General features: G+C 40.0%; 2 protein-coding genes across 5 annotated transcripts in view; one reads left to right on the top strand and one right to left on the bottom strand.

Moving 5' to 3' along the window:
• KLF13 (Kruppel like factor 13) overlaps positions 1-24,397 on the top strand; it is a 24,646-nt gene extending 249 nt beyond the window's left edge. Inside the window, exons 1-2 of the mRNA XM_039723115.1 lie at positions 1-695; positions 24,023-24,397. The exon at positions 1-695 is cut by the window's left edge and continues 249 nt beyond it. Of these exons, the coding sequence (XP_039579049.1) occupies positions 155-695; positions 24,023-24,312 (831 nt within the window). The 5' untranslated portion in view covers positions 1-154 and the 3' untranslated portion in view covers positions 24,313-24,397. The remainder of the gene's footprint in view (positions 696-24,022) is intronic.
• A 20,773-nt stretch (positions 24,398-45,170) lies between these two features.
• On the bottom strand, positions 45,171-141,586 carry OTUD7A (OTU deubiquitinase 7A). 4 transcript variants are annotated; one of them, XM_039723220.1, is made up of 17 exons: positions 141,549-141,586; positions 107,121-107,197; positions 102,145-102,262; positions 101,481-101,585; positions 87,254-87,386; positions 81,312-81,468; positions 80,067-80,221; positions 69,696-69,878; positions 67,583-67,801; positions 62,520-62,621; positions 61,077-61,204; positions 60,242-60,354; positions 54,708-54,835; positions 53,036-53,185; positions 48,796-48,910; positions 48,467-48,551; positions 45,171-46,710 (listed from the first exon to the last, which is right to left on the bottom strand). In XM_039723220.1, the coding sequence occupies exons 7-17, from the start codon at positions 80,149-80,151 to the stop codon at positions 45,277-45,279; spliced, it is 2,742 nt and encodes a 913-aa protein (XP_039579154.1). In that variant the 5' UTR covers positions 80,152-80,221; positions 81,312-81,468; positions 87,254-87,386; positions 101,481-101,585; positions 102,145-102,262; positions 107,121-107,197; positions 141,549-141,586; the 3' UTR covers positions 45,171-45,276. The 4 variants fall into 4 exon arrangements, with proteins under 4 accessions (XP_039579154.1, XP_039579152.1, XP_039579155.1 ...); XM_039723218.1 differs by lacking the exon at positions 141,549-141,586 and adding an exon at positions 141,336-141,542; XM_039723221.1 differs by lacking the exon at positions 141,549-141,586 and adding an exon at positions 141,336-141,542 and having other exon boundaries at positions 45,171-46,707.
• Positions 141,587-144,179: the final 2,593 nt, after the last annotated feature.

The following is a 144,179-nucleotide window of genomic DNA, read 5'->3' as shown; positions in this document are numbered from 1 at the left end:
CTTTGCTCCTACAAACCGATCCTAGGAAATAAGGGAGGGAAAAGTCTGCTTGTGTAATCGTTTTTAAAAAGGGAAAGAGTGCTGTTGTGTTGGGTTTGTTTTTTTCTTTTTTTTTGTCTTCGTCCGTTTGGATTTCTTTTTAAACTTATGAAAAATGGCAACAGCAGCATATGTGGATCATTTTGCAGCAGAGTGCCTTGTTTCTATGTCAAGTCGTGCTGTTATCCATAGTCCCAAAGGGGAGCCTGATCCCCAACCTGATGCAGCAATACTTCCTTCATCCAATGGAGAAGATAGACGGGAAGTCAGAGAAACCGGGAAAGACAATGGATCATCATTACTTGTGGTAGCTAGCATTTTAGCAGATCTGAACCAGCACGTCCCAAACTCACCTGCTCTAAGGACGGAAAAAGCAGAGACGCTTGATATAACAGAACAAATACACTTTTCTATTGCTCCTACGGAGTTTGGGGAAGAAAGTCTGTCTTCAGCTGGTAAGAGCGGAGGAGAACGAGCAGCCACACCTACTAGCCTGGCTGCAGTAACTGAGCCAAGCCCCAGACAAAAGAACAAACGCATAAGAAGCTGGACTGACCCTGGATCACCCCAGAAAAAGCACAAATGCCACTATGTGGGGTGTGAAAAAGTTTATGGCAAATCTTCCCATCTTAAAGCTCATCTAAGGACCCATACAGGTTAGTTACAATCCAGCCAGAGATTTATTTGTTACAGCTTGGTAATTAAAATGAAAAACAAAACCAAACAAACTTTTATTTGGCCACTGTTATGGTTTCACCTCTCGGAACTCAAGCTCGGGAAAACCAAACAGCAACAACAAAAAAAAACCCCTCTGGGAATAAACCCTTACCGGGCATAGATTCAAAGCTAATGGTGCCCTTTTTATTAATGTCATAGGGAACGGCATGCGGGTCACCTGTGTGGATTGTACCAAGCTGTAATTTTTAGCTGCTGGCCTTCTTGTTCTGTGTGTCTTCTACTTCCCTTTCCAGTACTTCTTACCTCCCCGTTTTTCCTACTCCGTGCTCCAGTCCCTCTTTTTATACCAGTTTTATCACGCAAGTATCGATACTCTTGATATTTTAAAATTAAATGTTCTAGAGGCACCTACATGGCTGTGTATCTGTTTCTTTCTTTAGCAGACACTGTGAAAGCCAGAATAAGCAGAAGGTAGATGAGAGGCTGAACACGAGTCACAAGGAGACACCATGAGTGAGGAGAGAGGGGGATATGGGCAGTGTCTGAAATGCTCTTGGCAGCTGGGTAGAACCAAATTCAAAAGAAAAAAACATTTGAATGCAACCAGTAACTTGTACTCATCAGTGTTCAGTGCTTACTTCTTGGTGAAGGCTGAGCACTTTTTTGTTGCTACTGTAATTTATAAGACACACCCACAGAAAAAGTGGAAGTCTTGCAAGCCTTGAGAAAGTTGCACTGAAAGTATTAGGAGGGCCATCTTGAAATAGGCCCCATGACTTGCCACACCTCACGCCTCTGCCTGGTGCTGGGAAACAGGATGGCTTCCCGTCAGAAAGGGGACACCAGAAACTGGGGAGTCCAGCCTCTGCTGAAAGCACCAATCATAGCACATGTGTCGAGGCACCACACCGACTAGAGCAGACTTGTGCAAAATGTTCCACTGAGTAATTTCAGATGGCAAATTAGTTTACTAAGATGTGTGGTCAGTTCTCTTAAAAAGAGCAGTAAGAAAGAGATGCTCAGAATAAAACATGACATAACTCCCGAGCAGTTTTAGCTCTGAGGTGTCAGCCTCACCCATGCTGGCCTTACTTTCAGTGTGCCTTCAGCTTTTCTTGTTGCCTTCCTGAGATAAAGTAAGAGCCAGTCTAATTTGATGGTATGCTTTGCTCTCTGTGGGAGAGAAGAAAGCCCCATCAAACTGGAGCATATGGATGGACAATTCCCTGTGGCACACAGCCAAAGGAACAGCGTGTTCCTGGCACCCCAGGCAGCCTGTCCTGCTTTGCACTGTGTAACTGCTTTTTGCCGCCTTGGGAGTTGTACAGAAAAGGTGTTTCCACTTGGCTGGCAGGGAATTGTCTCCATTAATTTTCAGTTCTTTTGCATTCTTATTGCTGGCATTTACCATTGTCCTGAAAGCGAAAGATAAATTTAGCAACATTTCTGGGTTTCCAAACCAAGCAGAGACCAAGAAGGGGAACTCCAGCCCCTGATAAAGAGGAGGGCTTGGCACGCCCGCCCTGCGGGGAGAGGAGGGAGGGCAGGGCCGGCGGGGAGTGTCGCTCCAGGCTGCCGGCAGAGCGGAGTCATTCGGGGACGCTGGCTCGCCTCCAAGTTCTCTTTTTTTTTTCTCTCTCTCTTTTCCTTTTTTTCTTTTTTTTAACTCTTCATTTCCTGTATTTTTTTCCAGGACTGTAGGGCTCAGCTGGTTATTGCTGTAAGAGAGCACGTGTGTGTGTCTGAGAGCTAAAGGAAAAGCAGGGAAGGGACTGTTTTTGCCCAGGGAGTGGCAGGACCCTCAGGGACTACAGCTTCTTTGTTTTCTTTCGTCTCCAGTGTCTGTGTGGGAAGCTTTAAGCAAAGCTGCCAAGTTTCCCTCCTCACTGGCAACAGGTCTGTCTCTGTTTGGATTGAGTTTTAAACAGGCTTAAATGCCTCTTACTCTCCTTGCAGAATATTTTCTAAGGTGTTTGCATTTTTTTCTATCTTTAAAAGAAATTGTCACAGCCTTGAAAACAGTTTGTAAGTCAACAAGAGTTAAGCTAACAGAAAAAAATGACCACTTCCAGGACTGGTAAATGTTTGTTCTTACAAAACATGTAATGGTGTTTACTGATTCAGAATGAGGGCTTTGGGTCTTCTCTGCTTTCTAGTCATCCTGAACTAGTTAAGTAACACATCAGTGTGCCCAGCTGCCAGACAGATGTCAGGGTGATGGCTACCACCTCACAGAGCAGTGGTGAAGGTGCCCCAGGTGCACATGGGAGGTGCTTTGAACACCCATCCAACTAAGTCCCCATGTTTGCTAAGAACAGTCAAAACGTCTGCTGTCGAGCAGAACTTCTTCCATGTGCTGTAAGACTAGATGAGCTGGTATTTAGGGGTGACCTGAAAGCTGAGGACAGCACTGCAGGCTAGAAGATAACTGATGATCATGCAAGAGATACTTGAGCAGTTTATGATCTGCTTTAGAAACTTGCTTGTCCTTGTGTGCTACTTTACTGAGAAAATAAAGGCTTTGCTCTTCATGGTTTGAGGAAGGATAGAGCAGATCCTTGAGCTTATGTCAGAAAGATACAGAGCCTTCCAAGTATCAAATCCAGCCCACAGTGATGGGGACTGAGAGCTGGTACTGTTTTCCAGCTGTTTGGTGCTCCCTGTGAAATCCTTCTGATAATTATAGCCAGATATCAGAGCTTAAATACATGAAGTAAAAACCATAGTGCAGAGGAAGATAATTCTCCTATTTAAAGCAGAAGAACCAAGATGGAAATGACAAGAGCATCTGTTTTTTGTCCTTTACTCGGTGTACAGTGTTTTTTAGTACTCCTATTAGGACAAAATGTGCTGGAGCAATCCACAGTTTCTTGTGTGCTTTTTTGGTTCATTACTAGTTAACCTGTCTCAGCCTTATGGATACTTCAGTTTTATTACACTGGAAACTCTTGAATCAGGCAACAACAAAAAAAAAAATCATCAAAATCTTCTCTGTTCTCTCCACCAGCTTTCAAAGTTCCCATCCCCCCGTGTTTCTTTTCATGTTTATGTTTTCCACTCTAGTCTCTCACTGAATGTCCTGGAGTTCAACATGATCATCAGCCACAAAGCCCTTGAAGTTTTAATGTTTACCAGAAGGTTATATTTAGTGTCAGTGGGTAGTTGTCAAGTCCAAATACTTTTTCTGTGGATCTCAGAAGCTCTGTTGTGGTCCACAGAGGCAGCACCCCTATTTATTCTAAGCTATACTGGCCCCACTGATAAAAAAAGGTTTCACTGGTGCACGGATTTTAAAAATCTTCTCCACTGAGAAAATTCCTAAACACAAAGGTCTTACAAAAAATCAGGTAAACAATTCACACTTCAGAATTCCCCTTTATCTAAGCAGCTTTTCAGCACAAAGGTCTGGATATTTTCTGGAGTTACTGGAAACCAGTGAGTCTCTTGATGCACCACTGGTAGAAGGAAGACAGTACAGAGCCGAATAGCAATGTACAGGCTACAATCTTACAGAGCCTTGTCCAGGACCACTGTGTTCTGAGAGGCTGTAGAGAGTCCCAGCTTATTGCATTATATTACATATTTATATATGCATAGAGAAAAAATGATGGGATTTTGGGCAGGAATCACAAGAATCCTATGTATTGCAGCTCCCCACCAAATCATTGTGACCTCTCAAGATGCTAGCTGTCTCCATTAACACACCATCACCAGCAGGAATGCAGAGAAAGCACGAAATAAACCTTCATGTAACTCCTTTAAACTGTCCTTCTAAACCAACTAGTTCTAAGCACTAAGCAGCACATGATAACACAGAAACAGCCTTTCAGTCAGTCATCAGAATTAAATGAGTCTGCACAAATTAGCAGAAGTTAAAGAGAACTGGGCACCAGTCTCAGCCTGGAGTCCTGGTAACTGGTATTTGAAAACAATCTGAGAATAAAGCAGTCAGACCTCACTGTCACAAGTATGACAAGAGCATAACAATTAGGCTGGACAAGCAGGAGAAGTATATGGTCTGTGTTCAGGCTGGTAAAGAGGCCTTTATGTAAAGTACAAATTACCCATTTTGAATAGGGGTTTGGATTTCACTTTCAGTTCTAGTAAGTCTGATTTGCTCACACTATGTTAATTCAAAACAAAACAGCAAAGCACAGATTCCCTTAAGTTCTGGATCAAGATGTTATCCATGTGTGTAGAAAACAATAACCAATGTAAGAAGCAAGTTTTTCTATCATAAAATAAACTTTATGTTCCGTTTTAGCACCTGCCAATTACCAGAAACATAGCTAGTTAAATACAAACCCGTGGACTAGACCTGGCTGAGGTTTCTTTTAACTCTAGGCACACAGTGCCTCTTGAAGGCACATATGTGGATGTGTGTAGCAGGTGGGCAGTGTTGGTGAAGACCCAAGGCTTTGCAGGAAGAGGTTACAAGAGAAGAAAGCCGATCTAGGGCCTTCTGTGCCACTCAAGAGCAGTGCACAGCAGGACTGCAGACAGCTCTTGTCTGCAGCAGGATGAAATGAGTGGTGTTGGTGCTTCAGTCCTTCCTCCTGAGCTGCCAGTTTGGCTGCTCTGCACACAGGGACTTACAGGGAGCTGCACTCCCTCCGAACAGGATGCCAGAGGAAATTGAAAAGGCCTTTTCCCAACACAGATTTCCCAAAGGCAAAAGGACAGACTAAATGAATATGTCCCTCTGCATGTTGGGCCTCCTGGGTTTGATTTCTTGTGTTAAAAGTTAGAAACAACTCGTAGGCTCTGTATGCTTCCTTCAGTCTCATTGGCATTCACCTAGATTATCCAAAAGCTGCAAGGTGCCTCTAGGCTGTTGTGTCCCTTAAATGCCTTCCACCTCCTTACTTTGCTGAGTGCATCAAAACATTTTCTACAAGTTTGTTTTTTTTTTCTGAGATGGGCCCAAATGGTGGCTTCTGGGCAGACTCAAATATCAGCCTCACAAAACAGTTGTGTTTTCACCCTAAGGCGTAACCCTTCTTTCTCAGTGTTAAGAACTTCAGCAGCCTGCTACTTTTTCTCTGAAAATTGATAATCTTAACTCTTTTAATAAGGCTGTATTTTTAAAAACAATACAGATTTTCAAAGCACTGTTTGTGTTTCCTCTGAAAGAGCTTTGCAACTCCTTTCTTACTTCTCTAAGAAAATTTCAACATGTCAGAAAAAGTCAGTAGAAAACATAGAACAACTTCCCTCAAAGTCCTGCCTGAGTCTTCACCCTACAACACAAGTCTCAAGACTAAAATTCTTACTTTAAAGTATTGATTTTAAGCCTGGATCAAACAATCTGTGGTCATTGAAGAGAACAAAAAATAGATATTTGCTATAATTTTGTTAATGTAAAAGTCTTTGAAATAAACACAGGGCATAAACTTCTTAAAGAGTAAGCAAATTTTAAAACATGTTTCAAAAGGACCTGATGTCAGGAAGAAGAGTACAAGGAATCCTACTCACTGCTTTTACATGACTGCTTCAAGACTGAATAATAAGATTCAGTTAATTCAGCTGCAAAAGAGTTAGGGCTAAATTAGTTGCATGGAGAATCCAGCTGGATGACAGCTGTATTTACCACACACTTGATTAACATTAGCTCTTAGGTGGAACTACCTCTCCTGATGGTTATACAGGTTTCTCTGTGAAAGGCTTCCCTTTATTTCCTTTCCCCCTCTTTCTCCCCAGTCTTTGTGGAGCTATTAATCATGCAGAGGACACAGAAATGAAGTTTCTGGTAAGAACAGAATTTAGATAGTGTAGCTAAAAAGCATTTAAAATAAAACTGTATTTATCATTGTTACAATTATGTGTCTAATGAAAAATCAGAAACATCACAGGCTTCTCTTTCCACAAACCATTTTTCTTTTAGCATGGAAGTGGGATTTAGGTCCAGTGTAATGAAACCTATTACTATTGGAAGTAGTGAAGATGGATGACCCTCCAGTTGTTTTCCTCATCCAAGACACTGGTAGTAACACTTTCCTTCTCAGTGGTAAGACCTAAGTCTTACAGATGGTTGGGAGGAAACTGGCAAGCAAGGTTTTTGTGAATGGACAGTTGCAATTGATTGCTGTGTTTATATTAGAAATTAACCACAGCCCTATGGACAAGAGTGTTCAGAATGATCTGCAAAAGACCTTCCTGCAGTAGCATTTCTCTGCAAGACACTGGAAAGTGATGTGACAGAAGTTTTGCATAAACAAACCTTTTGCTAAACTGGAATTCCTTATGAAACAAACTCACAATTGGATTCCATCTGAAGAGAAGGCACCTTTAACCATTTAAAACAACTGTTCCATTGTGTTATTGTCTGGCTGAACATGCTTATGGCACGTCCAAGACCAGAAACCTGGAACTTGTTTATATTGGACATGTGGTTTCTAGTTCTGTTTTTTAAGTTAAGCATGTTCCAACTTCCCCCCACCCCCTTCCAATCTTGGATCAGCTGTCTGGAAGTTGGTGCTGACAGAGCCAGAAAAATACTCTGCTGTTCAAATGCAGGGCAACTTTTGAAGGGTCCTTTCTGTAGGATTTCTATAGGTATACTTTTTTCCCTTTGTTACCCACTTGGCTTTTATGAGGTAGATTTGCATGGGCAGTGAGATCATTATCTTGCTGTGTTCAGTTTAACAATAGCTAGACAATGTGGGTTATTTAAGTGCAGGCACTGAAGTCAGACACACATATCCTGTATTTTTCAGGTCTTGCAGATTCAGCAGATCTTACAGGGCCTCCACTTAATAGAAAAGAAAAATTTTAAAAGTTCAGAGTGCCACCGTTGTGGTTACTTGTAGAAAAACGACCTCAGAAGCTTTTTTGCAGCCTAAACATAAAAAGCATTTGCTAACCAAGAACTTGGCACAAGTCAAATGGTATTAAAGTAAGCATATCCTGAAATGACCTCTAGTGCAAGGAAAAGATTTGCTGTAATCACTTACAGTCCTTTTGTGGTGCTCTCAGGAAATATAGGCAAAATACTGGTGACTGGCTATCTGCTGATGTTGCCAGCAATGGACCAATAAGCTATCTTTGATTTATTGCACACTATACCTGACCACTCTCTATTATTTGGTTATAAGTTATATGAGTTTTTGGGATAGAGGAGCTTGAATAAGTCAGATGACAGAACAGTATTGCTGCAGCACGTTTTGCATCTTTCCATCTGCCTGGGTCCTGCAGCTAGCTAGAATATCCTTTGACAGTAAATACCCAAGCAGAGTGGGCATGCTAGTTATGTCCTTACTACCTTCAACAGTACCTTTTAAAGCTGGTAAAGGAGAGCAGGAGAAATGCTAACTCTTACAGAGTAAGATCAGGTGAGGGACTGCAGCCAGAAGTGATGTATTGAGCTGTTTAAAGTAAACAGCCATCAGTATTTCCACTACAGGAACTTAGAATGGAGGCAGCTGAGAAAGATTAGTACATTTTCAGATGTTTCCTGCAAATTTTTGGTGAAATTATGAGCTATTTGTTAATAGATATGGGAAATATTTCTTTTTAATTTTCAGGGTAAATAAATGAAATTACATTGGTACAAATTTGCATACTAGACTGGGACTTTAGACTATTTCACATTCTTGCAAACCTCCCAGTTGAATATAGTACTTTCCTATGTTCTTAATCTAGTAATTTAGGCTGTATTCTGCTATAGCAAATAGAACAGAGATGCTGCTAAAACCTCATAGAACCTATGGACTAATTTTTGTTATTTATATGTAGGGGCTTACTGAATTTTAAATTGCATTCTCTTTTAAATGCCAGCAGAAGGACTGCAGACGAGCAGTAATACATGAGGGTCATGGCAGTTTTGGATTGTTCTGGTGATTTATATATTTTCCAAGCCCTATTTAATTGTATCTAGCTTTCTTGCACTTTCAGAACACTGAAAGCCCCTCAAAGTCAATGGAAACTTGCAATTTGCTGTATATATATCTATAAAAGCAGTGCCAATAGAATGTTTAGCCTGACTGTGTAATAAATTCAGGATGTATTTGTAAATATGTCTTCTAAATTCTCCTAACATGGCCAAAACAAAACGGAATTTCCTAGATATCCCAAAGGATTACTTTCAGGCAGGATTCTCATTGATACATTTCTCACTTTTATGCAAAGATGTACTATATTTATGCTTTCGATTTCCCCCAGCTTTCATCACTGAAAACTACTTAGTTCTTCGCACTAACTTTTAAGAATTACTCAGACTGGCAACATCTGGAACCAAATTCTAGCTTAAATAGAAATGTATGAGCAAATATATGAGTAACCAGAAAAGCAAATGCTTTGGAATGTATAGGTACCCCTACATAGTGTTACTAGTATAAAGAGACCTATAAGAAGTGTTTCAAAAAGCTCTTTGTTTTTCTTTTTCAAATGACAGAGAAGATGTAGAATTTGATCATAGGACAAAGTAATTCTAATTACTAATTTTAGTAGATGCTAGGTGTGAATTTAATAGAATCAATTTTACTTCAGGCTATATGATATGAGGTAAGACTATCTCTAGCTAATCACCTACCCCTTGTCTTAAAAAAAACCAGCTCTCAGTGTCCCTAATAAGGAAACACACATGGGGTTTTTTAAGCACAGAATGTTGTGTTTCATTGGGAAAGAAACCTCTTCCTAACCAACCACCTGCAAATATAATATGCATATATATAGTATTGATTAATAATGCACATAAAAGTGGGTTTGCACAGTTAAATATAACTTTTTTGTGAACCCTAACTCTGATTCTGCTGCTCATCTGTGTGCTGCTGAGGCTTTGAAAGGGAAATAGGCCTGTTGCAACTCAGTAGCTTAACTCCACGTTGCTCACATAGTGGAACCCGGAGGGAGAATTCTCCCTGTGCCCAAAGCCTCCAGCTCTCACCTGCTCTGCAGAATCCCTTGCACTGTCGCTAAGGTAAGTTTTCAAATGACTGCCAGAGTTTGTGGGGGGGTCTGAAACAGTAACCTTAAGAGGAGCTTAGCCAAAAATTGTGGGAATAATGTTGCTCATCGTTCATTGGGGTGCTCCACAGCTTTCTTAACATCTCATCTGCAAACGAGTTCAGCTATCACACGAGATCGAGGTCATTACCATGCTGAGAGATTTACACCAGTTTTCCACATTTTCCTTCAGCTTGAGTGAGTTTTGTTGTGTTGGCATCTCCTTTCAGTCTGCAGGATAATATCGTTAAGGGCACCACCTCACTGACCAGATCAGATGTGATTTAAGCTAACATCTGTTGGAGCTTGGAGTGCAAATTTAGCAGTGTAACTTCTGGGCTCGTTAAGGGCACCACCTCACTGACCAGATCAGATATGATTTAAGCTAACATCTGTTGGAATGCAAATTTAGCAGTGTAACTTCTGGGGAGCCATTGTAATTAAGTGTCACTGGTCACTTTCAGAGGATGAAGCAGTTGGGAGATTACAATGTTATCTTTGCTGTGCTCACTGATGTAAGCAAATATTGTACAACAGCTGGCACAAATGTTTTACCATGAACCTTGTCCCAGACTTCTATGACTGGGACGTGCAGATGAAATGTGTTTAGGAACATGACTGTCAGATACCTTGCACTAAAGTGATAATTTACAACACTCTAACTATATACTGCAGAGACAAAAGTGTAATGAGAAACAGCTTTTAAACACTGCTTGTCAAAGTGCAGATGTTCAGCACCAGTATCTTCTAAGAAAAGTTTCAGTCAGTCCCCAAAGGGGTGTTCTTAAAAAAAAAAAAAAAGACAACAAAAAGAACAGAACATTTTGTGATTCTGCTTCTTACCCTACTGCAGTATTTGGAATTGGCGGATGTTTCCAGTAAGCAGTGTGGACTAAGGAAATACAGCTTTCCTCTCCAAGCATAAACTCTCACCCGACTCATACCAAAAGGGCCTGCATGGTGAAGGGCTACACATTTTAGAGACTTTTTGCTAACAGTGCTTACTGGTGAAAAGTCATGTAGAACTCATCTGTTTTCTCTGCATTTCTGAGTGTGATTTTTCTGAGCAGTATGGCTCAGAAAAAAACCTTATCAAAACAGAATCACCTCTGTGATAAAATGCTGTTTTAAACTGATGTCTTTTGCTTCATACTCCCTTTTCTCTCCCCTATGATTTCAAATGAGATTGTTTAATAGGCTGCTGTTAATTCCTTGAAGTCTTAGGACTCTGTAACATGAAAAAATCCTAGCTCTCCTTTTCACCATATTTGATACATACATAAGGATTTGAGTACTTCCCTCCTCTCAGTCTAACACAAAACCTCTCAGTGAAAAAAATAATCCTGACTGGTGTTCTTACAGATTGTTTACATGAACATAATTTAATTTCTACATGCAAGAGACTAGTCCCCCTCGATTGTACAAATCACTAGATTAATTTTTGTCTTTAAGGCAAAAATTAAGAAAATTTATTTTTTGTCATCAAGAATATAAGTTACAAAAATGTTCTGAGAGAATGTTATCTGGCTGGTGCTTTGCTTTTGTAAGGAATTCTTGAAAAAGCAGCTATACTTTCTGAGTTTATGTCATCAGCTTGTAATCCTAAGGTTAGCATTTGCAGGTGAATTACAGACTAATTAGTTTGGAAAAACATTCCATACCTCTGCTGAACTTCTGTCCAAATGTTTGCTTAAAGCTTCTTTCCAAGAAACTCGGGTTCTGTGTGTAGAGTATCCTTGAAAAAATCATACATATACACTGTCACTTGGATATGACCACTGTTGTTTGCAAGTGACCCAAACTCATTCAGTATAAGCTACATCTTTCTGGTGTTGGCATACAAGTTGCTTTCTTAGATGTTTTCACAAATTTATTACAGAAAGACAAGGACCTCATGTGGTTGGTGTGCTTTATAGTTTTTCTTCTTTGAATGCTGTGGAGGAACTGAGTTCCAGTCTCATTTGCAAAGAAATCCAAATTATCACATAACTGTTTCCTCAATCAAATAGTTCTAAGGAGGCTGTACCATTCTCATCTGTGCCATGCAAGGTCTGTGGTATTCCCTTCATGAAGAAGTGACTGTGCTGGTACTTTTTTCATTTGAGTACATATGTTGTGGTTTCACAGGGTAACACAGTAAGAACAGTAACTTCCACTGCACAGCTGTTTCCCACTTGGAAATCAGACCACCTTTGGATTTTTAATATCTAATTTTTTAAATATAAAACAAGTCCTAAGTTCCTAGGTGAGTCTTGTGTTTGACTCTCCTGATTATAAAACACAGCTCAATGAGCATGCAGACAGCATAGTGTACAATTTACAGTGCTGAGGTATTTCTGTTCTGAAAAAAACACTAAACACATACCTGGTTTTGTGCAGTGTAATGATTAATAATTTTTTCTAAGATTTAAGTTTTTCTCTTACTTGTCCATTATTCACAAATTCTAAAATTGAGCTCTAAAAACTAATTTTAAAAAGAAAGTAGAAACAAGTTCCAATGAATTGGCTGAAAATCAAGTTCAAAGTACTTTGTGCATCACATCTTTTGGGAGGAATAATAAGCTATCCCATGTGGCACTGTCAAGCTGCAAGAGCAATAATTGGATCATATCAATCCCTCAAAGCTAAGTCTGGATACAACACCGCAACTCATGAAGCTGCAATTCCTGTTTTCTTTGGGTTTATTCACAGTCTGTCTGTTGTAACAGAACCTCCTGATTACTCAAGTTTATGAACCATGCAGTTCTGCATATTGCAATTCCTGAATCTCCGCCCAAGACCCATGGTTGCCAGAGTTGTGCTCAGCAGGAGCTAGGAATATGGGCAGGAAATAAGGTTCAAATAATTTTGTGGTCCTCAGATTTAGGACTGGATTAAGCAAGAGTCCAAATGGAAGTAAGAACAGCAGGGAACTTCTGTGATCTTTTTCAAAGTAAAAATTATATCCTGTGCATAGGGTTTTGGAACTAGCCTGCAGACTTACATGACACTGATATCTTCTAGAATTTCATAGTAATGGTGCAATTCCTATTATATTCCATGTAAGTTCCCATCCCAGGAATCTTCTCCTGAAAAAATAAGATCCTGTATTTTAGAGTACTTCATTAGCCCCTGTGCGTCAGGCGTGTTAAGTGTGGTCAACTAATTTCCTGCAAACACAGGAAACAGGTGCTCCACCTCAAAAATCCAGAAAGGCCAGTGGATTTCCTCTCCTCACCCAGAAGAGCAGGTCTGTTAGGGAACAGATCTGCACACTTGATCAAACAAGTGTAGAAGAGCAGCAATAAATGTGCTGGTGGCACTAGGAATTCATATTTTGGGAAGTAATAGGGACCTTTCTACTATAGCCTGCCTACATTTGCAGCTACTGAATTTTTATCTGACATATATGGAATTGAGAATCTCTGCTAAAGAATCATTGATCTCTTATGAAATTGTTTATATATGTGAATAAGGTTTTTAAATCCTTACAGAGAAAATGGTGGCTGCTGGGCAGCACTTGTGGCATGATTAATACATATAAACCATATTCTGCAGTGACACGTAACTGGGTTTAATAGAGTTTTAACACTTTACAGAGTGCTCTGTAAAGACAAGCAATGAAGACATAGGTGCAGTAGGCAAGGGAAGACAGAGCTGCTAAAGGCACCATGACATATATGTGTATATTTTAGAAATTTTAAAATAGTATAGATGTTTCTGTCAGTGCTACTTCTGAGATGGAAAAGTAGTAAAAGAAGTATTTGCTCATGAAAAAGGGAATCCAATTGATTTCTCTCTGTGTGTCCATGGTAAGATAGTTTTCTAAAAACATCTTTCTATTTTTGAGAGGTATGTTGTATATCTCAAGATGCCCTTGGAAAAGCTGTCTTTGGAATATGTCTGTGTTCTATGTAAGATCTCAGCTTTTCAGTTATGTCTCACATCCAGTCATACTCAGATAATTGGCTCATGACTCGGATCCTCCACAATCCAGCAAATGCTCCATTCATTCAGTTCCAGCCCTGGCCATGGCCTCTCTCCTGCGCCGTGACCTCAAAAGCGACATCAAACGGGCAGGAGGGCGGCGTGCTCGCAGCAGCTGAGCTGCACTTGGGCTGTGGCACACCCGGGTGTTAACAAGAGAAGTGCTGAAAACCTTCTCTTACTTATTTTCTGGTTTGATATGAGAATGGAGCCTGCATGGGTATGTGCTTAAAACATTTGTAGAGCAGGTAACTTGTGCTCTTTTTTCCTTTTCATACAGCTGTGGTTGAAGGGGCTGCCAGGAGATGCAAAATAAACAGGGAAGGTATTTACAAAATAGAACATGTAAATGAGACTTGCAAGAGTTGAATGTTAAATTGCAAATTGTCTTTCCTAAAAAATTTACCTTTTTTAAAAGTGGGCAGTTTAGAACATCACAACTGTTACAATATAATAGAATTCCTCTATTGTATACAAAAAACCCTGAAGCTTTGTTTAAACGGGGAGAGTGGTTTAACAATCTGGTCAGAAGATTTTGGTGTGCATGCAATAGTTTTATGCATACCTTGAATGGTAGCTGCCTTGTGTCAAGTAACAGATCTAGTGTTTGATTATCAGCCCATAAAACTGCTTTCCAGAGCTGCCTGTTCCCTGAAGCTGGATGCTCAATATGGCCATTGGCAGATGCTGCTCATAAACTACTTCAACACCACCTTGCTTTCTGGCAAAGAATCCAGCCAGAATGAGAATAAAATAACAGGAAATCCCACTCCCTCTCTCTTCCATACAGTTGCAATAAACTCTCAATATCAGATTTTTCACTTAGCTTTACAGCTTTAGCTGTGCTTATAAATGCTGAAGCCCCATGTTTCAGGCATGCTGCGTTACTGTGATGTTGTTGATTGAACAGTTCAAAAGTTCACAAGGAGACATTTCACAATTACAGCCAAAGACAACTTCACTAACTTCTGTTTGCTTGGCTTCTAGCAAAATGAAATCTCATCCTGTCCCCAAATCCTGGGAGCTGCTGTGCACATGGAATGTCATAACTTACCCGCAAGGTCTGTTCATGCCAAAGTATGTGCACTTCAGTTGGAGGCAAATGACATTCAACGTCTTCCAGAACTCAGATAAATAAAGTGCAGGTCTCAGATTAAATGAATAATCCTTTAGTCTGTTATTTTGCGTAGCAGGACAGCCTTTCATTAATTTGATAAGCTTTGCTTTTACAAGCATTATCCTGTTTTTAGTAGAATAGAATAATAAAAAAGTCATTGATATGTCAACAGAGAAAAGACTGATTCATGAGGTCATATGATTTCTTCTTTGCAGCTATTCATGCAACTGCTGGGCAGAGCTCATGGAGCCAAAGTTTCCCAATTTCAGCATGAATTCACCCACAGTTCACACCAGATTAATATAATTGGTCATTACCTATTTAATTGCTCTCCCACTTAAAATTTTTCACAGAATCACAGAATTTCTAGGTTGGAAGGGACCTTTAAGATCATCTAGTCCAACCCATGTTCTAACACCTCAACTAGGTCATGGCACCAAGTGTCACATCCAGTCTTTTTTTAAACACATTCAGGGATGGTGACTCCACCACCTCCCTGGGCAGATGATTCCAGTATTTGACCACTCTTTCTGTGAAAAACTTCCTCCTTAAGTCTAGCCTGTATCTCCCTTGGCGCAGCTTGAGACTGTGTCCTCTTGTTCTATCTGTTGTTGCCCAGAGAAAGAGACCAACCCCCAGCTCACCACAGCCACCCTTCCATTGTCTAACCATGAGAGATCATGAACATTACCATGCACATTTTTTTGAAAGCCACCACAACTGAAACTTTGTGAGGTAGACTTCCACTGAAAGCAGTTTAATCCATTGCAGAGGTCGTTCCTGTGGTCACTGTACAGACAGGGATGGTTTCTGAAGTTTCACTTCGATTTCAAACATCCTGCAATACAAGCATCTTCAGGTTCAAGTTTTTATCCATGGAGATATGTTTGCAAAAGAATCTCATGAAAAAAGTTATGACATTAAGAAGTCACTGTGTGCCATTTTTGGTTCCTGCCATTTGACCTATGAGTACTATTGGTTAATTCTGCTACATATATAATTTCTCTATGCAATGACCACACCACTGAGAATGAATGGCTTGAGAGCCTGTGAGCTCTGTCGGCGCATCATCCTGGGCTTCACAAAGAGAAATTCATAGACTGGAAGGAGAGGTGCAAGTGTCCTACAGTGAGAATGTAGTCTTTTTGTCCACTGTAAATAGTGGGCTGAAGAAGGATGGGATGCCAAGGAGTGTCGTGCTCCAGAGCTCCCATGGAGCTGCTAACAGTCAGATGTCTGATCTGGAGCTGTTCTGGGTTTGCAGAGTGGGCTGGATAACAGACTGAGCAATTCTGAGGTAGCACAGGAATGATCCAGACAGGAGTCTGTAATGGAAACCTTGTGCTTCTGTTGGTACCTTAACTGCACCTTCCCATACATACATTTGGACCTGTTGTTTCCATTGTCTGAAAGACATTTTTCCCTCCTGGAGAAGAAAGAATCTAGTCTGGGGAGTTTGTTTTCTTGGCTTCAGTTGCTGTCTGCATAACATTGTCATTAATCACCTTGTTTGCTCTAACACAGGGTGAGTGGTGCAGCTGAAAAGCTTGCAGCAGACAACAAATGAGCATTGCTATTGCTAGGGTGCTGCAACAGGAGTAGCACGAGACCTCAGGTGACTGAACAAGGCCTCAGTCCAGCATATGTGTTCATCAAGGGCCACATTATTCCTTTCAGCTTTTAACTCAATAAAACAGTGCTTATTATTACATGCATTTGGAAAGCCCTACTCTTGTCCCTTTCACTTTAAAAGGTTTGAATTGGTTCATCAACAAGACAGAAAAAGAACAAAATCCCACATACCTTTATCAATGTTAGTCTGTTTGAAGAGGCCAGACTTTTCTGACCTGTGCTGAAGCCCCAGTCTTTGTATGAAAAGAATGAAGAAAGTCCCTTAAACAACAAATTTTTGGCTCAAGGCAAGAACTCTAGGCTGAAATTCCTTTGCTGGGGTGATGCAATAGGTCAGATTTGCTGATTAGCACATGGATTTTTTTGGATTTTCAGTATTCTTTTCAAGTATATTTATTTCAAAGTTTAATTGACCTATGGAAAAGGAAAGAAAAATCACCATAATTTAGTTTTTTTTGTCATTCAGTAATACCTAGATGTGTTTCAAGGCTCTTTTACAGATTTTTTTTCTTTTCTAATCACAATAGATGTTTAAATAATCATCCTTCTTTATTACATTTATACAGCTGAGTAGAAAAAAATAGAAAAACGCAGTAATGAAAGGGCTACTATAGTAAACTTTAGAGTTCCCTTCTTTGCTGAGTGTCATACTTCAGTGTGGTTTGCAAATTACACATAGCTAAGATACATCTTCCTCTCCCCAGAATTCATCACTTCATCATTTCAGCATAACACAATTTAGTTATCTGGCATTTAAATGCAAAGTCTAGGGGTCAGCTATTGATCTCCATTCTTGGAACAAGCCACAGGAGAGAGAAAATCAAGTGGAAGTTGCTGTTCTTTTAAATGAGTGGATTTCAACTGTTTTACTCAGCACTGGTCTAGGATTTAATGCCTCAGAGATAAGGAGCCCCAGCAAGAGTTTTAGGCTTAGTGAACAGAAATTATATGCAGCGACTGCTGGTACTTCACTTTGATAGAAAGGCCAACATTTAGTTTGCATTATCTTAGAACATAAACTATCACTGAGGCCATTGCCTTTCATTTCTTAAGTTAGGTTTGTCATTGGTATTCAGTGTAAGAGCTTTACTTACCAGCAAGAAGGTAAAAAAATGCTGCTTTTATAATTGGATGTGGCCAAAGTCCATGTAAACAAAGGCATTGCACTTAATGGAAGCACGATCGATAGGAGTTATTCCTGTGGGGCAGAATATAACTGACAGAATGCAATCTGCTTAAAAAATTGTTCCATTTTGGTGAAAGTGAGTTTTAATTTTTTTAAGAGGACCAGATATCTGCATGGAACACACCACATGAGCTATTTTGATTCTCAGACAGACCTGTCTGTGGTTAAGGCTAGGGCAGGAATTTTTCACTACTTCTGTTCCTCTGGCATTGTAGCTGTTATTATAGTATCTGACTGTGTGTGCTCGTCATTTGCTATGTGAGTTGTTCTAGTTACTATGGCTGTAACAGATAAATCACAGGGTGTAATCTGTGCTCCCAGATGGAGTAATACAAACACTTCCACAGCAAACGGTAACACACATGGACTTCAAATATAAACTTGCCACTTGGAAATTCCCCTTTCAAAAAACATTCATGTCTAAATAACTTAACGAGAACGTTGAAGTACAGAAAATAAACCAAGGATTTCAGTCATGGATGTTATGGTAGCTGTTGCAGTCCTGCTCAGTAGTAGTTTCCTAAGCACACAGGAAACATAAGATCCAGTAATTCATAAATGTAGTGACTGGATTTGTTAAGGTCAAAATAAAGACGTGCACACTTTAAAGTGAATGAACTTTGTAGATGCCTGGGTTTGTGCCTGCAGGAATTCTGAGAACTCCAGTTCCTGAAAAAAGGTCACATGACAGATAATGGAATTAGCAGGAAGGACTGCATGCTCCTGTCTGCAGGTCCTAATGCAGCCTAGCTGCTGCTGCTGTGTGTCCATGGGGCACAGGACTATTATGTGCCAGTGTCCAGTAACATGGGAACTCTAAGGGAGCTTTGCTTGGATTTGGACATTCATATCACACTCCCACACTGGGTTTCTGGTGTCTAGTGACAGTCTAATTCACCCTATAACTTTTCATTTAGAACATAACTAAAACATCCTCATTTCCCTGGAACTAGTGAAGCTTAGTATTGCTGAATTTGCTACCTCTGTTAGATGTGTGTGAAGGTGGCTGAGATACTCCAAAACCATTGGACAGACAAAAAAAGCAGATGTTAAAAAAACCCAATTGCATTTGGCTTATTTGGTTATGAAATATCACCCCTAAAATCATTAATTTAAAACTAAGTGGTTTCATCTTATAGGAATTTGAGATTCTGAGCGTTTGGAAATTTTTGATGCCTTTTAAAATACTTGATAAACAAACCACCATTCACCTAAGCCTAACATCAAAGCCTTATTCTCTCTTGCACTGAGATTATAGCTTTGCTATTTGACCATGCAGAAGGACTTTTTTATAAATAAGAGAATATCAGAAATTGAAACAGCCATAAATACATATCAGTGCTATTGAAGAATGAACTTTCCTCATTTTTTGAAGGGGTTTTTTGTTGGGTTTTTTTTTTCCAAGTAACAGCCCAGTCTCAAGGAACATAGTCTGCTTGGCTGAATATTTTTCCCAAGATAGCATTTCCTCTCCTGGAGGAAGGCCTCTTCAGTAACATCTCGATTTAACTGTCTGCCCCTCATCCTCCCCACCCAGCCTGCTGATCTGTGTTTCCAAATATACTCTTAATTATGTATATGAAAATGTAGAAATATAAGAATAGCATCCAGCGGCATGTTCAGGCTTCTAGTCTGTTTTTATAACAACATTCAACCCTGTTCTGGGAAGCAGCAGAACAGATTAGAGATCACAGAAAATTGTTTCTGGTTTACTGCTTCTGGTTTTGCAGACACTTGTGGAATTCCCAGGATACAAATTTCTTTGTTACTGCATGGCCTTGACATGTGCTTGAAGATGCTGACATAATGTGCAGAGCTATTACATGAGTTAAATTGAAAAAAATAGCCCACAGTATGTGGTTTGACTTGACAATACTCTAATCTCCAGGACAGTGGATAGGACACTTCAAATTCTTCACATACAATTGCCTAATCTTTGCATTTTAAGTTGGTTATGTTCACAATTGTCTCAAACTGTTTGAGCATTTCAGTCATTAGTAGGTTATTTTTAAAGTATGCTTAGGCTTATACAGTACTTGCTATCTTTTTTAATTGATATTCAGATGCTGGATATCAGACAGATGAATTGGTGAAGCAGGAAGCAGTTTACTCCAGGGTCTGTACAGGAGGCTCACTATATAGGAAAAGAGTCCTTAAAACTGTATGTGCATTAAAAGGATTGTACAAATCAAGCTCAGTAGACATCTACATACAGTTGCCTCACTATATAATGATTGAAAAAATACAGAATAATACAAAGGACCTTTATGTAATATCATAAGAACAGGCTGGCTCTAGTTACTTCCGAATCCTTTCCAGCAAGAGAGGATAGAGGTGCATTTTTTTAATGCTGTTTCTATAGCCCAGGCAACTCTGGGTTTCCTTTGGCAGGCTGCTCTGCCAGACAATGAGCAGCAGGGCCTGTGCCCCTGAAAGGAATTCAGAACTCCGTGCACCTGCAGAGCTCACGTACTTTCACTTCGTGAGCACTGCAAGTCTCTTAATGTGGCTTTACACTACCTGCTTTTTTATTTATTTTTTTTATTCACTGGATGAAGTTCAGGAAAAAGCCAAAAATGTTCTTGCTTGTGTAAATTTCAGTTGAGATCAGCTGAATCTAATTCTCCAATGTGGTGTTTTTCCATCAGTTTGTGTAACTTAAATACAAGTTAGATGCCATGTGCCCTGGCAAAGGAGCCAGAAATGTTACCATTTAGTAGGATTTGGAACACGGATATTCAAACCTATTTATAATTGAATTGTAAAAAAAATTAAAAATTACAATGTTCCTTATCTTTTAAAGGCATCTTTTGCCTGCCTCTCCAAAGATGAAGAAGGCAGAGTTGCATTTTGATTAATTTATTCTCAAGCATCGTTATCTTTTGGAAACTTAGGACTCTTGGAGACCTGCTAGTAAGGCTCATAATGCACAAAGATACTGCTGCTGCCAAGGCACAGCATCAAGACTCTCAGTATACATATTCACATGGTTGATGTGTTTCCTGCCATGTCTAAGATACGTGAAAACACTTCTACAATTATCTGTAAGATCAAATTCTTCACTCAGTGTATAAAGGTAAAATTCTGACTTCAACAATGCCTGAAATGGAGCTGAAAGAATCTTTCTTGTGTCGTGTTACAGCCATTTTAATGGTGAAAGCTCTCTGTTGAGTACAACATGTCCATGGGCTATTGCTCATGCAGGAACGTTGTACTGTGGCTGCATGTTCCCTAACGAGATTAGGCAATCAATTCATATAATCTCTCATTCTGTTGATTGCTTTACTGCTGGTAAAAGGACATTTATATAACTTACCTGCACAAAAACCACATCCCTTCTGCTTGAAAGATGAGAATGATGACAGACTGTAAATTTCCATGTGTGGTTTTGGAGCAGCAGCTGGGTCTTGCCTTAATTCATACCCCCCAGCAACTTTGTTCCAGACTGTGTACTAATTTTTTATGAACAATAATAATGACTCTTATATCTTCACACAAGGCACACAGCATTTCCTCACAATACAGTTTTTCTTTGAAGAGGAATTGCTAAACCTCAACAAAGCTGGGAAGTACTCTAGAGAACTGTTACCACTGCTAGAGTGATGCCAGCTGTCAGTGGAAAATCATTTGGCCAAGAAACTTAAAACCAAGTACCAAGAAGACATAAAATCAAGACTAGAGAGGACTGAGGGGGAAAATAGTCCCTAGGAAGGAGAAGTACAGGACTGTAGAAATATAGTGGAAGAAATACCGCATTTTTTGGCTCAGCACCCAAATCCTCACCACCATCAACATCAAATCAGACAGATGAGTGGGAACCTGAATGTTCTCCTCCAGACCTGATGTGCAGTGAGGAGAAGGGGAGATAAGTTGTGCAACACCTTCATCACCTGCTAGTGCTGGATAACACTGAGCTTACTGAATCCTGCTTCAGAACCACCTCTGTTTAGAAACTGGAATGTTATGCCTACTGCTGGCTCCCAAGTGCTAGAATCACGGACAGGAGTAGCTGGTGCCATTAAACTGATCAGAACAGAGAGTACCATTTTTCCTGTGCTTCATGGTGGTGTCAACAGCAATGCAAAACATTGCATGAAAACTTGTGCCTTCCTTGTCTGAAAGCACTCACTTCATGGGACAGTTCTTCAAGTAGAGAACATTTGCTGATACCATTTGTAATGAAAATAAACAGAAATGTTAACTCAGGTCATAGAAACCTCCAAATACCATTGTCTTAGCAAAAACTGATGCCATAGCTCGGGGATGAGGAACTCTGATTCTGCAGGCCAGATCTATCCCAAGACAGAGCCTCACTGCCCTTCTTACAAGGGTTCTAAAGTCCTCTTAGATGTATGTCTGTAGTATGACCAAAACATAGGGACAAGACCAGTGAATGTGGTCACACAACAGGGCTGTCACATCCCACCACAGGCAGGAACATATCTAAGAACACAACTGGATATATGACAAACAGCCAGAATACATTTGTTTCCTGTTCTAGCAGCAGATGGAGAGTTCAGTCTCTGACAGTTTGCAGGCAGAATAAGGCTACGGAGGACAATGAATGGATTTGCATGGGTTATTTTATGCAACAAGACTATATCCTTTAAATCCAGTTAGTTGTGGTTTTATTCCTAAATTCATTTGTGTAACCCTGAATTCTTTAGGCTCTATGTCAGGGGAAGCCACAGTTCTGTTCATCTTTGGTGCCTTATGCAGTTCCTAGGTGGGGTGGTCACAGTTCTGCATACGACAATATCTGTCTGTACTGCACAGATGCAACCACTGCATGATGCATTTTGGTTGTAGGTGTCATGAAATCCACCAAATGTGCTTAAGAACAATTGGTTTTAATGAGCTTCGGTCTTTCTCCTAAATAATCAAGGAAACATCAAGGACAGTTGCTCTCTCCAGATTCTTGAACAAAATCCTATTTTTAAAATTCTTGCTTGTCTGTTCATTGCAACACTGTTTGAGATTTGGCTGGAGTATCTCGGGGGCCACATGAACAGAGAGAAAAGGAACCTATAAAACTATTTTTCTGAGCAGGAGCCTCCTGAGCAGATTCTGGAGATAAATGTTATTGCCAAATCTGTGAATTTAAAGCAGATTATTGGCTGCTTAGATTAAAGATTTGCTGGGGTCAATTTTTATCTCTGACAGTTTTAATTAAGGTGTATCGAATTTCTCCAGGAGGCTCATTTCTTTCTTTATTTCCTATTCAGTGTACTCTGGAGAGAACTTTTATTTCTTCTTTTGGCCCAGAATTTATGTAGCTCTTTGGGCCTCTTGAACAGGCTATTCAGAATTAGAAACATTAGGATTAGTGCAAGTAGGAAGTTAATAAAATTACAACTACCAAAAATGCTAAGTCTATGTATTTAGGTATTCACAAAAGAATAAGATGTTCTCAATTAATAACAATTAAAGAACATGTGATGTTCAGACCCAGTGACAGTAAGAACCAGACTAATAAGCAGACGTAGTACACAGCAAATTTCATGATTTAACATTTTCATTTTTATGAAATGGAGAAACTAAGGATGGAAGCAGATAATATGAGCTATGCAGCACATCAGTGATGAAGCTGGGAATAGATTCCAGAAACCCATCTACCCAAAACCAATACTTCTGTCTGCAGCCTCTGCAGAGCTTCCTAGGCTGCACATCTACCACAGTGCACGGCCCTAAAACAGCACCAGGCCTGTGTCCCATGGCTGAGATCTGTTCAGAACTGCACCAGCTCACCAGATCACTCCTGTGAGCTCACTGCTCATTGCTCCCAGCTTAAGTGCCACAGCTCATGAGGTTTATGTTAGCTATTCAAAAAAGGCTTGTACCTTCGAGGTGACACCTGTCCCCCGCTGGAATACAGCGCTCCCTGCCTCACTTCTGAGTGAGACCCAAGGCAGTGAACAAGGGAAACTGGAGTGCTTTGTAGCAAATGCAGGAAAAGAGGCACAGCTGTGGAGAATACAAGGGGAGAGCCTTACATCCAGAGCCTCAAAATTGCCATTTTGCAGTTTTACCATACCTTTTTAAATAGCTGAAGAAGAAGACCCCATCATGCCTCCTGAACTTCAGCACTTGGTCAGACACACAGGGACAGCTTGGAGGAATAAGTGAATATACTATAAAGCACAGTACAGATATTATTAAGTCATAAAGTTCAACAGACCACGAGAGATGTGAGATATCCATGAAAGGATCAGGAGCCCAGCATCCCTGAAGACCCAGTTATCAAACAAGGTGCATGACTAGTTTGACAGCATTTTTTAATGGGCTGGAATACCACAGCAGCCTACTCTGGCAGAGGGTAACACCTCCATCCACTAATGAACTCACACTGAAGTGGCATTCACGCTGCTTCCAACCTTTTTATTCTATATTCTTCATCCAAAAAAATAGCCCGTGGAAGACACTGCTCTCCCTTCTAACCGTGCCGTGTTTGCTCCCTGCAGGTGAGCGGCCTTTTGAATGCAGCTGGCAGGGCTGTAACAAGAAGTTCGCTCGCTCGGACGAGCTGGCCCGGCACTACCGCACTCACACCGGAGAGAAGAAGTTCAGCTGCCCGCTGTGCGAGAAGCGCTTCATGCGCAGCGACCACCTGAGCAAGCACGCCCGGCGGCACGCCGACTTCCAGCCCGGCATGCTGCAGCGGCGCGGCGGCGGCTCCCGGCCGGGCTCCGTCAGCGACCACAGCCGCTCGGACGCCTCCAGCCCCACCACCAGCCCCGCCAGCTCCCCATAGACTGCCTGCACTGGATGCCAGCACTTTGCCTCTCATGCCTAACGTGGAGTTTTGTTTGTGTTGCACACATAGAAAAAAAAAAAAACTCTGTTGCTTCCCCTCCTTCGGTTCCCACCCTCTCTTTTTTTAAAAATCAGTAAATAGCTGCCTCCCACTGCAATTTTTAGTCAGATTTTCTTTACCCAACCACACAAGTGGCTATTCTAACCTCATGGACAGACAAACTTACGTGTTACACTTAGTGACTCCTGCTGTCTCAATATTTCATATATTTTGCAACCCTTTATGGATCCTCTTCATTATTCTTTATAAGAAAATGAAAAAATCTTTAAAAAAGGAAAAAAAAAATCTGCTTAATTCACCTCAGGTGTCGAAGTAGTTTGTAAAACCGGATTGCACAATATAAGCATACATACACTTAAAAATCAACTGTGTTGGATTTGTGTCCCCCTTCTCCTTTCTCAGGGATGGATATTTATGTTACACGATAATTACAATGAAGACACACCCTAACCACGGCCTTACTCTGTAAATATAATTGCACTCAGAAGCTTTTAGTTAGGTTCTTTCACACACTGGGGAAAAAATAAAAAACAAGCAAACAATACAGAAACCAGCCCAATACTGGAATGTAGTACTGGACTCTTCCATTGCTCATTTTCCTGGTGATACACCTGTGTTGGGGAGTCTCCAAGCAGGAATCTTGTCTTTCTTCAAGCTGCCCTCTGCCTGTGGTAGCAAGCTGTCTTCTCACTTCATGCTGAAGATGCTCCAAAACCAACTTCCAATTGCAAAAATCTCTGTGAGGTTGATAAACTTTTTTGTTGGTTTGTTTCATGCTAGATAAAATTCTGAGAAAAATTTGTCAACAAGATGCCTTAAATGAGTAACCTAAATGACAAAGAAACAAATTTACACTGGGTAACGTTTTACAGCAAGGTGGCCTGGAATCTCTGAGACATTCTGTTGTCACTCTCCAAGCTGTTAAGCTGTCTGCACTGCCTGTTCAGTATGGGACCAACAGAATATTCAAATCAAAGCACACTGACTTGAACAATTTCCTTTATTTCTTCTTCCTTTGTTTTGTTTTGGTTTGTTTGGGTTTTTTTTTTAATTACCTACAGAAATAGCATTACTGAACCAATGCCCACCAAAACTGTTATCAAGGTACTTACCTACTGTACAGCTGTATCTTAGAAAGAAAAATTGGCCAAGACATAGTTTCTGTATTCTGTTGCATCAAAATTGTGGTAGTTGATAAAAGGAAGTGAAAATCATAAGATATCTTCTGACTGGAATAATAAAATATGCATTTTTAAGTTTAAAATAAAATGACATTATAGCTCAGCACTACTTCAAGTTTCTCAAAAATACACATACCAGCATAAAGCAAGGTGCTCTTATTTCTGAATAACTGCTTAATAACAGAAAGGGAATATTGGCTAGTTTTCAATAACATTCAAATATTTAACACTAGATAGAGCACAAGGATTTTTATGTTTTATATGGTAGAAAATATAGTAACAGTCCAGAAGCATAGTGATGTACTGAAAACCTCGCTGGCAGCAAATACACATTCCTTGGTTTTTCTGGGTCTGATGGTGCATATTATCAATTCAGGTCCTTTTTGTTCTGGAATTTTGGGGTGTTTGCTGTTTTTCCTGTAGGGTATAAGTGCAGTTAAGTGTAGCAAGGTGAAAAGAAACTCTCTATGCCAAACCTGTAATTTGATATTAAGTGAATGCCTCCAGATTCCCAATGAACCTGTATCTTACTTGCTGCTTTGCATTGATCCAGTTTTGCAAGGTTTTATTGTACTGTATGTTAACTGTGAGAAGCTAATATAGATTTCCAAGTAATTTCATAGGTACTTCCATAATATACATTATTGCTAATACTACATCTTCTATTATTTGTCCAGATAAATACTCTAAGTATTTATCAATACAAATACAACTATAAATCTAAACAAGTGCAGATGTTTCAGTATTTTTTTCATGTTCATTTGCTTCAGATTTCATGTCTGTTAATTTCCTTCTTGGAATTGGAAGTTGTGAGAGGCACAATTCTACTGTTTCATTTCACAGAAAATGAAAGAACATAGTAAGGGTTTTTTGCAAGATGACTAAGAGTTAATGTGATGAGTTACCCAAGCTCTGGAGTTGGGGGAAAAGCAGATCTGTTGGCCTCAACAGATTTCCTTTTTTTTTTGTTTTTTTTTTTAAATTTCATGTACTGAGATGCACAATTTTAACAACTTGATAGAATTCAGGTAACAGGAATTCACATTCCAATAATTTCTGTCAGTCCTAGAAGTGCTCTTGTGCTGTAGTTAGCAGAGAGGCATTTCAGATATCTAGCTCAAGGAATTCTACAGGTCAGCTCTGTCTTGTGCACATACTTCAAAACAAGTCAAACACATTTCTCATTATCATTATACCTTAAGAGAGGTATATGGAGGGGAGGGAGAACAAGAAAATCCAAAGGAGCACTAAGTATTGGCAAACATTATAGGCTTCATGTTCCAAATTAATTGTGCTGTAAACTCACCTGTTCCAAGAAGAGCATCATTTAATCTTCAGGAAAGGAGGAACCACTCAATTTCATTTATTTAGGACTTAATAATTCAGCATGAATCAGTTTATGCATTACAAACGAGTTGTTTTATTAGCCTGGAGAAGGAATATTTGCACCAGGTTTTATTAGTACTGAGATTATAGGATATAAATGTTTTGGGACAGCCTCTTCTGAGGAACACAGAACTATGTAATCTTAAACATAATAGTTAAGTACTATTTTGCTCATATTCTTCATAGATTTTACTAATAATTTTTCAAGTTTAAGCGGGAGAAAACAAATCGGTTCAAAGTTAAAATTCCATTTCAGTCAGTTCATTTAATGAGAACACCATGGAGCTGTATATAGCCAGCATAACTACACTTTCAGGAAATACTCTGAAATTGGTTGTTGAAACTTTTTTGGTTTTACATCTTGGCTGTAAATACCTCAGCATGTATTAGGCTGACAGTCAAGTTACTGTGTTTTAAAATCCCAGAGAGAGTTTCAAATATCTCCATTAAAAGTTTAATACTGTGTAGTTTTCAGGTAAAATGATAAATTCCAAACCACTAGTATTTTCCAAAATTAAATGTAATCAAAAACTTCTCTTAATATTTTCATATGAGAAGAGAGTGGGGTTTTCTAGCATCTGCTGGAAATGTCTGATGATCAGCAAGGTCTTTAGACTCCATTCTCATGATGGTTCCTCCTGAGTTTTGCAGACATGAGAAGGCAGAACAGCTCAAATTATGTTTTGAAATCTGTTTGCTGATCCAAACTAACCTCAGATTTTTACCCTTCTGTTGTTTCACCCAGCAGTGTAATCTAAAACAGTCTCCTGGCACAGCAACAAACATGTCACACTCAGGAAATACTGCTCTGGCAAGGTGCAGGTTTCTCCATCTGGAGGAGTGTGCATCTCTCCTGCCTCCTCCTTTCGCCATGCAATCTGTTGAGGTGCTCTCACAAAATACAACATTGCCATGATTTATTTTTTTTTCATTTGAGGTGATAGCAACAGCTTTGTTATTATTATGAAAGCCCTGGAAAGTTTGTTTTTCTCCAGCCATGATTCTAACTTCTCTAAGTGTTGAGCTCAACTGCCTTTCTACAGGAAATTGGTGCAAGTGAAAATCATGACCTTGCTACCAGGTGAAAGTGAAGATGCTCTTAGGAGCTCATTCACCCCTTGCATTAACCTCTCCCTGTGCAAAGGCCTAATGGCAACATGAATTCAGTTTTCATCCTGCTTCTTAGAAAGCAGTGCTGATAAATTCCTGGCAGCTAGATTTTGTGAGAATTTTTTGTATCTGCAAATTAATTGTTCCTTGCTTTTATAATACATGCCTAGTATCTGTTTACATAACTGCAAAGGTATATATTTATGACAAGTCATCAGAAGCCTCTGTTCGATGGTAGCGCCTAATTCCTGTCTGCATCCCACCCTCTTTACTGCATTAACCCTTGCAAGAAGTTGTAGCTTTGAGAGCCTCTGCACCTTTAAACCTCACTACCCTCTACCCAGACGTTCAGCACTCTCCTTGTCTCACTCAGCCAGGCAGTAAAGGCTGTGTGAGGAGCATCCTGTTCCACAACTGCTCGTCTCCAGTATTTTGTCATGAGTTACAGGATTTGTATTTGTGAAGTGCGGTGTTGGTTTTGCCTTTTCATTGCCATTAGATTTACTAATTTCATCAGGTCATGCCTACAAACTAACTTTCAGGTGCTCTTTTACTCCATCAGACCATCTGTTTGTGCACTGGGTGCTAACATCTAGTCTATGTCAGTGAATGGTATGATGAACATCTGTATTTGTAACTCTCGGGGATAAGAGCTATAGCCTTAGGCAGAAGAAAATACCCAAATTATTCTTGTTTATCCCATAAGCCAGAATATAGAATGCAAAAGCCCATCCACTGGTATAGGTTTTTATAAATATATATATTTATATATATGGATTTATATAAGTATATGCACATATATATAAAAATAGATATATATGTGTATATTGTATAGTGTATGTGTGTATACATAAATACACAGCAGTGTGTCTGTACTACACACTGACTAATGAAGGGATGTCTACAGAGCAAAAATAGGTATCCATTTCATTATAACTAGTGATGGGCCTGAACCAAATTCCTACGTCCAAATGCCATTGCATTTGGACTTTTTGAACCTGTTGGAGATTTGTGGTTGAGTTTCATCTCTGGTTACAGGTGCATTTAGTGGTGTACATCGTGCATGTGGGGGACACGTGTGTGCGTGCACATGTGCTCTTCCAGCAGCACATGCCCGCGTGGGGGCTGTGGCACGCGTGTGCCGGGGAGCGTGCACGTGTTCACAGCTGAACTGCCACTGCAGTGAGCTGTGAAGCTGCCCGTGCCACCCTCACCTGGACAGGTTCGTCAGCAGCACATGAAAGCTTCTACTGCCACTGCAGTGAGCTGTGAAGCTGCCCGTGCCACCCTCACCTGGACAGGTTCAGCAGCACATGAAAGCTTCCGTGGCTCACTTTTCAACTCTTTAAATCACTACATTGAAGTATTACAGTTGTACAGTTATATGTTCATCTATTCTTGCTCTGCTGTAACTTTTTATGTATTTTGTATTGCATAGATTATATATTGTGATAATGTCCTATGCAACTATAAAAGGAAAAATATGAAAAAAGGAAGAAAATTAAGAACTGTCAAATATTGTCTTAACTTGTATGCATGGTTAGTGAGGTTTACATTTTCCAAAATAAAACTTATAACTATGAAATATTGGGTTTCTCTTAATTTCCTTCTCTATCATCTAAAAAGCATCAATTGTTAATATTTCTGCTGTTCATTTGAGACTTGATATCTTGTTTGGTGTTTTTATTTAAATTTCACCCGGTGCTATTGTTTAAAATGTGATTTCTTTAATGTTTGAGAGAAAGTTTTTGTGATGTTTGTTTTGTATTCTGTGCTTTAACTGATATTTCATAGTTGCATAGTGAATTTCCTTTCTCAAAGGTGGAATATATATTGCAATTTTTACAAGATGGTTATGGGATGAATATGTGTGACCTAAAGTTCAAAGAGTCAGCCATCCTTTCTTTCAAAGCTGTTTTTGTGAATTTCTGATGCCATCTCTGCAAGTAGCAATACCATGTCAAACAGTAACAATGTAACCTCACAGTATCCTGAAATGTTCTTTGCTGATTTTAAAGATAAGAAAATTGAAACACAAATTTGAGCCACTTTCTCAAAAACATAAGGCACTGACAGATGTGAAGGAATGAAGTTTCTTGAGAACACAAGTTACACAACACTTCTGGGCACTGTTTGTTACAGCAGGCCCTAAGCAGTGGCATTCCCGAAGTCTTCCTGCAACGAAAGATCCACCTCGTGTTTGATAACAGAAGAGCAGTCAGAGATTGTTTCCTAAACTCGCTAGAAGGAGAAAAGGGAAACAATTCCCTCCAAAGGACTATGCCTGTACATAGTCTGAGCTGCTGCCTTGATGCTGTAATGCAAAGTGCCTCCCTGCCCAGGCACCCACGCTCTGAATGTGCGTTAACACATTCTGTCCTGCTTCTCCTCTGCAGTTCCTAAGTGCAAGGAATGTGCATCTCTCCTGCCTCCTTTTTCTGTCCTGCAAGGGTTTCTGTCTTGCCTGTGACTCAGCGTTTGCCATAAAATGTTCATAGACTTGGCAGGAGTCCAGCATTTCAGAAGAGAACCAAGAATAATGCTAGAATTAGGGTGGGATTTTCCTATTTCCATTTACCTGTGCGTAATTTCTGGCTTCAAAGCAATCCACTTGAAGATTCATTGCACTGGCTTTTCAAGGAACCACACCCATGGCATGCTTTGCTAGTTGACTGCAAGAGATTAAAGTGACATAAATATAAATACACAGTCAATAGAAAGAGATAGAAAAGTGAGAGAAGATGAAGACTGAAATAAAAATGAGGTGAGGACAATGAGACAAGTGTTTGTAGCAGCTGACCTGAGCGGCTTGTACAGCACCAGAACACACATGGGGCTTCCTGCAGAATTTCAGAGCAAGCAAGCACCTTTGGAGATGAGCAGAAACTGCAGCATGTTTTCCAAGAGCAGCAGAGAAGGGAGCTAAGCAGAAGTTGAAGCAGGCAAGCACATGTGCTTAGCCAGCTACACTGCATTGCTGGCACAGCTAAGAGGATAAAGAGAAAGGAAGGAATTTTCCGAATAGGTTTCTCAATGCATGCAGCAGAAAAAGGATGGAGTCTGAATGTCCAGATATGACCAAGAGAAGAAAAGAGACACAAGAAAACCTGGGGAGGGTTATAGGCAAGAGCAGGCCCCAAAGGTCTGCTAACAAAACCCAACCACTGAGCTTAGTAATAGCTCTACCTCACCGAGAGAAAAGAGCCCGAGAGTATAATTGCTACCTCATCATAATTGTAAATAAAGGATCAACCTGTCCCACCTGGTTGGCACTGGCAGGAGTTAGATTTAATCTTTGGCTCCCGCTGGCTGAAACAAATATTCAGTCAAAAAGGAGGGGTTGGCACCAGGGGCTGGACTAAGGGAGGCTCCAGGATGCTGTTGCTGCCAGGTTTCTGCTGAGCTGATGTTTCTTCTCTGCACCACTGGATTTATGTGCCTGGCTGAGCACAGCACAGCACAGCAGGTCTGGGCCTGCAGCACTAGGACCTACAGAGAATACTCCAAAGGGTCCCAAAGGTTCAGAGAGCCCAGGCTGGCTTATTCAGAGCTAGCCCAAGTGTCCTCCCCAAGGCATGCCAGGTGGGACTGGGACATCTCCCAGAGGGAAAGTGTGGTGTTGCCAAGCTGGTGGATACGAGGACACCATTGAGGAAAAAGGCCCAGCTGAAGGACATGAAAGATGTGCTGTTTGAGGCTGTCATGTGCATGGCAGCACGGAAAGAGGGATGAGATGAGCCAATGTGAGGAACAGATGAGAGGTGCGATAAATGGGGAAGATAAGTTAAAGAGGGGGAAGACAAGTATAGAAAAATAAGGAAGGAGTAGAGAGTAGGGGATTTTGATGTAATTTTCTAGAGAGAAAAGGAAAGGCCTAAGGTGCACAATCCTAACAGGGTTCTAAAGAAAGGAGAAAGGTAGCTCGTGTGGTAGCAATTCCAGCAGTCAGAAGGTGGGCATGCCAGTGTGTGATAAACAGGGCTGTGTGTCTTTAAGAGACTAATGTTTGTGTTTTCCCATGCTCTCCTATTGTGGAAATAACTTTCTGAGTCACTTCTCTGATCCTGGAGACAAACTGAACAGACACAAAACATAACAAAACACAATAGCAACGGGAAGAGAGAAATTCCTCCCTCCCCCTTCCACCACACACACATTTTATGTCCCTGATCTGAATGCACTCAAAGTCTCACAGTGGAAGAGAAGGAAGGCAGAGACTGACAGTGTTTTTTGGTACACAATCTTTGAGTCAAGCTGACCTTCTCCACCACTGCATAAACAGTTAAAACATTAAAGCCACACTTCCCCAGTCTGTTACTTTTAAACGTTATCCAGCCTCTTTGGTCAAAAGTCTTAGCTTCCAGATTTTCCACAGACAGTGAACTGCAACAAGAATTTGCTAACTTTTTTTTTTTTAACTTCAAAGCCTTGCACTTCAAAGGCCCTGCATTTTTTTTTTCTCAAGCCTCATGCCCCACCCTTTGCAAAAAAGATGTCCGTTTGGGACTCTCAAAATGCCACACTTGGAAGCTCATATGGTCTAAGGATCAACATCACAGCTGCCATCTGCCCAGAGGGGAGTGATGAGATGGGCACACCCACAAGTGGCTGGCCCCAAACCCAGGCTGTATCAAGACTTCCTACACCAAAACACAGAATCACCACTCCTTAGATCTGACTTTGAGAACCAACTCAAACCCTTTGAAACGATCCATGAGGTTGCAAGGCCTTGCAAGGTTCGGTTTAACTTCCAAGCGTTTCGTTGACTTTGGAAGTCTTGTAACAAATCCCAAGGTTTCCCTCTCTGGGGTTGCTGTACAGACGGTGTTTGCAGCCTGCTGGGAGGAACAGGATGACTTGACAGAAGAAGAAAGAAGAAAGTTTTGTTGAGGAATGCCGTCCCTCCTCTGCTGCCAGCTCGCAGGGCCAGCCAAGGGAGACACCCGTGCTCCAGGCACAGCAGCTTGGCAGCTCCCTCGGAGGAAATGGCCCACATGCACCTTCCTCCTGCACCAGAGGAGCCGCTCTCAGGGGCACGAGGTTTGGAGGCAGCCACACTCCCCAGCTTCTGCAAGCTCCCCAGAAGGCTGCTGGGGGATCCTTCCCCTTCACGTGTCCCCCAGGCAGCTGCACTGATTAACCGGGTGAGCAAACAAGAGGCAAGCCTGGAAACAGGAACCTGGTGCAGGGTGGGTCTGCAAAAACAACAAGACTGGGTGAATAAATCAGGCCTGGCTGTTGGCTTCCCTGCAAGAAACCTTTCATTAAGGCTCCACTGGATATTTTTGGACCACACCTGTCTATTTTTAGGAGGGATAATTAATGCTGAAGGAAATAAGGAAAGAAATCAAGTTTTAAGTCCAGGAATGGGAAATTTGTTATTCTCCACAAAATCACTGTGATTAAGGAGATCTAAAACGGAAGGGTTGTATTTCAGGAGTAAAAATATGCTGCAAGTCACTGTAAAAATTGCATGTTATGTGGTGTTTGCAAAGAGAGGGGAAGCTTTTCAAGGAGACAGCACTTCACCACTTAACTGCTATTAAATAGGAGTAAAGGCATAGCTGAATGGCCAGCCTTAAATCACAGCTGTGCTGCGGCTGTGTTTTTGGCTAGGTCTGTGCTGTGCTTAGGCTCCCTCTTCTCTGGGTGTTGTGATCTGGCTTTGGGAGGGCCAGCTGGGACCTGAGAACATGCCCAGGCCTGTGCATGAAGTTACACAGTGAAAGAAAAATCACAGCTAAGCTATGCAGCACCCTCACCAGGTCCTTCAAATAATCTGCCTGAAGTACAGGGTGATTGTCAGGTCAGAAAAGTGGCTTTATGAACGGAGATAGGAGATTCTTGGGAAAAAACCTCACCCTATTGGTTACAGGAGCTGAAATGTGATGGACAATGTGTGTAATGCTTTCAAAATTCTGCTGTTTTACTGATGTCAATGGTTTTTATATTCACTTCCCTCAGACAACATAGGCTTCTACCAGTGTTACCATAGAAGAAAAAAAGCTTTTCCTGGGTCATCTTCTGTTTGTGTGTTCACATCCCACTGCACTCCAAACAGCAGCTGCTTCAGAGCAGGGCCTCCCTGCTTGTCTGCTCAGCCTCTTCTGCCCAGCACCTTGCAACCAACACACACAAGGATGGCATCCTTCCCTCCACCCAAAAATCTGGCTCTCTACTATCCAATTGCAGTCTGCATGCACTGTTACACACACTGATCTTTATACTGTAGGGGGCACCTCAGTCTGGACTGAGCCCAGCCTGTAAATTCCTCACAGCACAGGGAACATTTGTGTGAGACACCTGACACAAGTGAAACATGTCAAGGGGCAGCAGTCAGGATCTAAAGCTGTACCTTCCTTTAAGGTGCCTCTAAAAAGATTTGCTTTGGAGAGCATCACACAAAAATTTTCCCAGGGAAAAATCCCTGAGAATTATTCAGTACTGTTCCTAATCATACCTTTCCTGCCTAATAAACACTTGCCCTCATATCTCCAATTCCACAAAAGCTCTTTGCAAACATGCTGGATGAGGATCTGTTTTTGAGCTCAGGGAGGTAAATGCCATTTCCCGTGAATAAATAGAAAATTGAAAGAATGAGGACATACTACAGAGTATCTTTCCTAATGAATAATATTTCTAATTCTAAAAACATTTGCACATATCACAGGGTAATGAGCATATGAGCTATTTGGTGCTACCCACATTTTAATAAGGAGGACAATATGGTAAATGTGACGCTGCTGCATGTATATTTTGTATTTGCTTTCAATTATTTTTGATAATAAAATGTGACAGCAGTATTGTTCACAAACCTTAGAAGCCCAGATTTGTGAGATGTTTATGCTATAGCTAATGAGCTCCCGTCTTCTGTGATAATTTCCTCCAAAAACAAGTCACTGTGTGAAGAACAGAAGCCAAAGGCAAGGCAGAGTGGCTGCAGTACAGGTTTTATCAGTTATGAGGATGCACAGCCTGTCATGACTGTGCAGATCTAAGGCAGAGGCACTTCAAACACCTCACAGACCATCCGACAGCAACAGATTGAATTGAACGTGGGAAATGAGCTTGGTGAGTTCATCCAGCTCTGGGTGACAGTGACCAAACAGCAGCCACTACCATCCACATCCGTGGGCACCACACAGGGACACTGACAGAGCTGACATGACCATGGTGTTTTCCTCCACAGCTACATCCTGCTCCACAGGAAGGATCTGGATGCTGTAGCAGAAATGCTGCCTATAAGCACAGCCCTGCCTAAATCCATCTCCCTTCTTGGGTGCATCCTGTTCTCTCAACCCCACAAATTCTTTAATTCTAATGGCAAATTTATAACACACTTGGTACCACAGTAGCCAGCCTTCTGGAAAGTGTTACTGTATTCAAACCCAGCTAGCACACAGAAATTCTGGAAAATTGTCAGAAAAGGTGTGCGTTACCTTGGTTTTATACCTTCTAACTAAAATGTATTAATAGCTGGGTCCTTCACTAGCTGTCAACACTTGCCTTTTTTGTCTTAGATTCACAGCACTTTGTGAGTTTTGATTAGCTGTTTAGTAGTCCTGTAAATCATTATTATCAGGTGCCAGTGTAGCCCTCTAGGTCCTCCTTGAAGAGGCCTTCACCATACCTGCTCAGAGGCACATGGCTGGCATGTCACTGCAGTCCCTTTCCTTGTCCCTCCTTCTTCCCTGGCCTCAGGGTCTGTCCAGCACCTCCCTGAGAGAGCACACAGAAAGCACAAACAAGAATTCAAGCAAACAGGTACTTTAGAAATAAGTTAATTTTATTGAATAGGCATTGTAGCTTCTCTCAGATTCAAATAATGGAGAAGCCAATTCACACAGATTACAGAGCTATCAGTTACTTTGAGTAATCTTTCATAAAAGAAAGAAATTAAATACAGTTCTGCTATAAAAAGTGCAACAGTTATAACTGGAAGTTTTTCAAAACAAAAGCAAGTTTTACTACCTATTGCAAAAATTGGTTTAGTGCTTTAATACTTTACAAAGTAACAATCCAACTGCTAAAAACAGCTCTTACACATCATCTTTGTCAAAGTATGGATCAGATTAAAAATGACATTTAACTTGAATGAAAACTGCATGTAAAAAAGGTTCTCAAGAACTCACATTTTTCACAACAAGAAATATTCCTTATTCTTGAATGTTAATTAATGCTTCTGTTTCTTTTGAACAGTGGATTCAAACAATATGGCAGTCAGCTTAAAAACTGTTTTCTTTTGCAGAGAAAGGTGACTGCAACCAATTGTGTTTTGAAATTATAAATAGGGAGGGGAAATGGGAAAAGAGAAAGTCATTCCTTTTTGCATGAAAATGATCAAACGGAAAACCTGAAGAATAATTTCAGCTATAAATAAATTTCTGTAATTTCTATTACATAGTTTATTGAAAGCCTAAGTCAGTATTTGCTAAAAGAGTATAAACTTATAGAAGGCAACAAGAAACTCAGACTCTGAAAGATGAGAAGAGTGGTAAGACTACGAAGAAGTTGAATTCTCAGCCAACCAAAACCAATGAGACTTACTTTATTCCTTATTAACATTTTCTTAAGCCCCAGCGAGAGCCAACTACCTTCTTTGAAATAGACTTCAAGTACAAATTCATTTATTGTACATTTCAATGGGTTAAAAATGCTGAGTTGGCCAGTTATTAGATAGAGTCACATTACCATTCCTGACACTTTAAACTTTACATAATTAGCTTTGGTTATAATTGAACAGAGACTCTCAGTTAATGAGTAAATATACTTCTTTAAGCCAAGGGTGCAACATCTGTTACTTTAATTCTTGTTTGGGAGACAAGCCACTCTATATGCAACCTGAACTGCAAAAGCCAAATTTTTTTTATTGGAAAATCTATCACAGGCTTTAGGGACAAAGAGCTTTAGAATTTGTCTAAGAAAATAGAAGATTTTAAAAAAAGCTAGCAATAGGAAAAAAGATGTACAAACAGCTGGGGGGGGAGGGCATATTATACAACAGCAGAGTTCTGATGAATTAACTACATATACCTTTTGTATCTAATACTTCAGACTGTCCTTCAAGCTTTGCCCATGTCTGAGAGGCATTGGGTTTTAAGAACACAAAGTGTACCAAATGGCAGAAGTACTTGTAAACAGCAGTGATACTTTCAATGGTTCATTCAACTTTTTCCATACAAAAGTGTTAGTCACAAGAATCAGTGAGGAAGAACAAGGCCTCCCAAGGAGAACAAAGTCTGTCAGCCCCACAAGAGATAAATTCAAGGCATTATGAAAAGTTCATAACAATATTTTATGTCTTAAAATTGAATGCAAAGTAAAACTGGAGATGGATTCCAAAAAGAAAACAAGAGCTCTATGGAGATTTTAAAAACTGCTTCCTAGCTGAATCATGCTAAGCCTGGCACATTACAAACACAGGCGTTAAAGACGAAGAGCAAAGAGCAATGGGCTTGGAAAAGACACAGAAGTAACTGCTCCTCCCCAGGAAAGAGCAAACCTAATCTCAGCCACTGGGATGGAGTTTTGTACAAAGCTGTCAAAGCTGGCCTAGAGCACCATGGCTGGGAACTCACAGCTGTTTAGGTCTATGTAGCTAATTTCATCCATTATTTAGTCTAGGCCTAAATCCTGTTTGTTCCCCTTGGTTATGGTGAGTGGGCAGAGCTGGGCACCGTGTGCATGCAAAGTTCTCCAGCGGCTCAGAGAGAAAAGCATTTCTGTACTGTACACACACTGTGCATCGTACAAAGACTGTATTTACAGTACTTAGAATCTTGAACAAATAAACAATAAAACCATTGCTTCATTTTTGTCAGTTTAAAAGTGCACACAGTTTTCAAAGCTGAGAGATGAGAGCGTTTCTGTGACGCCCACATGGCTGTGTTTCAATTCATACCTGATTGCAAAGCCCATTTAGAGGAGATGTGGGGTGTTCTCCAAGCCTGAGATGCCACATTCTGCTGCTGCAACTCCTGCACATTTTAACCAAAAGCATGGGGAAAAGACTTTTTGTTACTCAAGCCTGGAAGCAAACGGCAGCAAGGCAGTGTTCCACTTCATCTTCACTACAGAGACACTGTTCAGACAGCACAGGCCAGAGCTGAAGGCAAGAATGACCAAGACCTGCTGTTTGGGCTATGGCAGCCAAGGCTGTCAGGCTCCTGACATGCTGTCAGCCTTCATCAGGCAAAGGTTCCATTTGACTCTGTGGCAAAGCAATTTCATGGAATTTACCTACAAAGGTGGCTTTTACCTCTCAGCAGGGGAAGTGCAACTCTAGTGTAACTCTTTTCATGTTTTTATAGGTTCCACGTGTGAAAGAAGGAAGAACTGGATCATTAACATACAAGCTTAGTCTGTTAACTTCCCCCTCCTTCTTTTTTTAAAGAAAGGGTGTTTGAAAAGGGCAAAATGGAAATTAAGTACAGAATGCACATGGGAGTTAGGCACTGTTTAGTTCCAACATTGGATCATAGTTTTGCAATCTCAGATGATTCTGCCACTAGAATTTGCTTTAAGAAGTGAAGAGAACTTCCTTTCTCCCTTCTTCCCCAATAGCAGACATCTGCAACAAAGTAAGAGGCTCCATTAGATGCAGAGATGAATGGCAAAAACATTTCTCTATTTTCCCACAATACAGGAAGATCTACGAAACATACAATGTTGACAGGAAATAGACTTTGATACATCTTAACTATTTTCCCCCTCTTTAGTATTTTGGTGCCCTGGTTCCTCCACTAGCTATGATAATTTCTCTGGTTTTACTCCATCTCCTCTTTTGACTAAGGTCTCCTGACACACTAACACTCAAAGAATAACTACTTTTTAAACAAAATTTTCTGTTAAGATTACAGGGTATTCAGATGAATATGTCTAGAGACACACAGACTACAGCAGGCTGGAAGGTTTTACAGTCATGGTTAAATGAGGAAGTGGGACAGAGGCTGCATCCAGTTAAGAGACTCTCAGTCCCCAGAGAGTCGTAATTTTAAGGCTGTTTGGAACACGGTGGCTTTAACCCACATGGCCTGTTCCACAGTGCAAATGTGCATCAGCCATTTCAATTCTCTTGGTACAGTACAGGCATTCAGGTAATGGGAGATAAACCATCAGAAAACAGCAATCAGAACAGCGTATTCACTTGAGAGGAATAACCCAACCAGACAATAACAGGATCAGACACCCAAGGAGAAAACCAGGTCTTATTTCCCCACCTGGCAGTGGGATACAAGAGCCCCATTAAACAGTTAAACAATTATGTGGTGTTTTGGTACACGGCAAGTCTCTCCAAACCCAAACAATCACTTTATGAATAAGCCCAATTATTTGTTCCCACATGGAAGATCGCTAAAGATAAAATGGAAATTCCATTGACTGAAAAGAAGTGTAGAGTGCTAATAAGGAAAAGACCTGAATATGTGTTGGAGTAACACTCAATTGATTTTCTGAAACCAAGAGGGAGCTTTTCTTCCCACACAAACTAATGCTCAGTACACCTTAACACCAGTCTATTGATCAGGAGAAACCCAGATGTACAATCATTACGTACCCAGTTTGAAAATTCTGGTTGCAGTAGATACCTCAATAGTAATTCTTAAACAAATCCCAACAAACTAAACCACAAAAGTCAGGGAATTTTAAAAACTACACAGTCTTCTAATGTAACATATGCATTAATTTGTAAAGTCTTTTTCTTTGCACAGTTCATCAGTAATTGATATGTACAGTACAAAGAACTATGAAGAAATAAAATCTGAACACTTCATCTGCAAGAAGCTAATGCATATTTGATACATATTTGATACATATTAAGGCCAATTAGGGATGACGTTTCTATGATCTAGAGTAATTGTTTGATACATATTAAGGGGATGTATCTGCCAATTAGGGATGACGTTTCTATGATCTGGTGTAATTTTTCTATGATCTAGAGTAATTTTGTTACTCCAGATGCTAAATGGTTGCATGAATTCTTGATTTTCATTCTGAAGGAATAATAAATAGCTGATTCTCTTTTTTAAAAAAGCAAATGAATCCTACTCCAGTGGGTTCAGGGTGTATTATGAATGTCCCACATCAATCAATATCTGTGCAGAAATGTTTCATTTGGTAAGGAAATATTCCAGATGCATGTTTATTCAGAAGCTGCTTATAAAAGTGGCTATTGGTTAGGACTGGAAGAGAATTAAATAGAGAGGAACAGTGTTGTACCAAAATATATAAAGAAAAATTTAAAGCTTTTCAATTAAAAAAAAAACTTGTATATTCAACTCACATTAGATACAGATGTGCACAACAGACAGAGCAGTTAGAAACAACAAGTACATTTACAAAGCTTTCTTTTCATGGTTAATTTCTACCAGCATTTCTGAAAGTAACCTACTAAAATGATGACCCTGTTTATAATAAAGGCGCAAAATATTGCTCTGTAGCGTATTTTGAAAATAATATAAAAATAATTTCTATATTACAATTTAAACTTGGCTTGTAAAATTCCAACATAATACAGCCTTAAGTCTAGAAATAGAACATACTTACAAACACTTCAGTGTTGTTTTCCTCTCATTTTTAACAATATAATATTTTAGTCATATACACTGGAAATCCATGTGCAAATTAAAATAGATATTAGTGTCTGTTACTGAAATTATTTCATTTCTATGCTATAGTTTGGTGATCCTCTGCATGAGCTGCCATTCCTAAAACAAATACTCTTCAAACACACTGACAGAGACTTAAAATACACGAAGCTAAAAAGCCATCTACAATCAGCGTCAGTTATTTTGCTTCTCTGGACTTTTGTTTATCTGAGATCACTGTGGTTTCTATGAACATACTTGTTTTCACCTGTGCAAAACACTCACAGTGCTATGAAGACCATACTCCCTTCCCAGCCAGTTTGCAATGTTTTACATGCCAATGAAGCACCTGGTTTAAGGCCCCACTGCTCATGGGATTCTGCAGAGGACAGCAAAGGCAGCCCAAAGAGGCCTAAGGCTTCTCTCTGCTCCTCAGGCAGAATTCTCATCCATCATCTCCTTGGAAGAGTAAGGTAGGCAGCCTGTGGGGAACAGAGCAAAGGCCTCCAGCAAAACCATTTCTTCTGTAACACTCTGAGAGTTTGTGAAGCAGTGTCCTTGCTGTCAGGGAGGCCAGTCCCGCTGGCGAGGCAGAGCACCAGTGCAGCTGGGTCAGTGGGGGTGGAGGGCAGTGTTTGTCAGCTCTGTGCTGTGCTTTCACACCCGCCCCAGCAGCTGCCCCTGTGTGAGGAGCAGCCCCCGGGGCCCTGCAGTGACAGCTGGGCTGGGACAGCTCCTCTGGGCCAGGCTGCACTGCCCACGCCTCAGCCAGCCCGAGACGCCCTGAACGCTCCGCCTGGCCTGCAAAGCTCTGCAAGTACAGCACCTTTCTTACTGATGCTCCTCATGTTACCTTTCATTTAAGACAAAGCAGCTAATTGCTAAAGAAAGCTGGGACAATATTGCCGTTGAATTTATAGAACAAAAGTTCCACCAATTGTTTTAAAATCCAAAATCTGAAGTTACTTTTGATAATCTACAAAATCATCTGAGTGAGATGCTTGTTAGCCATATGCTACAACTGATATCCACTTCTGAAAATATATTGTTCAACTCTAACAGGGCTTTATTAACTCTGTATAAATAATTTTAAATGAAACTTTAATATAAAGCATGACTGAAACCCATTATGTATCACAGGTATCCTCTGTTACAAACAGACATTTGCATCAGAGTTTAGAACAAAGTTTAAAAAAAATTGCATAATAGGTTTAAGCCTTTTTTAAACTAGAAAAAATGCACATTCACACTTTAAAAGAATTCCAGCTTCCTCCAACCTAAATATCTCCTGGTGATCCATCTGGGAAGGTGTAGCCTACCCAGTATTTACTCTGTACTTCTGAAATCTGGACTACAGTGACAAATGCTGAATCACTATCAAGGAGAGAGGGGGAAAAAGCACATAGAAATGCAAAAATGTGTGTGTGCATTGCAGCCCCTCAGGCTAACAGAAGGAATGAGAAGGGTCCCTCCAAAGCAAAGGTGATTTCTCCACATCTGGGACCATGTGGGAACTCTGCAGCTCTGGAGGGTACAGGGAGAGCAGATCAGGCACAGGGCAGGCTGGGCTGCAAACACTTCCAATTGTCAGGAAAAATAACCCAAAAGAGGTTAGCATGCAGTACCACAGGAAAATACACCTGAAGGTAACTGCCTCTGGCATGCACAATGTCTTGAATGCTGGTGAATGCAACTCATGAGCAGTTGGGAATTCTCTAAAAAAATAGCCAGAAAATTTCTTCTATAGCTACAGTCTTTTAACAGAACAACACTTCTACAGGAGGGGGGCACAGTTTCTGCATGTTTGGTCTGTTTATTGACAGCCATGGCACAGCTGCCACAAATAGCCCAGAAACAGAAAGAATGTTTGAAGATAATTCTAAAAGAAAACAGCAATTAGAAAATTATTCCAAGATATCCCAACAAAAAGATTCTAAGGAAATAGGCACAACTAAAAAGGGTTCTGTCGGTATTTCATACAACAGATATTTTAAAGTGAGCAGTTTGGTGGAGGTAAATATTTATGGAAATATCTGAGTGCCCTGAGGATGATAATGAACACTCAGGTTTGGTATCCTAAATGTTCAAGACTGACTAACTTTTCAAAATAATCTAGCACACAAGTACAATGTACTCAATAATTCAGAACAGAGTAATTACCTACATGCTGACCAGTTGTAAATATCTTTCTTTTATGAGAAGATCTTAAAAACATACTACAGAAAAAATCCTATGAAAATGGGAAACAGCAAAATCTCATGGTAATTGCTTGGTTTTACACATGTACTGCCTTTTTCCTCATTCAGAACACATGTAACTCAAACACATGAACTGGTGTGGTTTGCTGCTAATGTAATATTTCTTAACTACAACTTTACACGAAAATGATTCTTAGAGTATCACACAGTACTGCTACTCTAATGCCCTAAGAATTCTTCAATATTTCTGTTTTCTTGAAGCTTTATCCTGCCAGTTTTCTCAGTCTCAGCAGTAAATACAATCAAGTATAATACTGAATTTCTTTTAACATGGTCTGGATTGTTTTAGCATAATTTGCAATCCCAGTTTTCTTTGGCAATTAGAACTTAAATGTAACAATCACAACAGCAAAGCAAACCAGGACACTGGTTACCAGTGTTTGCAACAGGAGACATGGGATTTGGAAGGTGCTTACCTTAGGGACAGAAGTCACATGGAGCTGTAACAAATACCAACATTTCCTTTCATGAAGGAATGCAAGTTCAGTAAGATTCAGTGTATGCTCAGTATACAGCAAGGAATACAAAGTACAGGTCTGGATTCATGGAACAGCTAACATGGCAAAGACCCCAACTTTTTATACAAGGGACTTATTTTGAAACCTCCCATTCAGCAGAAAACCTAAAAATATGGTCAATTTTAAGTATGTGCTCAGCTCTACCAATTTGGGACACTGGAAAAAACTCACATGCTTTTTCTGAAAGCCAGGACACAGCAGCAGAAGTTTGTGCATCTTGTTTCACAGGGGACTTTAGGCTTGGTTTCAGGGTTAATTAGGATTAACTGTATGCAACAGTGCCACCCATGTCAAGAATTAAAATTGGGCTGCAGCAAGCAAATAATCAGAAATGAAGACTCTTTGGCAAAGAATCTTTCCTGTGTGGGCCAGCAAAGTGTTATTCCCTCATGAGGAAGGCAGAAGTCCTGTTGTGCACCTTGAGGTGGCAGAGCCAGCAGCCCTGAAGGCAGTACTTTCACCTGTTATGCAGAATTAACTCTTAAAATGAGCCATTGCTCACAAGGGTAACAACACCAAAGAGCTCCTGTTCTACCTCCTGCCAGCTGATGGTGGAGGGGTGCAAGCCCAGAGCTGCATCCCAGAAAACTTCCTCATGTCATCCATCTACTTCAACAGTATCTGCAGCGTCTGCTCTGCAGAAATGCTTCTGTGAGCAAAGTTTTATTTTCAGAAGTATTGCAAACACTTACGTAAATATTTGGATCTCAGACTTGTGCAAATCTGTGCTAGGAGCTGCCATTCCTGCTGGAGGCATTTCACAGCCATCTGGGAGCCTCCTGGGGGGAGATGACTCACTCTAGGAGACTTGAAAAGAAGAGGAGCCAACAGTCTTCAAGAAAGGCTCAAGTAGTTACATTTGCAATAATTATCACTCAATAATGTTCAGAAGGAGTAAGTAAATAATGATTAGGTTAGTGACTAGCTAAGGCAATAAAATGATGCATTACATTGGTTTTGGCGAGCAGTTTGAGTCTAAAATGATCCTAAATTTCCTAGCTGGTCATCAAATTCTTCATATCTAGTAATTTTTTTAATATTTTAATTTTATTGTAATATTTCTCTGCATTTTAACATCAACTAAAATACTTCTGAAATTCAGCTGTGCAAAACTATACTGGTGAGGGGACTTGGGGACATGAAGTCATATTGAAATTTCTTATAAAACCTCTTTAAAAACTCAGTGCAAATAAAAGTGGCTCAAATCTACTTTTCTTTCAATGAAAATTTAGAAATAATTGGCAAGAACTTAAAATTAAAATTAAGATGACCAACAGCCCTCATGAATTCAGACCTTTCACTCTCATTTTTCCAGAATCATTCCATTTCAGACTGAAATATACAAACGTTAGTAGCAACGCAATATGCTGCCATGTTAAAAATGTGCAGTATGCAAAATCACTACCCTCTTGAAAAAAAAGGCTATGAAAAATTTAGGTTTTACTGAGGAAAAAATACTCTATAGCTATATCATTTCAAATGTCTGCAAGGCAGATACTACCCTACAACAACACCACATCTTCACTAGTATGACGTTCCCCTATCATTCTACTACCTGAGTGATGTCAGTGTAAATTCAGGCACCATTAGTAAATTTTTGACCAAACATATACACAGCACTGACAAAGGAGTAAACAACCCTTCAGCTTACCAGTACATGTAAAAAAGACACTGACAAAATGGAAAATAATATCTTTTTATGATAAATTATTCCTATTATTTCCTCATTGCCCCAGAAAAGCGAAGAGCTAGACACTATTTACTCATCAATCCTTTATTCCTTAAGGATTCCTTTTACTGCAATCCAACACTGTTTACTTTGTAAGTAAGAAAATGGTAAAACTAAGTAGTCATGGAAGAATCCTCAATGCCTGTGTCCCTTGCTGTCCCTCTCCCTGCGCTTTAACTCCTCTTTGTAGCAGTAGGAACAGTAATTTTCAGTCTCAGGACGACCATAAAAGGAACAGTTCTCCTTCTTACAGCGGTTCTGCTGGATGGAATATATTGGGCAAACTGTGCTTCTGCCTTGGTTTTTGTCGTTGTTCAGCCAGCTCTGAGGAGCATCCTCGTCAGCGTACTCCAAGCAGTCTCTGATGTCCCCGGTGTTGAAGCCGTTTGTGTAGGTCTGGGACTTGTGTTCGGCCGGCCTGGCGTAGCTCAGCGACTCCACCGTGTTCACCGTGCGCATGCCGGGCAGCCGCGCGGGGCTGTAGCTCTGCGAGGACAGCGACCTGTTCTGCTGCGGGTACGTGGCACAGGTTTTCAGGGTGCCAACCACTGGCTTGTAGGTATCATCCTGGAAGCTCGATGGCTTGGAGTTGACGTCATGCAAATGGATGACACTTTGCCTTTGAACGGGGGGGGTATGGCTATAGTGGGCAGACACCGGGATGGGGCCGCTCTTCTTGGCGCTGTTGCTGGGTGAAGAAAAGGACCCAGGGGTGGGACTAGTGCGGTCTTTAAATTTTAAAACCAGTTGGGTTGTATGGCTTTGAGGTAAGACGGGTGATGCCCTATCCTGAGGAGATGGTTCTAATTTTTCTTTTGAAAATGCCTCTGTCTCCATTTTCCTACTGGAGGAGCCATTCAGCGCAGCCTTTTTCTCAGCTTCCTTTCTTTTCTGTTCCTGTTCGGCATTGAAGCGCTCCTGGGCACTGGTCAGGTAATAGCCGATCATCTCCTCGTGGAACTGATGCCTGTGACTGGTCAAAAGAAGGCCAGCAAAAATAAACTTTCGTTCACCCTGCATGGCAGCTCTCAAAATATTTAGGCTGAGTTTCACGTCTGTGCTGTACTTCCATGGGTCAGACTGCTTGTCAGAGAAGGGTTTAGTGTTCACCTTTTCAGTGGGGGAGCTGCTGGCTCTGTCAGTCGGAGATGGAGTGGTCTTTTCAGACGGAGACGTGCTCGCAGACTGTCCAGATTCCTCTTTGCTCCCTTTGCGAGACTTGGACTTCTTCTCTTTGACTTTCTCTACTGTGTCACCATTTTTTCCGTTCCCTGAATTAGCTCTGCTCATCTTCCCGTGCACCAGACCTCCAAGACCACCCATGTTCTTTTTCAGTTTAATTCCCAGGGTTTTACTGAGGCTTCCTATTTTATTGGCAACTGAATCCGTCCTGGTTTTGTCTTTATCTTTCCTTTGTTTGTCCTTTTCTTTTTCTTTACCGTTTTTGCCATTATTGCCATTGGAATTACTACAGATGGAATCTCTGTCTGAGTCCATGGAGTCAGCCAGAGACTGCACGTCTTCTCCAGCGGAAGCTGTAGGGGATTCTGGTTGAGCCAAAGGGGCCTGCTATGGAAAAGGAATTACAATTAGATACAGCAAAATCCATTTCATACAGGAGCTGGTGCAAAAATACCCACCCCAAATTCAATACAGATTTTGACACTGATTTTAAATACATTTTTAAATTTATGCACTGACATTTTTTACTGGTTTCATCACTAAATAAAGCTTTTCTGGCTGTGCTTACTATGTATTTTGCTTGTTCCTACAGTAGCTTTTGGCTCATTTCAGACACATTTGTAGAAGAGAGGTCAGTCACTCAGATGCTCTGTGAAAGTCAGTGCCTGAGTCATGGGGGAAGCGAGTTCCCTCCTGCCCTGGTGAGCCAGGACAGGGAAAATCAGCAGTGCAGGCTGTCCTGTCCCTCAGCCCATGGGAAAGGAGCTGGGGAGGATGCGATGGAGGGTGAATGAGCTGCTGCTGAAAGCTGTGAGGAGCATACAGCACACAAACCTGTGTGCAGCAGTATTTCAAAACTGATTATGTTCAAAACCCAGCTTATTTAAATTGACTTTTTATTTATTTAGGTCTCTGGTGCATGAAAACTAAAGGTTCGATGCACCAGAGCTAAACATGTAATCTGAAATATCAGACATTAAACTCAAGCAAGTAGGCTGAGGAATACAATGATGTGTATTCATGTTTATTGGAAAGGCAATGCAGATAAAACTGGTCATAAGTCTGAGATCCACTTTATATTTTAAGTAACATGATGAAATACCTTCCTTGAAAATGCAATAACATGGATCCTAGGGTAGTTTAAAACAGGACTCTTCAGGTACTGCTGCATAACAGCCTTGCTTTCAGCACCATGAAGCTGAAATCTGCTAGAGAAATCTGAAACATTCAACTGACTACCAGGACATGGGGAGGGGTAAGCTCCGTACATCTATATACTTCTGGTATAGAAATACCTGCCTCCCATTGTCCCTGGGTACTTATATGTCCTCTCTCCCAGGAGCCCTGAGCACCCCAGCACTCAGCTGGGAGCAGAGGGGAAAGTGCTGCAGTGACCTGACCATGCTCATGAAGCAAATGTGAGCATTTGGGAGGTAACCCAGGTTCCACAGGGCTCACCACTTACAGCTGCAGGACCATTTTGACTCCTTTTTCTGATGTGGTAGCTACTACTACAGAAAAATGGATTTTTCCCCTCTTGCAGCTTGTTAAAATACTTTCTCCTTTTGTGTTCTGTTTCTCTGTTCAAACCCCATCTGTTTAGGCTGTCTAAATCACCTCCATCCTCTCCTAGCAACCTTTTGCTTCCAGCCCAACCCCTCCACCTATTCAATGCAATTTGCAGAGAAATTTCAGTGCCAGCTGGGCAGGGTTCTAAAACAGCTCTCTGGAAGAGGCAAGCTCCAGTTCAGTGCCAGTCTGTGGCCTTTTGTCAGCCACTCTAAACTGGGAGCTGTCCACAAGTGCACATGCACTCTCAGAAAGAAGTTGGTGACCTAATGGTGGCATCAGGAGAGCGAGACAAAGTTCTGAGAAAACAATGGTGAGAAAAGGTTTTTTTAAATTACACAAACAACTGAAATTTATACCAGAAAAAATAAGGTAGAAGACACATTTCATCAAAAAATATACAAGCAACAGTGTTATTAAAACAAATAACCAGAAAAATCTGTAAGCCTGATTGGCGTCAGTGAGCCATGAGTGACTGTCCCTGCTGCCAGGACACTGAGGTGTCTGCAGGCAGCCTGTCCTGCTGTGCCTTGCATCTCCCATGCTGTGGGACCAAGGGGGAAGCTGACCTTACCCGTGTCTCAGAGGGGATGCGGATCCAGGTTACATTCATGTAGCTGTGCAGAAGATTAAGCTTTGCTTCAAGGGACAGAATCAAACTAAAGAAAAAAAGAAGGGAACAAGCAGTCAAAAAGCTTGAAAGAAAAAGCAATACTTCATAACAGGGGAAGATGTAACAGCAGCCTGATTGTGACTGTCAGCTGAAGAACCCCCCCATGTCATCTGCCATGTAAGCAGAGCACATGAACCAAGCCCTCACTGTTAGCAGTTCTCCCAGTACTGCACCCAGGCACAGCTCAAGGCATTTTACTGCTTAACACCAAAGTTACAGAAAGGTCTTACTTGGCCAGTCTGGTGTTATCATTGTCATCTTTTCCCCACTCCCAGTCTTTCCCAGGATCGACCGCAAAGTGCAAAGGCAGTAACTTGTGTTCAGAGTCAGTCAGGGGGATCACCGCTGAAGCAGAGAAGAAACAAGGATTGGGGTGGGGGAAACAAAAATGACAAAAAGAAGAAAAGACTCAGCTGTGAAAAGCAGAATCACTGCTGCAGAACTGCCTCACTTTGTGCTGCAGAATTGCCTCATCCAGAGCACCACAAATGATTTATACTGAGCTCCATTTGCCTGTTTTCGTGTTTGTGCAATAAAAGAGGGAGAGGTTAATACACTGATTGCTCCTGGAGTGAATGACAGTCACCTGTGGAGGAGGGGAGACCTCTGGAGAGAGCACATGGCCATTTTACTGTACAATCAACATTTCCTGGAGACAGAGCCATTAGAACAGCAGAAAGCAATAAAATGTTGCAATATTCCTGCCTCTCAGAATCAGAGATTCACATGTCTGTTAATTATTTTGCCTTTTTAGTTTAGTACCTTTGTACTGTCAAAGAAATAAAAATATATTTATATCAACATTAAGAAAGCAAGAGGAAGCTACAGTGATTTTAGATTTACACTGGATTAACATAATTGAAGAGCAGAGATCAACATGTATATGGGTTAAGAGGTCAGTTTGAGGCCACTGAGTGAGTGCAGTGCAAAGGCCATTATTGTTCTTACAGCCCAGCACTGCTGCCCAGCAGTTTTGCTCTTCTGCTCTTTCCCCTCTCTGCTCAGGCTCTGCCCTAATGACTCTGCCTCTTCTTTATACTCAGCATGCAGGGACCACACTCAGATGTCACAGAGTGTCTATCATTCATCACCAGGAAGAGACTAAGGCATAAAGCAATGTCAGTTTTAATTAAAGCCACTGATTCGCTTCCATTTGATTAGGAAAACATATAAAAGCTGTTGAGGGCCTGGGTAGGATCCTCAGCATGGTGCAGGTCACTGCTGCTCCTCTGACAGCTAACCAGGGCATTTACCTTTGTGCACCAGAGCTCTTCAGGACTTGCCTTGAGTATTCATTCCAGACAATCCAAGGGCAAAGAAACCCGGAGAAGCCACCCGAACATGGTGGCGCTCAGTTACTGAACCCTGACTGCCCCAGGGGCTCTGTGCTGTCTGTAACCCCAGCGTTCCTCTCCACGCTGCCCCGGCGCTCAGTTACTGAACCCTGACTGCCCCAGGGGCTCTGTGCTGTCTGTAACCCTTTCTGTCAGGACACGCAGCGTTCCTCTCCACGCTGCTCCCGGGCTCGCGGGGCTGCCCAGAACGGCCCAAAGCGCCCCAAACCCCGCGGGCGCCGCCCCCTGCCGGCCGCGCTCGGCCCCGCACGGCGGGACTGGAGCTCCCCGCAAAAACTGCGGGGCACACAGCACACACTGCACTGCGGCGTCCTGGGGCACCGGGACATTGCGAATGTGCACTGTGTGACAGATGAACGCACTGCTGACACTTCTGGTGTAATAGGAGGGCTCAGCCTAAAGCATTCAATGAAATTATTGCAACACAGAGGCTGGAATAACTGAGAAAACAATTAACTGAACGTGTTTCACAAGGAAAATGCATATTCTGCCAATTAACTGAGTTACCAGGAGACACTGGCTGGACTGACATCTGTCCTCCACCATTTAAAGCAAGAAGGCAACTTAGGAAAGAGTAATGTTGTAAATTTACAACACAGCAGTTCCCTTCTGGTAGCACCTGGTTTTACAGGTACAGTCTGGTAAAAAACTGTGAATGTAATCCTAGGACAGGTGGTGATGGAAAGCTTGGAGCAAAGAACCACCAGAGAGTTGAAGCAGTCTCTTTTTGGGATAGAAACTTCAAAGAGTAAATGTGACTTTCTTCTCTATGGGCAGCTTGAAATTAACTAAATTTCACATAGTTAAATAAATATTTTGGTTTATAAAGAAATTTGAAAATAATCCTTTTTAAAGCTTGCTATTTCTACTGATACTGAAAATACCTATTAAAAATGCTTAGAGATACTCCATTTTATTAAAATACAAAGTTAAGCACAAAACAAAGCTTAGAGCTGATTGTCTGTAGCATGTCACTGTTGTCCCAACTCCTGTGCACATTCTGAGTGTCACAAATGCGTTCATGGAGTTGAGTGCTGACTGTATCCCCATTCTAAGGTATAGTCTGAGACTGGTGTGAAGCATTGCTGTTTTCATGGAAAATAAACCTGCCGAAGTGAGGGACTTTGAAAATTCTGTCTTCACTGCAAGAGATTTTCTCTCTCAGGAAATTTTGTTGGATAGTTGGGGTTTAATGTAACATTTCCCCAAGTTCCTGATAGAAAAGTATTTTTTTTGTCACAGCTGCCAGCAGAGTCCATCCCATTCATTTCTAAAGCAAACCCCACAGACTGCAGCACCTCCCTGACACCCAGCAGGGTCTGCAGCTGTGGTTGGTGTTGGCCCCACTTGGCTGTGGCTCTCTAGCTGGAACTACACTTCTCCAAGCACAGCCCACCAGCCCTAATTCCAGCAGAAGGGATAAGTGACAAGCAACAGCCGCTGGCTGGTCCACAGGAGTGTGACACACACAGTGAGGACTCTGCTGCCATTCCCTGGCTGGGGGTGCTGCTGCCTTCTGTGCTGTGAAGGAAGTCACAGCACTTCCCAGCTCTCATCCTCATGCCTCAAGTGCCACTATTCATCTAAAAAGAACAACACTAACTCTTTCTGAACATGCCAGTACAATAAAATGCTGACACAGAAACTGACATGGTGCTGTTCAAGACCACTGCCACACCTCTCACTGTGTTACTCGGACTGAGCACGGCAGCATGGAAAGCTCCAGTGCCAAGGGAGCAATCTCAGGACAGACAGAGACCTAGTCTGTGTTTTCCATAAACAAAGACACACAAGATCTGCATCAGTACAGCCTGCATTAATATAAAAGTATTTACCCATTTTTAATCAGACACTGGATTTCAAAGAGGGCCCCTGGCGACCATCAGAATGCCAGGGGCTGTGTGCTGTGTGTAATAAGAAGTGTCAAAATGTGTCTTAAATCCTCTCCAGACAAGGGGATATTAGCATGTTTTCTCTTTACATCTATTTATAGTAGTGTTTTGAATGTTCTGATACAGGACTCTGTGCCAAAGCAGAACTTCAAGCATTCACATCAGTATTTATCTGACCACACACACTTCTCAAACGCAGACATAACTGTCTGCTCCACTACAGAGCTCAGCAGCTGCTTATGTTTGTGTGTATGTACCTGCAGTAGTTCAGACACCTCCAGATGCTGCTCCTGACATTTGGTTAGAGCATAAATACTACAAGTTATGAATGGCCTGGCTCTCCAGGATGCTGTTTTAAAGAAGGTGCAGCTCTAAGCTGCATTCTGATAGCTCAAAATCTGCCCACATGCTGAGGCCCCTGTGCCATTGCTGCTGACACTTGACAACTGTGGCTCTCTCTCCCTTGTCATGTGCCAAAACTGCCAGAGCTGCTCTGCTGACAAGGTGCAAACCCCAGGCACTCCTGGAGCATCCCTGTGCCCATTTCCCTCCTGTCACATGGAGACAACAGCAATGCTGTGGTTGCTGCTGGACTGCTGCAGTCTCCAACAGCAACTGGCTTGGCAGCTACAGCATTCCCTTCATCCCAAAATAAATGCCAAATGCTCTCTGCTCCTCTACACAACTGAAGCTTGTGCATTCAAGGCCCTGAAGTAAGAGAGGTACAATCAGGTCACACAAAACAAACACCACTTTGATTCACCAACCCTTGTAATTAACCTGGATGAACTTCTACATGAAAGTCAATATTTAATGTTTCTGATGCTGTCCTGGATATCTGGTACAGGTTTCTTTCCCAGCACCTCTCCTGTGGGAGTACAGGTATAGGAAGATCCTACAGAAAAACAGCTGCTAACCTCAAGAAGGACATTTAATGTTATTGTAACATTACTGCTCTTTTAAGACCTGGGGTACTGAAGGCAGAGAGATGTGCCTGAGATAAATGAGGCTCCTGTCTGCTGATATTATTCCAGTTGTTAGAAAGGAAGAAATGGACTGTGCCATTGTCTTGTGATTAAGCCACTCAGATTCCTAAACATGCAGCAATAAAACTTAATGAGCACTGTTTCCTTTCTGACAGATAAATACATCTACAGGTAAAAGAAAATACTGTGTGCACTGTATTCAATATATATACCGGTGTTGCTGTGTTTAAAGCATACCTTGTTCTCTCTGTTGGTCTTTTTGTTCCATGGAGACAAGAGCAGAGAAATGGGCCTGGTCATAGGCCAGCACAAGAGGTGAGCAATGGCATCTGTTTGGCAGAACTTCAAGTGGCAAATAAATTCCTCCAAATGGTATCGGTGCAAACGCTGCAGAGAAAAAAGAGATTTTTACAACTATATGAAAAAACAGGCAAGAGTTGTATAAACAATTGTGCTGCAATATCATCAGAGCTCCAGGAGAGCAGCTTAAAGTGGGGTAATCAATGCAGAAAACAGTCACAACAACAGGTAAAATTTCATTATAAAATGTCAGGAAATATACAAAGAACCATGAGGAAGATCTTCTGCTCTTACATAATTTTTCTTGCTCTAATTGTTTATTGGTAAAGATATTATGGTCTTGTAACAAAATCTTGAGGATTCTCATGCATGTAAGCAGAGTTGTACCTTCCTGTAATACTTCTAGGCCGAGTTATTTTCTAATAACTGTCAGTAAATACACTGTCAGGCCTTTCGGTAACACGCTCTGCTTGTGCCTTTCATTGACAGATTTCCATAAAAAAAATTACAAACATGTTTATAGTCCACACATTGTATATATCTGAATATTATATGTATATATGATAAAGTTAAGGAAAGACTAAAAAAAATCCTACAAGTAGAATTTGAATGGGATGCTCCATCTGGAGGCGCAAAATTTTCCTTTGAAAGATTTTACACTTGTTTATACATATAATTATGGGAAACAGCAAGTTTGGGCAGGAAAACTCTCTCAGTGTTTTTGCTTCCAATTATTTTTCCTTTTGCTACAAAAATATTGCTGAAATATTTGCAAGATGAGCTCCCCTCATGAACCCCTCATTCTGGCTGTGACCAATCACTGCACTGTCTTTCAGGCGTGTTTCTCAATAACTTACAGAATCATCTACAACCATTACTTCTAGTTCATAATTTGCAATGGAAACTGAAATGATGCAGTATTTTCCTGCGGAAGTAAATTTCTGTAAACTCCATCCCTCTTTAACATCCTCTTTTAATCAGCCAAACATCCCCCTTTAATTAAGTAACACCCTATAATGAATTAGAATTCTGCTAGTTCCTGTTAGAAAGTGAGCTGAATTTAATGCTCTGAGTCCTTCTCTGACAGGGTTGAACTGGCTCTACATATTGACCTACCTAACATTTCTGTGTTCACACAGGCAAACTGAATAAAACATTTTGGAAGCTTTTGAATGAGAGGCTGCAAAGGAGTCATTAGAAACAAAAATCTGAGATACACCCATTTAAAATTCAATTTTTCAAAGTCAGATTAGATTGATTTCTGCTGAGTTTTAAGGGGCACCTAACAAACATGTCAAAATTAGACCTTTATTCACTTAGACCAGTCAGAAATGTATTGTGTTCTTTAATTTGGTGGTTATTTAAGTAAATAGGGAATATCTAGGATATTCCAGCAAGGGTTGTGTAATTATCCTGTATTTTTTTTTTACTTTTATCTAATAGAAATGGATTGAGTATCATTCTGTGTTTTCTGGGGTTTTTTTCCTTTCAGAAAAAGGCAGCAGCTCTGCCATGAGCACTGGTATGTTACAGCTGGGTCTTTTGCTGGTATCAGTTTACAATGGATTTGATTTACAGAGGTGCACGGATCCCTAATTAGAGCTCTTACCTTCTCCCCCTGAGTCTCGTAACATTGTGTCTGCTACTACAACAATCGGTCTTCTCAAGATGTGGGCTAAGACAAAAACATGGAATTCTTCCAAGCTTTCATAAACTGGATCTTCTGCATTGTCCACCCTGGAAAAAACAGCATTTATGAACACAGACTTTATGAACCAGCTTGAACCAACCATGAGACTTTGGTGGATCAGCACACCCCAGCAGCTCTTTCTCTTCACTGTCCCTGATATCCCCACTCCTCTGAAACCCATTTCAATCACTGAAGTAGGTAAAAAGAAATGGAAAGGAAAATGCGCTTTTGTAAATAAAATAATAGCAGCATTTAAAAGTAAAAAAAGTTTTCCAACTAGTATCACTATGCTTTAGATCAGCCCCAAAATCTTCCAGGAGCTGGAAATGCCCAGCACCTTTAGAAGCCAACCTAGAATGTCAATTTTCTACCAAAGAGGTCATTCTTTTATCTGGACTGCAAGAATAAATCTGGTAGCCCCCACTTCTCTAGCTGACCATTTCCAAGGAGTTCTATGACTGCATAAACAATTTAATACATTTTTTGTTTCAGTTACTCCCTTTCCATTTTCCCAGTTAAATGTCATTAATGTCAGAACCACATTTCAAAGCTTTGCCTCTGCCTGGAAAACAAAAACAAACTAGATGGAAGAAGACTGAAAAATGGGAGGGTTGTGGGAAGCAGACAAAAATGAAGATGATAATTCACAGGAGGCAGCTCCTGTCTTCTTCCTGCCAGGTGTGCAGGGAACCTCCAAAACTGACTGCTGTTAATTTTCTGTGTATGTGAAGAACAGTAACAGAGCAGAAGTGCCTGGACACTGCTCCAGAGTGTGTGGGACAAACACATCAACCTCTCAGAGGTCTCACAGCATCCAGCCCTTCCCTGGAACATCACTTTAAAATCCTTCATCCCAGCCTAGGAGCACAGCAGGGTAGAAATGATCCTGGGGCAGGACATTCACTGGTCAAGCAGTGACACCTCTCCTTCCCTGCATCCCTCCTCCTGCTACCCACACTCATCAGGAAATTGTTCCTGATGTTCAAACCAAATTCCCCATTTTGCAATTTCTTCCCCGTTCCTTACTGAACTCTTCTCCACAGCTGGCTGCAACAGCTTTTCAGCATTTGCAGTCCATTCTGTCACCTGAGAGCAATCTGTCAGCCAAAAGCAACTCAGGGGAATCATGTTATTGGCAAGACAATATGCCAGAAAGATTTCCAGCTATCTTCTCACATTAGTATTTCCAGCCTATCAGTCCTAATTTTTTCCTTCAAATCCTCTAATTATTCCTCATCTCCTAGTTAATGAGGTTTTTCGAAGTGAAAGGCGTATTCTAGATACAGCTGTTATCAGAGAGATCTCTATCCCTTTGATCAGCTGATGCCATGCCTGACTGCACAAACTCCAAAATTCCACTGGGCTTTTTTCCTCTTCAGTATCACATCCCCATGTTGCTTGATTCACTATCTCTGCTCATATTCACACATTTCAAACCCTTCTCTGCTATTACACATTCCACTGCTCACTGCCACAGGATCAGAGAGGCTGAGGTCACAAGGGAGCTCTAGGGAACTCCTTATTCAGCCCCTGCTCCATCAGGGCCACCCAGAGCCCTGCACTGTGTCCAGACAGCCTCTGGGAACCCCCAAGGAGAGAGAGTTCACAGCCTCTCTGGGAAACCTCTTCAATGCTCAATTTTCTACCATCACTGCCACTTGTTCATGTGGCCTGTTTCATATTATTTCAGTGCCACTTGCTGAGGATTCAGTATGAATTTTCCTAAAGATTAATGAGAATGATAAATCATCATTAACAAGTATCCATAGCAACCTGCCACATCCTTTGATCCAATGATCATTCCACTTTTTTTCAGAGATCTTTTACGTACACTGGCTACATGACCATGAAAATTGTGGACAGAATAATTTTGTCAATAAAACATAGAACCAAAGAAAATTTAAGAAATTAATTCTTCTGTACATGTAAAGCTAACTTTAAATAATGAAATCCACTTATATAAGAATATGCAAATCTGCATTGCAGAATCCTGCTCAACCACTCTGACTAAATAAATTATCTTTATTCTAAGAGCAAATTACTAATAAAAAGAAAAACAAATAAAAACCTCAGTCTGACCTACAGGACCACTGGTACCTCCAGTCCAAACACAGCAGACATGGTCTCAGCACCCCAAAGAGATTACCTCTCTTATAGAAAATCCAATTTGTACTGTAGCCAGGAATGAAAGAAGACCTCTTTCAAAAAGCTGGAAGGGAAAAGTCACCTACCCTGCTGTTCTACCTGGCTGGCTGCTGCTCTCTCACCTGTAAATTCTGAGCAATTCTGTTCTCATGTCCTTGGATTTCCTGCTAACTGCTCCCTATAGTAACATTGCTTTCCTTCCCCACACACAGCTCCAGATTTTCAGTCAAACAAACTCTAACAGCTCTTCTGAGTTTAGGACTCATTTTGGGATTCACACAGAGCAAGAGACCAATGCCCTCGGACAGCTGGGACACACTGAAATAACATGACAGGGATAAAGTTCTTCAACCTGGTGATTTGCCAGAAGCAGACCAGAATGATAGCTGAGTTCAGGGCTCAGTTTGCCTCCATTCCATTTCTGACACCTTTCTTTTCCTGCTTAGTTCCCAAATGAAAACCAGCAGAAACCACAGCTGCAGCTGTAGGTGTAGGAACCTCTCCTTTGATTTCCTTACAGTGTTTGTCAGCAATGGGCTTCAATTCAAACACAGGAAATTGCACAGTAGTGGAACATTCTCTTTCATTCTTCAAGGAAAAAAAGGTATATTGAATTGACTAAAGGAAAGGAAACACAGAATGTGAATGCTTTAGGTCCCATATTTGAATCACCACAGCAATTTGGCTGTGCTTGGCTTCAGTACTTTATGTGAACTGAAAATAGGCCAGATAAAGAGGTATTAGCCTTTAGAAACTACAGCTAATAATCAATAAATATGTTATAATGAACCATTTCTATCTGCACCCTACAATTGCTGCACATACTGAACAGTTTAAAAGAAATAGCACTTCTGTAACAGACACCAGATCAAATAAAAATAATTTTAGGGCAATATCTTGTTAAGTGGTCTAAACTACCTTCTGTACAAGGTGAGGGTCTTGCATGGCTGCAGGAGTTGTGTATGAAGAGCTGTTTGTTGAAGCACCCTGAATACCAAGCCAAGAAAACAAAACCTTAGGACACTTGCATTTGAGAGGTACTTCCTGTTTAAATGTTCTGGGTTTCTGCCTCAAACTCAATTCCAATGACCTACAGGAAGACTACAGCAGTATTCCCTTCCCTTCTGACACTTGCATTTGAGAGGTACTTCCTGTTTAAATGTTCTGGGTTTCTGCCTCAAACTCAATTCCAATGACCTACAGGAAGATTACAGCAGTATTCCCTCCCCTTCTTCCCCATTTTAAGTCCCTTGAACTTATTAATAAGACAATGCCAACAGCACAGACACACCTGGGAGGTGACAATAAGTACAATTATCATCCACTTCCAGGGTCTGTATGAGCTCAAACCACAACAGCACCTGGGTTTTCAACAGTCATATTCACTCTACAGGAGAACAGGCTGACTGACAATTGCTCAGTGAAGGAAGGGGATGAAATTTTCTTTTGAGCAGGATGGCAATAGTTAGGTTCTTAACAAAAACCAGGGTACCAGTCATTTTCCTTTTTTTCATTGCAGTTCCTTCAATTCAGTGCCCCTGCTTTTGCTTGTAAATGGAGATAAATGAAGCAATTATGTTAATCTAGAATTAATTTTTTACATTTACAGGAAGATGTGCAAATCTGTTTCAAAACAAGAATCTGCTTGCTCTGCTTTACATGCTGGAAATAAGAACTTAATAACCAGGTTTTTATGTGTTTCCTTTTTCTCTTTTTCCAATTTCCCAGCCTCAGAATGACAGTGTCACAAAGGAGAACTCTTTGAAAATTTAGCAACAATTGCTGATCTCCTTTGCATGTAGCTCACTCTGAAAAATAACTGAGAGAAATTTGCAGGTGAATGAGGCAGCACAATTCCAGCCTTAGGTTTGTCACTGAATTCTTTTGAAGCAGATACAACTTCTGATGCTTTAGCTAATTCTGACACCAAAGGAAAATGTCTCATCTACGGTTCAAAGACTGATGTGCAAGCTTGCTTAATATAGCAACTAACTAGAGGACATAATATACCCCATCTCAAAAATACTATTTTGATATTCCTTTTCCTTGTCAAGGGCCCTACTTTGAACATGGGCTCATTAAACTAAAAAAATAATTCATTCTGCCACACTCATTCTGTCTTTGGAATGAATGTAAAGAGAAGTATACATTCAAATCTTTAATAGTATAAGGATTTCTTGCCTGATCCATCTTTCACTATTTCAAATGAAAAATTAACTGTTGGCTATTTGTATTTACTTTATTTTGATTGAAAAAAGTTAAATGCAAACCATGAAGAGAAGGTTATTTATGTACTACCTATACCCTGTGTAGGTACCTGAGAACTGAAGGTTGACTGCCTGGCAAAGAACATTTGAGGGCATCTCTGACTAGAAGGTACTGAAAATATGTGGTACATGGAAGATACAAAATGAAACAGAACAAGTCAGAGAAAATTTGGGCTGAATGACCAGATTTAATAGAAATATGAACTGAACTGCATTAGAAAACTGAAATGTATCAACAGGAAAATATGTACAAACATAAGAAACAAACTAGAGATTAAAATGGAAATACTTAAATACTTTTTTTTTCACTTCAGAATAGAAGAAAATGAGACACACTGTGGCTGACAATTTTCTAAGCAAAGTTCTCCTGAATTCCTAGAATTACCTATCCTTAACATCACAAGGTTAAAGGGAAAATAAAATATTCTTTCAGAGGCCAAAGAATATTTTCTACAAACTTTGTTACTCACATTGTGCTGTATGCTTTATTTTGTCAATGTGTTTATCACCACACATTATTGTCTCCAAGGGAAACAGTAGGTAGAGAAAATTATGCACTGAGGAAATACTAAATATTTTTAGTGATAAACACTAGACACAAAAACTAAAGCTTCTGCATTCTGAAGGCTGGTCAATAATCCTATCCTTTGGGGATAACTGCACTGAAAGCAAGGGATGGTTTATAACAGTGGCTATTTAAAGCAGATTCTATATATGGGTCAGGGGTATTTGAATATTGTAGATACTGTTTCATCCCAAATCTTTTCACAAATATATTCCTGAAAAAAACCTAAATGATACTGACAACATGCTTGTTCCACAAGAAAAACAATTAGGATTTATTACATGCAGACTCTTTGGGATATAAAGTAACCTCAGGTTAAAGATCCCACACAATGGGATATTTAGATAATTCTGCCGTGCCAAAACAGTACAACAGCTGCAAAGGCAGGTTGGTGGTGCTATGAGCACCTTCACCCAGCTGTGCTGTGCTGTTTTCCTACCGAGAGCAAGGCTGGGATTGTCACGGGGTGAGCTTACCCCCCTCCAGTGCCCCCGTTCTTGCTGAAGTGCGTGCGCGGCTCGCTCGACGCCAGCTTGAGCAGCTCGTTCCACTCGCGCTCCCACTCCTCCTCCGTGTATACCAAACCTGACTATGGGGCACAAGGAGATGCTGTCACCACTCTGCTGACTCACAGTGCAGGCAGAGCTCTGTACAGTGTTTACAACTCACCTGAGCTTCACACATGACTCAGTTCAGTATCTTGGACCATTAATAGTTCAACATTTCTACTCAGGTTAAAGAATATTAATTTATGTAAAAGATCTAAAATACAACTGTAGAGTTAGCATATTCACTTATTTGCCTTCAGGATTACTCCTAAAACTGGCTTTTCTAGCCACTGCTTAGACATAGACACATCTTCAGGAAATAGTTACATGCTGAAGGTACAGCTTTTAATCAAAAATCAAATCAAATTTACAGATTATTTTTAGTTACAACACTTCCACTCAATATTTGGTCACAGCTCTAAAAATTCTAATTCAAGATTCTGGGAAATCTTTCCTAAATGGAGTTCTCTCTCTTTAGTGAATTTCATCCACTCACTTTTAAATGCTTTTGATAGCTAAATTACACATTTATTTTTCTACATGTTCCAAATGCAACTTTTAGGCACAAAACTCTGCATAGTTATATCCACAAAGCTACAAACACATTTGCATTCTGGTATGAAAATTTCAAATACAAGTATCTCTTTCCCCAAACAAAATGGCAGCACAAGGAATTTGATAGCAATTAAAACTTTCACAGCACACTTAAGAATGTTTGTAACCCTAAATGGTATTAACAAGGCTGTCTTTGGGCCATACAGACCTCTTTATTCTGCTGAGTCTGTTGCCATCTCCATCTTCTTTTCAGTGCTTCCCTTTCAGCTCCACTTCTCATCATAGTATAGAGGGCTTTCCGTAACACAAGGTCCCGGTCGTGAAATCCCCACATCCCTAAGGCAGCACAAGACATCCACTTTTAAAGAAGCTACAGTGAAAGAGAAATAGCTAATACATAATTGAAGATTCTCCCTGGCTAATAATTCACCCACTATTTTTAAGATTTCCAAAAGAAAGAGTCATTGCAAATAAGCTAATGAGCAACAGGAGTTTTAACACATTTTAAACTTTGATTAGGAACAACCAAGGATATGAGCTGGTTCAGTGTTTGCTTGCAGGCAACTCCAGCTTTGCTGCAAACCACGGAATATTCAGTGCTCAGGTTGGTTTTAGCTGCAGTTGCCAGCAGGCACAAGGATGTTAATGAGCACTGCAGGCACCCCTTGGAATCACAGACGGTGCCGGCCCCCAAAGGCTCCAGCTCTTACACAGCAGGAAATTTCCTCTGGTTTCAAAATGAAGAGAAAAGCATTCAAGATGATAGAAAGTCTAAAAATACCACCAGCCACAGGCTTTCAAGTTCATTTTAAGATAATGAAACATCTTTATATGGTTGGGAACAGTAATCTACACCAAAAGAAAGCAGAGCTGTCCCCAGTCCCGGGCCTAGAGACAGCCATGTTTCAGTCATTAAATTGTCAGCTCCCGAGTTCAGGTCAAAATACTCCAAACATTTACAGTAATTAACATACAAAATTAAGTAGACAAAGATAAAAGCATCCTTGGAAATAGAAAAACGTTTTTCTTGCTACATCTTTCAACAAGAGAAGTCTCTTCAAAATATTAAAAATCCCCATGTTTTTAAAGAGTCACTCTTCGAAGTACCTCTGGTGGAAGATTTTAGCAGTAGCAAAAAATCTAACTTTCCTCATAAATAGGTTAGGATGTAGAAAGCACAAAGACCTTCGGCTTCACAGCTTTCTGTGATTTGCAGAAAGGCTTAAAAAATCTTGTGTAAACAATTAATTCATCAATTGGAAATTATTTCAATTCACCCCAAATGCTGTTTCACATATGCTTAAACCCTACAAGGAACTAACAGAGATTGACAGTGCATTCTTGAAACAGCACAGAACTGCTGGAAGAAAATCAAGAGAATTAACTAATTTCCTTGCGCACAATAAGGACAATCCAACAGAAGCACCTGGAATTTGCCTGTTCCAGACCTGTTAGGCTGGGAACAAAAAAAATATAAGGAAAATACAGATCCCTGGTGTTTGTGATACATGCGTTTGGATACCGTTCCAGTTATACTTTTATATCCTGAGAAACCTTTTCCTTTCCTGCTTTAGGGAAACAACACTACAGTGAAATGTGAAGAGCAGTGAGTATTTCTGGCAGGAGGTTTCCTGCCCAGACTGCCCCTTACCTAGAGAGGCAGCATGCAGGAGGCAGTTTCCATCACCCGTTGTGGCCAGGGGCAGCAGGCGCTTGCAGCTGGTGCACACCGTGGACCACCAATTGAGGCGTCCTGGAAAGGAAACAGGGGTCACAGGGGGAGAGGAACCTGGAACAGGAGCTGTGCTCTGGGCAGGTAAACACAGAGCAGCACGGGGAACCATGAGCACCCTCTTTACCAAATAAGCTTAAATGTAATGTTAGAAGTCAAAACTGAGAAGATTAGAAATGAGGCAGATAAACTATTCTCCACATGGATCTAGAAAAGAAAAGAGCACCTTTAATTAATTAGCATCTTCCAGTCTCATATGCTGCATCCAGTGATGGATTTCCAAGGAGTTTATTGCCTTAATACCATTATGAGTCTTGCTGTCAGTTCCTAAACATAATCAACATTGGCCTCACACACACACGACAGATTACATTAAGGTAATAAAGGAATTTTTCTTTTGTCTACAGACAAAAGCAATATGTATGTGGTAATCAACATATGTTACTATAAGGTAAGTTTATTAAGTAAATTATTTCAATCAGATGTATTGCTTCAACAGCTGATTCTTCTTTCATTTCCCATAGTGTAAATCATTATTAGATCTACTAAAACCAACAGCTACACTACCAGAGAATTAAAATGACACCAAAGCATAGCCCGAGGTGTAGTATAGAATGTGGTCTTTCTCTTTTGGGAATACTTACAGAATCACTTATCCATCATTGCAATGGGAAGCATGTTTTACAGATTATAAACCAGAGACAGGTTCTGGAAAAGCCTGGCAAAAGGATACCTATTCCATGAAGAAATAAGTCATAAAGACTATCACTGCCCAAGCCCAACTAAAAGTAGGTAATTCCTGGCACACAGGTTGCCATGTGGTAGCAAACTGGAGTGTTAAGTCTTGGTTAAAAGGTCATGGGAGCACTTCTAATAGAAAGCAAACAAATGGGGGTAATTGTGTAGCATCTCTGGGGATGAGGAAGAGCAGATGATTAACAGGGATGAGTAGAGCTGGTACATTTCCCAAGACTTGCAGGTCTGTGGGTAATGCACAAGTGAATAATTGAATGAATAATGCAATAGGCAGACTTTTTCTCCCCCAGTTTCTTGACTGGGAAGCTGGGAATAAATAGCATCTATATATATGTACAGGCAGTCTTGCACTTAAGGTTAAACCCCAAAACAGGAGGTAGTTCAAACAACAAATAAGTGCCTCTCCATTAATAAGTTTTCATTACAAAATCATAGTGAAGTTTATTTGTAACTACAGATAATACACATTAGGGGAAAATAGTGTAGCAATATTTATTATGCACCCCAGTAATTTGTTCTGGGTACTAAGAACAATGAAATTAAATTGCAATTGGTCCAAATGGGTTAAGAGTACCACACTGTAAAGATGCACAGCAGATCAATAAGCACATCTGGTAATCCTCAAATGATTTTAGCAGCTGCACTACACCTCAGACTAAGCTTACCAAATTCTAAATTAAATATGCACTAAAGAAGCTTAATTTAAAGCACTATTAGACAGCCTTTGGAAAGAACAAGATCATTTTTAGCAACTCCTGCATCTGTGAAATAACAACTTGCCACCTGTTTTTAGCAGAATGTTTTGGTGGGATCGTATTCAGCAATAAATTACACCAAGGTGCTGTGTGTAAAGCCTAGTTAGAATACCTAAAAACAGACCTTAGGTAGGATTTCAGGAAATAATGAGTGACACTGCTTTGCAGATTACCATCTATTGGTAAGAAATGCCAAAGTCTGGTGTTTATGAATCTTTTGAGTAACAGAAGATTTTTATAAAAGTGATCTTTCATCAAGTGCATCCTGCAAAAAGCGTCTGGGGCTTGGTTAACATCACAAAGCTTATGGCTGACTGAAAAAATAGCAGCTATGTGTTTATTATTGGATTATAACAAAAAAGTGGTGCGTTTTCATTTTCCAAATCCAGCAGTTATAGTGGGTCCTTTTAGGGAAAAGCCAGGAAAATTAAGCTTAGGTGAAAATTGAGATCAAACATCTCCACAATTTTGGTGGATTGGTTTGGGAGACATGAAGCCCAGGCTTAACAGCATATTACTGTTTACAGTTCTTGGACTTTCATACAGTATACTTGTACCATTTGTATTGAATTATATTTGTCCACTGCAGTAGAATTGTTTCTCTTTCAGTTAAAAACACTGTGTTAGTCCAGCCACTCCTCTGCCTGTACTGTTTTTTAAAACACACTACTTCAGTACCGCAGAACTTTTCATAACATCTCTTTTTGTGTCAACCCACACATTAACAACACACAGGGGAGCACATGTCTATAATGAAAATCAACTTGCTGCAGCAAAATATTTAGAATTATAAAATTGCTTCCACACAGACTTCATTTAATATTATCAGTACCTCGAGCTATCCTCTGTTGAAGAAGCACAGCAATTCCTGCCAGAGCTTAGTCTGCCCATTACTCAGGAGCTGACCTCATTCCAATTCTGGCAATAATCAACAGCTGAGTTTACAAGATGGACAAAACCTCAACACGTTTTTATGAATGTGATGCATTCTCTCCTTTCAGAGGAATATTTGGAAAGCAATCATATTAAGCAGTAAACAATACACTGCAGCAGTGGGGAGTAAGTAAATCACACTGCCTTTGGCAGGGCCTTTCCTTTATCATCTCACAGCACTTTTGCAGTAAATTAGGGATTTTGTTCTGAGTTTTCATACAGATAGGATGTAACCAGGACATGATGTCACATATAGATGTCAAGCTAGCAAGAGTTTAAGCATATAAAAAAAGAACACAAAAACTTTACAGGTTTTTACAGACACCCAGCTCATATGGCCACCTCAGAACCCACGAGTGACACTGTTAGTGGCAATTCTGTTCTCCCAGTCCAGGTTTTGGGAGTAGTAAGCTGTTAGTTCCTAGCAAATTTCCTCTTCCTTTGCCTAATCAGCTTCTTTTCTATTTCTTTTATCTTGAAATTCATGGTATTATACCCAAGCATACTCTCCTCTTCCTTTAACAACACCCCCAACCTCACCTACAAAAGCTACTGTTCTTCATGGGTTGGTTTGAAATATATTTTAAGCTCTTTGCAGGGAATGCACCTCATCTTTTAGGGTTTCTTATGCCATTGACCAAACCACAGTCAAACTGTTGGTAGGAGACAAAATGTCTAATACCATGTGGCTTTCCTATGAATTCATTATCTTCATTTTGTACATATAAAATAGGCAGAAAACTGGATATCTTTACATCTAAAACAAAGACAAAAGGTTAGTTTCTATGAAGCCTTACATGATTTTCTTAAGCAAACTATTTGATCTGTTTAACTTACTTGAAATACAGAAGTGTTTCCCAGGAAGTTCCAGGTTATTTGAATGCAATGCTCATGAAGTAAACTAAGTCTATGCAGGCTACAAGGAAACCAGTGATCAAAACCCTGAGGGCTTCAAATGGTCAAACCCTCTCCTTTCCAGGGTGCAAGAAGCTCTGGGGATGAAGACACTTTTCCAGTGTGTGTCAAATTACTGCCCTAATTAATATGGAGAAAAAAATAAATTATTTGTTCTAATTTTCAGAGAGGTTTGAGAGAGGAATGCTAGGAGGCAGAAAATTGTACAGTTCCTGCAGCCATTTCAAGTTCAAAGCCAGCCAGCTCTGTATGGATTAGAGGATGTCAGCTCTAAATTCACTTATTCCCTGATTTTAAGGTCAGAAAGCCTCTGTGATCTTCTAGTTCACACTAGACTCTAAAGGCTGTAATTGCACTGCAGCAAGTAGGTTAACTGTATGGTACTGTACCAAGGTATCTTCTGCTATCCCTACGGAATTTGGAGGGTTTGGCAGAGCAGCCAGAGGAAGAATCATCCTACTTTTCCCTGTCCTCCTTGGGTTAGCTAGTTCTTAGAGAAACTGGATATATTTTTTTCATAGGTAACTTGCAGTTTTCATGCTTCATGGTTGCCTGGTAGAATTCCTACCTTATTTTACACTGCTACTTCTCCCAGAAAAAGGCCTAAAGGCCTTCTGAACACTGCTTGGGGTTCTTTTGGTTGTTTATAGGTTTTGTTTCTTTTTCCTTAAATATGTATTGTTTGAGGCATTTATCTAAGTATGTCTGGCTTTTCAATTACCAAAGCTAAAAAAGAGCACATGACAACACCTCCTAAGTACTCAGTGAGACACCAGATTAGGAGAGCTCCTGCCTCAAACCTGAGCTGCACTTTATCAGTTTGGGCTCACAGAGGGCACCAGGGGTGGAGAATTAATCCCAGATCAATCCAGTGTTACACAGTAGAGTAATCCACACACAAAAAAAAAGCAACTGTCTGCTCCATATTCCACAAGCAACCATGAAATCTGATTTTAGAACTCTTTTATATCACCAGGGTTGGGCATTTCACTATACAGATGTGTTCATTTCATGGTTCATTAGCATTCCTGCTGTTTCATAAAGCACCAATACTAATTTTAAATAGATTTCTCCATATCCTTCAAAATTGGCTTAAAACTTTAAACTACTAATAGATGTGAATTAACATTAATTTTAAATATCTACACTTTTTTCCTCATGGCAACACTGAAGTATTGCTTTAAAGTTATGTAGTTACTCATTACAAAAAATAATAAATACACAAAGTACATATCTAAAAACTATTTTCTCAAGCTGCAACAGAACTTGAAGATGTTTCCTTTCACAGTCACTGCAGTGTGATTTCCATATGAGAACTGGAAGTACCAACTCCCTCTGACCATCCAGACTCATGTCCTTGTCTATTGCATGACTCCCCCACCAGTCCCTTCCTTCCTCTCTCAATTTCTTTGTTTTATTAACTAAATCTGACCATTTTTTCTATAATGTTTTAAAAGAAACAGAGGATTGGGATATGAGTCATTTGGCAAAGAACACAGTACTTACATTTACTCTCTGGCTTTTATTTCCCAGGCAGGATGTGCAAGCTCTGGACATGAAGCAGGATTAGAAATGCCAACCCAAATGGTGGATTGGCCTCCTGACACCCATGGTGTCACCCACCTGCTTGCTCCAATGCCACCATGGTGGCCTGCTCAATCAGGTCCCGCTCGATGAAGCTCCTGAAGTCCTCGCTGTACACGCTCAGGTCTGGCAGCTGGAATGTGTAGATGGGCATCTCCAAAGGGAACTGCTCATTGCTGCAGTCATTGGCTACATGTGAGCGAGCAAGGGAGACTATGGCTGAGCTGGCATGGGAAATCCCTCTGGAGAGACGCTTTTCTGTCGAGAAACCAAAGAGCAGTTACAGCCTGCACCACTGCCCAAAAGGCCAGCAATGCCAGGGCTGCTCAATGCACTTTCATTTAACTGGGAATTTGTTCCACGTCTTGTTTGCTACCTTCTTCAGGTTATTTCCCCACTGTGAAAGATTGCTTGTTCCTATTACAGGTCCCTTTGGCAAGCCAGAGGAACTTGACTCTCCTTCTAGCAAAAAAGACCAGCAGTAAGAGTAACAAAATATGAAAAATAAATATTCTTATAAAAATTTTCCTTTCTTTATCTTAAGTTTTCAAGGATTCATTGGAAGAAAAATTTATTGACAGACAGATGACAACCAGTTAATGTTTTGAATTCCTAATTAAAGCTTACTTTAACATAACTTATGACTAATAGTGTTTTTAAGACATCTCAAACTGACTAATGGTTATTAAAAATTAACTTTCTTGTAGTTTGTGAACTTTTATTTCTCTAATGGATTACAGTTTTTCTAATTCTGAGAGTTAAATTGCACTCCCTAAATTACCCTAAATGGAGGGAGAAGGCAGAAGATTTGATTTTGAATTTGTTTATTCTCCCGGTACATCTCAGCTAAATCCCCTAAGCAGGGACACTGAAGTGCAGGGCAGCACCCCCATGTGACATCCCCTGCTGCCACTCCATCACCCCTCCCAGCACAGCCCAGCCCTCCCCTGCTGGCTGCATTCTCCACTCCTTTCTACAAACCAAGGTGCTCCTTTCCCTTCTCTGCTCCTGCCTGAACACCCCTAGGTTCACCTGTCAGTCAGAGGTGGCTCTCTGACCAGGAGATCCTCAGCTACACACTGAGTTGGCAGCCAAATTGCTGTCAGTGCAGGTGGTCAAAGCCAGACGTACCTCACACTACCCTGCACCCACTAAACATCAGATGGACATTTCAGTGCAAACTGTATCCCAAAGAGGCTGAAGGGACATGGTTTTATCAACTGTGCTGCTCTTCCTTCTTTTATTTGTATTCAGTGCTTTAAGGAGTCTTAAGAAGCACCACAGTTCCTTTTCTTCTGATGGAAGTCAGCGATTTTGAAAAAGCTTTACTGAAACTCCTAAGTATTGATGCTATTTCCTGTTTAATACAAGGGAAGAGCTAGCAGGGGAAGGGAAGCCCTTCTGTTCCTTTTAATGGCTGCACAGAAAGACATCACCAGGCTACTGCTCTACCTGCCTACATGACAAGCTGTCAGACCTGCAGATTTATCTTGGTGCAAACAACAGCTTCTTGAGAAATCCATAGAAAAAAATTGCAACCTAATAGTCAGAGAGAGAGATCTGAAATAAAACCCATAAGAGGTCTGCAAACAAAAAAGCAAATTCTAATGCTGATCATCTTGTACTGGAAATTAACTGTTAGAGGTAGCTGACTAATTTTTCTTAAGGTTTCAATTTCTATTCAGCAGGGGATAGGAGGCAGTTTCTGTGGAACTATAAAAGAATGACATTTTAAAGCTGAAAGTTATTCATAGTCTGCATACACCCTATTCACACACTGTGAGTAAGAATGCAAAGAGTGAAATACAGATTTTTAAACCTTTTTGTTTGTTTGTTTCAATAAGCATAGAAAACTATATACAAGAGTGGTCTGTGACACCCTCTAATTAACTCCTTTCATGAGTACCACAGGACTGCTTGGGACAACATATTTTACTTTAATCACCCATTAAAAAAAAAAACAACTTGCAGAACTGAGGCAGAGCTCATAACCACCAAAACATGAAAAATAGGGTCTAGCAGCAGCTCTGAGCCCCGTGACAATGACACAGCTCCCACCCTGCTGGCACATGGCCTCCCACTCTCTGCAGCCAAGCACAGCTCCCAAGTTGGAGACCCACCTGTCCCCTGAAGCCCACAGAGGAGCTCTTACCTTGGGCGATGTCATCCTGCCTTTGCAGGCAGGGCCTCTCAGCCTTGGTCACCTGGGGAGGCTGCTCTGGCTCCTGCTGCTTGTAAAACCTGCCCTCGTTGAACACCTGGGGCAGGTTGGCCGTGTGCACCTGCCGCAGCTGCTCATAGTCATTCAAAGCTGCTGTCAGGTCCCAGTTCTTGCCTGCAAAACAGCAAAGGAACCCTCAGCTCACTTCTGTCTGGGGAGCAGCCACCCCCACCACCCTCCTGGGACCCCCCCCAGCCTGTGGCATCCCAACACAGCAGCACTGTGGGAAGAAGTGTCAAAGCCAGCTACCATCCACTGCTCTCCTCTCATCCAAAATCCATGACATTGCATCACAGGAGTGATCAAGGACTTCCCTTGCTCAGATTCCAATCAACTGGCTCCAGAAATTAGCCATTTAGGATGAACTCTGAATCCCACTGAGAGGGAGCAATAATTTGTAATTGTGTGGTTGTATTAATAATAATTAGAAGCAATGATGGAAAGACAAGAGTGATAGTTTAATAGCCCAAAAGAGTGAGAAACTTTATTATCTTTCATTTGCAGAACAGCTAAAATGCAAACACAAAATACTTTAGGTACCTTTATCTCATACATGAGAGAGAACTCACTCTCTTGGAGATTTAAAAAGCCTTTTAGAAAGCAGGTAATAAAGGACAGTGCTCTGTAACAAAACCTGCAGCGAGAGACTCAGACAGTGTGGTTCCATTTCTGTGGGAGCTACTTGTGAAACCTGTCAGCACAGAATCCTCTAAAGGATTTGCTTCCATCTTCCACTTCAGTATATTGCTCTGACCAGTAACCGCAGAATGCAGGCCAATATCCAGAGATGCACAAGTCTGTTTAGTACAGGTGGCAAAACAGGACTTCTCATTTTCAAAAAAACATGAAAACAGGTTGAGATGTCTGCCTGCTATTTTCAAAATAATCTTGCTAAGATACAGAGATATCTACCATTCTCCAAGTACTTGTTCCTAACTGGAAAATTAAAAATACTAAATAACAAGAAAGAGAGACCCTACAAGTTACATGAGACTTTCAGAGCATTCCACAAGCACTTTTCCTGGCAATTCAAAAGTAACCTGGTTCTGACTAATACATGATTTATTACACCACAGAAGGTTGTAATTTTATGTACTTTGAGAAGCTACATTACCTGAGTAGCAGTTAAAGATAACTTACTTGCTTACACCAAGGAGATAAGCTAAATATAGTACAAAGCAGTTTTAATCAGATAGAAGAAAGCCTTTTACTGCTACAGTCATATCTGTGAAGAACAAAAACCTAACCAAAGAAGGAAAAAAATAGCATAAACAGCTGGTACCTACAGGGTTGAGCTAAAGTACCTCGGGTTTTGAAGTTTAACAATTTAACAAAATTCTGAAAGGAGAATTGGTATCACTGAGCAAGAATGTTATCTAGCTTCTGAGCAGACTATAATATAAACCACCACGTGAGCCATACAGAATTGTTCTGTAATGCTGTAATTGCCTATTAGAAAGTCTGTAGGACAAAATGTAAATTCAGTGCAAATTGTCAGAGATACTGGAACAAGAACTTCAGCTACTGCCAGCATTTGTTCACTAAAAAGCCCACGTAGAGTGAATGGCTGTAATCCAGTCAGGGCTCTGCTCTAACTTTACACACATCCCAAGCAAGTTACACAACCCAAACACAGCCATAAATGCATTCCCAAATCCAATCAGTGCTTGGAATAAGATCTGCTTTTCTTTTCTGGTTTTAAGAGGCACTTCACACACATTTCTTCTCAACCATAAAAACAATAAAATAATTTAAAACAAAAAAAAGTGAGGGTGACAATAAGTATAATTCTAGGAAATGTAGCTTTAAACAAAACATTATTATTCTAGTATTGGCAATGCTACAAACCCAGGGCTATGTGACCCCAGGAACATCCTGGATTCATTGAGTACAGATCCCCGAGTACTGGACCTGTAGCAGTGGAACACAAACAGCATTTCTCAGGGTATTCCTTGCAGTTCCCCTGCTCAAGATTTTTTCATGTTTAAATTCTGAAGCTGACAAAAAACCCAGTGCATGTGCTTGAAGTGGCTGCTGTGTGACAGGGCTTTGATGTATGTAAGAGGAAAGCAGAAAATCAACAGACTCACAGAAATCCCACTGGCCTCAGTTTTAAGCCAAATGCAATCATCTTATATAAAAGCTCTGTCATAAAAATTACATTGAGCCTTCAGAAAGCAGGCTCAGAGTGTGTTGCATTTAAAACTGGATTGCACAGTGGCTCTTGAGTTACGTTCCATAGTACATTGCAGCAACTGAACTTCTAATATAGACTTGAAACCTTACAAAAATTAAAATTTCTATACCTAACACAGAAATATTTGATTTTCAAATCTCTTCATATCCCTGGAGTTCTCTCCATCTCCTGAACAGAAGCACCAGTTCAGCACCAAAGCCCCTAACTTCAGAAAACCAACACAGGAAATATTTATTGGACTCACTTTCCCTAAATTTGCTGGAGCCTCCAAGCATTGAAATGCAAGAAAAACATTCAACCAAATTAAAGAACATATTCAGCACCTTTCCATCCCCATGAAATAGTGGTTTTGAAAATTAGCCACCCTCACTGACCAGCATAAGTGTTCCCAGCTACCCTCCCCACTGGAAAGATGGGAGGTTCCCCCTTTGCCCCTCTCCATTTGGTTTACACTTTCACAAGTAAATACAAATAACAAATCTCTTGTTTTCCCCACTTCCCATAAAAAAAGAGGAGAATTCATCAGTTTGGGAGAATTAGCAAAGAAAAATACTAAGTGAAAGTAAAGGAAACTGGAGGCAGCAAAGACAGAAAAAAAGAGAGAACAAAACGAAGGGTTTTATGAAAGACTCTGAGAAGAAATTCAAATAGGTACAAAAATTTAATGCAGTGCAAAATAAATTTTTAAAATTTAACAAATCTAATAAAAATATGATGTAATTTGGGCCACAGGAATAGACTGGGCCGCAGGAAGAAACAAGGGGAACCAATCAGGAAAATTATTAAATTCAGAAATGTCCAGAGTAGATGATCTGAACAAGGATTTCTATCAGCGTGACACGTAGGTGACAAAGTTTCAGCTGCAAAGTGAAACTGAGGAAATTAGTGGGGCTTGTGGTCGTGGAGATTAACAGAACTAACACTGCCTATCTCGCCTCCTTTAAACATTGCATACTAAAAGCATTTAAATTTCTAAAACTGTATCTTATTACATCACAAACCAAGTTTTGAGAGACAAAAACCCCCTGAGTTATGCTGGGTTGGAAATGACAAAATAAATTCATATAATATGGAAAACAAACACATCCTCCCACCCAAAGTCTGCAGGGCAGGTCTCTCCTTCCAGTCCTGCCCCTTGTCCAACAAGTGGCATTGGCCCCTGGTTTGGGGCAGACTGCAGAGTCCCTCTGGTCCCTAGAGAAAGGAAAGAGGAAGTCTTCTCTCAAGTTCTGTTTGTGTGTCTCCCATGTTCTTCTCTGACATCTCAAAGACCCTGCTCCTCACGCAACTCCCTTCTCTCATCTTCTTTGCCATCTCCTGCACAGGCACTCAGGAGAAAGGGCCAGGCTTTCCTACCCACACAGAGCTCATGCCTGAAGGACAAGTAACAGGCAATTAATTTATTTTTCATAATTTCATCAATTAATTTAAGTCAAGTAAAAGCTTTGGTTGCAATTTGACAGACAAAACCAACACAAGACTGTTTTTTAGATTGTCTGCTATTTTCATTTCACTGTTACTTTTCTGATGCACTCTGTTCATTGACTGCTTCTTTGTTTATATGACATATTATTGTATTTAAAAAGGCATTTCAGAGGCATAACAACATTATTTCAGTGAATACAATCACATCAGATAAGCCACTGGCAGCTCTGGATCAGTAACAATTCGATTGCCCCAAACTAGCACCAACACAGCAGGTTTGCAGGAAAGCCTTCCAGTTTGAAATGGCCACAGAACATCAGTCAGCAAAAAAGCTGGAGAAGCACAAAGTTAGTTAGAAAACACAGGTAGTGAAATCATTATCAGGGTGCTGGAACCAAATCAACTCACTGACTGAACAGAAAGAACACTCTTACTGAGCAACTGCTTCCTGAACAGCTAATGTGCTATGTGAGTCAGCAGGTGTGCAATTTAACAACACTCAAAGGTCTCTGCTTTGAAACCAAGTCCTTCTTGTTTGGAGGAAAAACAACAAAACACAATTATTATTTTTTTTTAAGTGCAGCTGAGTAAGGAATAGAAGATACACTGTGGCTGAAGGCTGGTACTGATGTGTTAGTGTCAGAGATAGCAGACACCTACATAAAAGGGAAATTCAAAAATAAACACAGCTACACTGTGAAGTTTCTGCCCTAAATAATGGTTCCTTGAATAACAACAGGAGGCATCATGAGCCTGAAGAAAAAGCAGATTTAGATAAAACAATATGGTTTAAGTAACCACTTACCATCACACTAGATTAGCAGAGGGTTAATAAACAAGGTGCTAAAGAACACCACACTAGGATTCACCTTAGAAGCATTGATAAAATCATAGACTCAAAGAAGGGTTTAGGTTGGAAGGGACCTCAAACATAATTTCATTCCAACCCCCTGCTATGGGCAGGGGCACCTTTCACTATCCCAAGCTGCTTCAAGCTTCATCCAGCCTGGCCTGGGACACTTCCAGGGATGGGGCAGCCACAGCTTGCCTGGACAACCTGTGCCAGGGCCTCACCACCCTCACAGGGAAGAGTTTCTTCCCAACATCTAATCTAACGCTGTTCTCTTTAGTTTGAAGCCATTCCCTTGTGTTATCACTCGTGCTCTTGTCAAAAGCCCCTCTCCAGCTCTCTGGGAGCACTTTTAGGTACTGGAAGGCACTCTAAGGTCTTCCCAGAGCCTCCTCTTTCCCAACAGCCCAAGGGTATCATAGCAAAGGTGCTCCAGTCCAATGAGCACCTTCATGGCCTCCACTGGACATGGCCTGAGAGGTCCATTGGGGGAGCAAAGCTGGATGCAACACTCCAGCTGGGGGTGGCACAAGGGCATTCTCCAGTGCTGTAACCCCAGAGCAACATGATATTATTTAGTCTTTGGTTTTAGCTTTGTATTGCTAAAACATTATAGCTTAGTGGGGCTGTAATAGTTAATCAATCTGTTGTCTTTCACTTCTTAAATCAGGTATAATGAAAACCAAGAGAGCATTTTATCATTAATTAGTAGGAAAAGCAAACATGCAACTATTACACAGCTCCCTCCCCCCCCTCCAAGCTTTCAAATATCCACCTACTCCAATATGTTAAAAGAACATTTGAAAGGTCACCAAAATTCCTGATTTAATGATAAATAAAATGCTGGAAATGATGCAATTTGAGATGTGGAACTAGGAAAGATATAAATCATGGGAACCACAATAAAAGGCAACTTGCAACACCAATCTGTATAGACAGGACTTCAGAAGAGGAAATGTTCAAGGGGACATGAAACACTGCCTGGAGTGAAACAGGACCAATGCAGGGATACAGCCACAATGGGACAACATCAACTGAATGGGCAACAAGTTAACTTTCAGTAAGAGAAGAATCATCTGAGGAAGGCACTCAGCATCAAGAAAGTATCTATAAAATGCACTCTAAGTGCAACGTGAAGGCAACACAGAAACACCCCAGGCTAATGCAAAGAAGTCTGTTCTTACAAACCAACTGCTAATAAAGCAATCAAGTTCAGTTTAAACACAGGCACTGCTTCCTGTTTGGCATGAAGTAGATTAACAAATATTTAGGGGCAAAAGGTAAGAAGAACTTCAGATCAGCTTTTCTTTCCATCTGAAAAACTAATACACAAAACTAGGATAAAATTAGACCCTATTCTTTAAAACGAGATTTCATTTTGGTCCATGTTCTCAAAGGAAAATAATACAGCAAGGCCATTTTGTTAACACATGCCTCATTTTCTGCTAGAATGCAAAGTCACTCCAAACTGAACAGGCAGCTGGAAATGACAGTTTTGCTCCCTGTTTAAAGAGACATTGGTAGCAGCTCAGCTTCCTCTTCCCAATGCCAAACCTTCCACAAGAGAACTAAAAAAGGAACCATCTGAGGGAGAGGAGAATAAGAGACTATTTTTGGGGAGTTAGTTTTGTACACTCAATCACACGACAGCACTGTAAATGTCTCTCTCCCTCTCTATAAATTACATGCCTTTTTTTGAATTCTGCTTGTATACATTGTTCTTTGGGGAGATGTCTCTGTGCTGCAGTTCTGTCTTGTTCCATGGGGTCAGTCACCTTTCCTGCTCACATTTCATGACTGGAAACCCAATATCCCAGTTCCTGAGTTCATGTTCAGCTATATATCCCTCAATTAAGTGCTGTTTGAAGCTGGAAATAGACAGCAGTTATTTTTATATAATGGTGAAATGCCACATCATTTATATAAATAAATGAAACCATTTATACAAGTCAAAGGGCAACTTTTCAGTTAAATATATTATTTTTAATCAGTTTATATTATTATTATTATTTCACAAATCCTGCAGTACCTGATGATTGCCTACACTGTCAGCATTTTAAAGTATTTCATCCTATGCCTTCCCCCTCCATGCCAGGGGTCACTGCCTGAACACCTGCTGCTCCCTGAAAACTGAGCTGCTTTCTCCTGATTTATCAGTGATCTCCGAGTTCATCCACACCTAGAGCCCTGACACTGTGAACCACATACAGTACAACTTGTTTTAAAGATTAAGCTATTTTCTGTAATGGTTTTCTTTCTGCCTTAGGCCACATTTTAAATAGATTATACGTAAACAGTATTACTGTTACTCTGTGTGTGAGAGAATCGAGATGCCAGCCCAGACTATCCAGGAGGGACAGGGACGTGCCCTCCTTATTCCTGGACACTGGGGAAGTTGGAGCTCACACAGCTGAAGAGAAATCCATTCTCCACCATGCAGAGCTCTCAGTTTATGCTTAAGAACATTCCCAAAGCTGAGTGAGCCAAAGGAGGTTTCCCAGTGATTAAAAAGTGCCTTGCACACACTGAGGTGACATCTGGAGAGTCTTGCAGCTCATTTCCTGTTTCCCTGTGACACCAGGCTGATCCATTTCTGAATTTACTCCTGGCCAAAGCAGGGATACACATGGCTGTCAGTATAGGCTTTTTTCAAACTGTTTTGTCGAGATTGTTGTTTCTGTCACCTGGATCACATTTATTGTCAAATTTCTCTGTCAATATTAACTACTCAATTGAGGGGGTTTTTTTTAGGCTGTTTTTATAGAAATCAGCAAAGGCTGAAAAGGCAGACGCAGTGAAGGTTCAAAAAATGTAATTTCTACTTTTCATTACCTCATATACACAAGAATGCTTTCAGTTCTTGAGAGCACACAAACAAGGTAAAAACCTTGGGAAGTGGCAAACAACATCTCAGAGATAAGAAACGAAACATGAAAGATTCAGTAAGTAATCATCCAAAAATGAAAGTAAAGTAAGCAAAGTTAGAAAATGACATTTCTGAGGAACAAATGGTTTAGCATGTGTGTACAATCCACTAACACAAAACTGGTACAGCTAATGATACATAATTGAAATGTAGGAATATTAATTTAAAATTAATTTGAAATAGCTGTAAGCATCTTAATAAATATGGAAGTCCAATATCAGACTTTTATACCATATACCAGCCATGAAAATGTTATATAACTCATAATTAATTTGAAATAGCTGTAAGCATCTTAATAAATATGGAAGTCCAATATTAGACTTTTATACCATATACCAGCCATTAAAATGTTCTATAACTCTTTTTTAAATCTCTTTGCCTTTCATTTCAAAAGTAGAATGGACACTTTCTGAAAGATTCATGTCAAGCACAACCAGCAGAATGTTTTCTGAGATAAAGAGACAAGCAGCTGTGCTCAATATAAAGCTCAGCAGAAGAGAACTGCAGGGATTTTACCAGCAGGATAGGCAGAGTATAGAAACATCAAGTGAGCCAACATTTAGGGCAGCTTCTGGCAATGTAGAAAATCTATATGCAATGTATAGATTTTTTTAGCTATTTGCACATCAGTCTGTGTGTGTTTAACTCACCCACTTGCTGTCAGGATGAACAATACATATTGTGCACAACTGTGATGTGGATGTAGTAGAACATAATCAAAGCAAAACAATATGTTAAAATAATTGGATAAGGAAGCAGAATTGGTATCCTTGATTATCTAAATGATAGTGAAATTGAAGAAATTTCCCCCAAAGATGAACAAAAGAAACAGCAATGACTCTGAAAAGGAGGTGTTACTCCATAGGAGCACATTGTGAAAATCCAGCCTGAGCCAGTTATAAAAACAGAATTTTTGAGTGGGTCAGAAAGAGCAAAGGTCTATGGGGTCATAGAAGATCTGACCAAAACTTGTGATTCTATGGAAATGAGGCTATACACAATCTTGTTTTGGCTCCAAGTTCACTGTGACTGTTATTTTCAACCAAACCTTGAAAGTTTTGGGAAATGTTTGTGCATACCTGTTTTTGAAGTTTGATTGTAACAATGGGCAGCATCATTCCAAGGCCAGGTAAAGGGCATTGGCACCACGGGTTGGGGTGAGAGGGTTGCTCTTCTGAATATTGTTTATATTATATAGTGTTAAGAAGCTACTCCATGGGTTTCAGTGCTGCTCACAGAGAACTGACACACTGTGATAGTCAAAAATGCTGCGAGGGTGGCAGTCCCTGTCCTGTCTTTTTTAAGCAAATGAGAAAGCACTCCCTCAATTACTGCCTCCCAGCACAAGATATGACCAGTGCTAGAAGCTGTTACACCAAATGTAGCTACGGCCACAAGTGCTGAAATGGTTGTCTGAGCACATCTTGTTCAGAACTAGCAACAATCCCTTTTACTTTGAGAAATTCCTGTGTAGGAGGAAATGATTTGGGGCAGATGCACATGTCTATTAGCCTGTCAGAATAATTAGATTGTATATTGCTTGTTTCTTTGTTAGTATGTTTGATGTGAATCTATTCATCTACAGAAATGAGAAGTACAGCACCAAGAAACTCTATTTGATATTTATTTGAAAGCACTGCTCTTTATAGAAAGGAAAAAAAGGTAAGTAACTCTCTTCTGAAAGACCTCTGATATGTAGGAACCCTTTGAAATTTTGGCAATGCTCTATCAGCACAATATCTGACAATCTGTCCTGACATAGCTGAGAAAAATCTTCTCGTGTTCTTTTTCTAAAAGACCATCAGACTAAGACTCTAGGCAAGAATGACAGGTTGATCAAATCAGTCAGACAAAACAGAGGGCTCTTAAATATAGCAACCTATGTTAATATTCCTTGCTAGGCATTCCAAGGTTTTATTTCATGCATTAGATGACTTGGGAAATGCTGCAGAATTGTGTGCATCTCTGTTTTAATAATCTATTATGTCTTATTACTGAAAAGCCCAGAGAAAAGGAAGAACTTAGCACAAAACGAAAAACTTTCAGCATACATAAAGTGAAGCAGCTCTTGCAAAAAGGACATACGTAACACAAGGTACATTTTTACATCTGCTGTAGCTGTTCAGTTACTTGGATTTAACACAATTTCTTTGAGCACATTAAGATAAAAAAAAAATAAAGCAAATGCCAAACTTCTCAGGGAGCAAGTTCAGTATGGAAGTTTCAAGCCCACAGAACCACCTTGCAATTTGCAGATATCGTCTACTCATTTCTAACTTTCCCATCTTCACAATTATTGTTAGCCCACACGAGAAGAAATTAACAAATCCAACTACTATGAAATGCTCACATTTAAGCCTACAGACCTAAAACAACTAAAACAAAATTAATAAATAGACAGTTATTTGTCTGTTACAGCTTCTTAGTTGTTTTTCAACCTAGCCACTTGGTTCCCATGCTGTGAAGTTCAGGTATGCATGTTACCACTGGGACCCAAAAATATCTCTGGTGTCTCTATCACTGTACAGTAAATCCCTTTCAGACTAAATAGAGTGACCTGAGAAACTTGTACAACTACTTTCAGACAGCTGAATATGAAAATTCAGCTAAGTCTCCTCCCTCCTCTCACTGGCATACAAACATATAGGGCTTGACTCTTAGTAACTTAAAGCACAGCAATCGAATACTAAGAAGTTTTTAAGAGTTTTGTTAAAAACACCTGCCTTAGTATAATCTATGGTCAGCTGTGCAAGGGAAACAAGAGCTGTCTTGGTAAAACAAGAGCTGTCTTGGTAAAAATACCAAGAAATATCTGTTTCCTTCGACCAGAGTTCTCTTGTTATGACTGGTTCTTGGTTTAAGCAAGCAGTGAGCACAGGAAATGACTGGGTCCCAAAAGTTTACCTTCTAGTAAGTCTCTTGCCAGACCTGGTTCTGCCCCTGTGGACCGAACAAAGTCTGACAGGACTGCATCCATATCAAGAGTCATGTGATCATTCAGAGGTGCTGCCAGACATGCAGCAGCAGTTGGACTCACTGGCTGGCTAAAAGGTCTCCATCTGCCAAGGAGAAGAAGAAACAGGGTTTAGAATATACTCCCAGGTGACATAAACCACATATTTCATTTATTCCCAAAACAAGACTATTAAAAACGTTTGCGGCATATTAAAATGAACAGCATTTGTCATCCATCTCTGCCTTAGCCTAGAGCTGCTGGCCACTCACACTGGAAGGTTGTCTCTATCCTAATATTTCATACTTTTACTGATTTTTCTTATGTGCAGATCATAAATAGCTTTGCAACTTGACTCAACTCAGCTAAACATAAGATTGGTTAATTAAAAGCACGATCACCAGATCATTGTCACTGCTCATAAACTGAGGTTCAGCAAGGATTTAAATGTCCAGAGCTCTTTTGCCTTACTAATACTAACACACACAGAGCAAGGCTTAGTATTTGCTCCTTTATTTGCCTTGCCAATACAGCTTCTGTAAATTACAGATTCTCTGCTGTGCTGGTTCTGGCTGGGATGGAGTTAATCTTTCCTTTTCTAGAACTCTGGCTAAACCAATGTTCATAGTAGCTGATATTACAGTAATTTATGAGGTTTATTTGTTTTATTTCCTTCTATTGGTAACCACTGCCGTAGCTGCTGAATAATTTTTACTGTGTTTATGAGCAGTCCATGAGGGACAATCTTAGCAGGGTGCTCTCCTGGTGGCACAATCACCCAGGGACCTGTTAGGAAGCAGAGCATGTTTTGCCCCAAGTGAAATGTGACAATGTCTCACATGGGAATTTTTACTGCCAAATCCATAGCCAACAAAAAAATATGTCTGCTCTACTGCATTTTGCATCTTCTTTTCATTCCTGAAAACAGAAACCTCCTCCTTTCTAGGCAATGCTCTTTACAAACATAAAATAGAAATTAAAGCAGTCACACAAGAGGAGTTCATGCTAGGCAAGCTATTAAAACAGCTGGAATTTAAAACACAGTCATCCTAAACATATTTTCATACTTCAACCCTGCCTGCACTGCTGCTGAAATGGTGCAAAACAAAGAAAACAGGAGGAAATTAAACAATATACAAGGTAAGGAAAAGCATATGTTTTACTTTCATGCTTGCTATTCACTGGCCAAAGTTTACCTTTGAGCATGAATTGGATTTTTCCTATTGATTCCTCCTCACAGCCTCAGTTGCAACTTTACCTCGTGCCAAGGGTAAGGTCTGGCATGGAGATTTTCTATTGGCAGCAGATGATGTTGGTTGGCTCTTGCTTGCACCACAGCTACAGGGAAATAAACTGTGAAGAAAATTGGAATCCAATTAATTTCACTGTCCCCCACATGAAACAGTCCTTTCCTACTTCATGTGTAATTACCTGATTATACTTAGCCTGAAAAGTGGAATGCCTTTGCTTTCTTAGACATTACCTTTTTCTGCAAGTACATATTCCTGCTACAATTCAAACACCATTTACCTTCTGCCTCAGGAGGGTGGGGTCCTTCTCAGCCTCATCCATGGGGACTGGCCACTAAACCCAACTCAGTCCAACTAAACATTTGTGGGATATAAAATCACAGCATCAGAATTGTTACAGCTGGAAGATACCTTTAAGATCAGAGAATCAATGAGGCTTGAAAAGACCTCTGAGATGATCAAATCCAGCCCATGACCTGACACTACTTTATCAACTAGACCATGGCAGTAAGCAACATGTGCAGTCTTTCCTTAAACATCTCCAGGGACTGTGATTCCACCACCTCCCTCAGCAGCCCATTCCAATTTTCATCAAGAAATTCCTCCTGATGTCCAACCAAAACCTCCCCTGGGGCACCTTAAAGCCATGTGCTCTTATCCTGTCACTGTTACCTGGGAGAAGAGAGTGACACCCATCTCTCCACAACCTTCTTTCAGGCCAGAGCAACAAGGTGCCCCTCTTTCTCCAGGCTAAACAACTCAAGCTCCCTCACAGCTCCTCATCAAACCTGTGCTCCTGGATAGCAATTCCATGTTTTTCAGGACAAAGGTAGATTACACTGCAGCTAACTCTACCCACGTCACACTCTTTTGGCCTCTACACTGTATCACTGGCACGTTTCACATCTTTTGTACTATTTATGCAAGTCTATCATTATGTTTGGGCCACATGAGGATAGCAGGGGAAGTGATCTTTTCCTCTCTATTTAGTCCTGGCAAGACTCATCAGGAATATTATGTCCACTTCTGGATCTGCAACACAAGAATGACATGGACATACTGGAGTGAGTCCAGTGAGGGACCACAAACTGCAGTGGATCACCTCTGTGCCAGGGAAACACTTCTATAAGGTAATCCTAATGAAATGTAGTAACAGAAGGAAAGCTGGAAATATTGAGGAGATTAGTTAAAAAGGAATGCAGATACTTTGGAAAGAGAACTACCTTAATGGATTATGGTCAAATTTGACATCTAAGCTCTGTCTCAACTGAATCTGTTCCAATGCAAATAGAGGACAAAAATGCTACTTTTATTTTTAACAAACACTCATACTTAGACACACTGTACTCAACAGCACTAATCTGTACAAAAAAGATCACCAGAAACTGAACACAACTAATTTCTTTAGTGACTACAAGAAAGAATTAATCTTAGCCAGCAGGATGGAAACATATGGATCAAACTAAAGGAACCTGCCAGAGATGATACAAAGCATTGGTGCATTTCAGACCACCACCAGAAGTGACTCAGTAGTATAATGAGTGTTAATTTAAAACGCACCAGCTGGGCCCTCAAGTACAGTCACTGTGTGGGGGCTGGAGTGCTCAGAAGTTTGGGGAGCTGAAGTATATCAGCTTGGAGAAGCCAATTCATGAGTTGTCTCAGAATCAGCATTACTTCAGTATTTTCAACAGTAAAAAAAGATATCCTTCTCAGAGCAAAGAATAACACCAATCTCTGCATTTATGATGTCACCATCACCTCAAAATTACCACATAGCATCTACACTCCGGAAGCAGAGAGCAGAGTTGGCAGGATCCTCTCTGCATGCATTTGAACTAACACTGGTTTCTTCCCTATGGAAGTCATTTGCTCAGCCCTCTAAAATTTAGATTAAAAAAACCAAACAAAACAAGAACAAAAACCCAACAGAAAAAGTCTTAAAATATTATCTTTGCCAGAAAACTACTATCAGCTGTGAAAACTCACCAAGATGGAAGTGTAAAAAGTAAGCAAAAAAGAAAATAACTTATAAATTCTAAAGGAGGCAGTGACTCAGAAGGCAGGTGGCACAGACCCACTTCTCATCAGATGGATTTGGTCTCTCCTCACTTAAGGAACCACCAGCACCACCTTTGCTCTCAATGGCTTGTCAAAGCATTAACACAACTTGCACTTCAAATATGGAGCAGATCTAACACAATCATTCACCTCACACCACTCCTCCCATGGGTAACACTACAGACACACACACAGACACCTGCAGTTTTCATTTCAAATGTGTCACACACGACACACAAATGTCAACTGGAACTGAATGGATATTGACACATCTTGGCCATCAAAACACAGGTTTTCACTCACTTTCTGGCCAAACTTCTCCCTAAAAAATGTCTTATTTATACAGCGCAAATACAAGAGGCAGTAAAAAAGGATAATTTGTTTTATAAGAAAAACACTTTTTAAAGTATTTAAAGAGGAAATACTGATTAATTTGAAATGTTAAGATGAGCTAATAGGACTTAAAATCAATTTAGTACAATCTCAGTTATATTTGATCTTTTCTTCTCCTTCAAGTACCTCTCTCTCAAAGCTGAGCCATACTTGGAAGTGAACAGTCTTCACCTGAATCTAAATTTAACTTCTTCAAAAGCAAACAGCTTCACCCAGTTAAATGATATGAAGGGTTTTTTCTCTAAAGAAGTTTAAAGAGATGTACAGGGCTAACTAATGAAGCAAAAGCAACCATGTTAAAACAAATCCCATCCCATGCATCCAGACCAGACACAGGTGACAAAACCAAAGTGAGGAACAGAGAGAAAACAGCAGCCACTGGACAAAGCCTCAGGAACACAGAATGACTAAGCTGCAACTTAGAGACCTTTCACTTTCCTAATTTTCAAAGAAAGGATGAAAGAAGCACCATCAACTAAGATACACAGTCTTGGTGCTGTGGAGAGACACAAACCAGCTCCCCCAGGCTATTTTAATGTCCCTGCAGTGTGACAGGGCTCAGGGCTCCCAGCTGCTCTGGCAATGCACAAAGGTGCAGCCAACTCCCAGGTGCAATGTTCCTGCTGCTTGGACTACCTGGGAAGGCAGAAAGACCCTCTTAGTGCACAGTTTGAGATTTTGAAAGATATTCTTTCTGGCAGGCCACAATAGATGGGAAATGCCATCATTCTACCATCTTAACAGTATAATGAAATTAAACCACCCTTTATTAGGTTAAACTATTAAGCAGAAATCTATAATTAAACAATCAAATTCAGCAGAGAAGATTTGTTTAGGAGAACAGCAGCTTTAAGGGAAGTGGTAGTTAATGCAGGCTACTTAAGAAAATGGAGATGGTATTTTTTTCTGCTAACTGGATTAAAAGGCATTAGTTGAAGAAGCCAAATCGATGGTAATTACCTAAAGAAAAGGTTACTGTGAACTAGACCTGATGGCAAAGTGGGGCATTTAGATGTTAAAATGTGAACTCTCAAAACACAGTAAAATTACAAGACAGTATTTGGTGAGGGCTATCTACCTTCACAAGTCTAAAATATCAAAGTTTTGGAACAAAATGAGAAGAACAAAAAAGACAAAAAGTAAAAGCTCACATCAGACATTATTACTAAGGTTTTATCTACACAATGGAACTCAGGAAAATTAACCCAATTAATTTAATTGGATTTGTCTGTATCCATTAAATTCCTTTGAAAACACTTTCATTTGTGAATTAAATGCTGGCCTTAATTTGGTTTGGTACATCTTGCCTTCGAAGTGAGTTAAACTGAATTCACTGGAGACCACTTTAATTATGAATGGGATAGTGCACACAGGGACTTGGTGGCACTTAAGCTGCCCTCTTTAAATTCCTGCATTTAGTTGATTTACATCAATTTTCCCTGGTATCTTGTGTAGACAAGTCTTGAACAGACACAGTAGATACAGAAGTGGAAAAAACAGAGAAAGAAAAAGAAGATATGCTGAAGAATCCTCAGCTCTGTGGGAACCTTCAAAGAACAGCTGTCCAAGAGAAATGTTCAAGTACCTCAAGCCCAGTTCTAGGCTAAATACCATCAAGGTTCAGGGACCAACTAGGAAATATTTTAAAAATGCAGGTACATTTCAATTTTCAGAAATGTTATTTAAAGTGTCTACTATTTGCTTATGTATTTGAATTATTTCAAGATAGAGCTATCATGAAGGACAACTAAAGTATCTTTAGATGAGATTTTTATGACTGTATTTGCATGGACCTTCAGAGGGCTTTTATAACACCATTTTTCTTACTTAAGAGTGATTACATTCTCAGAAGGAAAAAATGTCACAGATAAACAAGAAGCCCATAGAAACAGGGGTCCTAAACTGGAATAAACCAAGCAAGAGACACAACCTTCTCAGGTAAGGATCTCCTACACCCTCGCTTCAGTATTTTTTCAGCACAAAACACCACCATTGCTATAGTATTTTTTTTTCAAACAAGAAAACATGATACAGATAACAAGATAAAACAAGATACAGAGAAGGAATGCAAGTCAATTACAATGTTGCTCTGATTTTATTCACAAGGCCCTCATAGTGTGGTAATTGTATTCTAACAGAAAGCAGCTGTGCAAAGGATAAATGTAATGCCACTGATAAAGCTGGAATTTCTCTGAAACAAATACCTTGATTTTAAAACCAATTCAAGTATTAATTATTCTTTTATCTATGAGAGTGATAAAGAAGTAGGCAGTATTATACTGCACTAGAAAAATGACAATTAGGCTTTCAGATGTTCATCTGAGGCCTCTTATTAAATGCAGTTTCATTAAGTAACATATATTTCATTTACTAGAATATATCTCCAAAGAAGCTAAATGAACAAACTAGATTGCTTCCTCATTTGGATTTTTTTCCTTATTTTTTTCCCCATCATTTTCCTTATTTACAAATTTGTCCCAATACAGCAAGAAGATCTTCTACTGAAATACTGAATATATTTCTCCAAATGCCATCCTTTTTTCTAATCTAGAAGGCATGCTGGCCAAAACTCTATTCTGAACACAGCCTTCTCTCTCAAAACATCTATCATGTATTCTGCCTGCATAAAATTAACTTCAGTGCATGAAAAGCATGCATTCTGAGCAGCCATTTTTGGATAATCTATAACATGGAGTTTCATTATTTTTTTTCAAGTCGGCCTTGCATGAGGAGTGACCCACTTGGGCCTGCGGGCACTACGAGCAGCCCTCAGCTCCACATCCAACACCGCCAGCTGAACCCCTCGCAGTTCCTGCTTTTTGAGCTCTTTAACCCCGTGTTTCTCCACTGCGACGTCTGAAATCAATCGTCATAGCAACAGGAGGCTGAGCCTTCACTTGCACGGCAGATCAGCCGCTGTCACGGCAGTCTGACCGCACTGCGCGGAGCCCGCTCCTGAGGGGACACCCGGCTGACACGGGAGCTGCGGGCTCAGGGCAAAGGCTGCCCTGAGGGGACACCCGGCTGACACGGGAGCTGCGGGCTCAGCCCGAGCCCTGCCCCGCAGCCCTGCCCTGAGGGCACAGCCGGGTAACACCCAGGTGACACGGGAGCCGCGGGCTCAGCCCGAGCCCGGCTCTGAGGGGACACCCGGCTCTGAGGGGACACCCGGCTGACACGGGAGCTGCGGGCTCAGCCCAAGCTCGGCTCTGAGGGCACAGCCGGGTGACACCCAGGTGACACGGGAGCCGCGGGCTCAGCCCGAGCCCTGCCGGCGCTCGCCGCCTCCTCTGGTGCCGCTGGAGAAGCAGGAGCAGCTGCAGCAAAGCCGCCCTGCTCAGATGAGCGCTCCTGGGAAGGCTGCTGGTGCGGAGCTGTAAATAGACACACAGCTGATTAAAGCTACCATTAAGCAAGTGGTTGATTTGACTTACAACAGACTTTAAATAAGAGTTCCTTGAGGCAGGTGTTGGATGGGTGTTATGCTGCTGGTTTTTGGTGAGGAAAAGAATCCATTTTTGCCACAGTAGAAGGTATGAATAAGCAAAATTTTGTCCCCTGAGAAATCTGGAAGAAAAAAAGAAAAAGTAGTATTATATTAATCATTACACTCCTGCTATTTGAATAATAATAACAACTGCCAAAACAGTCTTTACCTTTGACCTTAGAAGCCTGATGGATACTTCTCTTAATACAGATAAATTACCACATACAGTAATTTGCATTAAGAATGCAAAAATCTTGGGCAAAACCCAGACAATTAATAAAAAAATAATTATGAATGTACAAAAATATTCTTATGGCTCTCCTACGTGAAAATGGCAACTTGCACTTGGAATTTCTTTTAAGAGTTCTTTGTCCTAAGACTCATGAAATACACGATTGAAAGTTTTCTTCTTATAAGCTTCCAAAATCTGAAGCAATGAACTAAGGAAGAGATATCCAGGAGAAGACTCAAGCAGGATAATCACCCATTTTGATGAAAATAAAAAGACAAGCACATGAAGAAAGAAGGAACACCATTTTTGGGGGTCTATTTATTTTTGAAAGATACAGCAGTTCCCTTTCCTATAATCTACTCCCATCTCCTAAGAATAAAGCCTGCTGCTTGCAAATACATAATCCAATTACTATAAGCTTCACCTTATCATTCTAAAAGGCATTTACAATCAGTTTTATTGTTTCTGGGTTTTTAATCCATTCACAAAACACATACAGTTGTAACTGGGCACAACCTCACTAAAATCAGGATTTAACAGCCCAAATATTTTTATAATGGAAAACATTCCTTCTGATAATGCTTTTTAAACAGGCAAAACTATAACAAGGTCCACAATTTTTATGAACTTTTGATAATTAGTATATGAAAACAGAACATAACATTATTTATTGGTATTTCCTAAAATACATACACAAGTAACCAAATCTCATTAGATAATAGTTTCTATGCAAAAAACTCCCAAAAGTTTGTGTGACAGCTCCACTGTAACATGAGTTAAGTACCTCAATCAACAAGTGTTAACTTACCCAAATCTAATTCAGGTGCATGTGAACTAACATATAGGAGCTAATAAGAATCCTACCTTTTTTTTTTTTTACCATGACATATTTTTATGCAAGAATCATAAATATGACCGAAGTATTATCCTCAATTCTTATTTATGGGTGTAGCACACCACAAACACCCTCACACTGAAGCAGGTTATTTCAAAGTTCGTAACAGCATAAAAAGCTTAATTTCATACATTGCAAAGGAAATGCAGTCAAACCACATTCGCCTGTGACCCTCTCTTTATCACCCTCAGGGAACTTAAAAATAACTGTAAAATGCTCAACTTACAGAGCAACTTTTAGTAACTCTTAGCACTTTCAAGGGTACTTGGACTGCAGGGGATAGAAATAATCATCAAGTGTGAATATGCCTCCCCATTTCCAGCTATACAATATTAACAAACTGAAATATCTACACTATGACACTCCCATTAGCTTTGGGAAATAACTAACAACTCTGATATCCAGCCCTCAAAACCAAATGATCATGCTGCTTCTTCTAAGGACATGTAACTTTTAACATTGCCCTGGAAATAAACAAGCAAAGTCTATTCCTTTTTTTCAACACATATTAACAAACAATGATCAAAACATTTTTATAGATTTGTTCAATACATCTGCTGCACAGAATAAACTCTTTCCAAAAAAGTTGAAAGCTGACTCAACTTATGTGCTTGCAGTAATTTTTTTTATTATATCACAATTTACCATTTAAATTAAAATAAAAATGGTTTCATTTAGCTTACAGTTGTAAATAAGTTATCTAAAATATTACCCTGGATACTGTAATGGTCAGGGCACAAGGACATGCACATAGCTCAGCCCTTTTCAGCCTCTCTCACATGTGCATTGGAGCTTCAGGAGTTTAAGATCAACCCTAAATACTGCTTACTCTGCTGTATTCCCCTGTATAGTGGCCAAGAGACTGAAGAATTCTCCCTATATGATCCCAACTTGGTCTGTGACAAACTACATAAAAGGTCAGAATAAAATTATCATGAGATATTAAAAGGTTCAGGATGGAATTTCAGTTGCAATTCTTTCATCATTCTGAGCACAAATTTTGAATTTGTCTTTTTACCTTTGCATGGCCCCTGCAACAGCTTCTGTGTGAAGTTAGCAAAGGAAATGAAGCACAGACTGAAGACGCTACATACGTACTGCAAACCAAAGAACTCTGTCTAGAACAGGCCTTTTGAAGGTAAGAGTCTGAGACAGAATCAGCTGAGGCCAGAGATCAGAGATGTTCTTTGCTAAGAATGAATATCCACATTAACTCTCATTTCCCCTTTTTTATCTGACATTTCAAAGCAGTCACTAACAAAGAGCTGAAGAAGCTTCCTCCACTCAGTTTCTAGAAATACCTCAATTCTCTCCCAAGACTCTCATGCACTGCTTGTTCTGAACTCAAAAGGGGTTCCATTTTCCACTTCTGTTTCTGACACAGGACCCAAATACTTCCTACAGTTTTCTCAGCAGCTTAGGGTCAACTGCACAGTGCTGAAAACCCCTGCCACTACTCTGCTGAATGTGGATCAGCATCTCCCCAAGTGTGAGCACATCTCACATGTGTGCTTTCTTCCATTATTTTTGTTACATACATGCACACTGAAGTAACTGTAAGTCCAGACATAAATCATCACTTTCTGTAGCATCAGCTCTGTGCTTCGATTCTGCCAAGACTTACCTTCTTCAGTGCAAGTTCTACATTCAGTACAAGGCCTTGCCCACTGCTCATGGGTTCTTGGCAATTATTTAATTTAGCTCAAGCAACATATGCGGGAAAAATTATCCCTAATAATAGGGAAGCAATAACATTCAAGAAATAATAGCCAGACCACCAGCAGAAAGGATTTTCCATTATAAAGACAGCCACTGTTGGTACTGGTCTTCTTAAGGACAAAGGACAAGTACCAAAGAAATGATAATTCTATTCTAGCTATGGAACTGTGTCTGTGTCCTGCAGATGTCTGTGTTGAAAACTATGGGGGGGAAGGATGCAAAATTTGACACACAGCATCTGTCTACAGCTCGGCTACAGAAGATTCATGACTAGCTAATGTTTCATGTTCTTGCAGATCTGTGACAGTTGTCATTCCCCAGAGTAAGGCAGCACCTCAATGATCTAACTTTCCAAAGACAAGTTCTTGAGCACACTCTGAAGTGCTGGCACAAACTCAGGCTGGTTTTTTTTCCTGAACTTTCATCACTTCAAATCTCTTTATAATCACTGCATGAGAAACACCTATTGCTTTATCTATGTCCTAAGTCTGTAGAGTCTGTCACAAGTTACTGATGAAAAGGATTTCTCCTCCTGCTAGAAAAGTCTTACTGTGACCAGTGTTCTTGCATGTGAACACATTTCTCCCCTTTCCAGCTTATGGCAGTTTGACTCAGAAAATGTGTGCAGTGGATTGAGCTGACAGGGATGTGAAGGCAGAAGCTTAAAGGACATCAAAAGTGTTAGCAGAATGAGCTCTGTATAAATAGTCTTACTGATACAAGTCTCCAAGCATCCTTTATCTTCCTGTACACAGAGATTAGAGGAAAGCTCAAATGCTTAATTGTATGTCAAGTGCACAGTCAGCGATGAAGGGTTCAGTGTAGTCTTTAAAAATGGAGTCTGCAGCACATCCATGCCTTTATGGAGGCAATTCAGCTGGTGTTTGAAACACAAGGCTTGACTGTCTGTTACTCTGCACACGACATTGTTCTTCACATCAAGGCAAAACACATACTGGTGATTTTTCCACATTCCTCTTAAAAATACTGATCCTCTCAATTGGTTCATCCCACAGCTTCAGTGACAGACTGATGAGAAAGTTCTCTCTCTTACAAGTACCCTAAAATTAGCAGCAGGATTGAACTTCTGAAACTCATATGATGTACAAAAAGCAAGTCCTTCTAAGTCCTTAGGTGCATATAAGTTAGAAAGAAAAGCAAGCTATGAGCAGGCATTTGTGAAATGTGCTGGAATTCAGCAGAAGCTGGAATATCAGCTTGGTGTGTGCTGAGCTAAATGAGCTCCAGCAGGGAAGAACACACACACACCATGCAGCAAAACAGAACTGGGTAATTTCCCCCAACCCTGAGACTCCCACCCTTATTTCTGTGAAACATGATGTTCCTCAGTTACTGCATTCCGTTTAGAAAATGAAACTAAGAAGAATAGAAGACTTAATTCCTTTTTAACCTAAAAAAAGCCGATCATTTAATATAATCTCCAAGATTTTAAAACAGTTAGAGATATAAATGAGGAAATAAAGATTTGAGACATGGCATCTAGAATGATTCATTTCACAACATTTTGAAGATTTATAAAATAAGTATAGCAACTGTGTGTTTCACTTAGACTACATAAGTCATTGAAAAGTCCTGCAGTAGGAAAACATTCAGTGAAATGAATGTGAAATTACCTAGTATTAAGAATGGTTGTTCATCAAAAATTAAAAAAATACCTGCCCTAAACAGTAAAAAAAAAATCCCTCTTTCATTTAGCCAAATCAAGGAGTACTAAAAGCTGATGAATCAAGGGACGTGTTATAATGAAACATGCACAAGAATTGTACACACAAAAAAAGCAACAGCAACTAACAGATATTCCAAGTTTTATGTTAAAATAGCCCAATTTCTGACCAAGTTCATCAGGATTAATGGATATTCAGCATCTCTAAGCAGTAGCCCATTAGTTCTAATTGCCACTGTCGTCATCTATTATTGCATTCTATGGAAAAGCAGGACATGGAATTAAATAGCACTGTACCAACTAGGAAATTCATAATGCCAGGAAAAAACATATGGAAAAGGCTATTGATTGCAAAATAGAGCCAGGGGTGGGGGAATAAAACCCTTCACCACACTGAATAATAATGTCTACAGGCAACAGCTTAAAAAAAAAAAAAACCACAAAAAACAACCCAGTGCCTGCATTTTTTAACTTATGTACCAAATTCACATATGAAAAGAGCACCTGTAAAATCAATGAAGAACAATCTCTTCTGAAACAAACAGCTCATCATGAACTCCCAGACAGGAAAAAGAGGAAAACACAAAAGAATTTGCAGTCTCCTTGAGCCTGAACTGACAAACATGATGACAACCTCACTCTAAGGAATTAGAACATATTTGTAGAGCTTACTGCAAGCTTCAGCATATAAATATCTTTCAATTTAATCTGCTGCAGAGAAAAATATTTATATATTTTTTTAAACATCTGAAATTGGATTCTGAAGGGATTTCAGAAATACCTGTATTTTTCCATGAATTTTTGTTTTAAAAGTCTTGGAAAGTTGACAGATACATTAAAAAAATCCTTTAAGCAATCCAAAAAACTATTCTTTCATACATTTAATTTTTTAAAATTTATTTTAAAGACATTAATCAAATTCCTCTGCTTTGCTGCTGATCAGAAGCCAGATGCATAGCAGAGCTGATTGGGAGTTGTTGCTGATTATTTTTAGAAACAAATGTTTCAGCACTTTGGACAATACCCACTGTCAGTTTATTAGAAATTATTCAAAAACTCATGGCAGAAAATGGCTCTGCCTGACTAGCAGGGCTGCTTATTATCCAGAAATGCAAGGAGGAGAGAGAATTCTGTTACTGTTGGTTCAGAATAAGAAGCTGTGGATGTGGAACAGGAATGATTTCAATGAAGATCTTTAAGTTCATTTAGGTTTTACATGAAACAGAAATGGCTGTGTGGGAGGGAGGGAAAGAGAGAAAATTATGATTTGATGCAGGGATTTGGTCCCACAACAACAGATCAGTAGTGTTTGGAGGACAGATGCTCAACAGAGAGACAAAACTATAAAGCACACAAAAAGAATTTTTAAAAAACCCAACAAACCCCACCAAAAACAAACAAGCGAAACAAAATCCCCAAAAACAAAACCAAACCCTCAAGCCCCCCAAAACAAAAACCCCAACCAAGAAAAGAAAAAACAACAAAAGAGTTGGCTTGAAACCATTTCTTCTATCACCTGAAAAAAACCCAGCTATATGAGCTTTTCAAATTAGTGACTTAAGGAGTGACCAACCACAGTGCAAGAAGCAGAACTCCCATTTCCCCTGCTTAGCTCTGCAGAAAGCTATTTTAAAAAATGATGGCTTTATTTTTTACGTCAGTCACTTTGCAGTAAAGCAGTCAGTCTGCCAGACAGGCAGTGTGTGCTGCTGTGGTATTTTAACCCCAGCCAGCAGCCCAGCCCCACTCAGCTCCTCAGCCACCCCCCCTCCAGCAGCACCAGCATGAGAGCTGGTAAAGCTAAAAGCTGGAAGACTCCTGGGTTGAGATGATGGTTTATCAGGGAGAGCAAAGCAAAACAAGGAATCAATTCAGTGCTTCCCATGGTTCAGCCATCCCCAGGAGGGCAGGACCCAAACACACAGAATGGTGGCTGGGGAGAGACACAGTCATTCCAAATGCCCCCCCTTCCTCCTTCTTCCCCTGGTTTATACACTGGGCATGATACCACAGGGTCTGGAACATCTCTGTGGTCAGTGGTGTCTCCTCACCACCTCCTGTGCACCCCAGATCCCTCCCCAGGCTAGAAGAAGGAAAAGCAGGAAAGGCCTTGGCTCAGTGCGAGCCCCACTCAGCAATGACTAAAACATCTCTATATCATCAACCTTGTGTTCAGCACGAATCCAAAACACAGCCCCATACCAGACAGTGTCAAAAAAATTAACCCTAGCCCAGCCAAAATCAGCAGACACGCAATATTGACTCACTTGAGTCAGCTTTTCTCTTATGTACAAATGTTTGGGAAAAACCTCTTGCTTTTCCATTTGCTGAACCAGTCAATTACCCAGCAGTGTTCTCCATTTCATGACAGACAGAATGAGCTCACTTCTTGGAGCTGCAGTCAGTACACACTGAAAAGCAAACTATCTGTGGGGAGTTCATGATACTTGAAATGTAAAATGGTACACGCTGAACTTTACCCAGTTGATAATAATTTGATTTTTCAAGCACTAGCTTCAATGTAAAAGTGGTATGTCAAGAAAAGAAGGTCACCATCAAACAGTCAAATATTTAAACTTTGATCAGAATGAAACTCATGCCACTAGTATTTGTGTTTTAATTAATAAAGAAATTGATCTGCTTATGTGCATTGTAATATATGCAACTTGGAAACTACACAGAAACTACTATTTTCTTATGTATAAAAAAAGATTTTCTGTGATTATGATCTCTATAGATTGGAAACGTTAAATAAAAGGAAGAAAAAAATATTACTTCCATAAATAGATTTCATCCAAAAGAAATTTAGTTGCAAAGAACTTCTTGGGCAACTTCAAACAGTTCTGAATCTGCCCTGTGGATTTTTACACAGCTTATGTGACTGAATATCTACTCCACATGTACAAATCCACATCTGCTTGATTAAATTAGACTGTCACTCTCCTGAAGTAAAGCCACAGCCAAATGGCCCAAAGTTATACAAACCATCTCCAGCAGGAGGTTCAAAATCTGGCTCTATACCTTCTCTGTAATTCAAATGATGGAGTTTAATCTCTCCAACAGAAATACATTCAGAGAATTTATATTATAATTGCAATTGCTACTTTGAGATAAGCATTAAACGTTCCCATAATACTTTACCTCTGGAAAGTCAGACACTTAATAGAATGTCACTCCAGCCAGTGTCACCGCTGAAAGCTGACCTTGGAAATCTTCTGGTCCTATCAGGCATTCTACAAACCACTACAAGAATTTACTAAGGGACAGATTTGCTCACATTAGTTCCTTCAATGAACTAATCCATCTGTTAAACACTGAGATGGAGGCACTGATCAATGGGACCAAAGGCTCCAGCAAGGGCCTTTTTTTTCCATGTGGAAACAGAAAGGTAAGGACTGAATCTGTGATGTATCAGGTTTCTTAGTGGAGAAACCTGGCTGAGAAAATACCAGAACTGCTGGAACTATATCACTTTGCCTTGCTAACATGGAACAGCAGGAGTGAAGGAATATTAGCAATGGAAAGATTGTAGACAGGTCAATAGACTCACCATGCCATGGCCGAGCAGGAAAAATGGACAGCATGTATTGCTCTAAGGAGTGTTAATGTGCTAAGGAAGAGCAGGGAGAAACTGCAGCCTTTTTCCTTCTCCTGCATCTGTATTTTTAACAGCCTGAAAAAAACACTGAAAACTTTTTCAGCTCCCAGGTCATTGCAAGTAGAGGCATAAAGATGAGTTTAGCTTTCATAGTACTTTTGCTCTCCCTTCCAGGCCTTGGAAACTTTCTCCTGGGCATTACTGAGCTGGCTATGATATCAAACAGCACAGTGTATATACCATATACCCTGAAGAGAAATAAAGAAACACTAAAGCTTTATACATCATTTGCAATGTGCCACAGCTCTTCAGTGAAGATATCCAGTATTCTTGCAGAAGGCCTTAAAAATAGAAAAACAGCCTTGTGATTGTGAAAGCTAGGAATAAAGTTAATTACAATAGTACATCAGAAGCTTAACTAACAAGCATAAGCATGATAAGCCACACACAGTCCTGTGATCTTCCAAATTTATAAATAGCTCCAATATTTTTCAGAAATAGAAAGCAGATCTCAGTGCTGAAGGTACGAATCTCTTCAATTTTATCTGGACCCATCTATCTACTTTTGGTGAACACACAAGGATCAGCATGCTTCAAGGCACACTCAATATCTATGAATTCACAGAATGAATAAACCAGCTCTATGTGTAGAAAATTTATTTGGGAAATCCTATCAGCTTGCAGGAAATTGTTCTGCAAGCAGCAGAGAGAAGAAAGCATCATTTTCTTTGGATTTCTGTCCTTTAACACTCTAAACTTGTGCAGCCACCAGCACATCCCAGAGTTAGCCCAGACATGTGCATGCACTTCTATCAAGCAGAGCAAAAAAGAAGTACTGTGCTAATTTCAGGCATTTTTTTGCCTTCACCAGCCAAACTTTCCCAAAAGAGACAATTGGCTTCCTCTTGGGGGGCACCTCCTCTCAGTGATGCTTTAATTGTCACAAGAATGAAAATTGAATCTAATTGTCTCATCACAGTATTGAGCAATCCACCAGATGCTTTCAAAAATCAATGAAAAAATACTAAATTTATTTTTTGTACTCAGTAAAATCTCTGTTAACAATTGCTGAAAAGAGTGTAAATCTCTCTTAATTTCTGCATAGAGGGAAAGATCATTCCCTCAGGAAAAAAAAATACCTCACCATAAAAATTTATCTAATTACTAACATAACTTTTCAAACAAGACATTTTAATAAGACATCCTTTTAATCCCTGCCCATTTGATAAGGCATTTGGTAGTTTATTATACCAGCAGTACACAATTCAGTTCTGTAACACAGCAGTAATAAATAACACAAATTAAACAGTCAAATCTCATAGCCTCCAGTGAAACAATATTTGGAATATAATTACACGCAGTACACATTTTGCAAAGGATGTAGACTCAGTTTCAAATTTAGCAAAATGTGACCAGGAAATAAGTATCTGGAGCTTCACCACAGTGTTTGTTTGACCCTTTTCAGCCTTGAAATTCACTATTTGCAAAATGTCATTTCGGCTTATAAGAGTATTAAGGCTCTTCTAGTCCTCTGTAAAGAATTGAGTGCTCCATGAAGAGATGCTTTTAGAATCTTGCTAGTCTAATTTACACTGTAATTTATTTTAGTTATTCAAAACTTTATTCTCTCTGAGTAAAGTTTCCAAAGATTTTAAACATCCTTGTGAAACAAATGATGTCAGTTTTTCATGCTTTAAATATACAGAGGTAGCTCAAAAAAAAAAGTGAGAGGAGAAGGAGATTACTTACTTGGAAACAAGGTATTCCCTGTCTTCTCTATGAACTGGCTCTTTCTTCTTTTAGCAATACAGTGCCAGCTTCTCCAGCCATGTGCTCTCTGCCCTTATATACACTAAAAACACTGAGAGATCAGGGATGGATAGCTTTTGTCCAATTTACTGAAATCCTTTCTGGCTTTGCAGGAGAGGTAATTCAAAACCACATGAATTTAATGATAAATCTGACTCTGAATGAACTTAGGCTGGGCCATAATTTAGTTGTGCAATGCTAGAACTCTACTACAGAGCCCATGCAGCATCTAGAACAGATGGATGTATTTATTTTGAACCATTCTTATTTTAAAGGTTTAAATTTCATTAGAAATTAAAGAGTTTCTAATCATCTTACCTAAATAGCAATATCTCAAGAGAGACAAAGATCATGCTTTCATCATGCAGCCACTGTCTCTATTTTTGTCTGCAGACACCATGCTAATATGCACATGGTATTCTTAACAGCAAAACCAATGAAATTCCCATGGATTTCATGCTAAATAACTATAAAAGAAGTGTATAAATACTATCAATGTATACTGCATCAAATACTTAAACTGTATCCTTCTACTGCTCTGTATTGGTAATTTTCATGGATTAAGATTCTTAGATTAAGATTTATTTCTGTAGACTGACAGGTTCTTGCTCTGAACTGAACCAGTCCATATTTTTCAATTAAATGGTTAGATTGTCCAGTGAGAACATTTTCTTAAAGGATACATTTAATTCTTTTCACTGAGGTCTAGAACTACCTACCTTGGAAAAACAGGTTTACTATGAAAAAGCAATCTTAGAGACAAACAAAAATTTCCTGAAATTCCATGAGAACCTACCTTGGACAGTACTGGCTAAGAGAAGAAATACACTGGCCTGAAAGGCTTTGTGAAGTTTGTGCTTTAGAGACATAGATTCAGTGGTAAAAAACAGGATTTAAACAGTTTGTGCAAAAGAGAATTTAATCTAATTTCTCACTGTGGAATAGGACTTAGAAATATTTTACTTTTAAAATATAGCAAAAGTATTTTGATTTCATGAGAACTGAATAAATTAGTTCACATGGACAAAATAAGTGATGAAAGCTGTACAGGCATGTAGGAGAGCACTAACTGGAATGTTTATGTTTTCTACATCTCGATGTTTGCACTCAATCACAGTATGTACCTCATGCCATAACAATATTGTTGCTATTATGTAATATAACTGATAATAGACAGTTATTAAAATAACCAATCCAACTAGAAATTAAATCAGAAAATGACAGAGCATTGTCTGTAATTACAACACAGTTATACTTCCACCCACGTCAGGCAGAGCTGCCCAAGTACCCTAGTACAGCAGTTAGTCTTTATTAATTGTATCTTAATGAGGATTCCTAGGACAAATTAAATATTGAAATTCAGATTATAATCAAATGGTACCTCATCTTAAATCAGCCTAAAATGAACAGTAACTGCCAAATGATGAATTCAAGAGTAAACTGCCTGTAGTGGCAGGTAATGTGTCCCAGTTACTTGCAAAACCAAATGCCACTGCTCTATAATAAGCCAACTTCTGTAAAAATACTACCACAGCAACCACCAAGATGGAACTTAAATAAACTGGAATAACATTTGTGTCTTATCACTCTGACTACAAGTTATAGTAACTGCATCAGAAAATTAAAAGTGATAACCACCTCCTCACTACAGGAAACTTCTGGGACATGGCCTACATCCCAAAGAAGGCAGTTTGCTAACAACTCGTAGGCAGGAGTTGCTTGTGCTTTGGGTGATGCTGTCCCCAGCTCTGCTGGAAAAAGCAGCTGCCTGATACAGATGTGTAAAACAAAGTAGAACCTGGAAATTCCTTTGCAAAGGAGAAGCACCCAGGAGGCTGTAGAGGAAGGGTGAGATACTTGGGTTTATTTACAAGCCAGAACAGCATCTTGTTCTAGTAGACACTGAGCTCAGTAGGACCTGCAGGGCTCCCACAGCTCAAGACAGCAACAAACAGCACCTGTGACATGAAGATTTAGCCATCTAAACCAGGGCATCAGGGGACACACAGAGAAGTAAGTTCTGTGAAGTTGGTAAAAGAAATATCCAAGGAGGATCTATTTTTACAAAAACAATTAGTAGCTTAAAAGAGACTTATACCATTAAAAAGAACTTATGCAAGGTGGAATAATAGATAATTAAATTTCCTCAAGTCTGCAGATTCCTTGGTCTACTCTAGTTTTCCCCTCTTCTGGACCTTAAAACTCAAAATCTAACAGAAGTATACAGTAGAATTAGACAATTCAGATGCACAAACCAGATACATTGGATAAATCTGGTTTAGATTAGATACATAAGAGTTAATAGTATAGAGAGGGCTAACCAGTATTACCTGAAATCATGGTTGGAGAAGGTAAACCACATTAGCCATGCAATGTCACAACTTCTGAGGACCAAGTTGAGAATCTTTTTTTCAGTTAAATTAGGCACAAAACGAGGCAAGATTCGAGTCTGACTTGTCTTATGCAGGCACTGCTTATCTCTATTTGACTACTATCCCTAGCAAGAGAATGGAATTGGCTGGAGCCACTGCCCCAAATAAAATAATCACTTTTTTAAAAGATTAAAGAAGCCATTAACATGGATTGACTTTGTCCAGCAGAACAGAGCAATGCAATCTGCTCAGTGCTGGTGATCTGGCAAGGACAAATCAAAGTAGTGTGACACCCAAGCAGAAAGACAGGGACTCACAGATGCTGAGTGCAGTGTCCAAACTCACAAGGACTTCTGAAGTGACAATGGCTCCAAAGGAAAAATTCTATATTCAACACACGGATACTGCTGCTTCTCCATGATCAAAATGGATACTTACACAATTCTCAGCAAGAGTCCCAAAGGTTTTACTAATACCATACTTAATCCTCAAAAGCTTAAATAAAATCCAGCATGCACAGGGGAGGGTGGAGCTTAGAAAAAAATTGTGCATCAGCTATAGAGAGAACTGATGAGCTCAGCAATAGTTCAAGAGCCTTAAGACAGTTTGGAACATCAAGTCCCACTTCTGAAAGGAAGAGACAAAGAATCTGTGTTCAAGCAGAGACAGACATGGAAACTGTGTTCAAGCAGAGACCTCTGGCAGTCAGAGACAAAAAAATAACAACCAAAAAAACCCCCCAAAAACCAAACCAAAAAACAAACCCACAAAAAAACAACAAAAAAACACCCCCAAAACAACACAGGAACTGGAGAAATTAACACTTGAAAGTAGGAAAGAAAGATTTGTGAACTCTAACTTTGCTTTTTTGCTTATCCACACACAATCCAGTCTGTTTACACACATTTGGTATGGAGGTTTTCTTGAAAGTAAACATTTTGCAGAAAATATTGCATTTGTTTTTGTTTAAATGGATCCTGAATCAATTCAAAACTGTCACATTTGTAGACACACAAGTGCTTAGGCCTGTTTGAGTGCAGTATGTGGGAACCCTCTGCCCCGAAGCTTGACCTGACACATCCATACAAGGTATTGAGATGATGTGAAAACTGAGATAATACAGAAGTGGAAGGCTGGGAAAACCTGGAGAATTGAAGGCAATAAAGAAGGCAAGACATGAGACAGAATTATCACCATGAGGAGAAGGGAGAAGGGCAATGCTTCTATAACAAACTATGTTTCATTACTCCCTATTGCTGTTCAGCAAGTTGTTTGCAGTGAATTTCAAACCTAAGGTTAAGCTTCAAAATTAGAAACAAATCCATTACATGAAGATACCGGGCAGATAGAATGTCCATGCTGCAGTGCTATGGACTAGGACTGCACTCCTGGGACTCCTTCACAATCACAGTGAACAATGACTGAAACTTCATCTATAGTCATGCAGAATTAATCTCTTTCAGGTATTTTAGAGGATATTTAACAACTCAAAATTAAAAATAAAGTTCACATTTACATAATTTTAGGATAATGTTCAAGACAGATGCTGTGGTTCCAAATAAAAGCCACAGACCACAGCTTCTCATACTTTTCATGCATACATGGTAGAGAGTAATTATTTTCAGCTCCATTCAATTTGCTGCTTTAGTTTGCTGAAGGTCCCCCCAAGCACTTTTGTGGACCTCATGGGGCAGGGGAGACAAAAGCAGTAGGGAAGAACCTCTTAATCCAGCACTGCTGCCAAGCATGTGTTATATGTAACATACTTCCAGGGAGGAGAGAATTCTGTGTGAACAGTTTGGTTTAAGCAATGTAGCACCACTGAGAAGCTCTTACAGCAAAAGCAGGGACAAAATCTGACTCACCATGATAGGTTCTGCTTGCAAAAGTCTCTCTTCTCTCCTGCATGCCCTAACTCATCTTGGTGAAGCAAACGAGGCAGTATCCACACCAGCAAACCCACCTTCACCCTGGAGAAAGAACAGAGAAGCCAGCAAGGAAAAGGCAGATCAGAGCACGAGTTTCAGCTACACAGCAGCTATTCAGCAAACATTGTTCTGCTCACTGCCCTGACCAAGGGGTCACTCTGGGCATCTTCTGTTCAAGCCTCACAATGGGTTACACCACATGATTACAGAATGAACTGCTAAGAAATACAGAAGCAAAGAACTAAGCCTCAAATAGCTTCTGCAGTGACACATCAACTGCAGCATCAGTTCAACATGGCAATGATATGGATGGTTTTAGGAACTTATGCAGTATGCAAGCTTTAGGAAGCACAGATAAAGGTTCATTTAATGAGTAGCAATGCATCTTCCATCAGCTCTGTGTAGCCACAGGCAATAGGCATGCTGGTAGCCTGTTAATAATTTTATTTGGTTTCTTTGGTTGGCTACATTTAATTGTTGTCAACAAGAAAACAAATTAAATGTTTTGTTTTCTTCACCACATCCTTATGCTTAGCTTTCCAAAACAGCTACCTGGCAGATGCTGATTTGAGAGGTGGAGGGGATGTTTATAGCTACTCACAGGAATGAGGTAGGTAGGCCCCTTCTTCTGTTTCTAATATGTTTGCCTATTTGGGAAGGCAGGAGGCAACTGTCCAGCTGATTTACTTCTGATTTTGAATCTCTGCAGTATCATGTGCCTGTGAGGATGGTGAGAAAAGCAGAACAAGTTTTACTGTTTTATTCCAGAAGTGACACTACTGTTACTGTTCTGAATCCATTTGTAATACCCACTACACACTCTGACCCTGGAATACTTTTCTGCAGCATTATGGTGGAAAAAAAATAATTCTGTGCTATCTACATCAGATGACAGCTTCTTAGGAATCCAGCCCCCTTCCTGTTTGGCTTAGATACACAGAGGAAACACACCTCAAAATCAGTTTAGAGGGCTGGTTTTCTACCAGTTTGACCAGTTCTGCCCATGGCAGAACTGAGCAAAATACTCCAGTAGATCCAGTATATTTAGTCCATTTCTACATATCAAAATTTACCTGCAGATTGAAAACTACTAATTTTGTTCCAAAAGAAGTAATATGATTAAAAAAAAACAACAGTAACCCCTAAACCAACAAACACTGCATACTGATCTAAAAGAATCCTCAATATTAATTAAATTAACCATGAAGCATAGACCCTAGGTGGTTTAATGAGCTTTATCTCAAGTGTTCTGCATCCTGACTGGATATGTTTTAGTTTATATAGCTTTGATCTGCTTAACTTGCTAAGAGAGCAAAAATGACCTGCACATATTCTTCTTTTACAGCCTGTTTAGCAATACTGCGACCAAATAACAATTTTTCTTTGACTGATTAAATATTGCTTCTCTATTAGTTTATGCATCATTCATCAAAGCCTTAAAACATAATCTCAAGTTTTTTGGGCTTTCATTCTTGTAATTTTTTAATACTAAGAATATGAATTGTGAATTCACACAATTCTTTCAAGTTATATCCCTCCTAGTTACACTTTCTCCTTTATTAAAAAGAAAATCCAATCCACTCCTTTCTATTTTCCTTTTCCACTCTCTTAGCTGTGTTTTTTCCAAGTATATACTGTTGCACAAATTTATTTCAACATAACACACCTTTGCTGGACATTTTTAAAGCCCTCAGACACTACCTGCTCCACAAGCTAAGCTGAGCTCACCTGGTGAACTCATGTCAGCCACCTAGAGTATTAAATTCACTATTCTGTGGAACTGTACTGAAAAGGGAGAACAGCCCTGTTAACCTGACCAGAAAGAACTAAATAGTCTCCATAGTCATACACAGAGTATTTCCAAGTAGTGTAGTGGTCACAAAACCAACATATTGAAGATTTAGAAAATGAAGATACAACTCCATGCTGTTGGGAACTTACATGTACATTTTAACAAATTTCTACTGAATTTCACATGCAAAATTTTACTGACGTTTTTTACTAAAGATAACACATCTTTAAGTCTCAGCATTATAGGAAACAATCCAATATGCCAAATTTAGACATTTTAAAGAGATTATCCAGATACTTTTTTCACTCTTTCCAAAGTCTTTATTTCAAACTTCTAGACTGAAACATTACCCAAACTTCACCTCAGCTTCACTGTAGTGTTTTTATTGTTATGTGCAGATTGTACAAGTACACACAATTATAAATGAAAAATTATGCTCAAGATCTGCGAGTTCATCTGATTCTTTTGCAACAGCAGCATTTCCTTCACACACACATTACAGCCACACCCACAAATCATTGAGAGCAAGTGGTGCATCAGTAATGCTGCTGTGCTGTCCTGGTGCCCTCTCATCCTGCTCAGCTGCTGCACACTCACAACACTCAGTGAGAAACAGCACACATGGAAGGACTTCCCAGAGTGTCACTGGCCATCAAAGTGCCCCTTGCTCTCTCTGAAGGCCAATGAAAACAGCTGTTCCAATTGCAGAAACTAAAAGATAGCCAGAACAAATATCTCTTTAGATAGCAAAAACCTGAAGGAAAAAAATTAATACATAAGGGGCTGCAGAGAAAAGTCCCTTGTGGTTCTCTGCCTCCTGTTAACACCATCCCTGGATGTTTGCATGCATCCACTGGGTAATAAAACAGAGGTTAGGAAAATGAGAAACAGAAAATTGGTGTCATCCTAATTGGGTTTAATTCCTATGACAGCACAAATAATGGGCATGGAGATGCAAAACGTGTCTTTCAGTGAAGAGGCTAGGGCAAAAGCCACAGCTTCTTACAAGAATTTGACCTCAGTCAAATTCGATTCTACATTCAGCTATTTGATGATTCATCCATAATGAAAGGCAAACAAATGGCACTACAGGCAAACTGAAACAATCACAAGAAATTTTTTCTGGAAAGAACAAGACACATTTACAGTAAGTTCCTATAAAGGTTATTAATACTTTGAAAATTCAACCTGGGTCTTGTTTATAGCATTACCAAAATGTGACAATATCTGATGACTCATGAAAGTTTTGGTGACAGAAGCAGTATCACCAAGAAATTGGGAAGCTCTCTGTACAGTCCCTTTAGCTCCCAGAGCATGTGTGACTTTGAGGCAGATGTCTGATTATGCGTCAGCATCTGTAGTAACAGGATGAAGTCACAGAAAACACAGCAAATGTTTGACTGGTCAAAAGCTAGAGACACCTTTTCACAAGGGAAAATTCTTTTTAATTAAGACCTTACACATAGTTCTTTATCACAAAAAAGCAAAGGCACTTTTCCAGGCCTGTGCTAGAAAGATACCAAATCTCAGCTCTCAAGCTGATCAATTATCTACATTCATCTTCTGAAATAAGACAGGTACAATCTGAATTGAACCAACAATGATGTTATCCCCAGTCTCCACCTGTCTCATAGCACTTCCCCAGCAAAAGCAGTCTGCACTGACTCAAAGGTGATGCTAAATCCCAGAAGGCCTGAACAGGTGGATTCCTTCCTTCTCTGCACCACTGGCTTTGGGCCACCTGGTGACACCTGCTCTGCTGATTGCCTGAGCAGTCTGTAAACTGACTGAGAAATAAATACAACACCATAAAGCTTGGTTTTGCTTCCCCAATAATGTGAACACATACACTTTATTGAACATACTCATCTTTTAAAAACACTATTAAATAAGTAGCTCTTTTATCCCCCTAGCCACTGAAAGCTCAGAATTCTCAATTAAATGAGAATGTATGTCCTTCATTCATTCATTCCTAGGTGGCAGATGATGAATGACTTTTGGCATGTATATTCTTAATTTCTGATGATTTCTAGTTAACTTATCTGCCCTGAATTTCTGAGATAAAGCTATTGCTGTATCTTATACAATCCCACCAACAGTAACGGAAAGCCAACAGCAAAGCAAGTTACAGGCATATAGACACTTCAGTGGTGGGCTAAGTAAGAAAACTATTTATAGAGAGCTGCACAAACTTTAGCAAATCAGTGGAGTGCACTGCTGCCAACAGAGCTACCCCTTCTGAAAGAATACAAAAACAAACAATTGAAGTTACTCTGCACACTCTGCACCAATCACCCAGTTTGATGACTTCACAGGAAAACACAGCCATAGCTTCACCCTTCAAGACATTTTTACACCTCTTCATCAACTTCATGGGGACAGCTCCACCTTTACCAATAATAAATGCAATTTCACTTTTTAAAAAATCATAATTTATTAACTGCAAAGCCACCTCTGGATACAAAACCTGACAAGCCTCCAATCCAAAACTAGACCACACAGTACATATGGAGTCTTAAAGGCTCACAGCATAAAGTGCAATCTCCTATTGATTTTAGCTTCATCTTGTGAGACCCATCTTCCTTTAAATCCTATTTTGCCTAATAAAGCCATTTTCCAGTTGCCATTCTCCTGATAATGCTAAAAAAAAGACTGACTTAGAGGTTAGTGAGAGCTTCCTATAAAAACTGGGAACCTGCTTCTGCTTTGTAGAACCACAGAACCATTGTTTCTCCTCAATCAGCTTCCATTGAGGATTGAGGGAGAAGAAGGGGGGACGATGGCCTGGCTCCCCACCATGGTACAGCTGAGCCACGAGGAGGGCAGGGGGCTGCCCTCAAAAAGCCACACAGGTGGTCCATCTGTGCCCATCTAGGATTCTTCTGGCAGCTCCTCAGGGGTGAGACGTGGGCAGGAGGAAGAATGGTGCATCACAGACACCAAAACATGCACAAATCTGTGCTTTCCTCAGTGACTGCTTCTACACCATGAAATGCCAGCAGAGCCAGCCTGACCTCTGTGCAAGAGAAGCCAACTAAGGGAAAAGAAAAATGACTAAGGGAAATTCTCCTATGATCTAATGAGGGTGTCTGTGTGTGAGAATATATTTTGAACCACAGGCAATAACTCTATCACTCAAAATAGGTACCTATAGCCCAGAAGTCAATGAAGGTTTTCCAAAAAACAATTATTCAAAATCTCTTTTTAAAGGAAAAGCAAAAAGAATTAAACCATCTTTCTTGTTTTTCAGAGATGCTCTAAGTGGAAAACATGATGATTATATGATGAGCTGTCACTCGGCTACAGCCCACTCAGTTCTATTACTGCTTGCTCCAGCTACTTGAACATTCAGTCATCTCAGTTACCTTTTATACTCATGGCACGCAGGAATTATCAAATGCCCTTTACAACACAGGGCAAGCCTTGCCCTCAGAGTCCAAGCTGATTGGATGTCTTTGTGCTTTGCTGGAATTTAGGACTGCATTGTGAAAGAGAGTAGGAACCCTGTCTCCGTATGGTTTGAATTCCTGCACCACACACATTTTTCTCTGCCCTTCCTTTTGCTCTCTAGAAGGCTGAGGTTGCAGAGTATAGTGCAGCATTTGCATATCAAAAGCAGTATCACATTACATAAAAACAGGCACTTTTCTGGTTTCAGTAACCAAGAGCTCAAGATTTCCTTCCTCTGAACCTGTAACTTCAAATTCAGATGTAACTCAGTTCATAAAGACTGGTTCAGATAAATATTTTTTAAAATTAATAATCTTCCCCACTATCAGTGTTACCTGATACTTTTTTTGCCAGAGACATTTTCTTTCCAGACCCTCTTCTTCTGGAGCAGTTAAAGACTTCACTGTCTTACCTGAAAGAACAAATGAGAAACATGCAAATAAGTTCAAAGATCATAAAGAAACAAGTCCTATTTACCTCAAGTCGTATGTAACTTGTTTGAATGCTACATGGTGCTACCTCACTTACTGGGGGGTTTCAATATATTTTTCCAGCTGGTCTCAGGTGTGTCAGATTTTATTGTTAAAAGAAGCAGAATGACTCTGAGCTCTACCTTACACCATCTAACAGAAGAACACATACACAAAATACTATTCCAGGTTACTGCAGCCTCATGCTGAGATAGCAATCTTGCCCTAAGTTTCTACATGGAGGTGCCTTTTCTGAAGCAAAATGTCCAACCCTGGTGTTAACAGACACAAGTTGTTAGTGCAGGACAGTGAGCACACCATAAACTCTGACTCAGGACCTTCATCAAGCTCCAAGACACCCAGCCTTGACACTTTATTATTGCACCAGTTTTTCTCAGCAGGAGGCAGAATTGATTCAAGCACAAGCCATGCTACCTGCTCAAGTTAATGTGTCCCTAATTGTATCATCCACACCTTCATACCCTTGATCAGATCAACTGCTATCAACCTAAAACCACCATCCAGTCCCAGAAAGCAGATGGGCAGATGAGTACAATACAAAGATACTCACAATTCTGTTCCTGCACCTTAATAGGGATGTGCAGCCTAGTGCCTGGCAGGTCACAGACAGGTGAGACTAAAGATACAAGCTGTGGTGTCCTCGCGAGGGACAATAATTGGCAATCTCTGTGTTGGTCCCCTGCCCTTTTTACTGATGGTCACATGCAACACACAGGTGAGTGCACAAAGGCTCCAAAACAGGTAAGAAAAAGATGCAATCATGTCCCCTCTCCCCCCAACATGACTGTGAAATGTGACATCAATTTTAATGACTTCCTTGCCTAGAAACGCACCTGGCCACCCACGCAGGTAGACAGAGTGATGAGGTGGGAATGGAGAATGAATGACTCAGAGAAATCCCAGCTGTTTACCACCAGTGTCTCACTACTCCCAACACCAACAGCAGTGGGTGGTGCTCAAGCTGTCCTTGACCCTGCCAAACCCCTCTTCCACTACTTCCCACCATTAGAAATGTTGATGCATTTCTAAGTCTTACCATGAATGCATTACCAATTTCATGAGGAAGATCTACCTGCTTCAGATGGTTTAAAAGAAAAATAGGCAATTGTCAAGCTCAGGAGAACCATGCTATAGTGTGACTGCACTGATTTCACATTCCTTTGACCTGTTTATCATTCACTACTCACCTAAAACCCTTGTTAATCCTCAGAGATATCTGATCTGTTTCCCTATATGTCTTCAATTAGAATCAGATCATTTAGAGAAACTGCACTGGATCAAAAACAAGATCAGTATTTACCATCGGTCTCAGCAAACGTCCTTCAATTTTCCATCTATCTTTTACTTACAGCACACAGCATAATACAAGCTTATTAAACACAACACAAGTGTTTATGAGTACCTTGTCTTTTATAAGTACCTTGTTTTAAGATAGGAATCTTAATCCCCTTTCATTAAAAAAAAAAAAAGTTTCCAAATTCTCACACATTTCTGTACTAATGCTCTGTGCCTCACATGAAGTCAGGCCTGTCAGGACCATGTTTGAAGAGAGAGGAATCAGAATAGTGGATGCATAAAGATGCTATTGCCATCACTCCTGAACCCTCACAAGACTACCACTCACCTGAAGTGCCCTGTCCTTTTATTGTCCTTTGAGCAATAAAAGGGAGAACCTCCTACAAGTGCAAGTTTGCCTTGGCTGCTGAAGTCACACATCTTACAGTGAATAGTTCTCTTACATGGCTGTCGAAACAGAGGCTTGGTAATTATTTGGAGGAAACTACTCATCTTTCTACAAGGACTCACTTTTGTGGGTTCTGGATGTGTGCTGACTCTTCCAAGACCCTGAAAAGCTGACATGCTGCACGTGAGATGTTCAGGAACCCAGGTTCCCCAGGCTGGCTGCACCTGTCTGGTTAGAGACAAGTGTGAGAAGAGCAGCCTCATCAGTCCTGCTCTCTGGTAGTCTACACCAAACACTGATGAAAGAAAACAAAACTGCATAAACCAGTAAGAGACAAAACGCACACAGAACATAAATAAGTACAGACACCTGGCAAAGACCAATGTGATCCAAGGTAGGTTGGAAAACTGGCAAGAACAATCCCATTCAAACCAAGGCTGACTGGATGCCTGTGTTAGGGGTGAGCATTTTTCACAGCTCTATTTCTCAAGAAGCATGGAGGAAAAAAAATTAAATTCTCAATTACAACAACATATACAAACCTCTTAAAAATTTCCTAATTCAGCTGTCAAAATAGTGCTGGACATAAAAGACAATCTTCAGCGCAGTCCTGCCTTTCTGCTTGCCTGATGTATTCAGAGGTTGTTGCTGGAGTCCCTTCCTCTTGTCTGTCCTATTTAACTAATGCAATTCAAGAGAATAAAATAAACTATTTCTGCAATAGCAGGAAGGCACATAGTGAACTGTGGAATACCAAATCTACCAATTCACTTTATTCAGTGGATACAAATTTTACCCATAATACTTCTCTGTAACTGACTGACACTAAAACAGAACAAATAATTCAGTAATCACACCTGCACCCAGAACAGTCTGTCTTGTTCAGAACTGAGGTCATCCAGAGAGGGGAATTTGCAGTGCAGCTGCTGTACTTTACATAAACACAGAGCTTCCATGGAAATTTGAATGCTTGCTTCTCACCCTTCCTTTTTTTTTAAAATATAATTTTCCTGTATCCTTTGGAAAACTGTAAATTTTATGGGCAGATGTGGGTCTTTTCCTAATATGAGAGGGAAATACATCACAAAATTGTTTTCTCTTGTAAACAACAGAATTGTCTAATGATTTTAGTATTATATTAACAGAAAGTCCTCACATCATTTTATACCATAAGAAACAAAATTTTAAACTGCTTAACTCTATTTTTTCAAAAGTAGGCAAGACAGAGCTTTAAAGGAGAAATGCCCAAGATTTTAGATTAAATGTTTCAAGCTGATGTTTTATGTTTATATGGTTATAGAGTTTCATTGGCAAATGACCCAGGATGCACTCAATTCTCCACAATGCTGTTTTGCTCCAAAATTATCTCCTCCTACTCCACATTTTTTATTATGCTAAATAAAATAGTTACTGTTATTTCTGATGTGCTAAATGAGTATTGTTTTCACAACACCCTTAATGATTCCCTTTTATTAAGGGCATTCCCCAGTACACGTCTTCTCAGTCCCTGTGAAAACCCCATTCTAAACATTTCTCAAAACATGCCAGTATAAAATATGAAATTCAGATGTGATGTACAGGATAACTAATTTTACACTGATAGCTGCCATTTAACAAAGACAGTAGAGTTCTGCAACACAACTACATGTTTACTAAACCCCAAGATAAGTTCATTACAATATCTCTGTGTCTGTGTATCATTAACCTGCATCAAAACACATTTAAGCTCTCATTTTGCAAACAGCTCAGTAAGGGTGCAGAGCCTTATTTACCCATGTTCCTGAAACAAGTTGCAAAGGCAGCTGTTTCAATATTGGCCAGTCTAGGTGTTCTAATTGAGCCCAGGTCCCCCACTGGGAACCCTGCTTCAATAAGCATTCTTAGTAGGACCCATTCAAATTTCCATATATATTGGCAGAATAAGCAGGAAGTTCAACAACAAAAAAGGAAGTATATTTGCATATTTCGATGCATTAAAATAATGCAGGACTTCCATTCTTCTCTATTCAAGTTCCTGTGTATGTGTAAAAGACGAAGAAGCAAAATTTTCCATTTCAGCCAGAGACTCTGTTAGAAATGGCATCAAAGGATGAAAATGTGTCTCTGCCATTCCAGATGAATGTCAACTGTTATGAAAGGTACTTACTAAAATGAGTGGCACACTCACCACTCCTTCAATAACAATGAATCCTCTCTGAAGCTAAAAAAATTACAACATGGTTGTTTTGCACTTTTACTAAGAGTTCTTGCATTACCTCAGCGTTTGCATCAAAGCTGGTAGTGCAAAGAGGAAAGCAAAGCCCATTTTATGAACTGATGTAATCAAGCCCAGCATCTCTCTGGGGTTTTTTTGTTCCTATGGTGGCAATGACATCAGCCTACTCTGCCTATTCAGTAGTGGAGAGCAATGACAGTTCTTCACCTCTGCTCACACATTTCTGTATTCTTTTCCTCCTGCTTGTACATCCTGACACATTAAGAGCCACTTGCATTTCAATGGGACACAAAACAACCCTTGCCTCAAACCCCTCTCCTCACTCTTTTCCTCAATGTTACCAGCTGTCGAGGACTACACCAAAACTTGTCTTGAGAAAGTGGAAAGAGAGGAAAGAGAAAAATCTCAGGCACACCTAAGCACTGTAAAGGGGCCATGAATTTGCAGTGGGGATCCCACACTGTTCAAGTAACAGCCTCGTGTTGAGGGCAGCAGACAGTGCCTCACACAGAGCTGACCTGCAGCAGTTCTGGAGCTGTCTGGCCATGGCGAGGCAATGTTGAACCGGCACCCACAGACACCAGGCTGCAGCTCCAGAGCATCCTTCACACGGCCCCAGGTGTGCCTCTCAAGGCTCCTACAAACCCAGGACAGTAACTCCGCTTTTCCAAATCAGTTCCTACACCTGTAAAATGAGACTAATTATACTGATCTTAAAAAGAACTTAACATCAACTGAAGAGAAGTCGATTTACTTGCCGTTGACATAATCCAGCCCTGGAATTCCCCATCTAATTAATTCTCTCATCTGAGACACAGCATCTAGGCCAGAATACATTAAAGAAAATATATTTACACAAGGAAAGTACTGTAAAGCTTAGTGACAAATGTGATCTGTTACTAAAGCCTACCAGCAAGCACACTGAACATTTTGTAAATTTTCCTAATAAGAATTTTCTTGGATCTGCTCTGCTTTATAGCACACAAACACATATCTGCACAAGTAGATTGTATCAGAACTCATTGAAAAAGATGAAAAAATATCCACCATAAAACCAACCAACCCCCCAAGTCTCACTTCTTCTACCTTTTAAAAGACTAGGAAAACTAATAGAGAAAAAAAATTATTTTTTTTTTACTTTTTCACCAAATTAGATCTTTTGCAAGGTTTAAGGAAGACAACATGATGGAGCACCTAATGCAAACAGCAAGAAATGTAACCTTGCCACAGACTGAAAAAATTAAATGTCATGTTTAGAGAGTTGTGGACATAAGATTATCATAGATTTCTTATGTTATTGCCCTTCATATATTCTTCAGCTGAAGTCAGAGAAATGATTTCCATATTTTCCATTACAAATGTAGACAATAAGAAAAACATGAGTCTTTGTAGATGAACTGCCTACTTCAATCCCTAGAACTGATTTTTATTTCCCTACTGTCCTACCCATTAATAAAAAGGAGCACAATACCCCCACATCTGCTATAATTTATGAGCAGCTTGTCAAGTAACATGCAAAGAAATAAGCAAATATTTTAATAAGTAGAAGTCAAATGCATTAGAAAAAAAGCATCATAAATACAAAAAATAAAAGTGACTTTTAATGGACAGAAAGAAAATGCTATGCACACATTAAAACATATAGAGATATTTATATAGCAACAAACAGGTAGATTACATCCATACTGCATCTAGGTTATCTACATGCCTGCGTATTGCTGATGTATTTATACAGATAGAAGTAGACTTACTCTTGTCTCTAGACAATTATAGATCTCTTCACTAACATCGCTACCACCAATTTTTTCCCCATTTGGGAGAAGCTGCCAGTTTAAAACACAGAACTTGATACACATTTATCCTATGGTAAGCCAGGCAGTTAGAGCCTAAAGGATTTATTTAATATTCTTTTTACTAGCAGCTGACAGACATCTGACAACACAGAAATGTAACATTTCATTCAATTTCTCCACAGGCTGATTTCACGGAGCCCTATATGTTTTAGCAGAAGACATTCCACATTCTTAGAGTGGGGGGTGGGAAATTTGTTTACAACAAATGGCCCTTGCTTTAATAATTTCCATCAAAAATTAAGAGGCATTAATTAAAAAAATATCCTAAGCAGTACTTCACTCTTGGTTCATTGGCTTGCTTGTCTTTTTTTTCTTCTTTTATTTTAAATTATTTTGTGTGTTAAGGCACCATGTGTGGCAGAAACCAGTATGAAATTTTCTAGAGGACATTCCATATTATCCCCCTAAATTTATCATCTCTCTGTTCTTCCCCCTCTAGCAGAAAGAAGGCAAATTACAACAGAAGACAAATAGCTCTTTCTATGCATGAAGCAGTATATAACAAAATGCAACGAGAAAAAATTACAATAATCCCTAAAATGATTGTAAGGTCATTATGTTCCATTTTACTTCCCAAACCTTCCAGAAGGATTGATTTTTGTGCCTTTATTTAACCTGCAATATCTTGAGAAACTCTTCAGGGGGATTTTCCCAGCCAGGACACAGACGCTGTGCCAGAGGTGGAAATGACAAAAGGCAGAGCCTGTAACAGCCACAGCTCCCCCCACTGCTGGCAGTGGGGCAGGTGAACCTGTCACACGTCCCCTTGGCACTGGAGAAAGGTAACACTGCCAGGTGTCTTGAACTCCATCCCACTCAGCTTTGTTCCTTTGCCAGTTGCATCCAAAATGTGTGTAATTACTATCAGGGGAACCAGCCATTTACAGAAGCACTTTGGGAGCACCTGAGACTATACACGTGAAGTCTGTCAAAAAACTGAAGGCAACATTTCAAAATACACTCACTTGCTATAGTGTTAGACAAAGTAAAGAGCTCTGAAGTGCAGCACAAAGGTCAAAGTAGAACCTCAGTAGAACTACAGATCAAAGCAATTCAAACACAGTGACAAGATGTAAGTAACATGTAATTTAAGGAAGCTTAACATTTAAACATAACAGCATGGCCCACAGCAGAAATCCATCAGAAACTAAGCTAAGTATGATGGCTATTATTGCCTCTAAAGGTAAGTATTTAAGCTGTTTTTGCACTTGTTGGTTAGACTGTATTTTGTCTGAAATGCATATTGTGAGCAAGACAGTTGGAGAATGATGAATTATGGGTTTAGAAAGAACAGATAGTGCAATACAGAACCACTATTGCCTCATAATATAGATATTACTGTAGTCTATTAAAAAAAAAAGTATCTTTACCCTGACTACAAGTGACTGAATACTGCTCAAGGATAAAACATTTCCAAGGTTGACCTGGCAAAGTGTCATCAACACCACCTTTCATTGAAAGGAAAAGAATCTTTTTGTTAGTTAAAAGACCAGAACTTTATCTTGTCAGCTGGCTAAGGAAGAATCACATGTACAGCAAATTAAATGTAATTTGTAAACCTCGGCAAAATATTACATTTTTCCAGAAAAAAATCAAGATGTTCCATAGTGATACTAGCAGAGCTTCTTTACATATGAATGAAACAGAAATGCACCCAGTGTGCACAGGCCAAGGTTCAATAGAAAGATTGACATCCTGCAGAAGTAAAAACCTGTTCAAGTCATGAACAGAACTGTGCCTGCCTGAATCTCCAACTGAGCAACTGTGTCACTGACTGGAAGGACACTGGGCAGCACAGGAGAAACCAGCCCCGATTTCAGCAGTGAGAAAACACAATGGGGGTTACAGCTGGAAGGGAATTGAGCAATATGTCATGCAACTGACCATAAACAGAGTTTCAAGTACTACAGAGTTCCAACATTATTATACTAAATCTCAAAAAGAGAGGGCATTGCTGTTTTAAAAAAATTTCCACGTAACAAAACTGTAGCAGTGCCTGGCAAAATGAGCCGTGATCTTCAACAAGGTACATCTGTGACGTAAGTTAATTGCAATATTTCCTGCTGAGACACACACTGAAACAGAAAAACCCACCAGAACAGGAGAGTGAGATGCCTAATACAGAGAATGAGAAAACAAAATCTCTCTGTCATCTTTCACTCTTTTTTCAGACACTCATCTACCAAAGATGTCAAACAGATAATATGCCAAGGCAGCAACACAGCAGGAAAGGGATACTGCATCCTAACCTCCTGCTCTGTAACTCTGCCTTACATGTGGGGCATCCCAAGGATTGAATTACATTCAAACTTTGAATGGAACAGAAAAGCTTTTAATACACTATGTAAAACAATAAACTAATTAACACTCGAGCAGACGTGAGGACACACTGTAGATTATCATTGCAATAACACCTACAAAAGTCATAAATAGCTTCAGCAAAGAGCCAGCTGAGATACACTTTGCACGGGGTAGCCACATTTTCCTGATGCTCAGGGCAGACCAAGTATTTCAGAACAAAAAACATAGAACAGGAATCCCAAATTGACCTCATGATGCACTGTGCTTCTCAAGAATCTGAGGAAGTTTTTCCAGACAAAAAAGGTTTCTAGATTAACATGCACATTTTTCCATCTCTAAATCATTTCCAGCTCTGCAATTACCCATGTAACAGGGTAAAGACTGGCTTGGTCCATCTGCTGCCTACTGCAGTGTGGTCCCTTCCCCACCCCCATTATCTCTACTTAGGTTCTCCAGAAGCTGATGCACTGGAAATTGAATATGGGAAGAAAGCTTTAATTACGTCTTACATTGCCATTTATGAGTTTCTGTCAGAAAACAAAGTGAGTATTTAGGTCAGACAGGATGCCAAGTTCTCTGTCTTAGGCAAGCTGGATTTCTCTGCCATGTGCAAATCTCTCCCCCTGCACACTCAGGGCACAGCTGAGCTGAACACACATCTAGGATTTCTCTGCATCTCTAGAGGAGCTGTGACTCCAACTGAATGTCCCATGGCTTCATTAGTCGCTACAGGAATTCCCAGGCAATCCTCCAAAGGCCTCCCAAGCACCCAGACAAGAACCAGCCTCACACAAGTTCCAGACACAGAATCCCACAGAGAACAAAGCACTGGAGCAGGACAGAACGCCCTTCTTTGTTACAGGCTGAACTTCCTAAGAACTGGTCACTCTGACACTGGCTTCAGGAGGGAAGAATTATCATTCCAGGGATATCAAAATCTTCAGAACACAGACGAAACAATTCACTATATTAAAATGCTAATTTATTGGTTTTAATGTCCCTAAAATTCAGAAGCTTTTGTGTGTGCTTACCAAGAGAAGAAAATAAAACCACTTTTTCTCTCTACCTTCACCCTCAAAAATAAATAATGCAAGGCTGTCAATATTCTCCAGACCCTTTGGAAATTCGCACTCTAGCTAAATGTTATTTTATTGCTGAAGCAGATCTTGATCAATATTCCAAGACAGAGTGAGCTACTATTCAGATGATCCCTATCTCCCTTATAAAAACATGTCCCAAGCACAGGAAGGCAATTCTTGTGGGAGAAGGGAAAAAACCCTACCGTCTTTCATAAGGGATTTGTTGTCTAGATCAGCTTAAGGTGTACATCTCTGTATCACAGACTTTTATGAATACTGTCAATGCCACAGTAAAAACAAAATTCTGCTTCTATAAATGCATGTTCCATCTGAGACATCAAGAAGAAATAATAATTTCAATTTTATGACCCGCTTATAGGGACAAAACAAACATTATAAATAGTATTAGCCAAAGACACTGAACCACTGACTCCCCGTGTAGTGACCTGAACAGAGGGGTGTTATCTAAGGAATAAACATTAAAGAGATGCCTTGGGAAAAACAGAACTAAACTGCAACCAGTTCTTCCCTAAAATATTTAATGTCTCTAGAGGAGCAAGCAGATCACTTTTAAAATATAACCTGAAACAAGATTTTTGCTGAATTTGTGTAAATTCTTATAGACTTCCACCAGAGAGGCTGTATAAGCAGAGCTTTTACAACCACCCTGGTACATGCACCCTCATGGTTTTACCTACATTTCCTGTCTCAGTTTCATTTCCTAACAAAGGTTTGAAAATGATCTCCAAACAAAATAGCAAAGAACTGTCTGGGAGCTCAGTGAAGACATTTGTCCCTGAATGAATGAAGAAAGCAAAGAGCAATAACACGGAAACTTGTTCTTGGAGAGGGCCAGGATTTAGTCCATTGGTAATCCTGTCCCCCATGGACATTCATATTCCAAATGCACAGACAATTGGAGCCAAATGGAACAGCTTGCAGAATCAAAATCTACCTGAGCAATGCTTCCCTTGACCTTGCAGGCACTTGTCAGACTCAGCTGAGGGCTGTAAGCACTCCCATCCAAAAATGCTGCAGTGCTACCTGACTTGGACAGGTCACGTAGAGCAGGTTACTGAAAATTGCAGATAATGTGCAATTCATCTGGCTGATTGTAAGCACATAAGGTTTCCCATGGAAGAGCCCTGCTGGCATGAGGTTTTCAGCAATGATCACTGCTGAACCCTTGAACTAGTTCAGAAAACCAGATAATTAGCATAATGTAGTTACTCTGTCTCTAGAGAGTATATATATAAAGTAATACATTCTTTACAATTTACATTATTTTCTCAATATTCTAGTCTAGATTTCTTAAATTCAGTTTAAAACAACATTTAGTTATTGCAACATATTTTAGAACTAACACAAAATCATACTAAGAAAAGGTCCAAAGATTTTTAGGAAGTCTTTAAGTCAAGGAGCACTTGATGCTGTTCCATGGATCAGAAAATCACCAATATCTGCTGTATGCTGCTCACAGTTAACTGGAATTTTCCCCTATTATTCTACCCATGCAGTGTGCCAGTGGACAGATGGCAGCAAGGTACAAAATACGTAATGGACACAGATCAGCTGCATGATAGGGAACTTGTACATTTCTCCAGTGTTTCCAGGTTTATGTCAAGAATAAGCTCTTAGAAGAAGCAAGTATATTTACAAGCATGTATAAATAAAAGAAGCATGTATTAGCATATTCCCATATATTTTCATAAATTAATTTTTTTCATACACAAAAGGGGAAGAAATTTTTCTCCTCCTTGGTTTTCTTCAATTGCAGTCATAATTGGCCGCGTTGGAAAAGGAAGGTGAAACGTGCAAGTGGAGAAACATTCATACGATGGTGTGCAAAAATGAAGAAAAGGGGTCAACAATCACAGAGCTGCACACTGTCCTGCAAGAGGCTTGCAGTGGTCACAGGCTTTTATGCCCGTGGGCTGCCTTGAAGGGCAGTAGCTTGTGACTTACAACATGAACAAACTCATGCCATAAGACACTTCCTCTGAAAAGAACATCCACACATTTCCTTACTCATCCAATTAGGCACATGGGATGACGTGTACACTGAGAAAGCTTTTATCTTAATTTTTCCATTAAGTACAATGATCACAGGAATACTAAGTTTCTACAAAACAGCAAAACTGTTCTTTCAGTTGTCAAGATCTTTAAGTCAAAAAATCATAAGCAGGGAACTGCAGTCAACCCACTCTGAAAACTTGGTCAAGCATTACTTTTTTAACCTGAACTGGCAATGAATTGTTACTTTGAAATTTCACCAATCATCAAACAGAAAAATTAAAGTTACAGGTGGACTCATATCAAAAGTAAACTGAAATATTTATTGTTTAGATGCACAACACCCTGGACTATATGGACCCCCCATATAGTAAATAGTTAATTTTTACTTTTGCAAAGTTTGTCTTTTAAGAAGAGATTGTAGAAATTTCAGCTCTCATCTCACTTATAAGCAGATGAGTGCTCCTACAGTACTGGAAACCCAATTTCAAAAAAATGAATGAGATGAGATTTACCCTTAGGCTGTAAAGACACTTTTACACCTCAGTAAAGTCCCTTACTGAGCTGCAAGCAGCCAGCAGGTTTCTATGTGACAGTACAGGACTTTTGGGCAGTCAGGACAGGGACCCTGGTAGTCACACCTGACAGTCACTGCCACTCTTTTCCATTCCCAAGTGTTCACTGGCAGTTTGCACACTGACAGCTGAGGACACCATTAAATGGAGTTCCACATTCACCTCGCCTGTTCTAGCCTGGGGACTGTCAGGCATGGCAATTGGTTTTTAGCTTAAGACATTTTCTTTGTCTGGAAGTTGTTAGAGCATCTCATAAGAAGACAAATTTCCTTTTCATTCATAAAGGGCTGACTAGAAAATATCCCAGTTATAAATACAGAGCTCTCTCAGCTGCAGAATGTTGCCCCTCACACTTGCGTGGGTGGGCTGTGAGCCTGCACAGATCTCTGACCTCACAGAAACCTTTATTAAAAAACCTCAACAAGTTTGTGAAGGGCCTTCCTATTTAAACCAGTACTAGGCAAAACTTTCAGAGTATCTGCAAAACAGAAAAAACTCACACCTACTGATATGGAAGAGGAACTGATGAACAAAGCTAGGTAATCTTTAAAAAGCATTGTTCTATTTTGAAAAATCTTCTGGGGTCACTCTTTTCAGATATGTTGGAAATGCTCAAGTTATAACCTTGCAATTGAGACCTAATAAATGACTTTATTACAAGGTTGCATTGTAATAAGCAAGCATAAGACACTGATTTAGATACATTTTCTTTTATTGCTTCCTAACTTCTTAGTCATTGGATTTGCCAGCATAGTCTTCTGCTAAGGTAGCTCTTGCAGTATGGATTTTTGTATTCTTTGCTTATTGTACAAATAATAAACTGCAGGCTTTCAGAACAGCTTTTACAGTGCTGTGTGGACACCAAGTAATGCAGTTTCCAGTCAAATTGCTGAAAATATAAGGTGCATTTTCATTATCAAGTACGTTCAGAAAATATGCAATTTCTTTGTGTTATTGCATAAACAAAACCCAACAAAACTGCATGAAAAATCTGTATCTCAAGAAGGATTCTACCAAGCCCCTAGAAATTTTGTGTTATGTAGAATTATATACATATATATAGGAACTATTGATAGAAGCAGGTAACCAAACATTGGGGTACAATTACTGGGTTTTAAGTCCAAATGAAAGCAGTGAAATGGATCCTAATCTGGTTTTCTCTCTCTGAAGTCAAAATGGCAACAAAAACCCCTGCTATGTTCTGTTTGTTGGCAGAGCTGTACCTCAGCAGACACACATCTTCCCGTGTCACAAAATGAGCCTACATATTTTGTCTAACATCTACTGCAAAGAGGAAGAGAAATGCTGATTCCTTTTACAAAACTCTTATTTCCTGGCCATTCCTCTGAAGAATTGGAGGGCTCATTAGATGAGATACTTCAATGTCAGAGGCAAAGCTCTTTGGACACCTGCACCAGTGCTGCAATACTGATCCTGCAAAGAAAGGCTTTGGCACCCAGAGGATGTGAAGAGAGACCCCAGGCTCTGCAAGTTACTTGGCTTTCAAATATAACAAATGACAAGAACAGGAGGGGGATTTTGCCCACTGAAGATGCTGACACTGTATATATACCAAATAGTGAGCCCCTATCACAGCCAGTCCAGCTATTCTTTAAAGCATCAGCCTTTCTGAAAAGGAAAAAATTAAAGGAAAAAGGCAAAAGAGAAAAAAAGCCACCCAAAACCCTGCCAATACACACAGGTATCAAAAAAATGAAAGACACAGCAGCTTATGCCTCTTTTGCAGAGGTCTTTTTACTCAATGACTGATGGGGCAAAATAACTGCAACTTTAAGTGACACCACAGACACTGTAGAAAGGATGAGATTTTTTTGCAAGTAGACATCCTTCTAGTAAACTTAGGAAAGTTTAACAGGAGTTTTGTGGGGTCTAAATAACAAAATATTTAGTGTATAGTACTGTATCTGGGAGATTCAGTTGCCTCTCGAACAGTGGACAAGACTGTCTGGAAAAGCTGTGAAGTCAACTGTTCCTAAGCCTGGAGGGAAACTTATATTTTAGTGTAAAATTAATTATCATAGCTCATAGGAGGGATTATTTAAATTCTTTTCCTTTAAATTGTAATAGGACCATGTGACAAATATTCCACAAATAGGAATATACTGATGCAAGGAAAACCAGCTCTGTTAAAGTTTGCACCAAATAAAGTCCCTCTCCCCAGCCTGTAGATATTGGATGGCAGGAAAAGGATTAACAAGGAGTCTTCTGGCTACTCACATACTTAATGTGCTCCTTTGCTGAAAGCCTTGGAAACACACAGCATTAATTTATTTAGGCCCTTACCAGAAGCCCTTTCCCCCCAAACATCAGGAAGAAAACATGTCAAAAGCTGCTTGGACTTCTGATATTCCAAAAACTAACACAGCATGCTACAGCTATGCTCTTTGCCATGTCCCAATTTTTCCTGCTTTCTCATTTAGAGTCATATTAGCTGCCAAAATATGTTTCAAGCTTGAAGACAAGAAAACACCTTCTAAAATTACAGTAAAATAGAAATAAAGTTGCTCCCTTGGAACCAGTAACATGTACAGAATTGGGGAATATATTGCCAGGGGTGAAAATATTACTTAAGATAAGCTGGTAAACCAAGTTACCAATGTACAGTCCCAAAAGCCTGTTGGCCTTTGTTCCATCAAGCAAATTATTGAGAAAATTCTTCTGAGCCACAGAAAACAAAAGAACAGGAAAGGGGAGAATATGTCAAACGATGAAAGTTAATAGAAATATCATTATTATTTATAGGAAGTCCTCCATCCAATTCCTAGAGAGAAAAAGGAATCAAAACCACTTCCTGAAACACAACAACTACTAAATCAAAGCTACAGCAGTTATGTGAGTATTTTATTAGGTAGTAAGTTGCTCAATTCCCTTTCCTACTAAAAGATCCCATTTTAGAGTCCCCAAAGCTCAGAAGTGTTACATTTGCATTCTGTCCATCTTCCACTGACCACAGCTGTGGCTCAGCTTTTGGAGAGGGACAATCCTGAGTGCACCAGGGGAAGGCTGCAGATATTTTTTCCCATGTTGGCTCCCAGAGCAAAGCCTGTGTCAGGAGCAGGAGCACTGTGGGAGCAGCTTCTCTCTCCGCCTCTCTCTTTGGGAGCAGCACTTTCTGGAGTGCTGCATCCAAAGTTATTTGCTCCAGTACCTGAAGAAACAGCTTAGCTCATCAATCAAAAGCACATTCTCAGACACCCACAGCAAAACCACCCCCACACATCGTAGGCTAAATGTATATGTGTACCAAGAAAAAGAAAATAATGATTTCTGACAGATGAACAAGCTTTTTATAAAAATAAGTGTTATTATTTAATTACTGAATTTGTACAGCGTCTTTAACTACCCAGTTGCACAGATTGCAGTAGTACACTAGATAGAAAATTCAGTAAATTCTGCCTCAAACTCCCAGTCTAAGCTGTTGCATTACAAAGTGATTCTTGCTTGAATAATAAAATTAATTTTAAAATTAACTGGATGACATACCAAACCAGAATTTATTTTCAAAACCTATGGAAGGTTTTGAAAGCCCCAGAAAAGAGGATGGTGAAGTATTCAGGCATAAATTTATACTTGCTTATTTGAAATATTTGTTTCCCACTGCTACAAATACGTTTTAAAACTATTTTTGTACAGCATCCTTTCAGAAAGCTACTAGGGCTTACATTCTGCAGCTGCTTTGATTTACACATTTTCCCCTTGGATATCTGTTGAATTCAATTCTCACTTAGCCTTAACTATAATATTTCATTCTCCAATACATGGAATCTCCTAAATTTGATTGCCTTTCAGAAAGGCATCTCATCAAACTCAGGTCTGTCTAAAGAGAAAAAACACCAACAGAACTAGAAAATCATTTGTTCTCAATACTGGAAATTCTTTTGGATTGTATAATCCAGCCTATTGAAAAAGAAACTATTCAAACTGAGTCTTCATGGATCCACCCAAACCATGGAACATCTATGAAATGCCTGACATTAATCTTAGCCTAACCAATTTCCTACATAATTTATTTATTCTGTTATCTAGAACACAACGCAAACTGGATATTATGTCTGCCATCTAATAGCTGTAGACCATTAATAGCATTTCTGATTAGACAGAAGTATGTATTCCTCAGATAAAGCTGTATCCAATCATCCAAGTCAAGCTACTTTGGACTTTCTAAAATGTAGAAAAGTAAAATATTGCTGCCAAAAAAAATATTCATCAGATTGTGTGTGAAAAGGCAGCATGCTGGAGCTTTTAACAACCCTACATCTTCTCACAATTTGGAAGAAATGAAAATGATACCAGTGATTTAAGGGAAAAAGCAAGCTTTTACCCCTGATGAACTGTGAGCATATTTTTTACTGTCTCACTTCTCTTAATCTGGGAAATGTGTAGTGACTGTGCTCATCAGCACACGGCTGCAGGCCTCAAGTGATACCCTGGCTATGCTTCCTCACCCTTTCACTCTTCTGACACTGCTGCTTCCTTCTGGGGGCGTGTTCAGGAGAGGGCTCATGAAAGTCACATACTTTATCCCTGCATCTTGTGCCTTAATGGCCATGCAGAACTATTGTACAGCTGTTGATATGTGAAATTTAAAAAGAATAAAAAAAAGGCTGCATAAGTAACAAATCTCAGAGAACTGGCACTGCTGAGGTTGTTTATGGCTTTGGAGAGGTGGGGGATGAGTGATTTTGCCGACATTTGCACTTGGATAGCATTGAAACATGAAACAAAAATGGTTCATGAAATGTATATCAGTTTCTCCACACCACTAGAAAATAACACTGCTCTCTTCCCAAATTAGACATAAAAATAAAGAACCCTTCACGATGGCTGCTTTCTGCAGAGCTCACATAAATGGTTTCTAGCTGTCACTGTCTGGCCCAAAGCTTAATTCCACTGAGCTGCCGAGAACAAAAGAGAGTGATTAAAGGAATACAGTGTCACTTCCAATACTGGTTTTGCAGTATTCTGGAACAACATAATAGATCAGCATCCCCAACGTAGTTTGGAGCTCCAGCATCTGTCTGCTGTACACCCCAACTCACAAATCTGCCTGATAGACTTTAGGCCACATTTTCCATATAGCTGCAGACTACTGGTTTCATGTAAAGCTGCACTGATCTGATTTTAATACTCCCAGCACAGAATGTGCTGGATCTGACTTCCAAAGCTGAACTGCACTAACAGGTTGAATATGCAATAGTGCTGAAGATATCAAAGACTATTTTCCCTTCTAAAACACAAACATCTCTGTTAGTCTCTCCTTTATACAGATGTAGTAACTTTTTTTACTTGAAGATGTTTTCTTGATTATGAAATCCTACCTATTGTAACTTTTACTTTACAATCCAGGCAATGACAGGAACACATTAGTTAACTCTAAAAAACCATAATAAGCAACATTTCCTTGGATAATCTGTTTATTCATTTTATGATAGAACTCATAGCCCAGCTATATGAAGAGCTCCACGGTAAGCTTCAACTAAAGCAGACAGTTGTAAATTTCTAATTATAAGTGAAAAAACTCTCCGCATTCCATATCTGCTTCAAATTTTGCTTTTAATAAAAGGAACTGCAACATACATAACTACTGAAGCAAAATGAGTGAAAAAATAAAGCAATTTTAGCAGGTCTCAAGAAAGAAAGAAATGCTATTAATTTTAGTATTAGGGAGTGGTTCCGAGAGATGACACTAATGTAAGAAGAGACAGGGTGAAGCTCTTGGGTTCCAGTCCAAATCTCTCAAATCCAATACTCTAAATGAGAGTCCAAACTCTAAATTTAGGTGTTTAAAATTAAAAGGGCCTAAGGAGTCAACAGTCTATCTTTCCAGTTTATTTAAGAAACTGTACCATTAACTCAACTGTGTGAAGAAGAATAACCCAACCCAAATCACAAAGATCATGTCCTAAGTTCAAGTGCCCAGGTTTAACATACAATGATTTGCTGTATTCTATGCACTGATTTTCCCTGAAGTTAAAACTGCTGCCTCAGCCACAGGGGTATCTTTGCTCATAATATTCTGAATATCAAAAACCCTCTTCACTTGCCATGGGCAGTAATACAGCTGATTAACACATGTATTAAGCAGCTGTTCCCTTCAGTTTTTACAAATTTGGCAATTATCTTCTATACACTCCTTCACTCCCCCTCTATCCCCACCCCCATTAAGTGATCTATCAAAGGAAGAAATACAATTCAGAATCTGAGTGTTAATTCTCCAGATATTTAGTAAACTACAGTTGGGAATGATTGGAAGTTATAGAATTGTGCTGCCAGAAGATGCAATGACAGGTTAATAGGAGTTGAGAAGCAAAACTCCTGATTTCAAAAAAATTTTTTACTCTCCTTTCTTCTGCATCTTTGAGAAGTTTTTAAAACAACAAAACATGTACACTTTTGAGTGGACTATTACATCTCCTGGCTACAGCACCTGACTCTAACTGAGGAGAGATGTGCTGTTAATCTTCCATGTCTGCACTTAGCACCTGATGTATCCATCAAGATAGTGATTATCATAACATCATTCTGCAAATGCTCTTCATGGGGCAGGAAACGTTTTAATAACAAGAGATCTTAGTCAATGAGCCAATAACCACATAGCCACGCAGCAGTAACCCAACTTCCCTTTTAGTGCCAGGTTTGCAGCAACAAACCTCACACACTTCATACATAACATTCACTGTCCTGCAGAAACAGAGACTGTGACAGTTCAATCATGTCTGGCACCTGTGAGATTATTTTCATCCCAGGTCATGTAAAAACAAAATAATGAGGTGGCATTGCAAATCCTTGCTGTTAATGATCTTTATATTAAACCACTTACATAAGTGGAAAAAAAACCCCACCAAATCAAAAATACCCACCCCCAGTACAAGATTAGGACAAACCCAAATTCAAAGAAAACCCATACTGAAGAGCATAAAAAAAATCCTGCATCATTCACTCCCCAATAACCTCATAGCCTCCCAGATGAGCTCCCTTGGGAAGCCAGAATGGCCAGAGCTCCACTACACACCACACCTCTCAGCACGCCCTGCTGCAAGCCTCAGACACACAGGTGAAAGAGAAAGGAAGGGCCTATGGAAAAAGCTTGCACTGCCCAGCAGGAACAGAAACTACTGTGCTCTTGATGTACATGTACATGCATATACACACAAATGTATAGATATTTATTCCACCCTAACAGCGTATAAGTCCCTGTGTGGCAAACATCTTTCTCCACCACAAATACAGAGAAAGCTTAGCACCTAGAATTTTTTTTGTCTTTGTATGAAGGTTGATATTTTACATCCCCAAGTGCTCCTGACCCCCTTTCTCTAATTGATTAAATGAAAAATAAATGCAAAAAGTATTAAGACATCTCTTACAGCTCTGCCACAGAAGCAGAGCAAACTGCCCAAGCAGTACTTTGTCATTTCCTTCCAAGTTAAACCGCAGAAGTGCTTTTGTTTAGAACTGTGGCAAGCACACATTTTGCTACTATTCCTTTGGCTTCAGTCAGCAGCTCAGCTCTTGGAGCTGGCTGAAACCTTCCCATTAAATTTGATACTCAGCAGGAGAAAGGATGCTAAACCAACAGAAGAAACCATCAGGCTCCACATTGTTTTCTCTTGGGAACACTGGACATGCCGATAAACCTCTGATTAAAACACATCAGCAGAACCAAAAGCTGCAGAAACCCTACAAGGAAAGAACATGAGTATCTGCTCCTTGAAAGGCCTATAGCATGAGAAAATCAGAAGTTTCCTTATCTCTGAAACTTCTTCATATTCCAAATGCTTTCTCCCCAACATATCCTGAAGCATAAAAATAACAGCCAGAGAAAGTGCTCTGCTGCTCCTACAATGCAGTTCAAGGAAGCCCACTAACATTTCTAATTTATAAGCACCTTAATAACAGAAAAAAAAAATTTGGACAGCCAAGAGTGCGAGATGTACAAGTGATGCTTGTGGACCTTGACTGCCCCCAAACACTTTCTATTTCTGGGGTCAACTGCCTCCAGGCATGACAGAGCATCCAGCTGGACTCCTGACTCTGAAAAGTGATGGAAAATCTGATCCTTCACCACTCCAGAGCGCCACCCTCACATTAACTAGGTCAAACACCAGAGAAAAAGGCCATCAACACAAAGCTAGATGAAAATATATAAAGGAATAATCAAAATTTGCAATAAGAACAGACATCTTTTTGCTACTATTAAGTCACCGTAATTTTTTAAAATTTTACCTCTATGTTTCTACACTCCCAGTCAATAGGGTAGTCTTTTGCATTGTTAAAGGACTACAACACTACCTGAAATTTGTCATGTCACTGCAGCATGTGAAATTTCTCACATTAGAGTTCTCACATTTCACATTGAAATTGTCGTGTGAGGTGCAAAATGACAGTCATATGTTGTCCCTCCTGTTCTAGCACCAATCCACATTTGGATTCCTTTCAAACTAAGCAAACTTAGAAATTCTGTGTGGAAGTATGCTGCAAAGGCAAGATACTCAGGTTAGTGAAGATCAGAGGCTACGACAAGGTGAATGAAGTTTTCCTAATGGCAGCAAACATAGCTTTTGGTATAAGTGCATCAGTGAAAAGAACAGCTCAACTGCAAATGCTAACAGGCAGCAGAGCAGTGGGGATGTGTGGGGGTCTGTGGGTGAGGGAAGCTGGATTCTGAACTCCCGGCAGAAGCCTGGTACATGCTCCCTGCAGTCTGCACAGGCGGCTTGTAAACCTCAGTGACACCTGGACTCAACAGAAGGGTCACATTCCGAGTCCTCCAGCTAGCACAGAGGCAGAACACGCAGTTAAAAAGGCTGCTCACACATTGTGCTTCTGCACATTAACTATTTCAACCAGAGAAAAACAGGAGTTGAAGTGTTGAAAATAAGGGTTCCCTGAAAGCTGCAGCAGTCTCAGAATGAAGAGGCCAAGGAAAGAAGGCAGCAAAGATCATGACTGGCAACAAGAGAAAATCCTAGAGATGAGAGATCAATGGAGATGAATGCCAGGGGATGCCCAGGAACCCTGGCCAGTGTTTTCCAAGGCTGGTAACTTCAGGAGAGGCACAGCACAAACCAATTGTGTAACTTTCTGCCCAACCTTCCCAGCCTAGCAGTGCTCACCCTGCTGGGAAAGGAAGACCCACTGAACGTAGTGGTGGCAGCAGAGCAGGTGAGTGATTTCCCAAATGGGACCAATGGGATGAAAGCCTAACTCTTGTTGGTTCTACAATAAACCCACCTCATGCTGGTTTTAGCTCTGCCTCACCTTCGACAGCAGCAATACTGTTTCCTCTTAGTTCTCCTCAGCAAGATGTGGCCTACCTTTGGAATAATGCTACCTGTTTATAGATGTTTAAGCACATTTGATTCACTGTTTACAAAATAAAAACATAAACAGTAAGGAAAAAAATATATACACCTAATTCCCCCAAATGAAAGAATAATTAATTTTATACTGATAGTTGCTGCTACCTCAAGAAAAACACAGCCTAACAGATTAAAAAAATAAATCTTAATCTAAAACTGAAGTTCACAATTAATAATAAAAAGTTAGGAATCCATTGAAGGATCTCAAAGAATTAATTTTCATTTCAATATTTCTATTTCATGTATCATGGAAAGAAGCAGGCAGGAGTATAAAAGCTTGAACAAAGAGCATCTCATTCTCCTGGGAGTTCATTTTATGCTGTAACTGGTGAAAAGCCTCTTTAAAAAGGTTATAAATACCATATTAATTTCATTAGGAAAGCTCCCATGGCATATTAACTTAATTTCTGGCACTGTTATTGCATCTTTTTAGATGCATAAAATCTTGGAGGTAATTTCATTAACAGTAAAGATCTGAGAAAGGCAACTAAAATATTTTAAACAGATTGGTGACAATTCAGCTAAAAAGCATGCAAGTTTACTCTAATTCTGTTCCAACTAACACCACCCTGACACACAAGAGCTAGCAGGTTCTGCTACTGAAGTTATGTTATCCCCAAGGCCTCTGTATTTGCAAAGACTGCATGAACAGCTCTCAAAAGATTAATGACCTGCTCCTTTATTTAAGGCAGATACTCATCTTCAGTCATCACATACGAGCTCTGCAGCTAAGCATGAAATGTAACAGCTGTCTTAGCTTATTCTGCCAAGAAAGAAGACATTTTTCCCCAAACACTTGCTACCCTGGGCATTGGACTATTCTGGATGTATAAAATACTTTAAGTGCCAATATGTGCAATAGCAGTGGCAGCTTCTCCATCCTGGCCTTGATTCTGCAGCCTGACTTTGCATACAGGACTCTGAAGCTACCCATGGCCTCAGCAAAACCAACAGGAGCTTTTATCATAGGATAGATTTATAAAATGCAAGTAGATAGAAAGCAAGTCCTAGCAAAGAACATTTCACACTCTGTGATCCCTTTTACAAATGCAGGATGTTTATTTTGTATGTTTTAAAGTCATGACAATTCTAAAACCCTCATACACTTACTGCTTAACTAGAACACGACCTCAGCTACCACACAAAAGAAAATCCTTTTCTTTCAGTCATTTTAAACTCAAACTCTCCACTCAACTTCACCGTTAGTCACAAGAAAGGTGATACAAAAGGGCTTTGAACAAAGATACAACCTGTGTGTCCAAGGCTGCTACTTTTTATGGAGTCATGATATTCATCTAATGAGTTAAGAGCCTGTAAACTAGGAGTGAGAGTCTTTTCTGAAAAGGATGCTAGAGTTCAACAAGATCCATGGAATTTTAAGAAGAAATTCCATTGCTGAGTTCTACAGCTAGAATGATTTCAGGAGATCAGATCATAAAACCTCATAAATGTCCCACCAGCCTCAGCAAACTAATGAGTCATGTCCTGGACATCTCTCCATCAAAATACTAAATCCCCACCACAGATGCAAAGTCTCTGAAGAATTTACCCTTTGATACATAGAAACTACATTCTGAAATAAAAAAAGATAACTTTTAAGCCATAGTCCCCTTAACACTAAGGCAAATTTGGACAGCAGCAGTACACTTTGCCATTCTTTGGGCATTTCATTTGGAGGAGTTTTTTAAGAGGTAGTGAAAATTATTTTAGAAACTTTATTTCATGACTGATCATCATTCACAAAGCAATTATAGCCCTCTGACTGACAAGCATGGGATTCCTAGGAAAACATGGATTTAGAGCAGTTCTAGAGGGGTCCAGAAAGGCAAAGGCTGGAAGGGAATGCTGAAATATCTGCCATAGCTTCCTAAAGACTACACCCTTGCAAGAGCTAGGAAAATGTTTATTTTTGCACAGTACTGAAGAGCAGACAGCACACATGGGTTTGGGACTTAGGTGCAACTCTACTTTTTCAGATACAGAATCAGTGTTTTGAATTAGGGTTTTACAGGTTGGCTATTAATGAAGTTACAACTTTATCTGGAAGTTTAATCATCATGACAATAATAGAATTTTTTTAAGTACTTCATTGGACCTAGAAGCTTAAATACAATTAAAAGAAGTCATGTGATCTCTTAGCACCTGTAGTCAGCTTTTCAACTGAGGCAAGGAGCATGAGGAACTTTTGAAACAATTTTCTCTGTACGAAAATGTTTATTTTTGCACAGTACTGAAGAGCAGACAGCACACATGGGTTTGGGACTTAGGTGCAACTCTACTTTTTCAGATACAGAATCAGTGTTTTGAATTAGGGTTTTACAGATTGGCTATTAATGAAGTTACAACTTTATCTGGAAGTTTAATCATCAGGACAGTAATAGAATTTTTAAAGTACTACATTGGACCTAGAAGCTTAAATACAATTAAAAGAAGTCATGTGATCTCTTTAAGCACCTGTAGTCAACTTTTCAGCTGAGGCAAAGAGCATTGCAAACTTTTGAAACAATTTTCTCTGTATGGCTACTGATATAAAATAATTCATTTTAATCTGCCTCTGAAAAAAAATAAAAAAACAACCAAATCTGATTTATCTCAACTATTCACACACAAAACTTAAATGTGCTATTGCAAAACATTAACAAAAGAGCTATTAAGCCACTGGACGCTAGAGCTATGGTCTGCTTTTTTCTACATTTGGTCAAATTTATTGAATCCTGAGCCATTTACACACAGAGGAAGATTCCAAAAGAACACACTTTGTGAATGGCTAGTAATTTATTTAAAGGAAATGTGCTTATTCTTAACCAAAATATGTTACCTGTAAATACTGTGAGATCCTGCTGCTAATTTTTTCGGTAAATACAACAAACCCTTTTGTTTTATTTCACATGCACTGTATGCAGTGACCCAATTTTACAGTGCAAGGCTTGAGGAAGGGCTGTTAGATCTACAAATATGTAACACCACTACATTCCAGCCAAGCAAATAGTGGGAACGTGAAAAAGCAGCACAGAAGGAGAACTGCATATTATTAGCAGCTCTCTCCATCCAGATATTTTGTTAAACAGACCATAAGTTTCATTTACCTGGCTGCTTAAGAAATTCTAAAAATTAAAAATAAAAAACCCAACCAATCAACTAACAAAAAAACCCCTACACAACTTCCCTGGCAAATTACTGAAGGATTAGCTAATTTCCTACTTCAAAATAATTTTACAAGGTTTAAAGATTTCTACAGGTCTTCAGCAAATAATTTTGCAATTTGACAGTAACTCACGCTTCTAGAACACATCCACAAGTCTTCAACTACCTTTTCCACAACCTTTTCTTTTGAAAGTAGTGAAAACCCCTTATAACTGTGTACATAAAGTTTCACACCTACAGCCACTGCATTTCATTTGCTTTGTAACTTCAGCTAGAAGATCAAACAAAGGTCACATTTTGCATAAAGAGCTGTGCAGACAGGGAAGTTCCGCTTTGGCATTTCCACAACACTTGGTGAACCCTCGTCTGCAGTGCTCATTATCTCAAATTACAAAACTACAATTAACAACAGGTTAAATTTATCACGCTATAGCAATAAAAACAAATAAGACAACCACAAGATACTATAATTAGATTTTGACTTAGTAGACATTTCTGCATCTAGATCTCAGAATTTTACAGCATTGAATCACTTTTAAAATTAGCTGCTCTTAAGACCACAAAATACACAATAGTGATGAAGTTACAGGTTTCATGAAAATCTATATTAATTCTTTTTTTCTTCCTCTCCCTAAACATATTTTTTATAGCCATATCCAAGAAAGAAATGGCTTGGAGATAAAATATCACCAGAAATCACACCTATGTGGCAAACTATTTTATAGTTACATTTCACCCCATTTCAAAAGTGAATATACTGACATGGCATCGTTTCAAACAGCTCAAAATAGACTTTTTTTATAGATATTAGTCATGCGATGTGTTTTAAAATATCTGGGTCTTAATCTGCAGCTCTCTGACAGTAAAAGACAGTTTTAGGGGTTTGAACAGAGTAATGATAATAGTAGTGAACTAAATCCACATGTTGCCCATCCACTCTTTTGGTATTTCAGCTCAAAATGTATGTTACTGCCACAACTATTCCCTCTGAGGTAACTTTCTGCCAGAGATACTCAGATCTCCACAATTTCAAGGCTGTTTTTGGGCTTACTCTACTAGGAGAGAAGGCCCATTTTGGTGGCCTGGTGGGGGTGGATGGATTTTGCATTTTTACAGCCCCAGACCTCTCTTTCTCCAGCTCCTAATGAGCATAGCAGCTTGACTCTCAAGGAATTTGTTACGGAATAATTTTCTCCTCTATTGATAAGTCTCAGATATATAAAAGAAATGTGGTGCACAGAAAACATACATACACATGTTACTATAGCCTCTGTAAGAAAATAACTGGGGTAAAGCCAGTCATAGGACTATTTCTACCCAAAATATACAGTAAAATTATGTGCTCTCCCAAATTTGACCTCACAAAAATAAAATGACTTTTTATGGAAGTAAACTTAATTATGAAATCCAAATAAGGATATTCCAGATGTTTCTTTCTGTAAAGATACATTTAATGATAACCAAAAGGTTTCAGAGATATCTTCTTTCATGAGTACATATCTCTCTATTTATACTGGATAGGAAAATATTTAATCTTAAATATGAGAGGCATGTGGAATGAAGCCTAACAACTGAATACCTCTTGAAGGGCTATTTCTCATGTAAAGCATATTTCAGGACACAAAACTGGAGGAAGGCACATGGTAACAGCTCTGTTTCTCAAATTCTGTATCAAAGAAAGTCAGGAGATTATCACCTGGATGCAAACAAGTCATCAACTCCAGACACTTAGAACTGAGCTGCTCAGGCTGAGTATTCATCTCTGGTGGTAGCAAAAGGTAATGATTTATATTTCTGTGCTAATTGAGGTCTACACTTTGCAGCCTTGTGTGCTCATAATCAAGCACCTGATTTGCATTAGCACGGAGGGGGAGCAGCCAGCAATACCTCAACTGGAAGCACATGCATCAGGTTTTCCTGGTGAGTCCATAATGCTTATCTGCAGACAGGAGAATATCATCTTTTTGAAGTCAGAGTGCTGCCAAGCCTCATGAGCAACACACCACAGCAGCGAGGGGCGTGTGTCAGTGAGTGCCACAGGCTTGCTTTAAAGATTCCCTCATGTGTAATAAGTAATTAATAGTTTGTAGCATGTGTTTTTAACCACAAAACCAGTTCAAATAGACTTGGACCCTACTACAAAATTATTATTAATTCTCCCAGCCACAAGTACCAAGATTCAATTTCCAGCTACTAGCCACTGTTTGACACATCCTCCTCTGCCAAGCACAGGGATTTTCCCTTTGAAAGGTAAAGGAACAGAGAACAGTATTTGGGATGGATTTAGGGACAGGAAACAGGCATCTCCTGTTACAAAGATGATACAGCCCAAAGACAGACAATGTAGTGATTATTGTTACAAACAACACAACTCTAGATTTATGATGCTGCTCTTTCTTCTGCATGGGCTTTTATCTGTCAATGTCAGAAGAAATTTTGAACAATGCAGATTTATAAAAATGTAAACTGTGTTGCCCAGGAGACAATACAGATCTCTACATGGGGTTTCTTAAGAGAACCTTCATTTAACATTTTTTCACAGGCTTTTGTTTCCTCTTATTCTTGCCAAGAAAAGACATCCTTTTAATAATCCTGATTAAATTCTGCTTTGAGTATTTACAGCCTGACTAGACACTAATGAATAGCTACCTTTGTATTTCCTGCCCAAAACTGTTATACAGTCCTTATCTACTAAGCATGATCAGGTTGGAATGCCAGAGCAGAGAGATACAAGTGTGAATACACAGTGACAGAAATAGGAGAGAAAGAGGAAACCAGCAAAGCACTTCTGGGTGCCTCTCAGAAAAGGAGGATTAGTCATATGAGTGCAAGCAACTTTTCCTACTTTATTTGAAACTCTGTCTTAAAGAATTGAGCAGTGAACTGAACCACAACACAAACATCTACGAAAACTTCAATTTTAAACATTGGTGTGAGTTCTGTATACCTGAGGTTCATATGCATCCATATAAAGAAGCCTAAAGACATAAACTGTCTATTGCTAAGAAACACTTGGCTTCTGCAGTTCTCGTCAGCCACTGAGACACTCCCAACTACAAGGGTCAAAAATTCATTCCTTCACACAAGTCTTCTTTCAATACAGAAGTACTACTGCAAAAAGTCCAGTATTAGAATGTCTGATTTTCTTTCTCCTGCATCCTGAGATATCAAAACTGTACACAGTGAGAAGCTGTGAGAGTAGCTCATAGGGCCTCAAATCTCTGTGGAAAATCATCACTAAAACCTGGAAATTCCACCCTAAATAACTTAATATTGGCGTGCCTTCCCATAGTTTTATTTGGAACATCGCTTTTTATGATTGTTGGAAAACCAAACATGAAACACCAACATTGATATAAACCATTTCAGCTCTCGTGATTTTTCATTTAAATTCTGAATTTTCAGGTTAATTTCACAATCTCCAGTTTCAATCCCCTCCTTGTAAATACATGGCACTCAGGGGTAATGAAAAAGGATACTTTTCAATGGCAATTTCTTACCAGCAAACAGTCTCAATTTAGTAAAGTGCAAACAATGTATCAACCTGGTTTTACTTAACCTTATCCTTGTGGATTTCTCCATTATATGTTCTGAAAGGAAGCTTGTCTCCAGCTCTTAGCTGTACTTGGCAGAACAGATGAACACACCATACTAACTGAATCTTTCCCACATGTGAACTTTATCTACAGGTTGTATATTCTGTCATTCTTTCTGCTGAAATTACAGATATCTGCCTTCCCTTTTTACTCTGTCTTTCCTTTAAACCAGTTGTACTCTTCCAGAGATAAATATGTAAAGAGTTATTTAGAGGAACATGGAGCTGATTTCATTGCTTCACACTTAATTATAGTTTGTTAAATCAATGTTTTATTTACACTAAAACAATCCTGCCTCATTACCACAATTTTATTTAATACACCTGTATGTCCTCCTCTTCATAAGAATTGACAATGTAACAGCTCTAAGACTTGAAATAGAAGCTACTGGGATATTACATATTCTCAGGTAAGAGATGGGCAGATGTTAAGGGATGGCAGAAACTGTTCCTGACATCCATCTGCAATGCTTTAGTCTGGGTTCTGTTCTCAGGTATGTTATTCTGATTAGAGAAAGTGTGTTATCTCTGTATCTAAGGGTACAGCTTGATAGTCTGTGTTTTCTTGTACTGTCTGCTGCCTAGTGCAGGATAAATCTAAGTAATAAACTCAAGTTCATGACCATCAAGCAAGTGTCCTTCACACTGATCTCAGCTCTAAGAAGCAAAACTATTTAACACAGGATAAAAGCTCCTTTGCACTGCCTCACAAACTCTGCAGGCAATATAAGTGCTTGCACAGAAATTTAATCAGTATACAGCTAGTCAGATACATCTGTGTTCATCCCCCCATATCCTTGCTTAGCAATTTCCAACAGGGTGTAAATACCCTACAGAGTCACTAATCAGCAGCAGTGAAATGACTCAGTCCAACCAGAGACAGAGCAATGCAAGCCAGGCACTGTTTCTTGCACTTTGTTTCTTGTTGCAATAGATCTCAAAAGAGATGAGAAAAGCTAAGCCAGTAAAGATATTAGTGTTATATGATGTTATTGGGCACTCTTGTACTCAAGACTTGCATAGTTCAAGTCAGACAAAACACTTTACAAAGTCAGGCTTCCCAAATTAAAGATCTTCCACTGCTGTGCTGTGTCTATGTAGACACTGGCTATGGGACACAGTCACAGCCCTTCTTTGCTTGAAGAGTGCTTTTGAAGGAAATTATATTTCTTGTACAATTTAGAAAGTAAATACAATGGAGAAAAGTAAAGTGACTTGACAATAAACAGCAGCTCTGTAAGAAAGGTCTCCTACCCCAGTGGCCTTGTTCTTGGGACTAGAAGTCATCTGTGGGATGACTGAATTGTCAGTCACTCATGCATTTAGTGTTTCAGCAGTACCAATACAACAACCTGAGCTTGGTCTGCCATGTAATACAAAGGAATTCATTCAGTATGTTTTTCAATCAGAAGTACAACATCAGCAGAGTTTCATTCCTGTTTAGGTGCTGAAACATAAAAGACAGAAAGCTAGAGAAGAATTTTTCATTCAGATTTCCTAATAGGCACTGATTATTTTACCAGTTTCTATGGCACTATCACCATGGCAGCTAGCCATTTTAATCAGAGGCATTCGAACACATTTCTGATAACATCACAGTATTACATCTCCTGGGCACACACAGCAGTAACCACTTTGTGTATTTCCATAGGACAGAGGCCACTAATGTCAGCAGACATCAGGATTAGAAATGTGATATTTCAAGCATCTAATTAAAGAACAAGTTCTCAGTGTTCTTTACTCTAATTCTGAAAACATTTGTGGAAATATAACCATTGTGCCCAAAATGAGAATCAAAATTTTTCCACAGCTTGCCCAGTTCCTACATGGGTTTTGCCCCATCTTTGATTAACTACTCAATGCAAATGATTACTCAGCAGATCCTAAGAGAATGTGCAAATGAAAAAAAAAAAAATCACTGTAGAGAACTGAGTATCTGCAAAGCACTGACAGATAAAAATAGCTACGTTACCCTTGGTACAAAACCCCCATACTTTGTTCTGTGTACAGGCTAAATTGAAGCATTGCATACAAGACTGAAATCGTGAGCAGAGAGCAGCAAAACTCAGGGCTCTGACCAAAGGAATTTTCAATGTAGAACAGGAAGCATTCTAATTTTACAAAACATATTGTGAAGCCTTTGTAAATATGCTCAGCCTAAAAAATGTCCTGCAAGTATTGAAAAATACTTCCAGCAACAGCAATCCTTCATGTCATCTATAAAACACATATGAAAATAATTTTTCAAACTAACTTAGAGCAAATTCATACTTTTGTCCAGAGATTTCTGTTTTGTATTTTTTTTTCTGAAAGCATATTTCAAAAGGCTGAGATACTCTAAATAAATGGATTTATAAACCCTTTTAATAAAAGCTAATAAGCAAGCTAAACAAATTCTTTGTTTCAAGCCTAAAGCTTTTCAAAAGGTCCATCCAAGAGATATTAAATAAACACAGATAATGTCAATACAGATATTGCATTGATATCTCTATTGTGTCAATACAGATAATGTCAACGATCCACAGTAAAACACTACAGCAAAGCACTACTGCTAAAAATCACGGGTATAACAGCATTCTAAAACAGACAACACCAACCTCAAATAGAGGAATAAGAAACTTAAGTAAATTGAGAATGAGACTTGAAATACATCACGATTAGCTTTGTCTTTTCAACCTGCTTGAACTCAAATAATGATGAAAACAGTGATGTTAGGAGAACAATATGAAAACAGAACAGTAAGTCAAGTCTTTCATACCTCCAGTACATCCATGCTTGTCAGATTTACAGTTTTTCCTTCCTTGGGTCAGTAGTTGGGGAAGGACAACAAAAAAAGGTCTAGAAAATATTTGACAGTGAGAGTGTGGTACTGTTACATTTACATGTATATACTAATTAATCTGCCCTTAAAATAAAACCAATCAATTACCACCTACATTTTGAGAACAGTTCTGCCATCTTACTCAACTTCTGTTTTGTGTCTGCTTTGCCATAGGAAAACAATGATAAAGAAATACAGGAAAATAAAATATAATATCCATGCAATATTTCTACCACACCTCAACTGGTACACTACTTTTGTACAAGTCTCTACAGCTGAATTTTCAGACCATCGAAGCAGCCAGGTTAATCTTCCTGTTTTTTTCATTAAGGCAACCTGATTTATTTGTTTAGAAGGTTCACATCCATTTAGCTCCATGCTTTAGCCTAAATATCTATGAATGCTTGTATAGTCATGTCAGTGATAAATGAACCAGTAGAATACAAAATCTTCAACAACAACAAAGCCTCTTCTATTTTCAGTCCTCAATTTAATAACAGTTGCACCTGGTATTTTAAGCTTACCGTTTGCTTAATTTAAAGTTTATGTTTAATTTTATGTTTAATTTTTACTTAATATGAATCCCAAGATATGTTATGAAATTCGAGTCAAAAGGACCTTCAGATTTCATTATATTTTTGAAATGTAGAAAATATTAAACAGAAGGAGACTTCATTAAAAACTGCAAGATACGAGGTGTAGACTGTCTGGAAACAAACATTCTGCTAGTTCCTTGGTCCTTTCCTTCTCTCAGGTCCAACTTTCTCTCCTGTATAATTCAATACATAATTATGCTTTGCAAGTGCTTCTCTCTTCCCATGAAGACTACAGAGGGTTACTGTGTCCAAAGGCAAGAACAAGCAAAATAACAGTATGTGACAGCACAATGATATACACATTTTTTAATTCTTGAGTTTACGCAGTATATAACAAAGTAAATAAAAACATCCCCGCCCTCCTCAAATAATACAGATATAATGAATTCATACAAGACTCTAAATTATATGAAAACGCCACGGGGATTATGTTTAAAACATGCAGCTTTAATTTAAATTAGATGTTCTGCATATAGTGCTGGTTAAAACACAGATTCCCTAATTTTTAAAGAAGTAACACGAAGGGCAACTATGACAATTGGCACAATGGTTGCAGCAGTACCATCCGTCAGTGTTCAGAGCCTGCATGTGCCCAGCTCTATGAAATGCCTTACCTGGAGCCCCATTCACTGAATGGCCTTTTTGCTGAGTCTGCCAACATGACAATAAGAGAGATGTGCCAGGGCACTGAAAGATGCAGAGTGAGCTTACTAGGGAAGGACTAAATTCATTTCTACCTGCTCATTACACGCTTCCTTGGAGTCTGTAACATCCAGCCAGCATCACCACTACATGAATATGTATTGATTAAACCAAGACTACAATCTTCTAGAATCCATTGGAAAAAAAAAAAACAACCAAACCAACCTTTTCCAAAACCAGATACATTATTATTAAGCAAACAATCAGTTTCTTTTGCACCATACATACACAAAAATTGACTCTAAGACCTGATCCCTACCCAGTCTAATTCCCTTAACAGTTATTATATTACACCTGAATTAAACTGTCCTGAAGATGACTGAATTTCTTGTAAAAACTACAGACATGAAAATGTAGTATCACAAAAGAGCCAGACTCACTAAGGTGCCATTGCTACCCCACGTCATACCACGACTGCTGCTGTGTGGGCACGCACAGCCCACAGAGGTTCTGTACTCCACACCAACCTTACAGCTCAGCAGCCTTGCACTGGAAAGTGTTCCAGAGGCTGGCAGGCACTGATATTCATCTATAATCCAGATTCAAATGGGAAAAGTCTAGCTTGCCCTGCGTGAGCAGCACAGTCATACCAGGGAAAAATCTGGCCTCCATCCATAGAGAGGGACCATTTAGTCAATTCACACCAACAGCAGAAAACAGAGCCAGATCCAGCCTTAACAGCTAACACACTCATATTTTAATAACTGATTGTAAATAAAACAACACTTTTCCTATCAACAGCAGTTTTAATTCCAGAAGCTTAATACAATTTGCTTTAAATCTGTGCCATAGCAACCTTTATTAAAGTCAATGTCATCTGTAAGGACTGAGTTAAAATAAAATGTGGGCCAAATTTATCAGACATTAGTTCCCTTTGATACAGAGCTCAGAACACTGACTGTATGTCATCCTAGATAGGAGTTGCATACATTGCAACCAGCAACATATTTTAAACCAGGCCTCTCCAAAATACTTCCCCTGATCATTTGTTTTGAGTATTTGTCTGAGATTGTGAAGGTCAAATGAAAAGTGTGAAAGGTTTCTTTCTGGTTACATCAAATTTATATCCCTATGCTAGAAAATGCAGCACTATTCAGGCCTAGGAGAGAAGCCTGAAGAGTTTATTAAAATATGACAGTGTTTTAGCTGGTCAATTTAAAGGCACATCCAAGGGACAACAGAAGAAACCATTCCCTCTGGCTGTGGGAGCTGTGTGTGCCCATGTAGCCATGAATATCACGGTGTGTGCGAGACATTGACCAGCAACGAGGAACTTACTGTGACAGAACTACAGCAAAAGTAGTCAACAATTTATCCTTTTATTTTCAGCACTGGCTCATAGGGCACGCTGCATCTTTATGTCAGCTAGGTACCGAACGAGTCTCCAGAAAGCGCTTAGAACAGACATGCTCCTACAACCTCCAGGGTAAGCGTAGGGGTAGCGAGCTTTTTAAATTTAGATTATGTAAGGTCGTGTGCCTCACTGCATTATGTTTTATATACATGTTATATCTCACTGCACTACATTGCACTCTGAACTCCTAATGAGCATTATCCCCACAAATGCAGGCAGTACCCTTTTGTAGCTGCTTCAGAAGAACAAATATCATATGTACATCTAATAGTTACCGAATGAGGTCAATCCTCCCAAATGTCCTGACATGGTCTAAGAAACACAGAAGGACATCCCACCTGCCCGAATCGGCCTCTTGCCCAAGCAGCACCGAACCACCCGGCCAGGGAACAGGCTCCTCGCGGAGGCTGAACGCAGGCTGCTCCGCGAATGCAGGAGCGGAGCGAGTCTGCAATGCAGAAGCCCTTCCCGGAGCTCATCAATGAGCCGGGGGAGACGGGGCGGGGGCAGAGCCGGCAGCCCTGCCCGCATCCCCGCCGCGACAGCCCGAGGCACGGGGCGTTTCTGAGCGCCCGGCTTTGCCCGCACGGGCTGCGGCCGAGGGCGCTGCCCCCGGGCTGTCCGCCCGCAGCTCCGCGCAGCGGGAGCTCCCGCGGCCGGGGCGCCGCGGGCAAGGGCACGGCCGCGCCGGGCCCCCTGTGCCAATGACACCGGCCCGGCCGCGGGAGGAGGAGTAGCAGCCCTTACCTGCTCCCGCTGCTCCTCCCGCAAGCCCTCACTAACCGAGCTCCATCTTCCTCCGGCCGGGAGGGGGAACGGGGGGAGGGAGTCAACCCAGCGCTGCCGTCCCCCCCAGCTGCCGCTTTCCGTCACCGCTGTCCCCCGCCCGCGCTGCCCGGCGCAGCGGCCGCCTCTCGCCCGCCCTGCGGACGGCACCGGCAGGCGGAAAGCGAGACCCACCTCCCGCCGCCGCCGCCTCCTTCTCATGAAGTCACCGGCCGCAGGGCCCTCCTCCCTTCCCCGGCTGCCCGCAGCGGCCCGGGGAGCCGCGCTCCGCCCCGCTCCGCCCCCGCGGCAGCCGCGCCGAGCCCCCGGCACACCCTGCCCGGGCCGCCGCCTTCCTCCTGCCCTCGGCGCTGCTGGACGATGCCGACGGCACAGCACGGCCCCGGCCGGCCCTGCACCGGGAGCGCTCCTCCGCCCCGCCGTGTCCCGCGGCAGGGCGAGATGGGAAGCGTCGCTTCCTTTCCGTCTCCATCCTCGTTCTGGAAAGCACCGTGCCCGGTTTTGCCCACTGCAAAGTGGGGTGTACGTTACAGTAAGTTACTGTTTTAGACGTGCCTTCTATTTCGACATGAAAGTCCACTTCAGGTTACAGTAACTTCTCAACGAACCTGGTTCCTGCTATGCCAGTGTGCACACAGGTGAGTTGTGTCTCACTCGGTTAAATCTCCCTCCCTCCCACCAAAGCAGTCTTCCACTGTTACCCTTCCAATAACATTAGAGTTGAGAAGGAAATGGATTAAGGATTACACCTCTAGAACTAAGCACTCAGTTTTTTCACTTGGTATGATAAAACTGGAAACATGCAAGACTAAGAACAAGGCAAAATATGTGGGATAGAAGGTAAAAAAATCATAGGTGTACCTGTCCCTGCTCAAGAAAGACCTTCTTATCTGGAAACACCAAGAATTCTCAGCTGCAATCAGCCTACTGCAGATTATGTGCAATCAGTGACAGATACAGCAACCCTGAATCAGTAAGAAACACCAGCTGTAAACAATGTCATACATTTTGCACCAACACACCCAGAGAAGCACATTTGGTGACACATGAAGACAGTTTTGCAGATGTGCATTTTGATATCATAAGCAAGTGAAGGTTGATGGTTAGGGAAAAAAACCCAATCTAGTTCTCTGATAGAACCCCCAACATCAGTTTAGAATATTGTTGAAAGTCCCAAAAGAAAAATATCTCCTTCTGCAGCTAATATGAAAAAAATAGGACAGGAAAAAAACATTTGAAAAAGTTCCCAACAGTTGTACATATAACCTTTTGCTGTAAATGCACTGAGCTATTAGCTTTTGGCAAACCATGACAGGCAAAAACCAAAACAGTTTTGTCCAATACTGTTTTGGGCCTGCACAAAATGAACTCTGATTGTTTGCCCCTCACATTCTCTATTCTCCTTAGAGAAAATCTTTATGTTCATGATTGAAGATTGCTTCATCCCACAACAAAAAACCCAATGAGCAGAACAGTTCCTTGGTTTCTTCACCAGTGCAAAGTCCAGCAATCTTTAAATGCGGCAAAGAAAAACAAATTGTGAAATGTATGGATAACACACTCAAGAACCATAATTACAGAAAGACATACTTTTTTCCTTTACCTGTCTGTCTGTACAGATTGTCCTACAGGTGATTCCCAGCCAGGAAGAGTTCTGTCTGTAAAAGAAAGAACAGTTAGCAGAGTTTTGCTGAAAGCTCTAGTCCATTTGCCTTGCAAAGGAAATTAATTAGTGAATATGTGACCCTCAGGTGGCTGCTCTGGATCTCCCCGGACTGAAAATACTCTAAAAGCAGTCAGAGAAGCTATGTAGTGCCAGATACTCAAACACAGTGTGATGTGAAGGTTCTAGTTAGCCACGTGGTGACACAGAGCTGCGGACTCATTTAGATGGTGACTGCAAAGGAAGTGGCCAGTTGTCTGTCAAGGAAAGCCAGAGATGCCAGCAAAAGTCTGAGGGGCTCAGCAGAGGAAAGTGTGGCCAGGTACATGCAAGAAGAGGCTATCCTTTGAGACCTGAAAGTTCCTCATTCTTCATCTTTTCTTCCTACAAGCAAAACTTGCTTTATGCCACCATTATAGGAAAACAAACACGTTTCTAACCAAGTCCCAGATGAAGTGTGAAAATGCAGAGATGCTGGATGTAGATGAAGTATACTTTAGGGCCATTATATTCTGCCTCCATGGAAGTGGTAGTATCTCACAGTATTTCACAGGAAAGCGATAAAAATCACAGAATTCATAACATTTAGCAGATAAAATGAGCTTAAATGAAAATCTGCTGAATCCTCAGCTTGGGGAATGGGGTTTCCTCCACAGCATTTGCTGTACATCTCCTTGACATACTTTGATGTTTTCTTCATCCATCATACTTTTTTCTTTGGCCTATCCACATTTCTACACCTCACTGAATGCAGGAAGTTCTTTAGAGGACCACAGATATGCTGCAGCTAACAAAAATACATATATATGACCCAAAAAAAGTCAAATAAAGTATCTAATCAGGTTTCATTGGTCTGTTAGGAATTTTGCCTCTATGAAACAACTTTGTTTCTATTCCCTGTCGTTTGTCTTTAAAATAATGAAGCATCCACTTTAATATCCCCCTTCAGAACACACAGAAACTGGGGCAAAGCTGTTAAAGACAAGGTATATACCACAATTTAAACTTTATCCAACAGAAATGCAAATTGGATCCCTTTCCCTTCCAACTGATACTGAATACAAATGGTAAGCACAACATACAGTGCTCTTATTTCTGCTAATACCTGTCACAGCTGAGATGGCCACAACATACACATTCAG

The sequence above is a fragment of the Passer montanus genome, unplaced genomic scaffold (assembly GCF_014805655.1).
Source record: "Passer montanus isolate IOZ18808 unplaced genomic scaffold, ASM1480565v1 scaffold5, whole genome shotgun sequence".
Taxonomy (NCBI): domain Eukaryota; kingdom Metazoa; phylum Chordata; class Aves; order Passeriformes; family Passeridae; genus Passer; species Passer montanus.
Note: the sequence above shows the minus strand (reverse complement) of the source record. Positions and strands in the feature narration are given on the sequence as shown.

Excerpts from the sequence above, each read along its gene's own strand:
- OTUD7A (XM_039723220.1), bottom strand. The coding sequence starts at position 80,151 with ATGACTCTTGATATGGATGCAGTCCTGTCAGACTTTGTTCGGTCCACA. Across the intron at positions 61,205-62,519 it reads CCTGCATGCTGCCTCTCTAG|GGATGTGGGGATTTCACGAC; the intron begins GTAAGGGGCAGT and ends GTGCTGCCTTAG. Across the intron at positions 46,711-48,466 it reads GCATCCCCTCTGAGACACGG|CAGGCCCCTTTGGCTCAACC; the intron begins GTAAGGTCAGCT and ends CCTTTTCCATAG.